This window comes from Lampetra fluviatilis, chromosome 19 (genome assembly GCF_964198595.1).
Source record: "Lampetra fluviatilis chromosome 19, kcLamFluv1.1, whole genome shotgun sequence".
NCBI lineage: Eukaryota > Metazoa > Chordata > Hyperoartia > Petromyzontiformes > Petromyzontidae > Lampetra > Lampetra fluviatilis.
Window position 1 is genome coordinate 11,852,155 of NC_136293.1, and position 112,401 is coordinate 11,964,555.

General features: G+C 45.5%; 4 protein-coding genes across 9 annotated transcripts; 1 reads left to right on the forward strand and 3 right to left on the reverse strand.

Moving 5' to 3' along the window:
• Positions 1-12,907: 12,907 nt before the first annotated feature.
• Positions 12,908-33,892, reverse strand: AASDHPPT (aminoadipate-semialdehyde dehydrogenase-phosphopantetheinyl transferase). Of its 3 annotated transcripts, none has more exons than XM_078865078.1 (7): positions 33,775-33,892; positions 32,227-32,383; positions 31,490-31,757; positions 23,991-24,112; positions 20,062-20,223; positions 18,209-18,274; positions 12,908-15,987 (listed from the first exon to the last, which is right to left on the reverse strand). In XM_078865078.1, the coding sequence occupies exons 1-7, from the start codon at positions 33,861-33,863 to the stop codon at positions 15,826-15,828; spliced, it is 1,026 nt and encodes a 341-aa protein (XP_078721204.1). In that variant the 5' UTR covers positions 33,864-33,892; the 3' UTR covers positions 12,908-15,825. The 3 variants fall into 3 exon arrangements, with proteins under 3 accessions (XP_078721204.1, XP_078721206.1, XP_078721205.1); XM_078865080.1 differs by having other exon boundaries at positions 33,629-33,888; XM_078865079.1 differs by lacking the exon at positions 33,775-33,892 and adding an exon at positions 33,607-33,623.
• A 566-nt stretch (positions 33,893-34,458) lies between these two features.
• On the forward strand, positions 34,459-67,012 carry THOC2 (THO complex subunit 2). 4 transcript variants are annotated; one of them, XM_078865084.1, is made up of 38 exons: positions 34,459-34,554; positions 35,826-35,884; positions 36,422-36,513; positions 36,658-36,709; positions 36,829-36,899; positions 37,565-37,686; positions 38,045-38,178; positions 38,574-38,743; positions 39,701-39,793; positions 39,900-40,055; positions 40,487-40,659; positions 41,692-41,887; positions 42,699-42,740; positions 43,082-43,212; positions 44,627-44,728; positions 44,923-45,007; positions 46,100-46,193; positions 46,650-46,730; positions 47,765-47,861; positions 48,446-48,563; positions 49,744-49,923; positions 50,917-51,081; positions 52,368-52,640; positions 53,483-53,624; positions 54,321-54,478; positions 55,322-55,450; positions 55,993-56,124; positions 56,781-56,965; positions 57,680-57,903; positions 58,955-59,054; positions 59,319-59,800; positions 60,409-60,467; positions 62,731-62,766; positions 63,054-63,185; positions 63,694-63,760; positions 64,640-64,797; positions 65,428-65,501; positions 65,820-67,012. In XM_078865084.1, the coding sequence occupies exons 1-38, from the start codon at positions 34,490-34,492 to the stop codon at positions 65,848-65,850; spliced, it is 4,860 nt and encodes a 1,619-aa protein (XP_078721210.1). In that variant the 5' UTR covers positions 34,459-34,489; the 3' UTR covers positions 65,851-67,012. The 4 variants fall into 4 exon arrangements, with proteins under 4 accessions (XP_078721210.1, XP_078721207.1, XP_078721208.1 ...); XM_078865081.1 differs by having other exon boundaries at positions 65,428-67,012; XM_078865082.1 differs by having other exon boundaries at positions 59,322-59,800; positions 65,428-67,012.
• An 847-nt stretch (positions 67,013-67,859) lies between these two features.
• On the reverse strand, positions 67,860-79,677 carry ASIC5 (acid sensing ion channel subunit family member 5). Its single transcript, XM_078864768.1, is given in 10 exon segments — positions 67,860-68,035; positions 69,152-69,243; positions 70,936-71,104; positions 71,783-71,839; positions 73,229-73,376; positions 74,486-74,635; positions 75,988-76,122; positions 77,493-77,721; positions 78,548-78,871; positions 79,643-79,677. Coding segments are annotated over 10 exon segments (1,515 nt in total).
• Positions 79,678-93,329: 13,652 nt separating this feature from the next.
• LOC144937526 (uncharacterized) lies at positions 93,330-108,134 on the reverse strand. Its single transcript, XM_078864769.1, has 5 exons — positions 107,667-108,134; positions 99,862-99,876; positions 98,921-99,280; positions 95,930-96,455; positions 93,330-93,469 (listed from the first exon to the last, which is right to left on the reverse strand). The coding sequence occupies exons 1-5, from the start codon at positions 108,132-108,134 to the stop codon at positions 93,330-93,332; spliced, it is 1,509 nt and encodes a 502-aa protein (XP_078720895.1).
• Between the last annotated feature and the right edge of the window lie 4,267 nt (positions 108,135-112,401).

Sequence of the window (112,401 nt, forward strand, 5' to 3'; positions counted from 1 at the left end):
GGTGGGAAACCCAAGCACCGTTGCTTTCATCACAGGCGGCTTTCGCAATCCAATCATCAACTAATCCACACGCAAGAATTACCCAAGTGGCGGTGGTGTAGCGTGCTGCTTGGCACGGGATCGTGGGCCATGGGTGCAAGCAACGGAAGTGGGGCCCCATGTCCAATTCCCCTCTCTAGTTCGTGTCCCGATACCTGGGCCCCTCCGGCCCCGTGGCCCTGGTGAAGTTGCACGGCCGGCAACTTGATGACCACGCCACGGTGTCCCAAGACTGGGAGAGCTGGGGTGGAGCTCTTTAAACCGGGAACGGCCGCTGAGCATGTAACATCTTTCACGTTCTTATTGGGTGGCGCTCAGGCGCGCGTGTTGATGTGTGGACAGCTCAAAGGCATTGGACCGCCTTGTCTAACAATTGCACCCGCGTTTGTGAGAACTTTTTATGGCGTCGTTGGAAGCGTTAGAACCACGGAAGTCTTCATTCACTCTCGATTTGAAGTTTTAATCTTCTTCATTTACTCTTTTATAAACGACTGCAAAGGCTCTTAGCAGCTAACAAACCAGAGCCACGTCAACGGCGGTATGTACGGTGTATACATTACAGAGCAACCCTGCAGCTGTAAGTGACTAAATTGATACGATAAGTAAGAGTGATCGGATAAATAAAAGGTGCCTTGTTAAGATATGACCAGTAGATCTTGTCAGGTTTAGGAGGCTGATGGTATTTCGGGCTCATTTCACTTTGCCCAAAGTGAGAATAACAATTGGCGAGTGTGTGCGCGCAGTGCATTCGCGCACACGCGCGGCACCGCTCGCCCAGCCCTTCCGTGAATTACAGCAACACGATTGGTATGTGCATCGCGTCTTGAGTGCAACCGCGTCTCAAGACGCACCTCGCATATGAATGCGAGTGCGTCCGTACAGAAAGCGGGAGGTGCGCGCATCGGCGAAAGGGGAGGCGTTTGTACTTAATCATTTCTGGTGCGATTTAAATCGCGTTACTTAGATTGGTGGGTGCCGGTGGGTGCCGGTGGGGGCGGTGGGTGCCGGTGGTTGAGGTGGGTGCGGTGGGTGCCGGTGGTTGAGGTGGGTGCGGTGGTTGAGGTGGGTGCGGTGGGTGCCGGTGGGTGCGGTGGATGCGGTGGGTGTGGTGGATGTGGTGGCGAGGAGGGGTGGGGAGTGGGGGTCGGCATTCAGCCACAGCAGCGAGGAGGAGGAGGCGATGAGAAATTTGCTGGGTGGGGCGACGGTGGCTCTCAGCGCGTGGCACGCTGCTGCTGCTGCTGCGAGTTGCGGCGTCTCAGCAGACGCGGATCACGGGCACGACGAGAAGAGTGACAGGGGAGGGGAGCGGGAAGAGAGGAGAGGGTAAGAGAGAGCGGAGAGATGAGATGATGTGAAAGAGGGGAGAGAGCAGAGTACAGCAGAGGGTCGGGTAAGTTAATAGAGGTAGAAGAAGAAAGAGTAGAGGATAGGGTGGAAAGGAGAGGTGAAGGGAGAGGATATAGAAGGTAGGAGAGAGTGAGCACAGTGGAGAGTATAGGGGGGGGAGTAGGGGAGTGAATAGCAGAGAAGAGGGAGGGTAGGTGATCGGGTAGAGAGGAGAAAATAAGGGAGTAGATAGAGCGGAGAGGGTAGGGGAATGGGTTGGCAGGGAGTATGAGGAGGGGGGTGATTGTCCTTTGTTCAATTTCTCTCAGTCACCCGGCCAAGGCTTAATGTGCTTAAGGAAGATGGATTGCCGGTGGTGCAGACAGGACTGTTGCTCGAGATGATGCATCGATTTTGGTCGACCCGACCGTCCCTCGTGGCGGGCACGTGTTCTCAGACAGCAGCCCATCGTGATGGCTCTGTTTATCACGCGTGTGAATGTAATGGCCCCTTCCCAAGAGGGAGAGAGTTGATGGGGGGGGAATTTGACAAGCTGCGTTCGATTCCCGGCCACGGTGAACGATATGTGAACCCGTCCTGGGGCACCATCTTCACTGACCCACACTTGACCAGCGTGGTGAAGTATGCTCAAACAAGCCCCACGATCGATGCTGCGAGGGCCAGGCCTTCGGCAGGGAACTGACAAGGCGCTGTGGGTGGGAACTGGCTGGCATGAGGGACGTGCTAGGGTTTGAGATGACACCTGCTCTGTCGTCTTGCATCATTGCACTGGTCATCAGGTCTGGTACAAAATGTCTTTTCAATTGCTACAATCACAAAAATTACGAGGAAAATTCACCTCGCTACAATTTTGAAACTTTCACACTGATTCCTGTAAGCTGCAAAAAAGTTAAGTTACGGCCCTGTGTCTATTGCTTGTATGAGGGCATCCCGTGCCGTGTCGGTCACGGGTATCGATTACCCATACTTCACCATGCTCAGTTGAAAGGAGAAATGGAGGGGGGGAAAGACGATTTAGGACATTACAGTCACACCGTGCACAAAATAGGTTTTCTGAACAAAAGTCAAGTCCAAACTGCGTCATGCGTGGAGGTATGCCACACTGCACTTTAGACATTAAGAATGCATTCCTGACGATGTACAGGTCAAAGTTGGAAACATCGGTAGAAAATTAGAGTTACACTATGCACAGATCCTGCACCGGGTTACGGATGGTTATTTGGTTGTGGTGGATATTCAACATTTTCCTGTATCTCATTTTAAACAGCTCCATTCAAGCAGCGGCATGCCAACGGCTCCTCTGAAGAAACGCATAATATTAATAGATTTTCAAAACAAAGCATTGGGTCCCCCCCGCTCCCCCACGATAAAACATATATAAGACTTAAAAAAATGTATCTCGAGGGCCCTTGAGACAGAGGTGGGACAAAGTCATTGTTATGCAAGTCCAAGTCGAGTCGCAAGTCATCAAATTCATGACTCGAGTCTGACTCGAGTCCAAGTCACATGACTCGAGTCCACATCTCATAGGTGGGACAAAGTCATTGTTATGCAAGTCCAAGTCGAGTCGCAAGTCATCAAATTCATGACTCGAGTCTGACTCGAGTCCAAGTCACATGACTCGAGTCCACACCTCTGCCTTGAGATAAGGCAGCTCAGGAGGGGACAATCGAAGGCCACGAATGAGATTCTCCCACTCCGCTCTCAGCCACCGTCTCACCGCTCTCCGCCGCGACCCGCGCGTCGTTACGCTCCGCAAAGAACGTGGGGCGCGAACGAAAGCCGCTCATCGACGCGTCATCACGTCGACTAAATGGGGACACACACACACCTCGAGCCCGGCGGGCGGGAGAACGAACGAAATATTTTGTTCCGTCCCAAACAAAAAAAACTTTTTTTGTCCCACGGCGCATCAGGGGCTTGACGGATAAAGCGCTGGGGGAGACGGCGCGCGTCCAGGCGCGCGAGGCCGCGTGAGCTTCGTGCGGCTCTCGGCCGAGTTGCGTCCGCGTGAGAAGCAGAGAGCGAGAGCGAGAGGCAGGTCGACTGCACGAGTAGAAATTGCGGATCGCGGGCAGCTGATGGTTCACGCAGCGCGTGGAGATGATGTCGCGAATGGTGGTGATTGTTTGTACCGAGTGAAGATCAACGAGGGCGAAGGCGTTGCAATGTGCGCGTCGTCGTCTGCGCGTGATGGGTTGTGGTGATTGTGGTGATTGTGATGATGATGCTGATTGTGATGATGGTGCTGGTTATAATGATTGTTCTGATTGTGTTGATAGTGCTGATTGTGAAGATGGTGGTCATGGTGCTGGTTATTATAATTGTGCTGATTGTGATGAAGATGATGGTGCTGTTTGTGTTGATTGTGATTATTTTGATGATGGTGCTAATTGTGATGTTGTGCTGATGGTGCTGATTAGGCTGATGGTGATGATGGTGATGATGGTGCTGATTAGGCTGATGGTGATGATGGTGATGATGGTGATTATTGTGATGATGGTGATGATGGTGATGATTTTGCTGATTGTGCTGATTGTGCTGATGGTGTTCACGCTGTCAGCCTTACTGCTGTAAGGAAGGGCTCGTCAGATTTGAGTGGAAACGCAACAATAATTCCGCTTGCCCAATTTCTCTAACAGTGAAGGAACCTTCAATTATAGTAATTGCAACAAAAAAATGGATCGCGATCACGTTGTAAAAAAATTCAATTTCATGTTTTGACCGCAGCTGTTATTTCATAATTGATTTTTCACCGCATTTTGGCGAGGAAGCAAATGTTTCACAATAGCAGATGACATGGTTAAATTAATATCCACTTCATTCTCCATCCAATTGGGGATGAAGGCCTCCTGCTCGCGTGGAGTTGGCCATGATAATTATTTGACAGCACCGGTTCAGATATCGACTGCCGCTGATGTTAACCTCGGCCAAGAGTTGAACAACTGACAGGTATTAGACTCGCGTGGCGGTATTTGTCTGACGTTAAAGCATCACAGATGTTCAGAGTTATATGATCGGCATTTGTGGTAAGTTCTTTGCTTTTGCACTCTGCTAATTCCCGAACGCTGTCCCCCTCCCCTAGCTTCCACTCCTATGAGCATTGCTTTGCTCTTATCTCCAAACCTGACTTTACACTCTCAATACATTCCCAAAACTTGACTTTCTTTTTAGTCATCCCTCCCTTCACTTCCCACCGCTCGCCAGCCTCAGGCTCTGCAATGCTGTTGTCTATCATCCACCAGAAGCCAAACTTTATACTGGTAGGAACCTCCTGGTTAGACCAGCCCACACGGGATTATTGTGTCCGTCCGTCCGTCGTGCAGGGATGGGCTGGGTGGGGAGGGGAGGGTGGGGAGGGGCTGGGTGGGGAAGGGCTGGATGGGGAGGGTAGGGCTGGGTGGGGAGGGGCTGGGTGGGGAGGGCTGGGTGGGGAGGATGGGGAAGGGCTGGGTGGAGAGGGTGGGGCTGGGTGGGGGGTGGGAGGGGTGAGGCTGGGTGAGGAGGGGCTGGTCACCCCGTGGTGCCCTTATAAAACTCAACGTTTAACCTACTCAGACTGGCTTGTGCCCGCCCTCACAGTCGGCCATATTTGCGGAATATACCACGCCGCCCTTGACCCTGGCCATTGACCGAGCAGCCCAACGTTCGTACCAGCTCCCTTCGCAGGAATGTGTTAACCAACTCTTGTGATTTCACATTGCGTTCATCCTCCTCCTCCATTCATTGCTGGCCACGTTAATGATCACTTACAATTACATCTCAGCCACCTTGCAGCCGCTCACGAAATCCATGGATCTCCTCCTCCCCCCCCCTCCTTCCTCACTCCCACGGCCACATTTTCAACCTCACCATGTCCAACTCAATGTCCATTGCTTTCACCACCTATCAATTATAGTGACCACCCCATCATAACCTTCCTATGATCATTATTTGTCCCTCTATATAACTCCAATTGGAGAATTGTATTGCACTATAGTATAGGTTGGGGCATACAAAATAGAAACAAAAACAATGCATTGGTATGAGACGAATATCTGTTTGTATTTTTTTAAAATTAATATTACTACAGTATATACATTCAAAAACAAACTTTGTTTTATCATATAAAAACAACAAATATGCTCATCCTTAAAAATGACTAATGATTGATGAATCAATACTGTAATTTACACGCAGTGCCCCCCCCGTCACTCATGACTCTCAACCAACAATTAAGGTGGCATTATTGCTGGCAGTGCGTTTGCCGATTGGCATTCAATTAGCCGGCACTGTTGCCTAGGTGCCTCGGGAATTGCGTGACTGCAATTGTGGGTAATTGCACAAAGCGTCGCAACACCATGAAACAAATCTGCGGAATGTTTGGGAATTCGCGAGTGCCGAAGCGTACAGCGCAGATGCCTCTGGCTCCGTTGTGGTAAAACATCCTCCCGAGGATTCCTAGAATTCAGCAGAAATGCTCAAAGGCTCAGTCGACGGACCAAGCAAGCACCCAGTTAGGAGTTTACAATTACGATGTTTAATTAACCAAAAGGTCCTGATTGTAAGCAAATGCCTTTTAGCCGTGGTGTCGTGGTTGTTGCAGCTTCTGCTTGGCTACCATCAACGGGGGTTGATATCTGAACCAGTCTTGGGCCTCCCCTAGATCGACTGAGCCTTAAATGAGTATCTGTTACAATGTGCGAATTGCAATACCGGGTTAAACAAAGCCAGGCGGGCATGATGCTGGCCACATCGGCCCGAGATCACGACGTTGCACACTTCAAAAGCACAGGCAACCGGTGGGTAAATGTGCAACGTTAAGGCTGAACACTGCACGATTTTACTTCTCATGGCCGCTCTTCAGACGAACTTCACTGAGCCACGGTGCAGCACAACGTCACGTGACCAACTCGATGGGGGAAGACTTTGGTTACATGAATGCATAGAAGATGTACCGTATATACGTTGAACGTCTTCCGCACCCTGTGTAGCCAACCGTGCTAATCAGATGTGCAGGGGTAGGACTACAAACTAAACACAAAAATCAGTTTTAAAGACGTGAGTTTTCAGACTGCTGCAAACTTAGGGAGAGAGAAATACATCGGTGGAGCAAATGCTTTGCTGTGTTGAAGAAGAGAGCGAATGTACGCGAGATTAGGAGCATATTACGGCGTGCAGACAGGTCGCATGTGGTAAGAGCATGTATTCATGGAAGATGACCGTCACGCAGGGCACAAATGCTTAATGGGGTGCGGGACGGTTAATTGGTCAGGTCGGATATGCGACGTTGCACCGTAACTAACGCCGCTTCGGTACGAATTGTTCCGTTCGGACGGTTAACATGGACTGCATCGGTGGAGAGGATGCACCCGCTCGTGGAGGACTGGGATACACAGCCTTGAAGCATTCTTCATGCATCACCAAAGCTGCGCACGGCTTATCGCTCCAATGCTACCGCCTTAAAGAAAAAAATTAAATTTCACCCGGAGGAAGATGCTATTTTGGGACGCATGCGTAAGTGATGTCACGGGGTAGATTTTGTGCGTAAGCAACAATCGCCTGGGATTCGAGGGTATTAGAAGGCGTTTGATATTTTAGGAATCGTGAAAGAAATTGAATCCACACCCGGCACCGCCGGGAATCTGTGCCGCCGCCGCTAAACACTGCTGTCATGTTAAGCGTCACGACTATCATTTCATCCTGTGTCATTTAAAACACATGCTTCAAAAAACTAATTTAATTTGACGTACTCGTGCTCCAACAACCACTCACGTAATCATGTTTGCCAAATAAAGACATTTCATACTATACGTTATATATACGGCACACATATATAACATTTGTCATATTTCAGTGAAATAACGACTAACAATGTGTTTAATAGAGGCAATGGCGCAGACCTGCAAGTACCTGCTCACGTTACTTATGGCAGAAGGGCCTCCGCTGGTGAGAGCTCTAGGGGGCCCCGCTGGAGGGTAACTCGGCCTACTCTTCCACACCGACCATACGCATTGCAAGATTTGGGAGTACTCTCACTTTACCTCACTGTACGAGACCTACCGATTGACGAATTGTGGTGTTCCAATTTACACTGCTGTGTTGACTGAGCCAACGTAATAAATATTCGGTTTAAGATGCAGTTTTTAGGTGGCGCAAGATACACACTGGAATTGTTTGTTGGCCCAAGCGTACAGCGTTGTCAGTATAAAGTCGAATAGGATTTCCCATTTTTCCTGGCAACAAAACAGCTGTTAAGATATTAAAACACCAACCTGAAACATTTAACAAGGAATCTTGTCTGCATTAACCACAATGCTTGTGGTCAGAATGCAAACAGAAAACGTACTCTGATAATATATGCATTGTCCTTGAAACGGATTGGTCCACACCAGAGACAGCTTTCTTTTGAGCCTCGTCTCAAAACGGTGTTTTAACATCTGAACACAGCTGTTTTGTTGCCAGAAAGAAGGGGAAAACCTATTCTCATATTTTGGCACTGGCAAAGGAGGTCCCATGAAGTATAGAGTCGGTTTCTCGCCACATCGGCGACAGGTTTCTGTGAGCGGATGGGCTATCTTGTAGCATTCCCCGTTAACTGGGTGTGCATATCAGATGCACTCCCAGAGTCTCCGCGCCTGTAAAGCTGCAGAGCAAGCGCTAGCTTTTGGGGGAGTGTGTTTGCATGCATGCCTCGTACAATGCATGCGGTCAATTCGACTGTAATGTAATTAAAGCATGAGACGCCGACCTTGATAATCAGTAAATGTAACGCGAGCATCATTTGTAGTCTCAGAATGTTGTTACCCAGCAGGTCGTGGCGATACACATCAGGAACAATGTCATCGCCGTGTTTGAATTCGTAATGAGATAACTTTAATCGAATCGCACATATGTGTGCGTTGTTAATATAGATGCATATGTTCCGCGTGAGTAAATATGATTTTTTTCATAGTTTTAGTAGAGCTATCGTGAAAACTCCGTAGCAAACATTGAATATGTGCATTACCCAATCTAACGACTCCCACAAAAATGATTCGTAGGTAAATGCACACATTGCAAAAGCTTATCAGTAAAACAAATCTGCAGCCCTTTGCAAATCCACTGCCGAATGAAGGCCTCCCCATGCCACGTTGGGTCACAGGGATGGTTGACCGTACTGCACCACACTGATTGGTGCAGGTTGGTAACGTTGTCAGGTGTGGGGTGGGTGGGTGGATTCCTGGGTGGGTGCCCAGGTTTGGTTCAGATATCGTGGTCTGGGACCAAATCCTGGAACTCCCAAGCGACCAGCATGTTTTGTTTATTTTTACTATTTTTTGTGACCAGGTGAGGCCCACTGAGTTATATGGCTCTTTTTCAGAAGCGACCTGGCTGGCTACAAATGATATCCCAACGGAATGGATTATCACGTGGACATTTATAGCAGCCAAATACTCTACACGTACGTGTCTAAATGTGGAGGGTAAAAACCCGGAGTACTCGGAGAAAATTCCACGCGACCACGGGGAGAACATGCGGATTCCATGTATGTGGCAGACGTCAGGGTCGGGATCGAACCCACGACTTCCTGTATACCAGGCAAGGTAGTTAACATCTCACCACGGCGGCTCCCACGGTGGGCGGAGCACCCACCCCACAATTACTACAGAGCCTTAAGAAGGCCCCCATCAACTGCCACTTTCTCAAATGCAGCTCGGGAAAGGGCATTAAATACGGGTGCACCAGCGAACGGCCACATCTCAAATAATGTATTTAAAAGTCACTGATGCTAGCTGTGAGGTAGTATTATAATACTCGGGTCACTGGGTTTGTGGCGCAGTGTGCTAACCACTGGCCCACCACACCATCAACAACATTCACAATACAATTGTAATATGAGCAATGTTATTTGTTTTTCCACGGCTCTTTTTCAATAGGATCAACCATTGGCATGTTGAGTCCATTTCCGTTTTAATGAGTGTTTTGCAATAACTTTACATTTTGACACTTACGTAAAAAAACCCACATCGTATGAATACACACAAAGACAAACCAAACACGCGCGTCCCTAGTTGACCCGTGACGATTGGCAGACAATTACGCAGCATCACAAAGCCCATTGTCTCGAATTTTAATTGGAGCGGCGATTGTTTGCGGTGCAATGCGGTGCATGCTGGCCCCGGTAATTGGGAGCCGCGCAAGATGTCAGCGGTGATCACTTCTCGGCGCGTCCACGGATTAAAATGTGCAGTCGGAAAAGCTGTGGTCTCAATCAATCATCAGCCTCCAGCGATAGATGCCTCTGTCTCACGAAGAGACCCTTACAGAGGCTGCGCAACGGTGGGTGACGAAAAAAATGTGTTTTCAAGTACAAATGTATAATGTGTGTACTACATTAAACTTCTTTCGCACCTTACGTAGCCAACCGTGCTAATCGGAAGGTGTTGACTTGCAGCCCTTTTTGTCGAACCACTGCCGGATGGAGGCCTTCCCGTGGCGTGCCATTCATGGGGGTTCTTGGTCATACTTCACCATGTTGGTCATCGCGGGGTTAGTGCAGGCGGGGAGCATAGATGTGGAAGTGTAGATTGACAGATGTGCAGCACAACAATCGGCGTGGCTGCTTTGCCTTTTGGCCCACCACAAAGCCCCGCAGATCTACGACAAGACGTTTGCGCATGGCGGTGACCCATCCAACCACTACGCTGGACTCAGCCCTGCTTAGTTATTGCAATCTTAAGGGATGACATGCATCAGAGATGATTCGGTCACGGGCCGTATATATTTCACCCTTTAACTATAAAACGTGCCTGTGTACATGTACAGCCCATCTGCCATTCCGCTGTTGGATGAGGGCTCTCCATCGGCTAAGTGCGGGGGCGGGGGAAGAGCAGTTCGCCAGGGTACGGTTCAAATATGGCTCGCCACTGACGTTTGCCGTGACAGGGAATTGAACTCAGGCCGCAGCTATCACAGTTACAAGTCATTGATGTGTTCTGCCATTGCCGCTAATTATCAAGTTATACAAAAAAGGGGCTTAAGCCCCTTCTGAGCTAAATGTAGTTTGCCAATTACCGAGAACGGTTGAACCACTGGTGAGATTCTGCTCTTTGGCGATGTGACATTCTTGATGGCAACGGACACTGCGTAGGGACCTTATTAAATACCGTAGTTATCGTGTCCTCCACAAATTCAGTGTTGTGCCGTGAGCAAGCCAGAGCTAGGCTCCCCGAGGCGAGGTGTGGGGGTCACGAACCGCAAGCGGTATCAAGCTAATTGAAAGTCATAGTTTGAACACCAAAACATTTGCCAACTGCGGCAGCAGTCCATGAGGCGACACAGCTGTAAGCAACAGCAGCGTGGGATGCGTGTGCACGGTGACATATGAACACATATGATCCTAATACATTGCTTTTGTTCGCAAATCGGTTAGCTTTTCATGCATTAATGTCATTTTGGAATAAAAAAAAAATACAAGTAGATTCACTGTGGGAAACGAGCTACAGTAGGAATCCAGGAATAAATAAAATAAAAACTCTCATTGCGAATTGCGAGTAAACATAATACGTGAAAAAAATGTAATCTGCACTCAATAACCCGAACAGTTTCTAATCCTATTGCCCAGCCCCTCAATACATTTTGCTGATTTAAAACATTTCTCAGGTAAATAAAATGGTTAAAACCCCCAGGGATCCTTTCAGCAGCAGCAGTGGAAAAAGTAGAGGCACATCGCCTCATTGGCACAGCATGCGTTTATTGTATCTGACAGCGTGATGCACATTGTCGCCACACTCTGGGAATACACCCAGGCCTTTTAAAATTCACCAGCAGGTCCCCTTAATAATGCATTGCGACGTGCTGATGCTTACAGTGGTGAGTTCTGTGCACTTCTTCACTTTACAAGCGACAATCGTGCAACATGTAATTTTCGTGAAAGTTGTTTTTATTTAGATTGTAGCCACGTGAGACGCACGTCGAGACAGCAGTGTAGCTCACACGCATCCTTATCATCGACGAGCAAAAGGCGCTGGTGCCGCTTGCTTCTTTGAACTGTGTTTTTCTGCTGCGCGGCGAATTGCCATCAGAGTGTAACTGCGGATGAAGGCAAGCCAAAGAGAAGACACCTAAAACGCGTGCAGATACAAAGCCATACACATACGCAGTACCTGCAATATATATTTCACCGGAGACGAAATCAGCTCGTGTGCAGCACCTCGGTGGATCGTGGCATTGTAAGACCATGAGACGTGGCAACAGATTGGGAAGGCGTTCATAATCGTGCATTGATCACGGCTGATCATCATGATGGTGATATTACACTGGCTTTTACATTTTTCTGTGTTTTTCTTTGGTAGTTTAACCCTTCTCTTCGGTTAGAGGCCTAATGTTGCAAATAATTTGGGGTTGAACGTCCCATGATTGTGTGTGTGGAGTCTCTTGACAAGAATTGCAATTCCGTCGAATCGTATTGGATTTCTTTTTTTTAGGCAATACACATTCCAGTATGACTCCTCTGACAGCGGTTTGCTCGTAACAAACCGCGATGAGAAAAGAAGGGGCGTTGAAAACACCACTTACCTCGAGTGTCGTGCTCAAATACCACGTTCAGTACTTACGGCGATTGTAATTTTCGTCACTTTGTTCGGCATGACATTCCACGTTCTTCGAGGACACTGGTAAATGCGGCGTAATTTTAAAATCCAAAGAGTCAATCAGCTCGTCGCAGAGTCTGTTTTAATGACTTCCAAAGATGGCACGCAACTCAATTTCATAATAATTTTCAGAGTCTACCTCTCTGAGAAAGAAATGTTTAGGTGAAACAAGATTACCGATTTCAATTATCTATCAATTACCACAATAATGAAAATACTCGTTTTGACAGAATTATATAAAATACCTCTCAAAAGGTTACGTCTGCAAATCGTAATTTTGACCCAAATTTAGGCAATGGGACACAATTAGTACAATAATTTGTTTAAGTTTTCAGAAAAACGAATTACTTGGGTAAAACATAAAAAAAACATTGCTTGCAAGTGTACAGAGGAGGGGGAAGTGATTTCTTCAGTAATGTACAACTCTGCCAAAAAGAGAGGCACTCCGAGGCAGATCAGGAAGCTGATCATCCCACAGCCCTGGACTATCGTTAGGGAAATATTATCGTGATAATCTCACAATTCGAATATATGTGCATCTTCTAATATAAATATGAATATTTAGGAATTGGGGACGTGACAGTGGTAAGCACATGTCACCATGAACTCAACCCAGTTTGACTCCCAGCCACGGCTACCATCAGTGGCAAGCGATATTAGAACTGTCCGTGCCCCACCTCTGACCATTCACCAATCCACACTGCCCAGCGTTAAGTATTTGCCAAAAAAATCCGCAAGGTCGAACAAGTTCAGAATCACAATATGTATTTATACCGGAGAAATCCGAAGAGCTATACATCGGGTTTTTTCACAGATGTCCAGTAGGCGTGGGGAGGCCTTCATCCAGCAGTGGCTCGTTGAAGGGCTGTAAATAATTCTTACAATGTTGAGGATGTATTATGGGCATAAAGTGCACAGCACTGGTAGCTCCAAGCTCTGGTCGGGGCTGCACAAACTCCTCCTCGGTTTTTCTGGTGGCAGGTGATGCAGACAATTTCAGGTAAGACCTCGGTCATTACTGGACTAATCAATCCCGATGCACCATGCAGCCGGAGCCAGGCCCGTGGCCCTTCGTTGAGTCAGATTAATTACTTCCATGTCAAAAAAGCAATTTGCTGAAATGAATTGAAGTCAGCCCAACTTACAACGAACAGGGACGTTATGGGATTTTAATTACCGACTCGGTGGTTTAAATTTGACAGGATCTTACGCTTTTATTAAACAAACGTAAGCGAAACGTTCCGGCATTCAGCGGCGTTTTATTCATTGTGAAATTATAAAATCGGCCGAACGTGACATCAAAAACAAGATTCAGCATTTTAATAGGTGATAAACTGCATTGCGGTAGATTTAATGCACGGCGTATAATACTTTTTTTTTCCCCGAGAGATTACATCTTGCACGCAGCCGACGGAATGATAACAGGCAGCAGCCGACGTGAAACATTTCAATGCAGATTCTTCATCCATAAAAAAAGAGCCACTGCGAATGTCACCGATTAGCAAGCGTGCTGCGTGGCAGTCGCGTTTCCATGTCGGCCAGAAGCAGGAGCATCTGCCCAAATCGGTGTCGCCTTTAGACACGCGTGAGCTCAAGTAAGAAGACGGCAGCGTAATGAAATTAGGGTGCTAGTCACGCACTTGCTGTGGCATAGCACGTACGCGTGTACGCTGAACTTCTTTCGCACCGTGCGTAGCCAACCGTGCTCATCGGAGTTACAATGTGAGTGGATTAAGAATTCGCAAGCGGTACGAGCGGGAACTTTATGCCCCATCAGTCCCCTCACTAGCCCGCTGTGACCCCTTCGCCTCACCGCTATGCAGGTCGCGGTTGACAATAACCATATCCCTTGTGTGGCACGATCGATACTAAGTGGCAGAAATGCCAATTCCTAAAAATGTTTGTAACAAACGTAATAACATATTACAAGTACTCACTCTTTGAGCTATACTCATATAGTGCGTATAGACGGCAAAGATAGCAGAGACGTTGTAGAAATGAGCATTCAATACATCTCCCAGTACCCCATTTTATTAATGCAAAAGATGGCATGCGAAGGAATGATGCCAAGGTTATATCATATTCTTTGGGTCTTTCGGTAAAGTCACGTAGAAGGAAAACAATAAAATAATAAATAAAAATATGAATCCCTGCAGTCACGGAAGCTTCCACATGACAAGCCACTTCATTGAGCTATTATTTGTGGCCAGGTCGCTTCTAAAAAAGAAGCTAATAGCTCAGTGGGCTTTACCTGGTAAAATATTTTTCATGATTTCCTTACCTTTTCTATACTTTGCACTCCTATCGTGTTTTCATATTATTTGTTGTTGTAACTTTATTGGATTCCCTCGGTATAAATATACTGAATTCCTAGACATGGGTAACGTCAATGGTGAGTGATATCTGAACCAGTGCCGAGTCTCCCCTTCACAAACACAAATTGACCAGTGGTGAAATATGGTCAAACAAACCCCCATTACCTACGCAAATGCTAGGCGGCCTTCATCCAGCAGTGGATTGACAAGGTGCTGTAAATTGTTCTTGTTATTATTATACATTGTACCATAATTACTCTAGTAGTCCCATATCAATGTAGAGCTTAGTCACCAATGGTGTTGTGATATGAGCATTCTGGTCACCAAGAGATGGGTGCAAGTTCTAATTCCAGTCAGCTCGAGTACAACCGTGTGAAAATTCAACCGGTGGTCATCACTTGGAGAAACGGGCCTCTGCCGCGAAGAGATGAGTGCAGTCCCATAGCTCATTTGAGCAGGGATGTGCTTTAAATAGGCACCATTCAAGACCAATCCCTTCTCGTTTTCTCCATTCAACATTACATATATACCATACACAGGGATTGACAATCTAACTATGAATTGAATAAAAGGCCTTCCATTTCATTTCAGCTTCATTATTTCAGCAATATGAAAACCCTATTAAGAGTGGCAGTCATCTGGTGAAGAATTTCGACGTGACACATTTTTTAAACAAATATCGGCATTGCCCCAAAGGATACCACTTAATTATAATAGCACTCAGTTTCCCGTGTACTGTGCCAACTATCTCCTGCCACGACCCAGATAAATGACACGCTGCAATGCAGCCGAGTCCCACAAGCTAGCAGAGAACTCAGACCTCTGGAAATTATCCCTTATCAAATTCAGCCATGACGCTGGAACACAAAAGGCATGCTCGGCAGAATTGCTTCACAGGAGTATTTATATCCAAGGGGAATGTGAACAAAACTGCAAAATCAACGTTGCCTTCCGAGAACTGACATTTTACCGGTGCACTTCGAACAAAGCTCAGACTGCAAAAAATTTCATTAAAATTCTGTTTAGCCTCAATCAAGGAAGCCACTGAGCATGTGTAATCTCTCGACTCCCATGGGCGGCGCAACCCAATAAAAACAGAATTCTAGTTTTGTATTACTCCACTGATGAATACACTCAAATAACCACAACTCGCTCTTGCTCACACTTGACACTTTGCATAGAAAAGTTGATAAATGATCACATTCCTTCAGGCTAACCGTAACCCTCTTCCGCAACCCCATCATTGGTAAACAAACCTAATTAAAAAAAGGCGCATATCCTGCACTTGCCTAACCATTGGCCTTCTATTATTATCTTGCTAATTATCTGCAAGGTATTTGTTTTACATCCCGAGGCAATGGTGAAAGGAAGCCAAGAATGTCACATTAATTAGATGCGATAAGAAAAGTATGGAGGCTTTCACCACGCCGCCCGATTGTAAGAGGGGCACGAAAATAAAATATAATTTGCATCTCAACAAGGGAACGCACGTTTGTGTTTATTCTTCCCTACGTGTCGAACGTTTTGAGATTTTTTGCTTTAAAATTTTCCCAGAATTCTGGTTCTTCAAGGGACAAGGGGGCAGCCGTCGACATGAGGTCTTGGAAGGTGAGCGCGACGAACGGCCGCACGCACGGTGATTCATCGCCACGCCTGTGACCTTTGGATGTCTGTGCTTCCCAAAAGACAAATGAAACACGGTAATTAAAAGTTAATTTTAGGTATTTAAAAACACTGCTGTACATTCAATGGGATGTTTTAATACCATAATGCCGTTAACACTTTTCCACATTTAGTAGCATTTACCATTTCTGTATTTCACGTTGCATGCTCCCAAACTCAAGAGAATGACAACAAAATAAAATAAATGGCTTAAAATACTTTGCATACTCAGCTCATATCCAAATTGTAGACACGTTGCAATAATAAATGAGTTAATATTCTGCGTCCTTTGTTAATCCACTGCTGGATGAAGGCCATCTTATGCAGTGTTTGTTGTGGGGCTTGTTTGACCAACTTCACCACGCCGGGCAGGGGAGGGGGGTTTCCTAGGACTGGATTTCACTCACAATTGATGTCAGCCATGGCCAGGAATCGAACTCAAGTTAATGGGTGCACAGTGCAGTGCACTAGCCACTGTGAAACAGCTCCGCCCCATGTTACCATAACCTAAAAATACCTTACATACCCCAAAATACATAATTCTCTACTCTATTTTTATTTCCAGGCTGACATGATTTACATATACACGTTGTTTTTTATCGAACTGTTATATTGAAAATGTATAATTGTGCATGACCCTATATCAGCAGTACTATATCACAAGCGAGACGATGCACTCTTAATTTTGGAGCTTTCGTGACTGCAGGAATTATTCTTTGGTTCTTTCGGTAAAGTCACGTATAAAGATAAAGTAATAAATTAAATAATTGCATACGACGTTTCGATTGCAACACAAGCAATCATCATCAGGTATAATGAAATAGCGACACAAAATCTAACCAGAAAACCACAGACAGACATATAAGCAGACAAATATCACCAAAATACACAGAGAGAGCAACACAGGTACAGAGAGGGGTGATCGTCCCACAGAGACGATGCACCATAACCCTATATCACAGGCAATGAATAAAGACAGCCAAAGGAAGGAATGTGCCTGATTTCGTCACTCAATCACCGCGGAGATTGAATGACAAAATCAGCTCACGTGCAGATGCCAGAAGGATTGCTGCATTACCGGACTGTCAGATTATGGTGGCTTTGTCCAGCAGTGATGTAATCATAGCCTATGATAATGATAATGAAATACTTAAACGTGAAGATAATAATCAAAAAGACAGCAAATATATATATTTTAGACCATGGCACTGTTAGTTCAATCGCAGCAGTTTGTTTCAAAGAAACAGAGCAAAGCTCTCTGGTGTGTTTTTGGTCTGTACCGGGCATTGTTGGGCATGATATTTCACATTTCGCTCCACACACTGGGAGCTTCGTCAGCAACGGAGCTGATTCAGCAACTGAGTTGATCGTGCCCAACAACACGCAATGCAACCCTAAAAGCTATGTTGTCAAAAAATATAATTTTTTTAAAAAATCGTGACTAACCTACAAAGAAAGCGTTGGCTGTTGTTTACGTATTTATCTACAAATTGTATCTTAGGCAGCCACAATGCAAAATGTCAGAGGGAGCGGGGGTCACGGTGCTTAATCCCGTTAGGGCGGCCCAAGTCTAAATGCGTGGCCCCAGGCGACCTTGCGCTGTGACGCACCCCCCCACCCCCTGGCGGAGCTTTGTGCAGTACGTGACCGCCACGGAACAAAGGAAATTCCCCACAGTCGATTCACGCAATTAAGGAATGTCATCCTGGAGGTGGCTCAGAGGTCGGAGTGCTGAGCAGGCACTGCTAAGATCCAGGGTTGAAATTCAATAGTAAAAAAAAAAATATCCCCAAACATATAAGATTTTTTTTTTCACTTCTTTTGAAAATAAGCTCGTTTTGAGGTATTTAGTGGATTATTATGAAATGGCAGGATCATATGACAGCTTGGGGAGGCCTTCATTTAGCAGTGAACTGACCATGGCCTAATGATGAATACCAGCTGAGAATTAAGAAATATTGGTTTGAACATCGTGCAATGATCATTTATCTCTGTAGCAGGACAGGCGAGAAAGTGCAGTGCCCTCTCGTGTGGATAAGAGGTTACTTAAAAATATGCTATCTCCTTCCACCGACCATTCTCGACTATGGCGTTGATTGCATGCTTTGTGCGAGTTCAATTTGTATTTTGTGTGTGTGTGTGTCATGATATTACATCAATAGCATAATCGCATAATCAGACTGAATTGTGGGAAACATAGGCAAAAAAAACATGAAACATCATTCACACCTGGCAGACTGTTGAGTGTCGATCCACAGCCACAGCTACAAAGTGGGATTCATCCAGCATCGTCTCCTGCAAGACAACCCGTTCGTAATTAGGACGCGACGTCTTTTAAAAACTCATCAAGTGAAAACCCACGTGTGAAAACCCACGTGTAAATGGTTGACACTCAAAGTTCCACACAGATAGATTCAATAATCCATTGCTGTTCTGCAATCTGCGACTTAACACCATCTTCAAAACCATTACTATTTAGCCAGGCAGTGGTTGGGCACTCTTATGATCCAGCACTGTGGAGGTGAAAGTTGGTGGATTGGAAAAATGTTACAAAAACTCCCTTTCCGTGGGTGCCACACCTTGGTTAGCGGCATAGAGCGATACAGCCAAATACAGACTAATATTACGTAGCACCTCTCCTTAACCTCCTTCCGTTCCTCTCTTAAAGCTCACCACTTATCCATTTCCCATTATCTTTCTCTTCCCTCCCCGCTTTCCTAACACCTACTTACTCTATCATGGTCACCCATTCCTAATCCCTTGCACGTGCCTGCCATCTCAATCAATTATTTCTCATATATTTTTTGTTATGTTAAATGCCTTGATCAAAGGCGCTCAATAAATTTCAACTAAGATATCACCTGTCCCTTCTGTATGGGAAAGAGTGTCTCACCCTCCCACACTGCAGTTTTATCCAGGCACTATAGTTTCCTCCTCCATGTATAAACACTCATTAGTTGGTTGAAAGCATCTTAATATATATAGGACTGCATAGTTTGGGCAATAGTTGATGCTGGCCCACCACCTGGCTGCTGCCTCCTCGCTTGTCTGTGGTTCCTAATCGATTTTGCATAAACTATGCTATGTAAAAGTAAACATTATTATCACAATGTAGTGTTTAATTCAGAGTGCGGTCAGGTAGCTGATTGCAACCGATCTCCAAAATAGGCCCTGTCTGCTTAAGACTTTGATAGAAGGCAGCTCAATGAAGCTAATCAACATGGTTTACAAACGGGCCTTGTTTTTTTTTATTATTTACGCATGCTACGTTGCCCATAGTGGCTCGATTAGCCAGCAGAGTGCTCCGTGTCAATGAGGCTGGTTATATTCAGGAACAGGAGGATTTGGAGTTAATGACAAATCCCAGAGGAAATCATTCCGATGGCCAAGCTTACAGAGTTCTATGGGAGAGGATCTCTGAGCAAGACCAATTTTTATTTGAGGATTACACAGCACAAGACAGCTCTTCAGCCAGAGATTACAAGGGGTGTAAACTAAGCCGGGGCTAGCGAAGATAAAATGTAAGCCTGCCTTACAGTGCTTAAAGAGAAACAATCAACTCACACTTTTGCTTGCAATCTAAACTTATGAAAGACCAAGCAATAAATATTGTGCTCATTTTCATGCTAGAGGCAGGAGGGGACACAGGACTAGTGCCACTATTTCCAATGCACCTAAAACCAATTAATACCATGCCAATTATTTAGCTGTGAAAGCATCACCGAGTCTCACTCAGGATTGTTTTCAGGACGGTTCTACATTGGGGTGTTTGGTCAATTTCACCCATGAGAGTTTGGCTTTGTGTGGGAGGACACCAGATTACTGGCGAAAACCCTCCACACATGAGGGGGTGACACTTAACGCTGCCATCTCCTGGTCGCCCCACGCGTGCAACACCTGGCACGCCCCGGTAAGTTAAACCACGCAAGAACTAACTAGGTTCTGAGATCTGGCGAGATTGGGCGCATGTTTGAAAGGCCAATCTAACATGTTTCAACCGTGAACATTTCTTCACATATCTGCTGTGGATTTTTCCCCTGCAAATGCGGGAACATGACCGCTGCGAATTTGGTTGTAGGTACCTGAAAGAGCCACCCGGTGTCCTCAGCACCGTCAAGGAAGAGCCTGGTGTCCTGCGTCACGGCCGACACGTCGACACGCGGCGATCCCAGCCGAAACTCGACCCGCTGCAGGTTCAAGCCGAGTCCAACGCCGACACCCTTCACGTAGCTCTCCTTCAGACACTGCACGGGGGATCACAGGCGCAGGCAAGGCAGTAACCGTTGTGAATGAAGCGACATGAGTCACGGCAGAGGTCGCAAACGAGTTTTGATTCCTTACCCATACCCGTACCCGATACCCGGCCGGGTACGGGTAGGGTACGGGTATCGGGTACCTGATTGCGACCTCTGGGATGAAGCCATGTTGCAGACGCGGGTGGGTTGATTCTAGGAACTTGAATTGTGAAAAGAAACAAGACGTTGGGAAATGAGTGACAAACGGTTACTCATCAGTGACTTACAGCCTACACGTATCCGTACCCGGCCACACCAGGGTCGCAAACAGGTATCGGGTAGGATACGGGTATTGGGTACCCGATTGCGACCTCTGAGTCACGGCACATTGTTTTTTGTGGAAGATGCGCCCACAGCTACTTTCAATCCACGGTGGCTGACAGTGCTGCACCATAATTCACCAAAGTGCCAGGCTAACCTGTCAGGAATCCAGACCCTAGACAAATAGATCGCGTTGCAGGTATTCTGAATGGCTCAGCACAGATTTGACATATTTCTATCAGCTTTATCACTAAATCACACCGAGCATAGGCAGCTTGAAAATTATATTATATCTTATCAGATTAACTCACCACAAGTGATGTGTGTAAATGTCTGAAAGGCCAAACGAACACATTTGAGTCAACGGGAGTTTTTTTTTTTAATATTTGTCTCTTTGTGGCAACTGTGGCATTGATGCCACTTAACATCAACTGGAAGCCTGCTTGAGCTTTCTTTGGCTTTTGCAGTCTCGTCTGGATTTTTTGGGTCATGAGTGATATCATCCGAATAGCTGATAAGAGGCATTGTGACAGAATAGCAGCAAGTCACAACTACTAATGTCACCATGAATTGAAACACATTACTTGCGTGAAACCTTATTCATCGATTGCACTTGGTGTGCCTGATTCACAATACTTGCACAGCTATCAATTTAAAGACTGCTCACAAAACAGGCTTTTTTATTTAAAGTGCTGACCTCAACAGCTCATACATTATTACTGTATTGTCACAATGGAGCATTCAATCCTGCCATCCAGTGAGGTCTTTATCTTCACGAGGTGATGCTTTATGAGTGTGCTGCATTGAACTGCATTGTTTGAACACTGAGAGGCATAGCCATCGAGCAGATGTGACTTCACTGTTGAAGGGGTTTTGGGGTAAACATTGAAAAATTCTACAGATCGATAATCTGTCAAATAGAACTGTGACCATGCTGTGAATTGCACAAGCAACGAATTAATAAACACCAAAATATAAAACGTTAACGATCTACACACATACATGGCATGCTTAGAAGATATGCCAATTCATACAACATGTAAGCGTATACAAATATAGGCTGAGGAAATAAATATCCTGACATATTTTTGCACACACCAGTCGAAAGGCATTTTGGTTTCCAGCACAAACGAACACAAGAAGGCACAGTCTGAAGATAGTCTCGTAGTGCCCATAAGCGAACGACCTCGCCTGGTACACATGAGGTCTTGGGTTCGATCCCAACCCCGACGCCTGTATATTTGTAGTTTGCATGTGGTTGTGTGGATTTTTTCTCCGGGTCCTTAGGATTTCACCTCCACATTTATAAACATGTGTTAAGAGTATTTAGCTGCTATACATTTCCACATGAGGAGCCACTTTGTTGAGCTATCATTTGTGGCCAGGTCGCTTGTGAAAAATAGCTATATAGCGCAATAGGCCTTACCTGATATGACAAAAATAGTTTTGTTTACTCCACATATCTATGGCAAGGGTGAGCATATCCATAGTAGAACTACTGTTTGCATATAGGTTATTATCTAACTTAAAACAAAGGACATGCGATATGCATGTGCTTATGGTGTACATTTCATATGTAACGACGATTATCCCTCCACTTCCCGATTGTGAATATTCACAATCTAGGGCCACAATTCTACTCAAGAATCGATGGCTCTAAGTCTAATTTGTAAGGTTTTGTTAATGTTTTTCATTAGTTCTGTCCCATTCACTCCATTACCCTTAACGTAACACTGCCATGTCATTTGCATATTGTACATAATTGATTCATACACGCATGATTAAACACGTGTATTGTGAGCTTGCCAATCGATTTTACTTAATGAAATGATGAATCGTTCCGTGACTGGTGTACATACAAATGAAACAATCTTTGTTTTGCCACTGGTTATATATATGTGTTTGAACTCTTTCCCCTCTATCAAATGAAGATTGGAACATTTGGAGTCAGCATTCACTTCTATTAGGTGCTCTGATTAACAAACACGCCGGGCTTGTGCGCCGTACTTACGGATGTAACAGCAAAACGTTAGAAACCCTGAAGTCTCCTCTGGGGAAAGTTTACGACCCGTGTCCAATCAATAAAGCTCAATAAACGGCCAGCTCGAGGCACAGCGGTTATTAACAGCTGCCCTGCTTAGCACAGGGTGACTGCTTCTCTCTCCGTCTATATGCGTGTGTTGAATTTCTTTCACACCGTACGTAGCCAACTCTGTGCTAGTCAGAGGCACGTGGGAAGAACAACAAACGAAACACAAAAATAAGTTTCGATTTAAAGCTTTCGTGACTGCAGGGATTCATCTTCTTGGTTCTTTCGGTAAAGTCACGTAGAAGGGAAGTAATAAAATAATAAAAGAACCAAGAAGACAAAAATAAGTTTTAAATCAATTAGTTTTCAATCTAGATTTAAAAGTGCATAGCTCCAAGTAATCCATTGTTAGAAGCAACTGTTTCACACACTGAATTATGACCTACAATTTAAAATCCATTTAGCATTATTTTTTTTATTTTGTATATTTCAATACACTCTTTCAATTCGTGCACTGTTACCACACGTATGCTTGAAGAATGTCTGGTCTTTGTTTATGAGCAGAAATTACTTGTAAACAAAAATGTTGCTCCGAACATTTTTTCAATAACACATAATTTAGTCCCTTTGGCAACAGAGCACACGATTCGTCAATGGCCCCCCTAAGCCGCATCGGTCATGTCGACTTTTTGACCGCACTTCATGCCGAAACAACGCAGGTTGGTGAAGAAAGGTTCAGGACCAGTTCAGAATCACCGGCCACTCCCATTCGTTATTGCCAGGAATCAAACTCCGGTTGGCAGGTTCACAGTGCAGCGCACTCATCACTGTGCCACTGTTCCGCCCCATTAAATAATTAAAGGAGCAGCTAAATACACAATTCATGACATTTTCTTCTGAAGTGCATGCTTAAGGTATTCGTAATGCCTGCCTTTTTGGATTCGTGACACTAAGCCAGTGTCCGCATCTTTACGTTTAGGCATGTGTCTGCCTTGTCCCTGCCCGAATTTTTCCTCATCTATCCACATCTGTTTGTCTACAAAAGACAAACATAGCTTTAAGAACGTATTAAACGTAATAATACCCTTAAACAATGGGACATGAAGTCCTGCTTAGATCTCAACTACAAAACATGCTTTCTCACTGCAAAGACTATGTCTAAGTCCTTGAAGGAAGAAACTCGTAGTCCTTACAGGGACTAGTAACAGGACTGAAGAGTTGCCAAAATGTAGAAACACAAACCACAGCAAAAATTACTCTGCAAATATGCAAATATATGTTGCCCTGACAGCTATCCATTGGGTTTACATGCTGCGATTTAAACAGTTTTGTTGACAAACGCATGCTAGAAAGCATCAGAAAATTAATGGACAAGCATGATTTATCCGAGCTTGTTTGCCTGATCTGGCTCTGCATCCGTCCATACCCAGTGTCTGTAGAAGAGCCCAAGCTTCTCCCAGTCACTGCCTCCACTGCGGATGGTTCTCCACTCAAGTGGCGTGAACTGCCGGCTCATCAGCCTGAAAAACTCCTCCGTGGTCTGCCGACCTTGGGAAAGAAATGGGCGTGTGATGAGTAAGCGGCGTAGCGGAATAATAAAAAAAACAAAGGGGTTTTAGAATGCAAGGGACAGTCAGGACAGAGTGGGGATGGAGGGGCGGTAGGTGGAAAGAGGATGTCATTTTCATTTGAATGTGCGGATTTGTACGCCTGTCGCCATTATTGGGATGGATTTCACTAAGCCGTCTCCACTAAGACAGGAATGGACACATGGTGACATCCCAGTCACAGCAAGCGGAGCTGGCATTGTGCCGCCCTTTTCTCTGCAAAATATTGATGGGGTCGCATACAAATTGAGTATTTACATCATAATCAGAAGCGGAACTGAACTTGCAAGAGGGCCAGAAATAACTGCATAAGATTTCGCTGACAAGTACAGTCAATAATATTACCATTACGAAAGGTGATTTGGTCAAATTCATCCATTACAGTATTAAACTGAGCAGCAGATGTACTTTCTGAGAGCTGCATATATTGCCAATCGGAGGAAAGAAATACCTTAAACTACTAAAAAAAATCGATATTTCTCTTTTGAATTGGTGTTCTTAATTATCTTATAACAATAACTCAGTCGGATAAAAAGACAGACATCAACATACATCACAAACCAAAAAACGGGCCAGCATTTAAATTACAACGCATCAACTTTAACCACAGCATATTGATAGAAATATATTTTTACGCTTGGATTTGACATCAAAAGTGAATCTGCCCATGAGCTAAAAAAATACTGCCTCTACACAGAACCTCATTCTTTCGCTTGCAATCGTTTTCAAAGAGACATGGAGTCATGAGCACCGACTGCGGCTCTCATTGGGGTCTCACTACGTTTATTAGGGGTGTAACGATTCACCGCTGTGGCAATTCGGCGAATTTTACTCGATTTGGGGCTGTGATTTCCTTCAAGAATATACCACATTCTTTATTTCAACACCGTGGTGAATGTAGCAGCTTCTGGCAGATGCAGGGGTCACGTGAACCCATTACATACAACATAAGCAAATCTAAAAACATCTTTTTCTAAATATGCGATTCGATGCACGTATGGATGCATGCACCCCATTGACCAATCACCAGAAATGTAATCGATCTTGTCAGATCTTACGAGGCTAATCAGGTTTGAGCCTGGATATTGCTTGGTTGACCACAATACGTATTGGGTTGGTATATTCAGCTATGGTGCGACTTTGTCATTAATGCACAGTGCAGCAAAATGCATTGTTGTATTGTACTCTCTACGTTCCATGTCTATGCTGCTCCTCCTTCACCAACACGCACTGACCAGCGTGGTGAAGTATGGTAAACCCCCAAGACTCACACAGCGTGGGGCTGCCCTCGTCCACAAATGGAATGACAAAACAATCGTATAAACCGTGAGCTTAAGAATCCATATCAATTGATGAATCAATGGATCGTTACGCCCCAAATGTTTAACATGATGGGGTAATAGAGAGGTATGGGAGATGCATGCAGGTGGCTGCATTAACCCAGGTTGCCCTTGCAACAGAGGCAATGTTTCATGCATGTCTCAACGGGTCATATTTCATCTCCTGGTTAAATAACGAATGCAACAACATCAGCAGCGTTGAAGTGGCATCATCGTGGCTGTGCTTGGACGCACAGGTCGCCCGCGCCACTTGGTGTGTACGCTCTCGCCGACGCGGCATCTCTTTGAAAGCGACAAACAGAAATGTCAGCGAATCGCACGGGCCACGTGCTCCAAGGAAATTGCAGGAGCAGACATATCTTCTCTCTCGTGACACTGCTATCCATCTGTCTACCCATCGGCACAACTGACTTGGTGTAGTTTTTAAGGAGTTGCTAAAAAAAAATGTTGTACAAGTCATAGATTGTCGACATTTAGATTTAACAAAAATGGCAATCTATTCATGACCACATTCAATTTATACATTTCAAATGTACACTTTTTTATGCTTTTCACATGTTTACAGCTTTAGTTGTGCCCTTGTTTGGTTTTAAGTCCGGACTCAAAACATGGTCCTTTCTTAAGTAATTTTCTAAATGCGCATGGGTTATGAGAATAGGATGTGGTAAATTTGTTAAATGCTGAATGATTATTTTGAGTGTGATATCCTAATGTGTAACATATATACTTTTTGTAATGCTGCTGATAAGAGGATGTGTGTTGTAAATGGATGAATGCTGCACGGTTACTATTAGAGTGTGAAGATGATGCATGATGTATGGGCATATTGTAAGGCTTGTCGGAACAGGACGTGCAGTAATGGTTGAAAGCTGCATGATTAATATTGAGTGCGATGTGATGGCGTATGATTCGTACGCTTATTGTAAGGTGCTTTTCATTGATTTTTTAGTTGAAAGGCATTTCACAAGTGTGATTTATTATCATCATAGATGTGACAAACATTTAAGCTCAGCCAACACAGCATAGTATAGGAACCAGATGTTGGCCCGTTATTCCACATTTTGTTCTCTGGATTATGGCATGACTGAAATTGTGACAAATTTTATCTAAGATCCACTACCTTTTTTGAAATTATGAGCACATGACACTTCCAGCAAACCAAAAATAGAAACGCATCCAACTGTGCTCTTGGACTGGTCCTAATAGCTGTTGTTCTGCAACTAATGCTACGTGTCTCATGCATTTAAATTGGCACGTAAATGCGAAGCCAACGCTATATTCCTGATGCTTTCATGAAGATAGATGCCAAAAAAACACAGCATGCCTGGTTGTTCAATTATGGATGCATGGTCATGCATCAGCTTAATTACCTCCAGCGCCTGAGATGATCCAAAGACAAGCCCTTCCATTCATTCATTATTAAAAGTATAACACGCAGAAATTTTACTTAAAAGGACATTCAAAGGCGCGTGAGAATGAAGGAGAAAAGTATTCAGATTCTGACTGGAGCCACGACGGAGAAACGCACCTCTTGTATGCTTAGAGACACTCGGGACTTGACAATGAGTGAGCATGCTTGAGGCAGTTCAGCGGTTGCGAGATGGGACGTACGATGAGACGGTGGAAGATAAATATGCCGATTGACCCATAATGTGTGTGCTTCGTAATATAGTACGGTGCCTTTGTACAGGATGCGGTGCTGAACTGGAAGCCAGCGGAGTTAATTTAGATGCTCTGAGGAATGGATGAAGGGATTGCGCCTCGTGCCGAGCACTGCGTGGTCAAGGGAGTCTTGAATGAGCTGGAGACGTCTGGGATTTTTTGTAGACATGCTGGAGAAGAGTGCATTGCAGTGGTGTCCAGTCTAATATCCGACAATAGAGCAGGCAACGGTGTTTGCCAACAATGTTCAGGAAAGGACGAATTGCCCAGTGAGATGGTAATTGGAAATGCAGACAATCGATGAAAAGTAAAAGTCGAAACTCAGATTATAATCTAATAGGAGACCAAGAATCCTAAGTTGGGTTGGTTGTTGTGTTTGAGACACCCAGCTATTTACAGATCAGGGGTAGAGCGCATGAGGGAAAGTTAACTGCCTATGGTCATGGCCTCAGATACGTATGGATCGAACAGACCAGCAGTCAGTAAGAGCAGGAATAACGGATGGCGACGGTGAAGGGTAAGTATTATGAAGTTTAACATAAGCATAGTTGTGATAGCCAATGCCATGATTCTCGATGAAGCGACCAATTGGGGAGATGGTGAACAGGATGGGTCTGAGAACAGAACCCTGGGGAACCCCTACAAGACAATTTACTGGTAGTGAGGAGAACTCCGCAGTCAAATAGGACCGAATCTAGTCAAGGGTTATTCTGGAAACACCAAAGTCATGATCAAAGCATTCGCACAAAATACTGTGGCTTATAGAGTCAAAGAATGGTGAGCACAGCAGCAGATCCATGGTCAACGACAGCCAAGATTTCGTAAGTGAGCTCGTCGATAGCCGATTGCAGACCACGGAAGTTGGGAGACTGGAAGATATCAGTTTTGAGTTCAAAGCAAGCCTTCCAAGGGCCTTAGATGTGGAGATATTGTAATATGTCGATCGTTATTAAAGACTAGGGGATAAAGACCAGTTTTATTTATCAGCGGAGTGACTTGTCCACTCTTCATAATACTAGGGAAATAGCCAGAATTAAAAGATGAATTGGTGAGGTGGGAATGGAGTTCCTTAAAGAACATTTTCAGCAAAGCACTTCGTGCAACTTTTCTTTTCTAAAACCAACATACAGTTATCGCTCATTGTACTCTCAGATTCCAACATACTTATATATATGTATAGAGATGATCATGGAATTTCCTTTGATCAGTGACTTCGCCTTCCTGAGTCAGGGGCCTTAGAAAGTTTCTGATTGGTCAGGGTGGTAAATAAATTGAGGCTGGTGAAACCAGAAGTGATTGCCAATGGGCTCCAGATGATGGGATCAAGGCCTTGAACTGGATCCTGAAATATGTTTATAAGCTGCATTCAGAAGCTCTCCAACCCTTCTGAAACTGGCAACATGCACATTACCCCTAATAGGAGCCATTTTTATGATATACCGGATTAATAAGCTGCAAATATCTCCATTAAGGCATGTAAAAATCACTACAGTATTTTCTAATTTACGCAAATTTCATGCAAATTATCTAAAATGTAATTTTAACGTTAAGGCTAATGAAACGAATTAGACGGAACAAGACAGAACGTATCAGGCAGACAAGACAGAGGACACAGTACAGTTGAGACAAAAAAATATCTAATTCTTAAATCGACTCATGATGCCCAAATCAGGGCAATTGAATCATGTAAATAGTCTGTACTAGACCATAAGACAAGTAAGTTGGTGGACATGCCACGATGCATGGAATCGAGAAGCATCGGTCCAGAACTTTATCACCCCATTAACTCCTCCATGCTGGGAAGACATGCTGCAAGAATTCTAGATTTGAAGCTTTCGTGACTGCAAGGAATCATCTTCTTAGGTTTTTTCGGTAAAGTCACGTAGGTCAAAATTAATGAAAATAACCCCCCCTCCCTCCCGATACGTTCCATTCATTGGCTACCATAGTCTGATGAGCTCCCCCCTCCCTCTCCTCCCCCCCTCAACTCGCTTTTAAGGGATTACATCTTGAATCGTTGCCTCACTTGATGCAGCTAATCTGGCTGTGACGGTCCCACCTGATGACGGAGACTTGTGTTGCCTCCGAAACGTCGTGTTTTTTGTTTTTTATTTTATTTTATTTTCATTAATTTTGACCTACGTGACTTTACCGAAAAAAACCTAAGAAGATGCTGCAAGAAGAGCAGGTTCAAACAATTCACCCTGCCAAAAGCAATCCATAAATCAACTTATTGCAGGGTTCCCATCTTGCTGCAGAGTATATTGAGTGTATGATAAGTCATTTCAAACACGAAAGGGCTCCCGACAAATGCCAGCTGCCAGATTACACCGCAGAACGTGGCAGGGGGCAGCAGACGGATTAACCTGAAATGATGATGCCGACTTTCAACTGTGCCACGGCGACCGCTGTTACTTCCCTCATTCCGACACAAAGCTCGGCCGTCTCCAGCAGAGCTTCCATAGCACCTACTCTTAGGTTTTTTCGGTAAAGTCACGTAGGTAAAAATAAATAATAAAAATAAAATAATAGAAATAAAATAATAAATCACGACGTTTCGGAGGCAACACAAGTCTCCGTCATCAGGTGGGACCGTCACAGCTAGATTTACTGTATCAAGTGAGGCAAAATTCCAAGAGACAAGCCCTTAAATACAAGTTAAGAGGGGAGGAGGGGGGAGGGGGGTTATCTGAATGTGGCAGCCAATGAAAGGAACGTGTTGGGGGGGGGTGGGCGGGGCTAAAAGAGAACAATAGGTGCACATGTTGTTGTTTTACCTGGTGTTGGTTGACAATCCAAATACAAAAAGGAGAGTACTGTTAAACGCTGGGGATGTCAACACTCGGTAAAGTAGACTAGTACCTGTTAAATAAGATGGTCCAAAAATGTGTAGTTAAATCTTTTTTGCATGGTTAATAACATCTTTCCAATGATTACTCAGTTTGTACCCATCATCACGGTTGAAGTTATGTCTGTGTTTGGATATACGTGTGGCGTCCTCTGGTCTAACACCGTTTTGAGACTAGGCTCAAAAGAAAGCTGTCTCTGGTGTGGACCAATCAGTTTCAAAGACAATGCATATATTATCAGAGTATGTTTTTTGTTTGCATTCAGACCACAAGTATTGTGGTTAATGCAGACATGATTCCTTGTAAAAGGTTTCAGTTTGGTGGTTTAACATCTTAACACCTGTCTTGTTGCCAGAAAAAAAGGGGAACACCTATTCTCTTATACAAGTTAAATAACATTGACAGAAAAGTGATGCGTAGGCAAGACACAATAGAAGTCCATTGCATAGATGGAGTGATAAAATGGGCTCGTGAGCAAGATGGATTTTAGCAAAACTAAACCAGGAGAGATGGTAACAGCTTAAGGAGGCATTCATCCAGCACTGGACAGATCATGGCTGATGAAGATGAATGTTTTTGCACTATAATCTGAACATACAAGCTAGCACAACCTTTGTTATGGGAATGGCAGAGTAATCCATCACAGCTGTTAAAAGTTTGCGTTGCTTTCAGAGACAGCATTACAGCCGGCCTGCTGTGAATTAAAATGTTACCCATGTGGGTGTAATGCATTTGTTGCAACACACTGAGGGTATGGTGTGCGTTTATACAGCCTGGTCAGAAATGCCATGTTCAAACCAAAGTACATGTAGTAAAAAGTAAAACTAGCATTTCCTCTAAAGCCCTAGTTGTACTCTTTTGTACATCTTGGCAATGCAACATAAACGCGAATATCCATCAAACGTGCCTGTGTGAGGTCCACCTACCACACATAAGGTGCTGCTCAGGTCCATCTCAGGCAGGTATAAAGGACATGTGATGTAAAAATCTCTCTTTAAGATTGCCACGACATGGCTACACCATGATGTGTTGTACGCTGCAAGGTCCATGATAACCGTAATGACCGTTTATCATTGCTCATTTTATTTCATAATCTTATTTTGTGACAAGAAATATGAGTGAAATAGCAAAATAGTTATATCACCCATTAAACATGCTTGTTTTCCTGCATTACAAGTTAAAATAAGCCGATTGTAATAGTTAATTTATGTTTATTTCTCTCATATAACTGACAGCATGTGAATTAAAGTTACAAAGTTACAAAGAATAAGAGGATTATAGCAGGTTCATTTTCAGTGAACTACAGTTTAAGAAATTTATATTGTTTCATTCATGTTGAAAGTACATGTACATGAAAGCACAAAACAATAAAAAAATAAGTCATATAATTACAGACCTATGGGAAAAATTATAGTGGTAATCGTCATATTGCGAAATTTGATATCGTATCATCAACTATAACATCACCTCTCAGCTGATGTTTCATGATGTCCACCCCAATGGTATGTCCAAGCTCTGCAGCCAGCACAGTGAAGTCCCCTTGATGGGACACGTTAAAGCCCAGGGCTCCAACCGAGTCCAGGCCATGCTCCGTGACGTTTTCAGAGTCGAGAACAGGGCGAGGGTCAGAGGTTAGCAGCACGGGTTTTCCCTGGGCGGTACGGCCCAATCGAACGCGCTCCCATGGCAGACCCAACATCTCCACGATCGCCTTGCGCAGAAGTAAACGGCCGGCCTAGAAACAAGAGGTCACTCTTAAAACAGTTGCAAATACTGTTAAAAAACATTTAATGAGACAATCATGGGTGTTAAGAGCCCTTTGTCTATCCACTGCTGGATGATGGCTGTGCCGGTAATGGAGAATGTTTGACTATAGTTGGTGGAGGAGGGACCCAGGACACGCAGCTGTAGCTTCCAAGGCTATAATTCTGATACAGGGTGGTGCACAGCTCACTGACAGCTCAAAATATTATTTAGTCTCAGGTCATGATGCTAATGGCCCATCTATCGGAAATGGAGAAAAACAACTGAAAGGGGGTGTATGGGGTGAAAGTAACATTAAAAAAAAATGTAATTCTATTGAGAAGCCCTCTCTTTAACTATTTTTAAACAACATAAAACATCTGTGCAAATTACGCAAACAAAGGCCATCTTCCCCAAAGAAGTATGTCCCTTACAGGGCGGTGAAAATACATACGACGCACCATTGCTGCTTTGGCATCCTCGACAAAGACGAACTCGGAGACGCGCTGCCTTTCCTCTGCCTGAATGCAACGAGTGGCCAGGAGCCATTCGGAGCGTGTGGGTTGCCAGCCCGCCGTGCGAAACGCCCAGCGCACTCCACCCACTCCACACATGACGCTGCAGCCAGAGAGAAACAAAAGTGATGCAAGGTACATCATTAGAAACTACAACGCTGGCCCCCACACGTTTTTTTGGAAGCCCGAGGCAAAATGAGGCCCCTTGAGCCATTTCTGAGGTCCCTTTGGATCTGAGGCTTTGGACAAATTACCCCCAAATTACCCCTAAATTACCCCCATACAATCTCTATAACCATGCTTGAGGGCTACCGACAATGAAATATTTTATATTGTGAATTGAAACCCATTTCACTCCTTTTTCAGATCAGTGACATGTCACATTAAGTGGGTTGTGATTCAAGAGGTTTTTTTGCCAATTGTTCTGCAACTGCAAGATTGAGGTAATACAAAATATATCTATACATATGCACAAGTCCCAATATGATTGATTCGTACAAGCACAATTCCATGCATGTATCATGAGCCTAAACCCTCAATTTGTATCAATGAGTCCAGAATTACATGTGTATGTACGCCTCACATTTATTGACGAAAATTGCTCAGCTTTCCAAGATCTGACGAGATCAGACGTATTTCGAGGAATTTTATCGCTGGCAATTTATCAAGGGTGACGTGCAACGATAAGCCATGAACGCATAATTATATTTGAGTTTTATAACAATAATTTGACACTGCAGAGGAAACCCGCGGCTCGAACCCTAGGGCTTCGTGTGTTTAGTTTGTCTTATCCCCGCACCGCCGATTAGCGCGTAGGCTAAGTACGGTACAAGTTCATGTATTAGGTATAGCCCTGTGAGCCATTCGGCTCTTGAATCGGGTGCAATCGCAACAAACAAAAACATGAACAAAAAACATCTTAAAGTGACTATGTGACTAAGTGCAAACAGAAAAATCAAGAAAAGACAGCAAAATATTGCAGAAAAAACACCGTACACAAACGCTGTGTACAAACACCCCAGTGGGATGCAAGTCAAACAACAACAACAACCACAAGACAACTTAGATTAAGGCCATCAGTCGAACTCCGTACTACAACAAACAAACATGGCCCAACCAAAAAACTTTTCGAAATCACCAAAATAAAGCCATGACAGCAATGAAACGGTGATCATAGGAACTTTGCAAAAGAGGTTCAACGTAGTATACATACATTCACGCGTGCAAAGAACCCCCGCTGAACTTAGCCAGTGGGACAGTAATCAACAACACGAGACATTGTTTGAACAGTGCCACAGCTGCAGCGATGTGGGGGGCGGTCCTCACCCTCCGTGCATCACCAACCCACCTCGCAGCGACGTCTGCAAATGCGTCGCGCGCGTAAACGAAGCGCACAGACGTCCTTCCCCACCCGCCCGAGAAGCGGCCACGGTCAGCAGGCCGATCGATCGCCTGTTCGATGCGCAACAAGCGGATCACCGATCGCCTCCCTACCGTTTAATAGTTCCAGCGTGTTGCGATGGAGACGGCATGGCGGCTCGCCTTGACGGGGGACGGGGCGAGTGACTCGCACACGAGGCCATCTTGCGTAGGGATGTGTAACGGGGTTGGTGTGCTACGCTACGTGACGTCATCGCAGTGGGTCGGTCAGTGGGTGGACCGCTCACCTCAGTAACAGAGGGGTGTCCCCACGTAAGATGGCCGACTAAACTTTTCACCTTTCACGTCACCGCCAACAACGCTCCGAGGAAGGAGCCGCTTTCCGAAACGTCGCCTGTTATATAGTTTCACTTCGGAGGCCACGCTCTTTGACGACGACGACAACGAACGAACGTGCCCGAGTGTCCTTTCTTTTTAGTCTTAGGTTTTTTTCGGTAATGTCACGTAGGTAAAAATAAATAACAAAAATAAAATATTTTTATTATTTATTTTTACCTACGTGACTTTACCGAAAAAACCTAAGAGTATGAATCCTTGCAGTCACGAAAGCTTCAAATCTGTCCTTTATTTTTGTCACCTAAAACGAATTCGTCTAACGGAAATGACGTTCCTCCCCCTACCCACCCCAACTGAGCTATGCCCAAATATGGTGTTGCCATCCAAAACAGACGCGTCACGGCTGCGCGAGGTCAACCAACGGAAGTGGCGTCACGACCCATCGGGTTAACATCCGGGTACTGCGGTCGTGGTGGGGGGGGGGTTGCTCAAGATGGCGGCGGCGTTGTGCACTCCCGACATTTGTAGGAGCTGGGATAAAGGCGGGCGGTCCGACTTGTGAGTTTCCTTTTAAATCGGCAATCGCAACGGTTTAAAGCCGGCGAGCCTCGCCACCCCCGTCCGTACGTGGAGAATGTTTTTTTTGGGAGGGGGCCACGCGCGCGCATTCCGAGTGTATAAAAGGAGGCGGGCGAATGGCGCGGTGGTGTGCGCCTTAGGCGAGCAGGAGGCTGAGGCGTGGCCAAGGCCTCGGCATTAATGACAATAACGACGAAGAATTCGTGTTGTTTAAACTGTTTTTGATGCGCAAAGTGAGGGGCGCTATAAACAGTTTATGTGAAATGTGTAGATGTCGGAAACTGATCACATTGAAAAGTTATCAAACGGTTTCAAGTTTGTGGACGATTGCAAATGTTAAAACTGACATTTAAACAAAAAATGGAAGGTAGTTTGCATTAAAAACAAAAGCAGTTGACGCACAAACTTGTAACGTAACAATAGAAGTTAACTTTTCTAAACGTTTCATGGTGCATGAAATTAATAATGAAAACAGAGGTAATTTAAAGTGCGCTCACTACATGTACAGCTACTAAAATCATTGTTACATTTTACAAAATAAAACTCGCCTTACAGTGCACTAAGCACATGCTTGTGGAATGTGTCAGGCTTGCACTAAATGGTTAAGCTATCGCTCCTGGTTGGGAAAAATGAACGCAGCGTAGAATCCAAAGAAGATTCCCTCATGAAGTGGGGAAGACATTACCACCGCCAGCATTTTACCCTGAACTCGTACTCGAGCGCTTATTACACGTGTTGACACGTAGCAGATATGTAATGCCCCTTGTTGCCAATTAGACGTTGCACCTGAAACAGTAAAGCAATTTAGTGAGGCGGGTTTTAGTAAACCGTGAAACGAGGCGGAAACGATTTATTTTCGAGACGGTTTATGAAGACGGTTAACTTGTTTTTGCAAAAAAAAGTTGCAAGGAATTCAATTTAAGGTATCATGCAACGTATCCAGTGGCGTGGAAGCTGTGGTATGCGTTATACAGTCTTTATTGACGGTGCATTATTGAAATACTGTAATATATCAGGACAATACGCATAACAGCTTTCAGCACAATGTCACTTAAGGCAAACAATACCCACTACTACATGTTTTCAACCAGTAATTCCGTAAGGCAGTGGTAATCACAACGGGGTCAACTATTGTCCCCGGTTAGTGGTTTGAAAGGACACTTCCGGATGCGTTGACACTATACTGTGTAGCTGCAAATGCAACCTTCCCGTTTGATCAATGGAGTGCTTTTTCACTTGTCATGTTGCAGCTTGAAGCTGTGCCTGAACCTCTCGGAAGATGGGAACGCAAGCGACACATCTGTCAAAGGTGCTCAATCTTTCATATTTTTTTCTATTCCAATATGATTGGTTCCAACTCTGGCGTGGCATTTGCTTGAGGACATGGACAGAGTCAAGGCACGTGAACCCATTACGGACTTTCAATTCTCGGCCTCGTGCGTAATAACTGTAGTCTGTGACCCGAATGGCCCTTAATATATGTTCCCTGTTGTGTTTATTACGTAAGGAGGTGCCTCGGATGCGAAGTGTACTTTTGCGCGCAGTGTCGTCTGATGCAGTACTTCGACGCTGGGTCTTTGGTTCACAACCTTCACAAAGGATTTTATCAATGAAAACATGAAAGATACAAACATAACTGTTTCAGAGAGATATGTGCCCAGCTGTCGTTTGAGTAAATAGTACCTCGTGGAACCCCTTGTGAGCCTTCTGCAGTCTATGATGGGTCACAGACCGATATTCTCTCAACATAGTTTCTATAATTCCAGTAGTTGTATTTCGGACAAAGCGTTATTTTCTCTTGACTGAATTACTTGAGCGTAATTATTGTCTTGATATTTTTCCACAGACATCCGCCGTGCCCTATACGAGCTGGTCTCTAACGTCATTAAAAATACTTTGAAACTGGACCATGCCATGGGAGTACTCAGTGAGGTACTGGTAAGTTACTTTTTATGCGATTTATGCGTTATTGTGACATTCAGATACCACCTATACAGCGTGTCCATTTTTTTAAGTTTTAAAATAAATAACGCATATTATGCATTTCCATTCTGATTTTGTGTTACAATTTTACACCAACAGGACTTGAGGAATGACTTGCCATCCGTACTTGCGGATGTGTTCTGCATCCTTGGTATGTTGACCCATTACTTTACAGATTGTGCACCGATATTTTTTTTTCCACATGGCAATTCATGTCTGCAATTGTTTGAAATTTTGGGAAAATATTATTCTCTCTTTGACCTCCGACAGATATTGAGACAAGCTGCCTTGAGGAGAAGGCTCAGCGTGAGCGATTTGTACAACTAGTCCAAGCATGCACTGTGAGTCCCCAGCAGCAACACATGAGCAAACATGCACACAAGCTTTTTCCCACGTAGCAACGTGACATTGAACCCTCTTACTCGTAGCTCTGTCTTATGCACTTTCATGGGCCGTCCTCTAAAACAAATTGTTACTCTGCTCAAGCAGTCGCCTATGACAGAAGAGGTTCAACATACATGATGAGAATAGCATAACCAGGATACAATTCTGAAAAATATTTTTTAAAAGAAAGAGCATACGCTATTTTGCAGTGATGTGGGTTTTGCTTCAGACCACCTGCAGTACAAACATTGATATTAAATGTAAAATACTTAAGCTGTGACATTCCAATGTTCTCTGTTCAATATTGTTTGTGGTATAGTCCATACATTACTAGCTACTGCCTCCCTTGCTGCTGCTTGCAATACGTTGTCTAGTGTAGTGGTCTCTAAATGGACACCTGGACTTGATAAAGATCAGCTATTAACTATTAATAAAAAAAAATAGTGTATATTTAGGCACACATAATTTGTTTTAAGGAATTTGATATTCAACTGAAATTGCAGTTTTTAAAATAGATTCATAGAACAGCTCCCAGTTAAAGGTTGTGTCATTGCTATTCATAACACATTCCTTGTTTTAGATACATCTTCATTGTTGTTTACACTTGTGTTGTGTCTCATAGCCTCTGGTGTCCGAGGTGGTGTTGAAAGAGCGCCTGGACCCAGAGACACTGGAGACGTTGGGTCTAATCAAACAGGCCTCCCAGTTCAACCAAAAATCTGTGAAGATCAAAACCAAACTCTTGTAAGTGCCCCACCATCTGAGCTGCACTACAACTTCACTTTATAACTTCGTTGTGGCCTGGCCCCATTTCAAAAGTTATGTGATGTCTAATCCGGTGCATGATGCAAACTAGTACGTTAATTTACCCATTACAGAGCGGTTATGACAATCATATGTCCCTAAATATAGTGCAATATTTGTTGCGTTTCAACAAATATACGTGCGTTTTTTTTTTACACACTTGATCTTCCATTCTGACACTTCAGTGATGCCGTCATGCTGACATTACTCTTCAAGGACATGGCAGTCCTTTTGACGTAGCTGCTTTGAAACATAAAGGCACTTGGGTTGTAAGCTTGCTTTTCTCGCTCGCTTACAGTTACAAGCAACAGAAGTTCAACCTCCTGCGAGAAGAGAATGAGGGATATGGGAAGCTGTTCACCGAGCTGTGTCAGGACTTGTCTGGGATCATCACGAGTGACATTATGCTGGAGAGCATCAAGTCCCTTATTGGTGAGACCTTCATAATTGTTATCTGCTTGTTAGCTGTGTGTATTTGAATCATCTGTCTAACCCAAATCGTGTTTTTATAAAGCTTGTTTTTTTTGTTATGTCAAAATTTACCCCAGAATTGTATTCATTCTCATGGTTTGGGCTAAATTCTGTTTGGGATTGTTGTCTATTAATATCTCGATTGTAGAGTCTATTGTTTGTACTATCCCATCTGCCGTTTTATATGCTTATATAATTCTATGTATTTCTAATGAGCGTCGGAGTCCATTTTTACTAAATCGTTTTTCTATCAAACATAGTGCCGTAATACAATTTCATTTCAAAATCTATTCAGGCCTTCTTAACATGTGTTCGTTGTCGACTGTATCAACTGCGTCTTGGCGGTGACATTCCAGGCTGCTTTAACCTGGACCCCAATCGCGTGCTGGATCTTGTACTTGAGGCATTCGAATGCCGGCCTGAGTACGCGCAAGAATTTTATCTGCCTCTGCTGGAGTCTTACATGAACACGTGCGAGCCACAAACACTCTGCCACGTCCTTGGGTTCAAGTTCCACTTTTACCAGGTTGGTGTAAAGGCCTCAGTTCTGTTCATTACTCACCAACTCAACTGTAACTTTCATGATTTATGCTGTTATTTGTAATTGTGTTATTTGTAATTGTTGTCAATACTTGGCTGTTGACAGACGTTTTGTGCCGATGCCAGGGTTTAAAGTTTGGTTGTGGAATGAGCACAGTTTTCTGACAGACATTTTTTTTATTTGTTAGACTAAATCTATGAGCTGGCCAGGTGCTTCAGGGCTTAATACCATGTTGACTGCCACTACCGAGATTCTACATTGCACTCCAATCAATGATCTGTGGTTAAACCAGCTTGAGTGTAGTAGAATGTATGGTTTTAGTCTGGTCATCTGTGACCACATCACATCATTACATATATTTTGGAGCTTAGTATTTAAAAAAAAAATGTATTTATTGTCGTGTAACGAAGTCCTCCATATACGAGAAGGTGCACCACCTATAGTTTGGATAACAGCCAATTCAAGAGACAACAACACTAGTTCTCTGATTTTATCTTCCAGAAACCCTTTCCCATAGTTGTATAATTATATTTGAAAGTGTTTAATGGCACTGATAACAATTGTAAAATGGACAAATGAATTAATAACTGTCTTCAAGTGAAATCAAACTCTTTATTCACTCAAATATATTTATCATGTGTCTCCTTTGAGAAATGTTTTGGCCTTTACCTAGTTATATGGTGGGAGTAGTGTTGCAGTGGTTAACATTGTGCGATGAACAAGGCATCAATCAGCAATCAGAGTTCGATTCCTGGCCTCATTTTCTAACAGCAGTGGCAAGTGACATTGGAACCAGTCTTGACCCCCCCCCCGACCCATTACTTACAGAGCAGCACGGTGAAGTATGGTCAAGCAACCCCTATGACTAACAGCATGGGGAGACCGTCATAACTTATATTTACTTGTTTTTAAAAAGGCTTTGTATTTTTTTGTTCTCATTAGGAACCAAATGGAGAGACGCCACAGTCTCTGTACCGTGTGGCAGCCCTACTGCTGCAGAGTGAGCTGATCGACTTGGAAGACCTCTATGTGCACGTAAGTGCCCGCTAACATTCACCCGCTTCTGCTCTGTGCCCCCCATCCTTTATAGCCCTGTGTTCACGGTTAATTTTGCTTCTCGCTCCAAAACTTATTCACGCAGCTCCTGCCCGTGGACAGCGAGATGGTTGAACAGCACAAGCGGGAGTTTGCCGAAGTCCGGCAACTCTTCCGCAAGATGAACATGGTCGTGCTGCCCACCGACAAGCCTGAGGAGAAGGAGAAGGAAAAGGACAAGGAGGACGAGCCGAAAGAAAAGGTACTTTTATTTGTGAATCTTCCTGATTTCTCTTGATCATGCTCGCATGCTTGCATGTGAATACGGACACTCGGTGCATTTTTGTCGGTACAAACAATGTGCGGTATGTCACCAAATCACCCGGAATGCGACCCCTCTCATTAGAGCTCAGAAGCTCAGAAAGGTCCAGTCTGTAAAGTGCTTATATGTGTGACCATGCAAATCGAGGTTGTCTATGACTATGGGGCTATATGGTGGGGACCAGACGACAGTGCAGCAAAATGGATTGTTGTGCTTTACTTCGAGGCTCCCCATATAATTGTTCTCCACCTTTACCAACCTGCACTTACACCACATGTGTTGAAGTATTACCAAATAACCCCAAGGAGCTATACGGCGAGGGAAGGCTATGATCCACCCGTGCATAGGTTTCGTGCTTTTTTTTGTTTCAGTTGCCAGACAACCAGAAGTTGGGCCTGTTGGAGGCCTTGCTGAGGGTTGGCGACTGGCAGCACTCCCAATGCATCATGGACCGCCTGCCACCCTTCTTCACCTCATCCCAGAGGCCCATAGCTGCAGCAATGTGCCTGCTTATACACTCTACCATAGAGCCTTTGTATAGGAGGTGAGTTCACTGCAACATTCACCTGAAGAAAGACCCAACCTAAAATGAATTAGCCTTTGTAGATACAAACCAATATTGTCCTGGATGATCAGACACAAGTTTGAAACTTTGTTTGTGAGAAAAAGACTTTGAAATAACAGCATCTGGCTTTTTGACGTCATATTGCACATTTCACTACATCTTCAGTGCTCTAGCATCTCTGCAGTGCAATTCAAGTGTGCCTGACCAGAATGTTTTAAGTACATTTTCTCATTAACAAGCTTCAAACGTGTTCTGGCAGCCGAGGATGTAGCATCTAGTTAAATATCGACAAGATAAAAGCATTTTCATCTTTTTACAGTTTTCTTTAAAGCTGGACAGGCTGTATTTGGGTTGCATTACATAAACCTTGGGGTCTTCCACTGTGCACACATCTGTCAGATGTAAGTTTATGTAATATTTGTTACCTTATGTGTGGGTGTTTTTCTCCACACACATTACAAATTGCCGTCCGAGCCCATGACTTCGCTGACGTAAAGCATACTTTTCAGACATTAACTTGTGCTATTTTTCATCAATGTTATTTCTTAAAAATCTTAATTATAATCCTTTGTCTCATCAGTTCTACCACTTCCCTGTGGAACAAATCTATACAGTATTTTCTTCTTCCCCAATGTTTTTATCATTGTTAAGTCTATTCAATTTGTGCTCTCAGCATCACGTCATAGATTAAGATAGTTTATTCCTAACTCTTACAGAGCAGTTAGAGAACAGCTTGTGGAAGAAATCGCAAAAGTGATTAGAAAATTACTTCTAGTGAACTCTTAACCACCCTAGAACTACTGCACTTTGTCACATGCTGTCGAGGGATGTTTATCACATGGCAGTCGAAACAGAATATTTCTACATAACAGATCTATAATTTTGCCAAGTTTGGTAAAAAAAAATCAAATTTTATTTCATGACTTTCATGAAAAGTAATTTGTGATGGGGCTGAGACCGCTATGTACTTGAAAGTTAAATAACGCGTTTAATGTTCAACGCTTCTTTCAGATCGGGACTGCCGCGTGGAGCCAAGGGACGGCCGTTCCTGCCGCTGCAGAATCCGCGGGCGCTGCCGCTGGTGCGCTCTTTCTGGGACATGCGGCGCGATATTTTCCAGATGCTCACCTACGTCGGGCCGCACCTCAGCCATGACCCCGTGCTCTTCGCCAAGATTGTACGCCTCGGCATGGCGTTCATGAAGGAGGTGCAGAATCCGTCTCCCTCCCCCCCACCTTGTCCAGTAGCAGAACGCACAAAGCGAAAACGCCCGCTACGCACGTTTTAATGCTAGGAGAACATGCCCTGCCTTCACATTCTGTGCAAGAAACTGATAGGATGTTTACATTGTTTATTGCATGACTGAATGCTCACATGTTTTTATTGTGTAGGTGTGACTTGCGCCCCTTGTTTAGAAGGACTTTGGCAACAATTACGAGACAACAATTGACACTCTGCCCTTTAGGTCCTATTGTCACGGTTTGCAGTCAAGATCATTTTAAGATTGTAATGTTTTTTCTCATTCTATCTATTATATTTCATCCCATTTGTTGCTCTTGAGTTGTTTAAACCTTTACACAAAAATGTTGAAAGAATTTGCATAAATCGTAAATGATAAATTATTGTACATATGATTCAATGTTTATCTCCAGAGAAGTCATTTTCAATCAATGAACTCGCATTCCTTATAGCTGTCACTGTTCAATTGTATTTAATTGAAGTGATTGGCGTGTCCTTTCCTGTTCATATACATATTTCATCCCATCTGCACATAAATTTGATATTCATATAATTCATTCTGCTATGTACAGCAGTTAAAATATTTAAGGTATGCATTAAAGTCCAGTATTGGGTCATATTCATTGAGTTGTTTTGTTATCCACTGGGTGCATATAAATGCTTGAATATTTTGAGTTTGTTGCTTAGCAAAGATTAACACATTTTATATGGCATGCAAATTTTTATTAAGAGTTATATTTCATTCTTGGAGTTCAATTTGGATGTCTTTTTATCTTCAGTATTCAGCGGATGCATCAAAATCAAGCGATAAAGAAAAATGGGTGAGCATACAATAGCATTCATACAGGACCAAGCAGTACCTTTTTAATTACGTGAAGTTTGATAAATATGATGTTTATAGACTGCACAGTCTCCAATTTTTAAGCTTGGAATGTTAATCAAATGTGCAGAATACATTTTAATTACAATTAACATTCCACATCTATCAAGCGTAGACCTATGAATGGTAAGGCTTAAAATGAAAGCGGTACATGCTTGAATGCGGCATGGTTTATAGTTTCGTATTTTATTATGTGTTTTTATTCTAAGGTAATTTCGAATGTTTTATTCGATGAAAGCACAATATCAATGTTATTATTTTTGTAAAATGGTCTTGTTTCAGGAATCTCTGCTGAGTTGTTTCCTAAGTATCACGGACCAAGTACTGCTACCTTCTCTGTCACTCATGGAGTGCAATGCGTGCATCTCTGAGGAGCTGTGGGGGCTGGTGCGCTGCTTCCCCTACCAGTACAGGTTCGTCTGGCACCCTCTTACCTTATCGCTCACACCATTAAGTGATTTCCCTAATCGTCGAGCGTAATTGCTTATTGTTAAATACAGAAAATGGAGTTGCTTTTTCCAAACTTTTACCTTGCGATGGGAAGCAAAACATTTGAGATTTTCAAGGACATTTAAGCACTATTTTCTTAACTTTGTTCTGGAAGTGGAGAAGGGAAAAGTGGTTTCTTTTGCATCAAATAATTTTGCTGGTACGTTCATTTAGTTTTAATAACATGGTGATAATGGTAGAGTATGGAAATTCCGAATATATAATATACCAAGATGATTGGTTTATATTATGAATATATGGAAAAATAAACTATTGTATTAGTTCTAGAACTATTTCAGTCCGAGCAGTTTAATCGTATGTTATCCTTGAGGAAATGGAATATGAATATCATAAGAGAAAGTCAAGGATTAATATTCCTTTACTGCTGTTTTGGTAAAAATGCATCAGAATGCATATGGTAGGTGGCACAAAAATGCTGTGTTTGTCTTTGTGTGTGGACTATTATAGACTAGTATTTGAGGGTTTGATATTTGTAATTCCTGCCTGCTATCTATTTTTACGAAAACATTTCAAAGAACATGGAAAAAATGTTTTTTTTAAACTGAAAATTGCATAGAAAAGCCAATTTTCCGAGGAACATTAGGGGTATTACAATGGTCTGTACGCGGAACCTGTGAATTTTGGATAATTAGAGCTCTTTCCCTGACACGTAAGTAATAATTGCAGTCAATTACCAGACAAACATTTGCTGTCCATTAAATTAATGTGCCTGATTTTAAGGGATCATGCTAAATGGATTTAACTTGTGCCGTGTGATATTCCCTGCAGCTGCTTTTGAAGTTTGGCCAGTGCATTTATTTTTGTGGAAGTATGGAAGTGTATTAAAAAAAAAAATCTGTAATATTGAAATGTCCCAAAACTGAAATTCATCATTTTCAACAATGACATTTGGTCATCCGTCTGGTTTTATTTATCAGCATTCTTTAGACACCCCCGTGTTGCACACTGCTTACTGGTGTCAAATTGAACAATGTTTGCAATTTCTGTAATTTTCATTTTTAAAGAGTAAGTGCACCTGAGATTTGGCCTTTGGGCACGGCAGTTGTTGTTTTGGGAGAATGCAGCCCATCAACGTAGCAACTTGTCTGCCGGCACTGAATTTATACATGAAGAAATTACGTTTTTTTATGAAAATAACTCTATTAAATACTCAGTCCCAAAGCATGAGCACATGGTGTGGTGAGTTTGGTGACAGGATGTGTGCAACCTTTAGTACATGTTTGGAGGTTTGCAGAGAATTTGGGTTGGTGATTTTGGTGCCACAGTTTGAGGATGTGACCCTTTCGCCATTTCCCCTCCTCTGCTGTTTCTCCCAAGGTATCGGCTTTATGGGCAGTGGAAGAACGAAACATACGCCAGCCACACACAGCTCGTCAGGATCAAAGTGCAGACCGTCGACAGATCGAAGTACCTCATGAAGTGAGTGTGTTCAGAAGGACAATATTGAGCAGTTTCAGTAGAAGCTATGCTTGTTATTTGTATACGCTTAAATTTTCCTTGCATCAATGGTTTATGTAATTTTTGTAAATCTGTTTTCTCTCGTGCGTTTTTTGTTCGTGTGATTTTGACTACAGTGCTGATTATGATTTCCCCTTATCTACATTTCATTGCAGGCGTTTGACCAAGGAAAATGTGAAGCCTTCGGGCAGGCAGATTGGGAAACTGAGTCACAGCAACCCCACCATTCTCTTCGACTATGTAAGTTTATCTGACAACATTTTAATTGTTGTCCTTTCTCCGCATCGCCACACGATTAGCATGGTTGGCTGCATACGGTGCGCAAGAAGTTCAACACATGTGCATCATTGTTTACATGCCATTATTATTTATTCTGAATTTTTAGGAATTCTATACAAATTTAAACCGCTTTAAATGGCTTGTTGTGCATTTTATTATTTCCACATGATTTAATTTAGGAAAACATCCATGCTGAAAATATAAACGTCTGGAAAATCTTCAACACTTTGCACGACAAAACCTACTCTGTCTAGACTAGTCCTGAAAGCAGTACAATTCTGACACACCATTAGATAAGCTTGTGTGTCATTGTTTCTGTCCACCTAATGTTAGTGCTCGCGTTCCGGGTGCAGAATACTGCGCCATTGTTTTGATGCACGTTTTGCTGTCCCGGTGCTCGACAGGCAGCGTGTAACGGGCGATAGCCTCCACGGCGGCCCCTGCTGTGTGTAGACTTTGTCCGTCCGCTCGGCCAGTGTAATTTGTCCCCGCACGCCCAGGCAATCGACGAGTGAGCTATGTGGGATTCATCCACGAGTGGTTAAAATCGAGAAATATGAGGACAGGGCACCTCTGCTGACCTTGCTCACAATTGCGTTATACTTCATTTGCTCCGTCTGAATGGGGTCACGGGAAATTTCTGGCTGAACATGGAGCATTCAGTCTTGACAAGGCACACAGGTTCCTTTTCGCTTGAAATGTACGGCGAGGCCGGCAGTAAGTGCTGGCATGATTGAACTCATTTTCTGTAGGAAATGATTGCACTCATTTTACAGTCCAGCTTGCATCCTATAATTGTATATTTCTGTTTTTTTGTTGCAATGGCTACTTTGATGTACAGCTTTAAATGTGCCTTTACTATGAGTGAAACATCAGATTAAAATGTTTTCTATGTTTTGAAACGCTCAAAGCGCGTGAACACGTCAACTTATTGAATTTTGGTGTAGGGTCTTATGCCCTATAATTAACCCCTCAAGTTCCCTATCGCTTTTTGACACGTAAAAGATGTTTGCATGCCCTGTCTAACACCACTGTTTCGTATTTGTTTTACAGATCTTATCTCAAATCCAGAAATACGACAACTTGATCAACCCAGTGGTGGACTCGCTCAAGTACCTCACCTCCCTCTCGTATGATGTGCTTGCCTGTATCCTTTTTGCCCATAGGGTTTTTCATATGACCAAAGTCGAATCCTGCTGCAGTCTTGGCACTTTTACTTTGAATGCAAACTCATTTGTACAGAGTAAGCTTGTGCACAATTGATAAAAAAAACGTGGCACCGTTCATATTTAATGTAGACATTATTAATCACATTACTTAAGTTAATGACATTTATTTCTCACGCTTGTTTTACGAGCCATGTTTTGCATTCTATGTCTTAGCAGCTTATATCCATTGATTAAGAAATGTCTGGAGGCACGTTGGTATGAGTACTTATACCAGCAGTGGATTGATCATGGACAATGATGATTTTACCAGCGTTGTTGACCCTTGTTTATTTGTTTATCTTGTGAGCTAGAAAGAAACATGATTTTAGCTACATTGTTGCTGGGCAGGTTCAGTGTTTAGGAGGGAGGATGTTTTCCTTGACTGAATGCCACAGACTGTATCATAGAAGCGCTCGCGAATCCAGACAAGGAGAAGATGAAGCACGATGACACCACCATCTCCCTTTGGCTTCAAAGTAAGAATCTGTAGGAGGGATTCACAGCACACTGTGATAAACTTTGTAGCCCATCATTCCAACTTGTAGAGGTTACATTACACTCATCCGTTACCCAGTGTTGGAATCTAATGACCCGTTGTTTTGTATTTGCCGAACAGTATTTCTCCACTCTTGACTAGTATGGAAAGAGAATAGGTCAACCATCGCCAAATAACCAACCTATTTTAGTCTTTCAGGGTCCCTCATTCTCAAGAGGTGATTGACTACGTTTTGTTATGCTCAATAAAATAGAATGTGGATTGAATTATAGTTGTGCACAATTCACAATAAACTCAACACACTCGTCAATAACGGTGCCTTAAAATTATATATATAAAATCAGTGGCATTCGATCAATGGCCCTTCAAAGTACATTTTCAATAACACTTAAGCTGTTTCCATTTAAATGTCATAACACTTAAACCAGACACTCTGATTGGCACGGTTAGCTACGTGCGGTATATACAAAATTACGTCACAGCTTGCCAGTAGCATTACGAAGATTTGTAAAGTTTGAGAATGATTGCTGCAAATCCGTTTCAAAAAAGCTTTTTCATTTGAGATGAGAACAAAACCCATAACGCAATGTACATAATTATGTAGGGAAATAAGCTCGTATGCTTGACGTGTACATTAGTGTTTACATGTGCATATTTCTTCATCTAATCAAGTCCCTGAACAAGATGGATAGTTATGATCTAACTTGCCAGCTTGTTTTTATTGTTTATTTCTTTACCTAATCATCCTTATCTTTAATTATCCTTATATTTAATCAGCTTACACCAATTAACACAATTAATATCAATAATTTTGTGGTACAGGGCTTTTTTGTTTACGTTTGCTGCCCCTTTGCAAGTGCCATGTTCTCAACTCTCATCCATCATCATCACTCTTACGAGTGTCGCTACCAAAACACGACTTCTCAACTGGAGCTTTGCCCACTCACATCGTGTTATGCAGCTCCTCCAGCTTGGTGCAGGGGTGAGCAGGAACCTGTGTGGGTTGTTTTACAGGTCTCGCAAGCTTTTGTGGAGCTGTTTTTCGCAAGTACCCAATAGAGCTCACTGGCCTCCTGCAGTACGTAGCCAATCAGCTCAAGGCTGGGAAGAGGTAAGCATCCTTATGGTGCGACTGATGTCGATATTTATCATGGAGATATTGATACCAAGCCCACAGCCTCAATCAAATCATGGTGTTTGTACACCACTGCTTGTATTTTATCACTTGCAATGCAATCCAGTGGGAATTTTAATTGCAATCAGAACTTAAGATACTTTACATGTAGTGGAAGACAACTTGTGATATTTTTGTTTTTAATTGTTGAGAAAAAATATGATCTTTAATTGGGAGTAAAACTAGTGTAAACAAATGGGCTACTTAAATATTCAAGCTGCTGCTTGTAGCCTTTAAAACCATTGCCAATCCAGTTTACATATTCAACTTAACATACATTTTAAGATACGCATTTTATGCGTAAAGTAAAAAAAATGGCGCGTGAGCGTTGGTCAACATTTTTGTGATGCAAGTTTGTTAGGAGTGGTAAGCACAGGTGGTGCATCATTCATCTCAGTCAGTTTACCCACAACACCTGGGTCTCTCTTATGACCTGCCAATGAACCTTTGAAACTTCACGTGGCCTCTACTTGTTACCTAGCCTGGCCGCTTTGTTGATACAAGCTCCGTGTGCCTCGCAGTTTTGACCTGCTGATACTCAAGGAGGTGGTGCAGAAGATGGCCGGCATCGAGATCACGGAGGAGATCACCAACGAGCAGCTGGAGGCGATGGCCGGGGGAGAGCTCCTCCGAGCCGAGGTGAGGAGGGGCAGCCGCGAACCCCATCATTCACGGAGGGCTTTAATCTAAACCCCAGGAGATGGATAATGAATGATTCAGCGCTGGAGTCTCCTGCCGTGCGTTTCAGCCAAGTTTGTTAAGAGCATTAACTGACAATGCTGTTTTATGCACACACGACCCGATTGATGTGCTGCGAACTTTTTATTGGTGATTTGCTTCCGTCACTGGCAATGAGGCAAATTGATAAGGCAGTGCTTTCTGTGAATTTCATAAACTAGCCAAAGCTTGTATTTCAATGTCCTGCATTTTTATTGTTTTCTACTTTACCTTTGGGCCAGATCTATGGTTAAAGCAATTATCTTAAAAATATAAAAAATTTTATCTGTTTATCGGAAAGTAGGAGAAAAATTTGTGGATTCTGTCCTAAAGAATGAGAAACAGCGCAGTTGCCCCCCCCCCCAATGTGACGCGGTGACAATGACTGATGATTGACATCATAAATCTAGATTCACCTCGACCTTGGTTCAAGGTGAGCAGGGAGAACGTTATTATTAGGACAAATTGCACAGCACCCTGTGCTTGTTTTTGAACCTTGTGTGTGAAATTGATTCATGGAAATTATACATTGTATGCTAATTGTATATTCAATGAAGAATGAAGTCATTCGTCGGTCATCAAGTTTTGAGCTTATTTTGTTTAACCAGGTGAGAATGCAAGACATCAGGAAAGTCTCATTTACAAGAGTAACCTAGGGCATGAGTCTGCCAGTAGGGGCGATGATTGCTATGCATATTCCAAATTGAGTAATTTGCAGGTAATTTTCGAATTAGACAGATTTTGGCCCTGGCACGCAATGGCCTTCTATCGCAAATTACATCAGCTGATCTTTAACGTCCACTGTGAGTGAAGCTGATGGAGTGTAGCATTATTATGGTTATTAAACACACAATAATCAGGCTACCGCTGTATTCAAACCACGAGCCTCTGCAGCAAGTGGCGAACACTCTACTGGTCGACCTTGTTACGGCCCTAGTAAATAGTGGCATTTCTAATAAACACTTGTTTTTAGTATTACGTCAAATACAGTAAAGAAAATGTCGCTAGGTTATGACTCTTTCATTATGGCGAAATTAAAGCTACATATAATACAGTGACAGTCACGGTGGCGCTTGACTTGTGTGTGCATGTGCTCCTGCAGGGTGGCTACTTTGGGCAGATCAGGAACACGAAGAAATCGTCGCAGCGTCTCAAGGACGCCCTGCTGGACCACGACCTGGCGCTACCACTTTGCCTGCTCATGGCGCAGCAACGCAATGGCGTCGTCTTCCACGAGGGCGGCGCCAAGCACCTCAAGCTCGTCGGCAAGCTCTACGACCAGGTGCGGTCCGCACACATTTCACTGCCACATACACATTTGATGCTGCTGTTACAGTTAACTCTTGATTTGTTCGTGTTTGGTCCAGCACGTGAACAATTGAATAATACATGGAAAATGGGACATTCCCCACCCATTCGCACATGTAATGCACGCACCGGTTATGTTGATAGCTGAGTGACCGAAGGCTTAAATGAAAACAGACGATACATAAAACAATAAAAGTGTTTTTTAACCTGTCTGTGCATACCTTGACATCTCTCAATCTGCACAGGCTTTCCCTGGGTACACTAGTTTCCTCCCACATCCAACACACTCCTTAAACACTTCATAATTAAAACACACCGGTGGGCTGATGAAGTAACTAATTGGCGTTTTGTTAATGTGACACATTTTTTAATGGTCGGGTGGTGGAGGGTTGCGACACATTTATAATAACGCGATCTAACCCAAAAACTTTATTATTAATAATACTGGTTGCGAACGCCTACATGTTAAACTCTTTAAAAACTGTGACCACACGTCCCATTGCAGTATCCTGCTGAAACATTGTCTTGAGACTGTTGGGCAACCACCTCTGCAAGAAGCAGAGCCGCTCCATAATCTGTCACACACTACATTCATGCCTCTTATCTGGTTTAGTTCGATAGGGAATGGCTCGGTTAAAGTAAAACTAGTGATAATTCAAAACATGAAAATTAGGCTTGGCATTTCTTGGTTTAAAATATTTCCACCAACTTGAGCCTTCTGAGTGCTGCTGGATTACAGGCATGCACCATCATGAGTCTCATATGATTGATTCATTGAGTGATCTCTTGGTTTGTGAGCATGTACTTTATTAATGTTGCTCTGTTGCAATAAATTACCAGTCTGAGATGCCTCTGAGCAACCACAGAACTGCTCGTAACTTCCCTGCTGGCCCAGCGAACACATTGCGTCGCCACGGTCTGCAAACACACGTGTGCATCATGACACGGGTTCTGTTTTCCCCGGCAGTGCCATGACACGCTTGTGCAGTTTGGAGGATTCCTGGCATCCAACATGAGCACGGAGGACTACGTTCGACGCATGGCGCCCATCGACATGCTGTGCCTGCAGTTTCATGCGCCGCACGACGCCGCCTTTTTCCTTTGCCGGCCGATGTACGCACACCAGATCATGGTGAGTGTTCGAAAATTCCTCTATCCGTCCTTTCATCATCCTTAGTCATGATCAGTCCACTGCTGGATGAAGGCTTCCCCAAGCTGTTAGCATCTCTCACGATGCAACAATCCATCTAGCACCTGCATACGAGTTAATCCTTTATTTCCATCTCCGTTATAGACATCCTCTCGGGCACATGAACCTCCCTTGGTGGCCATCTAGGGCGGGAATATTCATACATACAATAATAGCGGAATTCATCAATTAATATTGATGATTTAGCTTCTGGTATGTGGATAATTGGCATTTGTAAGAGTCAATGTTTATGATAAACTTTCCTTGCATTGTGGAGATCCTTTTGCAAAATAGCTGGTTACATAATGTCTGATGCACTGCACATGAATAATAACAGGTTTACTACCACTGATAATAATCAGCTCAGATAAGCAATATATTCACAACCAGTTTATTTAAGAACTGTGGGTTGTTGCAAGTTGCCTGGTGAATTTGTCATGATAAAATGTAATGTATACACAATACTAATGTCATTTTATAAATATGCTAAAAGCAAGTGATGGTTTGGTTCACCAAGGATGATGATTTTATATATTATTAGTGTTTGCCGCGAGACTTAAAGCAAATTAGAATGTCAGGCTGCCCTAGGAAGTAAAACCAAATTATCTCTGAGATGTATATTTTGTATTCTTAGGTTTTTTCGGTAAAGTCACGTAGGTAAAACATCAAAATTAATAAAAATAAAATAAAAAATCACGACGTTTCGGAGGCAACACAATTCTCCGTCATCAGGTGGGACCGTCACAGCCGGATTAGCTGCATCAATGAATTACGTTCCATTCATTGGCTACCACATTCTGATGAGCTCCCCCCTCTCCTCCCCCCCTCAACTTGCTTTTAAGGGATTACATCTTGAATCATTGCCTCACTTGATGCAGCTAATCCGGCTGTGACGGTCCCACCTGATGAAGGAGACTTGTGTTGCCTCCGAAACGTCGTGATTTTTTATTTTATTTTTATTAATTTTGATGTTTTACCTACGTGACTTTACCGAAAAAACCTAAGAATATGATTCCTTGCAGTCACGAAAGCTTCAAATCTAGAATTAATGTATATTTTGAGTGCCCAAATTATACAGATTTATTTTGTTCATATTTTTTAATTGTCTATATCTGTGCCAAATCTCAGGCGTGTAACTGTTCTAGAACACTATTAGCGTTGCATCAGTCACTCGGGCTCGATCGTCTATTTTAGCTCGCTTGCATCCCTCGCCCTGTGTCCGCCGTCAGTCCAAGTACGAGGAGCTCAAGAAGGCCGACAAAGGCAACAAACTGAACAAGACGCAGCGTTACATCCAAGCGAGCATGGCGGTGATGAGCCCCGTGCAGGAGGCGGTGACGGCGCTTCACCCGACGCGCGTCTGGGAGGACATCAGCCCACAGTTCTATGGCACCTTCTGGACGCTCAGCATGTATGACCTGTCGGTGCCCACGGCGAGCTACGAGCGCGAGGTCGGCAAGCTCAGGGCACAGTTGCGCGCCATCGACGACACGCAGGACATGGTGCGTGGCTTTCACAGCGTAACGGAGGATGGTGTTCGTTCATCGCTGAAGTTAAGCTTTTTAAAGTGTATGGTCCTCTTGACCGCGGCTGGTGTTGGACCACTACCCCAGACCGTAACTCTTGTCGTATGGGTCAGTGGTAGTCCAATGGTTGGTGGATTTTGGTGTATGCCCCATTGTAAGTTTTCTTTGCTATGGGACACAACTGGATAACTTGGAAGAAAGTCCTGCAGAACAGAGGGAGAACACAAAAACTCGGCACTGAAAGGCACCCGAGTCAGGAGTCAAACCCCCAGGTCCTTACTTTGAGGCACAAGTTACCATTGCGCCACCCAGTGGATATTTGGGTATTTCGTGTTTGCGGTGTACTCCAGTTTGCTCCAACTGAAAAAACACTGCTTTGGGAAGACATTTGCTGAAGATCAAAAGCAGGACCTACTGAAAAAAGTTGATACCCAGCCAGGTTTCTTTGGAGAAAGTAAATGCTTCTAATTCTCATAAGTGACTCAAATTATTCCCAAATTGCTTAAAACATTTCAACTATGCTCGGTTAATTTACCTCATTTAGATTAACCATTGCAAAGGGGATGTGAATCAGGGGGAATACATTTTGCTGTTTGGTTGCAAGCAGCTTTTAATTTGTTTTTAAGGCTTGTAATACCAAATGTACACTGACAGTGGTGCACATTGAATTTTCTCTGCATTATTGCAGACAATGTTCTGTGATAACTCCCTTTATTGGCAAGCAAGCCGACCGCGAGACTACACGGAGCTGCCTGAATATTAAAGCAAGCAAATAATTTCGTCGGCTGACTGGTGCTTTCCCGCGTTTGACTCCGCAGCCTCCAAACAAGAAGAAGAAGGAAAAGGAGCGGTGCATGGCACTGGTGGACAAGCTGAACGACGAAGAGAAGAAGCAACAAGAACACGGGAATCGAGTGCTGATTCGGCTACGGCAGGAGAAGGACAATTGGTTCCTTGCAAGTACGACACGCCCCTCTTGCCCTCAACACGACGCGCACGCAAAATGCCAGGCTCTTGACTTTAGCCTTACCAAGACAAAATTTCAATTTAAAGCTTTCGTGACTGCAGGGATTCGTCTTATTGGTTCTTTCGGTAAAGTCACGTAGAAGGAAAATAATACAATAATAAAAATTAAACTTATGTTTTATTTTTATTATTTCCCTTCTACGTGACCTTCCCAAGACTGTCAAAATTACAAGATATTGTTGGCTAAAAGCTTTCCGCACCTTTATTACACAAAGCATTTAAGTCTATTGAAATATTCAAGTGTTGTTTACAAATAGTGTTTTTCTGCGATGGACATGATGCCATGAAATTAAATTTGCGTGCAGAACCTCTTAGAGCAAGCCTGTGCACCACCTCGTATCAATGTAATATCCCAGGAAGATGACATCACAGAACCACTTGTGAAGTCAATTCAATAGGCCCAAACTTATACGAGTTTTCTTTGCATGCTGGAGTTATTGAAAGCCCTAATTTAATACATTTTTCAATGCATTAATTTATGTATTTGAGGCTTCAAACCTCAATAATTTATCCATGGGAGACTGCTCATTAAAATGCAGGAGCTTCGCTCTACTGGCTTTTCATGGTGTTATAATTCTCTCTTGATTTTGACTGTTCCCCACCCACAACTTTTTCCCTGCCGCTTTACAGAGTCAACGAAGAATGAGACCATCACGAAGTTCCTGCAGCTGTGCGTTTTCCCGCGCTGCATCTTCACGTCGAGCGACGCAGTCTACTGCGCCAAGTTTGTGGAACTCGTGCACCAGCTCAGGACCAACAACTTCTCCACGCTGCTGTGCTACGACCGGGTACTTCTGCAAGAGCACTTGTTCCAATCACGCTGCACAACGGATAACCCACTGAGAAAATTACATTTTTGTACACATGATGATTGCGAAACATGTCCCATGTTAACACAGGGCACTGATTCAAAGGAGATATTTCTCTCAAATTATAAATAATATTCTTAGATGTGCAATTTGTTACATGCGTCTTGAGCGGAAGAATCGATTTTAATCAGAACCGTTACACACCAGTGCACGCATAACACTTGCATTGTTGCATCCCTTGACCAATCCTCTGCTGGAAGAAGGCCTCTCCACGACATGTTGATCGTGTGGGTTACTTTATTATCAGTCACCAGACTGGTCAGAGTTGGTCAAGGGAGGACCTCAGTGTTCAGATATCACTCGCCACTGATGTTAACTGTGGCTAACAAACTCAGGTCACCAGGTGAAAAATTTAAATAAATTAAATCACGACGTATCTTGCGCAACACGAGCGTCCTTCTTCAGGTGGGGACAACTTAGCGAAAGCACAACGCTTAATTTATTTAGCGAAAGCACACCGCTTAAGTGTGTGACACACTTGTGTTGCGCCCGAAACGTCATGATTTAATTTATTAACATTTTTTACCTACGTGACTTTACCGAAAAAACCAAAGAGTATGAATCCTTGCAGTCACGAAAACTTCTAATCTAGAATCAGGTCACCAGGTTCACAGTGCAGCACGTGAACCACTGCGGGACGGCTCCATCTGTGCAATCTCATGTTTTTTTATGCACTAAGTGTGTCACTTGCGAAGAGACAAAGTTGGTGCATTTCACTCATCTACAAGCAAGCCGAATAATCTTTTACGTTTGTCGCGCCAGGTTTTCTCGGACATCATCTACACAGTGGCGAGCTGCACGGAGAACGAGGCGAGTCGCTACGGGCGCTTCTTGTGCAGCATGCTGGACACGGTGACGCGCTGGCACCGCGACCGCGCCATCTACGACAAGGTGAAGCGCAGGGCGGCGGGCTTTGTGTTATTAAAAACATCCATCAAAAACGTTGGGGAAAAGGTCTGCGCCGCTTGAAATAGCACCCCAGTCGCTGTCAACCGGGTTCACCCCTACCTTTTCATGTACTTTTAACTCGCTTGTCTGGGTTTGGAATGGTTAGTAATGCTCCACGCTTTGCCCTACAGAGTGTGGTATGTCACGGCGGATTATTGGAAGTGTGCTCGGTATTGATGATGTGTGTAATGTGCTCGTGGAAGGTCGAGACATTTTTACACTCCTTGCTGCCTTGACCGAGTCCAGTGCACTAACCTGTATGCCATGGTAATTCACTTCATTAATAGTCAAACAATCCAGTTAACTTGCAACAACACTCTTTATTAAAGGCATACAAAACAGCCTATGCTCGCTGCAAGGGGTTCCAAATGGATATTTATTTTTATCTCCAAGACGTGTTGCTCGTGGGACAATTTGAAATATAAAATTGGAGATGAAGCATGAATGTGGTCAAATGTTAAATTTGTTTCATTATTCTCCGTCAGGAATGCGGAAGCTTCCCCGGGTTCATCACGATCCTGCGGGCCGTTGGCTCGGACGGCGCCAACAAAGCGGACCATCTGGACTACGAGAACTTCCGCCACGTCGTCTACAAGTGGCACTACAAGCTCACAAAGGTGGGCGTGTGTTGCCCTTTCGCGTGGCCCCTGAGTGTACCATGGATCCTCGCCCACCTTGCCCACCTTGCCCACCTTGCCCACCTTGCCCACCTCACGATTGCATCGACCTCCTGTCACCAGATCCACATCGCAGTGTAATAACAACATCACAAGTGCTCCGCTACCTGACCGATTGTAATTTTGCATGAATTATTTTAGGAAGTAACACGAGGCCATATAACATTTGCATCGTGCAAATGTGCGAAATACCAAGTTTGCTATTTGTGTATGTATGTATGTTGAACTTCTTTCATACCGTACGTAGCCAACCGTGCTAATCCGGCCAGATTGGTACATGGTTAGAATAAGCGATTAGCAATGAGAAGATTGCAAGTTTCAATCTTGGCCAGAAGTTGACTCGGCTGTTCTTCCTTCTGGGGTTGATAAAATGGACACCACTGGGGGTTTTAATTGTCAGTGGTTTTCCTTCACGTAATTTTATTTCATACTAGATATTGTATATGCATTGTATTGCCTTTATAAAATGTCCAATAGACTTGTCTTCCTGCCATCTCGTGCACGATATGCTGGATTGTGAAATTTCACTCCCTCTGTAATGGTCAGTTCTAATCAATGAATAGTTACATAATGATGATGTTGAATTTCTCCCACAGGCATCGGTGAACTGTCTGGAGACGGGCGAGTACACGCACATCCGCAACATCCTCATTGTGCTCACCAAGATCCTGCCCTTCTACCCCAAAGTGCTCAACCTGGGCCAGGCACTGGAGCGTCGCGTGCAGAAGATTTGCCAGGATGAGAAGGAGAAACGGCCCGACCTCTACGCTCTCGCCATGGGGTAACGGTGACCTTGGTCGGCCAAAAGACTGATGGCTCGTGGGGAAAACATATTCCTTTGGCTTACAAATCAAACGTATATATGCGTAGGCACAGTCGTCACCGTTGGCATCTACTAATTTGATCATGTTTTGCAGTGACAAAAAATGTAAACAGTGGCCATTATACATATTCTGAAAACATAAGGCATAAAACGTAACATTGTGATTCATCTAGAGGATATTGTACATCGACAATATTAAATGATCCTTATCGTAAACCTGACCAATGAGTTTATGACTAGCCAAGTTGTGAAAACATTGCTTGTGAAAATCTTGGCACGTAATTGTATTTACCTGGCAGTTGTTTGGGATCACAAGGATGAATGGTAAATAATCACGACTAGTCGGTGCTTCAGTGCTCCTGTTAAGTATTTTATCTTAAGCGTTAGAAAAAAAACATGTTCACAACTAACAGGACAACTCGGCCCTGTCAATGAATGACGGTGTCATTGTTGTTGATAGCTTTTCATTTGCCGTCCATAAGGCATTAGTGGTGATGTCCCGATTATTTGGTGGTCGGCCTTTTCGGTTAGCAGAGCCTCCACATCCTTCACCTCCTCTCGGGTTGCCACACTTCTGCGCAACCGCACGCCGAACCCGAACCGCACCTTTTCCTCTCACCCCCGCCCGCCACCACTCCCCCGGCTCTAAACTTGGTGTGACGTGATTGGCAGCTACTCGGGGCAGCTGAAAAGCAAGAAGGTGGCCATGGTACCCGAGAACGACTTCCACCACAAGGAGCCGCCCAAGGCGGCGGGCACCCCCTCCTCCACGCCGACCACGCACAGCTCGTCCACCAGCCCCGCGCAGGCCAACGGGCAGTCGAACGAGGGCCACGGCACCGCGCACAACATAACCACGGGCGGCCGCGCGGACGACGGCAGCCAGGGCGATGGAGGTGAGCCCCGCACCCCTGCAGACTCGCCCAACATTGGTGGATTTTAAGAAATGTTTGGGAGGTGACCGGGTGACTCGGGTCAGGACGGTTGAGTTGGCACCGCTGAGGTCCTGTCTCTGCATCCAGGTGGCGGTCTGTGATTAAACCGCGATTCTCAAGTGTAGCGAGTTGATGGTCTCAATCCTGTTACCAATGACTACACCAAAAAACCATCCCGGCAAACTATTTTCTCTTGCGAGTTTAGCTCTTGCGATTTAGCGATTTCGTGCCAAATTTATTGAGGCACAGTTCATCGATCGCACCCCTGTGGCTCAACCATTCGCGGTTGACCGCGAGATTCCTGTATGCGTCGTAGCTGTTTTGCTCGCGATGATGCTACCACAGAAGAACACGCGCACTATCTTGTCTCCATCGAGTTTTCCCAAGCGGCCCATCGTGGGTCCCAGATCTAGTGGTGTTTCCAGCCTCCAGTGAGGCAGTGAGGTTCAGCCGTGTGATTTTTCTTCCTGTAGTGTACAGTCGAGTATTTTACACTACGGTACACTACATTAATTATTTTCATTTGATACATTTACCATACAAGTTATAACACTTTAATTCAGAATACTTCCTGTTTGAATTTAGGGTAACATAAAAAAGGTGTATTACAAACCGTGAACCAAACCCTAGTTTTCCCATGTGCCTTTGAGTTTGCGGATCACCGATTTGGTGATTTCGGCTATTTTCAAGAACACTACCCTTGCGATGGAAAGTATTTGCTGTGTATTAATTTCACTACACTTTAGAGTTCATAAAATAAAAAAAAGAAGCCCATATCGGCCATTTAGGCAATTGGGGTGACACCCATGTTATGTGCGAGAGGAAGAAGGGGCAGCATCACCTCTGCCTTACAGCACTCCTTTTTGCATAAACATGGAGGTCGCCTCGCTGAATGTAGCTAATTGCGTGTAAACACACAAGAAGCGCGCAATAGATGTTTTAACTATTGACTGCATGTAAAGGTGCATTGCATGTTGTATAATAATTGTATGATTGTACTCGCCACTTGCAGAGAAATCCAAGGAAAAGCTGTCCAGTGGTGGGAAACCCACGGGGAAAAGTAGCAGCTCTATGGCTGTGAAGGCAGCAGGAAATGGGAGCAACTCCACCAGGTGAGTTTTCATTTGAAGGTGTTTGCTTAATGGGATCCCCGGGAGTTTGTTTTCTCTCCTCATGAGATTATGCTGCATGTGATTCTATCCTACATTTTAAAATGCATAAACAGATGCTCACATTAATGCCGATACTAAAGCAAACAAAGCGACTGACACTTGAGAAGAAATCATTGGCCATTTTATTCACTGATGCTTGTGAACTGTTGCAGCTGCGTCGTTTTACACATGCTCAACATTGACGGGCCACCCGCTGTTTTTCAGTAGCAAAAGCAGTAAGGACAAAGAGGACCCGTCGATGACTAAAGACAAGGAGCGGTGGGACAGGGAAGCTGGGATTCCGGAGGGCAAGGCCGGAGGCGGAGGCAGCAGCAGCAGCAGCAAGGAGCGCACGTCTCGTGACGAGCGCTCGGGCCGTGACGAGCGTGGAAGCAGGGGGGGGGAGCCCAAGGAGCGCACGGCAAAGTCGTCCGACCGGGATAAGGATCGCGACAAGGCGAAAAAGGACGACAAGTCCTCCTTCGGCAAGGAGGAGAAGTCAAAACAGCTGCCGCCGCCGACTTCCACGCCGCCGGCTGGCGGCTCGGAGGGTCGGCAGGAGCGAGATTTCGGCAAGGAGAAAGAGGGCAAGTCGAAGGATGGGCAAAAGAGCGAGAGATCCAACCTGACGTCCCCTTCGGCGTCGTCGAGCTCCGGGACCTTGAAGTCGCCCACGCCGCGCTTGGATATGTCAGATTCTGATAGAGGCAAGTTTTGTGTCCGCCTAAATCTATTTTTGCAGCTCCTGGTTTTCACGCTCTCTTTTGTTCCGTTACTAACGCTTTGGCAATGCTTTGTTCGAGCTAAGTGAACCAACATTGGACTGGTGAATTTCTGTTATTCATCCAGCATCAATAAAGTGTTGTACTTAGGCTAGACTTGCTGAAGTTCACCAGTAAGCATAATATGAGGTAATGTGGTGCAGAGGGATGAACTGCATCAATCAAGAGCACAGATAATGCAAAACATACAAATTGGACAATGAAACAGTTTCTCTTGTTTATCAAAATATTATTTGTGTCAAGACACGTGTGCCATCTGTTATTGTCAAAGTAATCTGTTTACGTGCGGACATGTTTACATTCACATTAATGCTGACCCTAGACGAGTGACGATCAGCAGCTGATAATTAGCAATCGTCCGTATAAACATTTACTTGTTTTTCGAAAAAACGGTTAATCCGCCCACGGATAATCGAGAGTTAACTTTTGTGCGGTGTCGATGATGTGTGCTCTTGGTTCCAAACTGCAACGGCATGCACTTAATCCCAGGAATGGTACCTGACCGTGTGCTTTGTGCCTTTCTGTCATTGCAGAGCAAAAGCGGCGTAAGCTCGACAGCCACACCTCGCCATCCCATGCCTCCGCTGTAAAGGTTAGTATCGTATAACAACACGAGAATGGGAAGAAGGGGAGAGAGAGAGAGAGGGGTTCCTCGGAAGTAGCTGCTGCTGTCTGGAGTTCTGCAGGAAATACCCGGAAATATTGGTCATCCCAGCAATTCATTTTTTAAAGTATTCTTGCAACGCGTTCTACAAGGATGAAGCTTTTTCGGGCGACCAGGTCTCCTTTCAACCATCGCGCACCTTCTTCAGTGTTTTGTGGACTAAAGCAGAAATGGAATACAAAGCCGTTTAAAAAAAAAAGATCAGGCTTTTTTCTTAAATTAAAATTAAAATAGATCTTGTAAAAAGTTTTAATGGACCTAGATTTTTTTAGTTATATATTGTGGAAAAAAAAAAAGAAAAAAAATATTTTCGGAGTTTGGTTGGAGCCAGAGCTGAAAAGTGCCTTGTACATACACGGGTCCCAGTCGTTTTACAAAAAGTGCAATCGTCAAGAAAAAAAAAAGAGATAGCCAAGAAAAGTGTGCCAGTTTGCTGTAGGAGAATGAAGCTGAAGATGGAGGAAGAGGAAGGAGTGAAGATGATGATGCCTTCGGTGCCTTTCAGTGGAAGACCAGGGGAAGATGATGCACAGGATGCCGCCTCTAAAATATCTTTTTCATTTTCCATATCCACCTATTTATTTCTCCTCCCAAAATACCATGAGAGCATTCTGATCCTGAGCATTTTTAAGTTCCTTCAAGAAGTCCTGCCAGCAGTCGCCAAGCATTCCAGTGTGTAAAAAAGCCCCCTGTAGAAAATCCTCCACAGCTGTAGGCAGCCACCTCCTCCATCGCCGAATGGTTGGTGTCTCCGGCGTTCGAGCTCGTGTGGGACTCTTGCTGGCGTTGGTTCCTCCGTAGCGTCTCCACCCTTGAGGATGTCGCCGCACGCGCCGGCCGTGTCCAGCAAAGCCCACTCCCCAAGCCGGCCCGCACTTCCCTCCCCTCCCCGCTGGAGAAAGGCGATGGAGATGGCCCTTGCGCTGAGCGAGCGATGGTGCCGCGTGGAGCCCAGGGTAAAAAAAATGAAATAAAAACCCTGGCACTCTCGTGGCGCGATTTGCCATCGGTACGGCCGGTTGAGGGAGACCACGAGCTGCGTGAGTTTGGAAGATTTCCTGATCAGGTTGGCGCTGTCTGTGGAGCTAAAAAAATGTTGTGCTGTGATTGCCAACGATAATCATTTAAAGGGGCTGCTTTGCTTCCCAGCATTCTAAGTATCGCACTATGATTCCGTTAGTTGAGGGATGGGGTGCAGTGCAGTAGGTAAACTACTCGCTCGGTGTGCACTTTACTCGCTTTGTAAATCGGAACCACTTTGTGCTTTGCGTCACGCGATTTTTTCTGAACGTAGATTATTTTAAGAGCGACGTAAAATGGATGGTAATTGGAAAGATGTTTTTAAGATTTTATATCCAGTAAATTGTGTGATCAATACCTCAATGTACATTGTGTATATTACATTTTTTTCTACGTGTAATGTAATTGAATGTATTTTCTTACAACAATGGACTTTTGTTAAGCTTTAGTCTGTGAAAATGTAACTTCAATGTTTGAGGCCCAAACATTTATGGTTTAGACTACACTTAAGCATTCGTGACTTTCTTAATCTTTGTGTGACATAAGCTTCCTGAACTAAATGTTGCAATGTGACGCCGGTATAATTCCATTGAATTGAAATTGTACTTTTTTTTTACATTGTGACACTGGAATAGTGCTCATATTGTCAAGATAATGATCTAAAGGCAGCTATATGCCTCTCAGGCATACATGTAAATATTGGTTTGAAGTTGTCAAGTTACACCGTGCACTGACATTGTATATTTCTACATTTTTGTCATCTGTAACTTGAAACCATGAGCAGGTTGTGAACGTTGCTTTGCTGCTCACCAAAACTCAGATGTGGATCTGAAACTCGCCGGGCTGCTTTAGGGTTAATGATGGCGATTCGAAGGAGGCCATGGTTTGGGTTGGAGCTTTAGTTCATGAGTCGAAAGAGCTGGACTTCTCTCAAATTCAGTTGCTTTGGAGGAGGCTGCATCTCATCGTTCTTCTGCAGAAAAGTTCCTCCCAAGTCCTAACCTGTTCTGCCAAGCCGCCCCTCTTTCCAAGGAGGTGGGAGGAGATGGCCGTCATCATGCCGGATTGGAGGAGTGCCCACCGCTGGTTCCCAGAATGCCGTGCTGCTGCCGCCCTGCTCCTCAGCTCGGGTCTCTTTATCTTTCGTCTCCCCTTCTCACTCCCCCAACAGGATGGACAGGGAGAGTTCAGAGACCCATCAGCCAAGGTTTGCATGCTACCCATTGGTCTTTACCGTTGCCATTTTTCTGAAAGTACATTTTTATACTACCTTAATTTAGTGGTAGCTGTATGTAAAGTGGTCAGCAGCAATTTCCAATTGTCTTTTTCGTTATAGTACCAACGTTATTTTCCATTCGGGTAATGTTGACTCCTTTTAGATGAAACTTTGGGCTGAGTTGCAATTGCCTCAGGTGTTTGCAGGTGAATGGCTTGCCGGAGGCGGCTACTGAGAGCTTAACGTGTGCTGTGCTTGGTGGCTTCGTCCCCGGGCAGCTCCAAAACCTACACCAGCTCGGCAGCGGGGGTGGGGCCCGCGGGCGCTCCCACAGCAGAGAGCGGGACGTGGAGAGGAGGGAGCAGTTTCACGAGCGCTCGCGCGATCGCGACAAGAAGGAACGCAAGCGGGTACGGCACCCGCCCCCTCCCGTGACTCCACCTGTGCAGGTGGCCCCGCTTCATGCAAAAGCGGTGCGATGGTAACGGTCTTCCGCAGGCCCCGGTTCGTGATGGGTTACAAACTGTTGAATGTTAAATGGAGCAATGTTTTCCTTGACAAGATGGCACGTTTTCTTTTTGCTAGCTCAAAGTGTCACGATTAGCGAGTTGAGATTTGATCAAAAAATATATATTCGAGTCTCCTTCGGCATTTCTCGTCTACAATTGTATTAACTACACATTCATATAACTTGCGCTGCTTTTGAGAATTAAATGATTGAGGAAATAATGGAAGTTTAAAGAATAATTATAAGAAAATGTATTTTTACATGTTGTGATGCAATCAATATTTGGAGTATAAAAATAGATGAAGTCTTAAAATGACTACCAAGCTTTCTCCATTAGACTGATGATGGCTGGTAAGCCAATATTTTTTGGTTAATGAAGGGGGCTGTTTTTTTGTGCCCTTATTGCACAGGACCATTCGGGGGCTGAGCGAGATCCGTCCAACGAAAACAAGCGCCGGAAAGATGAAAACGGCCTGAGTAAGTAGCTCATCTCAGCTGTTTATACACACACACACGTACATCCTGTGAGTGTTTTATCGTTCAAAACTGATTGTACGAACTAAATGTGTGCGTTTACAGCACTTTTGTAGTGTACATAGTGCCCTCTCCCCACACCGTACAGGTCCTTTGACCGTATTTGATGTTGGTCGGTGCGGGTTGGTAAAGGCGGGGGGCATATAAAGTACGGTATAACAATAGATGTTACTGCTCTGCCATCTGCCGTTGACCATATCGCCCAGAAGCAGCCTATAACAACCAGACGTACATGATGGTTATCAATTTGCACACTATTCAGGTTCAGGCCCTACCCTACCCCTTCTAGTTTTTCAGTTCGATGAGACCGTTGGCATTCCTTGTGATTTTGTCGTAGGCAGCTGAACTCTTTATTTTTTTTTATGAAATAGACTAATATTTTCATTTGGAAGAACCTTTTTAATGAAAAATGGGTCATATTGACTTGGTTATCCTGTTTTACATTGACATTACATTTTTAACACGAATATTTTACCTTGAAAATCTCTTTGCATTAGATATTTGTGAAGGGCGCATGTCTTTTATTTTGGCGGTCGCGTCGCAGGTAGCGTGGTGCGCTATGAACCCGGCGACCCGAATTCGATTCCCGCTCACGGCCATCGTCACCAATTATCTGAACTGGTCCTGGGCCTCCCTTGAGTCGAATACCTGGTGCAGTTGTGTAATCATCGCTACTATGGAAACAAAGGCGGCCAGTGCGTGGTATTGGCCACCCACCACCTCGTGATTTGTGCCGTCCTTTCATAGGTGCTCGCTTAACAGCACTTGCCCCAAAAGTCTGTTAGGGCTCTAAGGGGGGGCTCTTTGTCTCGTGATTTTAAGACATGGGGACGAAGCACAGCAAGAGCAACAGCCCGACTGACTCTCCCAAGGAGAGGGACAAGGATAAAAGCAAGAGCTCCAAGGTGTCTGGCAACAAGGAGAAGATTGCAGGAGACTTCTCAAAACACGAGAAAGGAAGTTCCTCGAGTGGCAAGAAGGTACGGTTGTAACCCACTGGTTGTCTCTAACCTCCACGCATAGCCGACTTCAAGCCTCCTTCCCGTGTTTACAAGTGAGGCATCATTTCCTTACAAATTATTCGGCGATGCTGTGTCGGGCAGTGGTGCACGAGCGCCAATTCCAAAAAAGAAATCGACATATTTGTCAAAAAGCACTATGGCATTAAAAGGAAAAATAATACAATTGGCAGCATTTCAGGCGATAGCGCTTATTTCATAGCACATTTATGTACAGTTCACATTGCTATTCCACGAGTAGGCATGTACCAGAGGGATTAATGCTGTAGAGTTTGTGAAGCACATGAGCTATGATTGTGCAAATAGCGAGTGTGGAACGGTAGTATCGCGGTAAGCATGCTGCCCTCCGAACCCAGGGACCCGAGTTCGATTCCCGCTCGCGGCCAGCACCAGTAACGATTATGTGAACCGATCCTCAGCCTCAAATGAGTACCTGGTGCAGTGTATAAACATCGCCACTGGCATGGTGCTGGCCACCCACCCCCTCGTTTGCCGTGCCGGGCTTCATCGGTGCATGCTGACGGCACTTGCCCCGACAGATTGTTAAGGCTATACCGGGGATCTTTGTGCGTGTGATTATCTTTCGCTCAGGATATCCATCATGAGAAAGAGAAGGAAAAGAAGGAGAAAAAGGACGGAGCCCGGGGAAAGGAGGAAAAAAAGCAATATCCTTTGTCGAGCACAGGTGTGCAGCGGCGCAGTGTTAAGAGTAGCATGGTGTAAGAGTTCTTTTTGTTCACACCCCATTGCCAAAATCTCCCAACCGCTAAATGCAACAAGATGGTTTTCTGTTAATTTACAAACTCGGTTTGGCTGAAATGACAGTTTGGTCATGAGCACTTATGAGTGTGAAAGTAATCTGTTTATTGGTATATTCCGGGGTCATTTCATGAGGCTTGGAGATGGTTGATGAAATACATTTAAATGCAATGTTTGTGTATTGGTAGCATCGTTGAATTACTGTTATGCCTTAACTGTGTCACTCATAAATCATCTTCAGACAAACACAGATGATCCCTTTCCTGGGACAGATGCACCATGGTGGGAAAGCAGGGTCGGCGTGATGCTACACACAAAAAATTAAATATTTTTAAATATCTTTACAAAATGTGTGGATTATGAGTGTTGCTTTGTCATCTGCAGTGCAGAAAGCCACATCATTCTCCCACACACTGCCTTCGAACCCAACGGTTCTCATAAGGCGATGTTACGTCATCCACTCTGCGTCAAAATAATGCGGCCCTGCTATTTATATACTGCGCACCCCAAGTGCTGTGAGCTGCAGATTGATAGCCCAGTTAAATTTTTTTGTAACTTCCCCACAGGATGGACTAAGCTTAGGAATAAAATTATTACAAGCCACTCCGCTCTGGCAAGCGTAACACATCTGACCAAGGAACCCGTTTTTGCAATCTGAGCAGCAAAGATTGCACAGTTGTCACATTTGTGAGCACACACTTGACTTTTGAAATCCAAGTGAATGCATTTTTATATTTGCCGTGGATCGCCACCGTACTCCTTTTGTCACAAGGAGCTCTTAACCAAGTGGAATGCGTGCTTGAGGGAGCGGTGTGTGTATTGTAACCGGTAGAAAATGAATAGTCATGAAATGGTAAAAAAGTTATGCGTGCTCCCCCTTTTCCGCTGGCGAGTGTGGAGCCATTGTAAATTATGTTGTAGCTCTGCACCAGGCGGTGGATGCAGAGGAATCTGTTTTACACAGCCCTGAGCAATTTTATCCTTTTGTATCGGATTCAAATAAATATCGCAAACCAGGGGCGTTAGTTTGAATGTGAATAAACTTGGTTAAATTGTGTACGCGTGGCTGGGGTTATTTCTCAAACGCGCGGCAGGTTTTTCAGACTTGTATTATTTACTTATTTCAAAATGTTTTCCTAGTTTTTAACCGTTTCGTTCTGTTTATTGAAAGTTAAATTGTAAAAGAGGGTGAAATAAAATCATTGTTTGGTTTTATTTTTTTGTGTTCATGTCCAGCCACAGTCCTCATGTCTTTCGAAATGCATAATGTAAATGATTTATATTGGCCGACTTGTGGTTGTGTTTATTATCGTTTGTTTCTGTAATAGGGCTGTTGGACAAATGGCTGAAAAACTACAGTTAAATGTATTATATTGCATTTTTGATTGTTACTGAAAAAATAAATGGCTCATTTTAATATTCTTTGCGTTCCTGCTTACTGGGAATATCTGCTCGTTTTGTCAATGTGTTCACTCAGTGTCTCAGTAGTGCGTGATATATTTGCATAGTTTCACTCCGATGAAGCAATCACCGCGTGTGCTGGTGAGATCCGTTGGTTGGGCCCGTTCATGTTTCACGTGTTGTTTGTGTCCGCTTTCGTGTGATTTGTCGTTAAAAGGGTGACCCTAGGCAGGGCCGAAAGTGTGTGAAGTACGTGTTGCATGTGAGCGCGGAGACGTCCGTGTGATTCCCAGGTCGACTCGGCCTCAAATGAGTACCTAGTGTCATCGGTGTTCGCTAATAGCACTTGCCCCAACAGTATGTTAAGACTTTAGGGGGGGGGGGTCTTTGTCTAAGTCCTCAGCAGATAACAGGAGTAGAACATTTTGTTGATTTTTTATTGAGGAAATGCATTTGACTTATTAACATTGCAGAATTACTTAGGAAAGTAGCTTCTCACTGAATACATTGTTTAGCTCCGTGAAACGATAATTGTCCAGCACTAAACGAGCCAATGTTTTAGATGCGTTTGAATGAGGGTCATAGGTTATATGACTCGTTTATCAACGATGCTTTTCATTGAGTGGAGATTATCGGAAATTAATAACTGAAAAGGGCACTTCAAAATGATTAACCCAAGCTCAGTAGCTCACATGGTGTATTAAAGTAATTGGGATGAGCAAGGTTGATTGACATTGTCCTTGTATAGAAAACTTAACCCGTTCAATTGCCATCACGTGCGCTCCATAACACTCCTGGACACGTCCACAAGCTGGATTGAAACTGCGCTAGCGACGTGGAATAATGACATTGGAAATGATCATTTAGCCTTGCACGGGAGGTGACAATGCAGCCTTGGTGCAGGTGGCTGCGCGGTTGCCCAGGAAGGAAGCGACAGCATTGAGGGCCTTTGCGGCGCTGCGAGCCACGAACTCCAGCACCTCGATGATGGTTATCACGCTGGCGCCCACAAACAGCCCCAGTTGTCCTCCTATGTCGCCTGCACGCGCGCACATACGGTGATGCTTAGCGCAGCTACCCTGTCCACACTCTCGTCCACAAGCGACGAACAGGTAAGGGAGGAGGCTCGTTTACATCGCGATGGGGGGGGTAGGGGGTATTGAGGAATGCAGGAGAGTGGGTGGGCTGGGTGAGGCCGTAGATGTTACGTGGGAATAAAGCAGCGTCTTGTGTGGATATGCTTTGGCTCCGGGGATGGGGCATGGATTGGTTTTGTTTAACACAACCGCCCAGGCTGAAGTGTACACAATTGAGTAAAGCGTATTTTGTAACGTACGTAATCTAAAGTACATTATTATACGGTGCCATGTTATTTGTTATTCAACCGCTTTCACAAACGTAGCAAGATGGTCTCAGCCCAGTTATCTACAAATGACTGCACGAATAAAATATCCATTCATTATTATATTTCGTTTCTCACTTGATTTGGCTAAATTCCACCTTTGTGACTTAACATGTATAATTTTCACCGCCGTGTGTCACTATCATTCTTTGCGGGACACAAAATGTCTCCTGGTGCGTAAGTGGGAAGTCATCTTCCAGGCCCCTTGAACATCGTGTGATGCACTTGCTACCTGCAGGGTTCCAAATGGAGATTCCTTTGCCCCGTGAAACGGAGCCGTGGCACACACACGAGTTAATACTGGTAGGAACCCACTGGTTCCAACAGCCCACAGGGGAGTACTGTATTGTGTCCGCCCGTCGTGCAGGGAGGGGCTGGGTGGGGAGGGAGGGGCTGGGTGGGGAGGGGAGAGGCTGGGTGGGGAGGGTGGGGCTGGGTTGGGAGGGAGGGGATGGGCTGGGTGGGGAGGGTTTGGGGCTGGGTGGGGAGGGGCTGGTCACCCCGTGGTGCCCTTATACAACTCAACGTTTAACCTACTCACGCCGGCTTGTTCCCACCCTCACAGTCGGGCATATTTGCGGAATACGCCGCCGTTGACCCTGGCCATTGACCGAGCAACCCAACGTTCCTACCAGTTTTTTTCGCAGGAATGTGTTACTTGGAGAGGGGGGGGGGATAAACAATCATTGTTGAGTGATGTTTGCGTCTGTTATGTCTGCTTGACGTCCTGCCACGGTCGTGTGGACCACCCACTGAGTAAGACGCTCTCTGGCAGGGTCTTCTGCTGCTGGATGAGCGCGTAGTTCAGGCCCGTGTACGCAACGTCGATGGACACCAAGTTTTCTCTGTTGATAAGACGGTCACATTGGGCAACACATCAAATACGGCACCGCATTTACCAAATTTGTATTTACGTACTCTTAGTTTTTTCGGTAAAGTAACGTAAGTAAACAAATGAAATAAAAATTTAAAAAAATTAAAATCACCTACATGACTTTACCGAAAAAACTAAGAGTATGAATCCTTGCAGTCACGAAAGCTTCAAATCTAGAATTGTGTTTACGTGCTTGCGCGTGCCTGATGATTGGTAAACACACCCCAACACCAGGACACACGCACGCAACAAGGCCGCCGTCCGAATTTGAATCGAACCGAAAAAATCGTTCAACTTGTGCTGCACTTCTATGCTTCCACGTCCACGCACCGTCACGTTCACCCACGTGCACTGACCACGGCGGGGAAGTATGTTCAGTTAACCGGCGTGCATTGCATTTATTGTTCAACGTGGAAAGAAAGGTGCGCCGTGGTGGGGGTTCGATGCGATGTAACGAGACACGTGTAACACGAGCACGATCCCAGCGGGCTCCCATGTACAACACGTACATCCGCGTTGGTCAATCCACTGCTAGTTGAGGGCATCACCACGCCGTGCGGGTCGTGGTGGTCGTTGGGGGGGGGCGGTTATTTGACCATACTTCACCACGCTGGTCACTGCCGGTTGACGAAGGCATCGTACGGACTGCACAATACAACAAATCGATTTTCCAGCACTATCCCCTCCTGACGACGTAGCCCCACAAGTGCCCATTGTCGTGCGCTATCCACCAGGCTCGAACCGGCTGAGCTTGCGAGCTCCGGCGAGAGTGGGCGCATTCTGGGTGCTTTGGTCGAAGGTAATGAATTGATGTGATTGAGTGACTCAAAATGTACCACCAATTAGGTAGAGGTGTAGGGTTAGTGCTTTATAACGCGAACATGAATGGGGTGGTTATTAATGTGTGTGTGTGTGTTCAAGTTGGCTTCTAATGCGTCTTCTCCCGACGTTTCGATACGTTGTTCTTGTTCAAGCATCGATTATTTAATGGCTCGAACATTGTCTGGCTTTACGCGTTCTGACCTCGTTCGTTTCTGCCTCTAACGCCTCCGCTCTGTGTCCCCGTCTTACCCCGACTCGTCTTGAACGTCCGTCTCATTTGTACTGTCGAGGTCTCTAGGGCATCGGCTGTTGATTGCGGTTGTGACAGAGGAGAGGGGATAAGCTGAGGAGAGGGAGACAACCAAGCGTGGTTGTGTGGAGAAGAAATGGAGTTTGTGGCTGCCTTTGTGTAGAAACGGAGGGGGAGATCCTGCGGTTGTGATGATGGCTATGGTTGGTTTGGGCTGTACGCCATTCAGGCTCTGTTGAGGCTGTGGTTCTGTTGACGGGGAGGGAGGAAGGGAGAGATGCTGTGGTCGAGGAGGGGGGGACGTGGACTGTGGTTGTGTTCAAGTTCAAGTTAATTTATTAGGTATAGCCCTGTGAGCCATTCGGCTCTTGAATCGGGTGCAACCGCAACAAAACAAAAACCAAAAACATGAACAAAAAAACATCTTAAAGTGAATATGTGACGAAGTGCAAACAGAAAATCCAAGAAAAGACAGCAAAATATTGCAGAAAAAAATCACCGTACACCAACGCTGCACCTCGTGTAGGCGAGGTTGTGGTTGTGTGGGGCTGCACCTCGTGTAGGCGAGACTCTGGTTGTGTGGGGCTGCACCTCATGTAGGCGAGGCTGTGGTTGATTGATCTCTCGTAGCGATGCGATGCCTGCAGGCTCGGGAAGGTGGCGTAGGACACGGAGGACGGGAAGCCCTTCTGCAGACACGGCACGGGGCACTGCGACAGGTGGGACCCCCCTGTGCACATCCCCTGCGCCTGCGAGAGAACTACAGCCCGGAGGTGCTCAGCCACCGATCAAGCAGCATCGGCATCATCAGCATCATCAGCATCATCGACAGCACCATCATCATCAGCATCATCATCATCAACATCATCATCAGCATCATCGACAGCACCATCAGCATCATCATCAGCATCATCATCAGCACCATCGACAGCACCATCATCATCAGCTGCATCAGCAGCACACTCAGCAGCAACAGCAAAGCAGCATCGGCAAAATCTTCATGATGAATAATTGATTGTTTGGTTAGGTCACGTAATTATTTGTCAAAAATTATGTCGTAAGACCCTCCACCACCTGACAAAGCCATACATTGTTACACGTAGAATCATTTAACGTGGAGTTTATTATCATTGCTGTTGTTGTTGTTTCAGCTCACCGGGAGTTGAAGGAGAGTTCTCACAACCAAATTTATCAGTCGGAATACAATCGGGGAAAGTAAAAATCATTACCGAAATAGTAGTTGGTCATCACTGCCATCACCAGGCATGCATCCATCGCAAAGCACCGGCAGCAGCAGCACCAATATCATTGTCAACTTCACCACCACCGCCACCACAACAAGACAACCACTCCAATCGCCCACTTTGGTGGTGGTTGTCGTGGTCAGAAAACAATGCATTACAATCAACCACACATGTGTCAGAGGGACATCACGTACCCAACGCGTCTCGGGCGCAGTGGTAGTGCTGGTACAACGAACACTCCTCTATGTCACCTGCAACAACAACAGCAGCAGCAGCAACAACAACAGCAGCGTCTCCAGTCGGGCATGAGGACACACCTGCCGATATAATATCCATTCATCTTCTTGGTTCTTTCGGTAAAGTCACGTAGAATGGAAATAATAAAATAATAAAAATAAAACCTGAGGACGACTGCTTGCGTTGTGGCCGAAACGTCGTGATAATTATTTTATTATGTTTTATTTTTATTATTTTATTATTTCCATTCTACGTGACTTTACCGAAAGAACCAAGAATATGAATCCCTGCAGTCACGAAAGCTTTAAATCGAAAAATATCCATTCAGTTTATTGATGCATGTTCGTCCCGGTGAGAGCTCTGTGATATTTAATGCGGGCGGTGATCTCCTCCATCCAGGAAGGCATCGCTGAACCGCAAGGATTCTTATCACAAGAATCTTGCAATGGGACATTTGTCCCATTCCTTTATCTTGACCATTTAGATTCGCGTGGGAGGGAAGTCGGAGAACCCGGAGAAAACCCCACGACGCACGCGACGGGACAGCGCTCGGTGCTTCCGGCACACAGACGAGTTCACGAACCAACTTTGCTGCACAGTCATCAAATTGTCAGCTCGCGGCCCAGTGGCTTTTGGAGAGTTCCGCAAAACTTGCGTGAGCTGCCAACTTTTGCCTCCAAAACTGTGGGCCACGTGTGTGCTTCATCGCATATCCTACGGTGCGAGACTTTATCACGGAGACCTTAAAATGTTGTGACTATGCATGGCGATTGAGTAATTTGACATAATCTGAGATGTAGCTTGTGTGCCACCATTCCAGCTGGGGCACACTGACAAGTCTCCCCGTTTGGTGCCTCAAAATTTGGTTGCGAGGTCATGAACCTACTTGCTGCACTGCCATATAATGGCCACGTAATCTCTGCTCCAGAAACATAGGCCTTCTATCATAATGCCCTCTCTTCGAGGGGGAGGTCACTCTTTCTCCTCTGAAGTTAGCGCCCTGCAGTTTTTGAAACGATGAATATTGTACCGCATCTACGCTCCGTTTAATCGCAAACAAATTAATTTTAATACTCTTTGGTTTTTCGGTAAAGTCACGAAAGGTAAAAGATATAAAATAAAATAAAAAATTAAATGAAAAAAACAACTACGTGACTTTATCGAAAAACCAAAGAGTATGAATCCTTGCAGTCACGAAAACTTCAAATCTAGAATTAAATACATTTTAAGTTCGACTTCAAAAGGACTCAACTGTGGACCCGCATCCCGAATGTGACTCGGAACGGAGTTGCCAAGGCACGGCGCGTAACAACAACATGTCGATTTTTGGGCACGTCGCGCTGTAAAAAGCAACCACACACAATTGTGCGATGTTGTTGATGTGCTGCGTGATGTGCACGCACCTGGGAAGTTGAAGGGCTTGCAGCCGCAAATTCTCTCCACCAAGTCAGCCTCGCACTCCTGGATGCAGCGAGCCATGCTGTAAGGCGCCGGGGACTGCAACTTCTTGCTGGGGTCGCAGTCCCCCCACGGGTACTGTTGGTTGATGCTCTGGACGAGACGCGGCAACCAAAATTCCATCAACGGCAACAATATCGTGGTCGAGACTAATGATGGATGGAGCGGCAGCCGTGGGAAAGAGCTCTGGCAGGAGGCTTTGGGTTGCCGGGGGAGCGGAGAGCGCGTGGAGGAGTCGAGCCAGACAAGAGGGGAAACACTGGGGAGGGCCGCGGTGGGTGCAGGCCCATGGTAGACTTTTAACATCCGGAAATAGAAATTAAACTTTTTTTAAATGGCAGGAGTGAGTCTATTGATAGGACAAACGCGGTGTACTTCCCATAAAGTGGTAATATTTGCTTTGTCAAGCCTGAAAGCGTCTAGCGATGAGTCTACCTCCAACCACGTGCCCAGCGCCCCCACACCACCAATGTGCCACTGCGCAAAATACTGGAGCAGCATAGACTCTCCCAGTCTATTTAGCAATGTGGTATTTTACAAATTGCTGCTTGGTTGCCTCATTATTCAATGCACTACACTGGACAAGCCCCATTCTGGTTACCGAAAGCTCTTGCCTTCCCTGAAGAGCAGGCAGCAAAGGAAAAAGCGTGACATCTCACAGTCTGGAAGGTGATCTTGGGCTTCTACCACAGCTGAGCGGCTACTGAAGCGAAGCGTGCAAACGTAGGTTTCCATGACCAATGTTATTCATAATAAAGGGTTTTGGGTTAGACCGCGTAAGTATAATATGTCGTAACCCTCCACCACCCGACACGGCCAGTAAGGTTTAAGACTGGAAGCAGGTGGATTGCTTCACGATTGTGGCTCAATGATGCTGGATGTAATTACCAGCAAAACGTCAAACTCAAATTGTAAAAGTAGTAACTAATTAGCACGATTTGTCTACGTGACAAACCTTACTGGCTGTGTCGGGTGGTGGAGGCTTACGACGCATTCATACTTACGCGATCTAACCCCAAACACCTTTATTATGAATCCTAGCTATCGATGTGTGCAGACTGTTCAACTACACTGGAGCCCACAGGTCAGTCACTCAGGGCACAGAAAAGTGGTCAAGGGCTCCCATTGCCAAGCACGCTATGCCACTGCTACGAATCTACCTACTCGCACCTGTGCCCCATGCCCCATGCGTGTGTATACACCTTGGTGTGCTGGACTGACACGTACGCCTGGGTCCCCACGCCAATGGACAGACCGAGCGCCTCCACTTGCGGGGGCTCGTCTGGGTCGTGCACAACCAGACGGATCCCGACTCCCGTGAAGCCCAACTCGGGGTTCTCCCAGTAGTCCCACTGCACGCCTCGCAATTAGCACAGCACTCTTCCGTGGTGAGTGCACAATCACGACACGTGAGAGCGAAGGTGGTTTCCATAATAACGTGAGCTATAAACTGTTACTGCGATAAGCGAATTTTTTTTTTATTTTACCAGGTAAGGCCCACTGAGATATATCGCTCTGTTCGGAAGCGACCTGGCCACAAATGATAGCCCAATGAAGTGGATTATCACGTGGAAATATATAGCAGCCAAATACTCCAAACGCTTTTTCGAAATGTGGAGGGAAAAACCAGAGGACCCGGAGAAAAATCCACGCAACCACGAGGAGAACATGCAAACTTCAAATACACAGGCATCAGGGTCGGGATCAAACCCCACGACCTCCTGTATACCAGGCGAGGTAGTTAACACCTCTTATGTCGAGGCAATAAAAAAAATGCATGGTGAATGGGACATAACCCTACTCGTACTGCAATGTTTTTTCCACACGTTTCCACTAGATGGCAGATGTTTGCTATGATCAAGGATGGCCAGCGCCCTTGCACAAATGGATATTAGAACAGCAGCGAGCTATTCGATATTGTTTTGTTATCTGAGGCTGTGAAGAAAATTCAGAATTAACGTTAAATTAGAGCTGCAATATGGTGACACCTGTACAGTGGAAATGTGTATATGTCGGTGTAAGGACTGCAATCAGAGTGAAGCGCATATTTGTGATGACAGACATCATAAACCAGTTGATTCTTTCACTCAAATATTAATAATTTTGCATTTTATAATTGCCGTAATGTATAATTGCTTAAATCGTTCTTGTTTTTACCCAGATTTTTTTTAAAAGAAGCATGCCATTTCAATGAGATGTTACCTTTTTGGAAAAAAAAGATGTTTTTCTATTTATTTATATAGTTTTCATTATGCATACCTTCACCGAGTGCCAGTAATGAATTCATTTACACAGAAATATAAAATAAAACAAGTTAGGGTATCTTTCACTACATTCAGTCAATGGAACATTGTAGTTTATCACGAAATGGGATTTCTGAATGTCATCAGTGGTGTGTTGCCTCTTAAACAAATGCTGCTGCGTTGCCTGATTTTATGAGTCGTGACAGATGATGGCAGCTTGGGGAGCCCTGAATACAGCAATGGATAGATCATGGATGATGATGATAATGATGATCTTGCTGCTGGGTTGCCTATAGCATCAGACCACCCAGCATAATTCGATGAACAACCACTACTGATGAAAACCCACTGAAAATGATGATAATGATGGAACTTCTGATGATAATGAAACTTCTGATGATGATGAAACTTCTGATGATGATGAAACTTCTGATGATGGCACCAGTCAAGTTTGCGGTCACCTGCTGCACATCAAAAAGGACCTGGAGGCCTTTCCCAGCTCCGGCTGTCTTCTGCTTGAGCGATCTTTGTTCTTCACTGAAGCCGCCGTTGAATGTGTAGCAATTGCCGTATTCTGTGAACACGTGCTGGAAATCCTGTGGGGTGGTGCCGTCAGTTGGGGTTGGGCAGTGACATGGACGCGTTTTTTTTACGATTTTAAGCAAGTGCAAAGGCCGCTTGTCGCTAAATGTGTTAAAAAGTTGTCCGCCCGTCCGAAGATACTGCACGAGTTTTCACGATAACTGCAAAACCATGAAACCAATGTTTTGTTTCTTATGGCATAGTTCAACTTCCTAATAAAATACAAGATCGCTCAATTTACTTGCTAACGTGCATTAGGTTAAACTCATGGTGATGATGATGACGATGATATGAAGGCTGGTTTTCACGTATCATCAATTTCCAGAATAGTGGTACTCAGATCTAGATTTCTCACTGGATATGTTTGAGTCATGGGTGGGCTGGAGTAGGCACGTGAGTTATTTGCCACAGGCATAGCGAGAGATATACTGGATGTGGTGTGCTGCAGCGTATGGAAACATTTGACGGGTGACTGCGCCGGATAGACCCAGCTGAAATTAAGCCCTGTTGGTTTCCGTAAAAAAAATGTCTGCTGAACATCAGGGCTTCCTTGAAAATTAATCTTCTTATCGTAATGGGCTCTTACCTGGTTATAAATTTAATTATCTAAACCTAATTCCTTCTTTCCTCTGGTGTGCGTTAATTCATTTTAACAAGGATCCCAATATGCACGTTGGTAACTTTGAATTTATCCTGATGCTCTTCACTGCATTTGAGCTTCACTTGTTTTTTACTGTCTAGAATTTAATAGACCGCTGGCTCAGGGTCAAGAAGACACTTTGTTTCTTAGATTTTTTTTTCAAATTCTATCCCGTTTGTGCGATCAGTATAATGTCACGAGACGCAAGTGTCCAATCAGATGTTAGAAAACGGCCCACAGAAAATAATATTACAGAGCTACTCAGAATAAAAATATTTATACTGGAGGAATCCGATCAGCGATAAAGCTCTAATTTTCACAGGTGTCCAGTACTTCTGAGATCGCTTCAAGTGACCGCTGTTCCGCACAGCAGCAGACATCACTTTTCTCACCCCCTGCTACAGAGAGTAATGTTCGGAGCGTGACAGTAAAACCAATCATTTCTGAGAGCTGTAATCTATACAAATAAAGTGCAGAATCAACAGGAATGCGATAGGGGGGAGGGGTGGTGTGTGGACCACGACCATCAAACTCACTGCACTCGAGAACCCGGTTCAACCACAGGCGGCTACCCGGAGTCAAACTCAGGTTCTCAGCGGTGCCAGCTCAGCCATCCCAGCCACGTGTGGGATGGCTCTGAGACAACGGCGAACGCCTCCACTGTGCATTGTGACACGCGCTCGCGGGGCGGGGGGGGGGTGCTCTGCCATCTGAACCACAAGCGCTGAAGCGGGACTTGACCACCTGAGGTCCGCAAGGCCTGGAGTTAAAGTTGCACTCGAGCAGCGAGGCTGGGTTGAGCTGAAATCCGTGCTTGCGCGTGAAGGTGCGCGTGCTGAAGTTGAGGTTTTCTTCCCAGAAGCGGCGCACCTCGTCCGCCACCTCCTCTGGCCACTCGTCGACAACGCCGGCCGACAGGATGCTGAGAGCGGCCAGCAGATCCGTGGTTCCCTGCAGAGAGCTGCGGCGATACCTGTGTCACGCAGAGCCCGCGTCGTCGCTGTTTGACGTCATTGTCTTAGTCGTGGTTGACGTTGCCATTATCACCATCGCCGTTTGCTGTCATTGTCACCGTCCACGTTGTCGTCATCGTTGTTGTCACTGTCGTCATCATCACTACGCTTCCACCCATCCATTGAACATCAACCAACAAAGCCCCTCATCCAGCAATTACCCACGCATCATCACCCAGCCATCGCTCCACCCACTCATCTATCAACGAGCCATCACTTATCCATCAACCGGTCATTCACCAAACTCATCATCCACCCATCCATTATCACTAACTCATTAATACGAAAACTTCAAATCTAGAACTCATCAATAATCCATCACCCATACAACATCCATCCACCGTCCTCCAGAATCTGCAGCAGCATAGCAACTTGCGTGGCTTTCATCAGCTGCTCATCTTTGATTAATGGATTAGTCGATGAATGGATGGATTAGGAGACTGATAATTGGACATTTGTATAGATGGATGTATGGATAAATGGGTAGATACAAAGATGTATTCACAGTACGTGTATATATGGCAGGGGGTAATGCTTACCCAATTTGGCGACTGTGTGAATTGCCATCATTCAATGTTATGATTCAATCCAAGGGTAATGTATTTCACATTGAGCTGAACTAAGCAACGTCCAGCAGTTGCCGGGGTCATTTCAACACATTACATAGGAGAGATACAATTTAAAAAAACAACCGTGTAATCTTTCTCACGTGATATGATGCGCGCATTGCGAGCTACGGAACCAATACTGAAGCGGAGTGCGCACGCACGGACGCACGTGACGGACCTGCCGAGGGTACACGTGCGCTGGCTAACACGGGTGTTCACCGCGCGCCGTCATCACCGATTGTAGTTGCAGAAGGTGACGGCGGGGAAGGAGAGGTCCCGCACGTAGTGCAGCGTGAGCGAGGTGCTCGTGGGCCAGGCGTAGTAGGCGGCGAGACGCAGTGCCACCTGCCACCCCGCCATGGCCACGCCCGCCACCACCACCGTCATCCAGAAGGCCCTCTGTGCCCGGCTCTGCGCGGAGGTTGCCCGTGCCACCCCGTGAAGACTCGTGGAGGAGGAAAAGGCAATCGTCTCCTTTGGCGAGTCCGTGGGCTCTGCAGGGCTTCCCGTGGAGCAATGCAAAGGGAGGATCGGGTGGGTGTGTGGACGGTGGTGGTGGTGGCTTCAATGCTTGACAATGGCATGGTTGCAGGTCTGTTGATGGAGCTGCAGGGGCTTCCATTGATGAGTTCACAATTCACATCCTAGCCAGAGTTGACTTGGCATTGTCAGCTAACATTCACACATCACTATTGTCATCTGTAATCATAATAATCAGCAGTAAGGGTAACTAACATTTTGGCAGTATTTTCCAACCTTAGATTTTATTAATGCTGATCTACAGCATTAAAATGCTCTCAATGATATTTTCCATGGCTATGATATTTTCCATGGCTCATTAGACACTATATATTATCTTAAGCATATAAATAATAACATACACACATAGACATGCAGGATTTAAAGCCATTAATATTTTCCAAAAATCATTGAAATCAATGTAAATGATAACGATGGCACGTTTGATTATTATGCACCGCGCTTTGAACACAGCAACATAAGTTCGATTCCCAACCACGGCTAACATCATTGGATGGGCTCTCTCCAACCCCCCCCCCCCCCACCGCGAGCAACACTTCATAAACCTGCACTACCAACATGGTGAAGTATGGTCAAATAACCCACATGACAAACACGGAGTGGAGGTGCCCTCTTTTTAAAAGTAGATTGGCATGGTTCTGTAAACCATCATTCATTATTATGCTAACTGCTATTGTTTAAAGAGACACGTGCATGTCGGTCACACTTGGATGAGCGATTACTAAGAGCTTACCTTTTCTGCAGGCACGGCGCGTTTAAAATCTTCATCGCGCGATCGCCCTTCCACCGCGTTCGTAATTTGAGTAGAGCCTTGGAGCCAGTCTTCTCTATATAAACATGTGCCACTTACTGAGAGACAATATTTGCGCCTGTAGAGCACGCGGGAAGCCCTCTGCGGGCAAATGTTTGTACAATTTGTCACAACGCGTGTTGCCTGCGTCCCATCGCTATTCTGTTTTGTTACCAAAGTGCTCAAACATCGTTATCCGAATTCTCGATTACGTCCCTAAATGCGTTCAATGAGCGCTTTGTCACTCACGCTAATTGCGCGTGTAAAGTTTTGCATATGTGACGAGGCAATGTCTGTTGGAGAGGTGGCGCGGTGATTTGCAACGCTGTCTAAAGCTAGCGACTCATCAATACGGCTATTTGATCATCCATCAATACATCCACTCATCCAGATGTATCTCCACGAATACACCCATTAATGCATCTATATTAGTTTGGCTATACACCCAACTCTCTATCCATTCATTTATCAATGAATTCATACATACATTTCACCATTTGTATGATTCTTTGTTCATCCACTTAGCGCTCTTGGAAATTGTTCTCGTGATCTCGTGTTTAAAATTTAAATTAACTGATCATCTCGTACGGAATTTTTCATGGAGGTATTCATTACATTTAGTTACTAACACTGTGCTCTGACAACGTGTTAAAACGTGGTCCGTTCTTAATAACGTAACGCTTGAATGTTATCTTTGGGATGCTGTTAGAATGGGCACTGACAGGTTGGGTGCTGTTGCCTTTGCAACAGGCACGAGAGGAAGCGATGCCCAGGTGTGGTTGCAAAAGTGCCCCTGGTGGTGATGACTTCCGGACAATCAGCTGCAGCATCGTCGTCATCATCATCATCATCGGTCTCCATGTCCAGGCAGCATTCAACTTGGAAAGCAACAACTCTCCACATCTTTACATACAGTATTTACAAAATGAATGCATTTACTTGAAGAGTGCACTTTCGACTCTCGATTTTTTTTAAACCTACTGTAAACAAAAATGCCAGATTCACATACAAGCTAATCCAGGCTTTTGAGATGTTGTGCTTCCAAAGACCGCTTCAGATTTCACCCACTGCCCAGCGTACAAATTACACGAACCACAACTGGCAATAAAAAAAAAAGAGGAAGCTGCTGTGCTTTGCTCTGTCACTCGTATACGAGAAAAAAACCTTCCAACACCATCCTGCAAGTCTCGGTCAAAGGGACGAGGAAGGGAGGTCAACCAAGGACCAAACGGATGACGACTTGGTGTCTTGGACAGGGAGATAGGCCGCGGATGTTGTGCAGATCGCAAACGACTGCGAAAGGTGGAGATTTAATTTGCGACGCCCACTGTGTCGCCACAACTACCACTGGGACTGGAAATGATACTGCAGCGTAGGTATTAATTCTAGATTTGAAGCTTTCGTGACTGCAAGGATTCATACTCTTAGGTTTTTACGGTAAAGTCACGTAGGTAAAAATAAAATTAAAAGTTAATAAAAGTAATAATGAAAAAAAAAATATTTATTTAATTTAATTATTATTTTATTTTATTTCCATTATTACTTTTATTAACTTTTAATTTAATTTTTTGCCTACGTGACTTTACCGAAAAAACCTAAAAGTATGCAGCGTATGTGTTTACAGTTGCGCTCTGATTTGTTTTCATGTTCGACATTACGTCCAACGGTGTCCGACGTTTTAGACATCAGAGGGGATTAGGGCAGTGGCAAGTGCAGGGGAGCAGAGGAGAGGGGAAGGAATGAGGGGGGAGGAGGAGGGGAGGTGGAGTCGGGTGGCAGTTGAACAGCGGGGGAAGAGTTTGGCGCTCCAACGAGGAACGGGGCAGGCTCAGCGTTCATGGCAGCGCGAGTGAGGAGGCGCGGGAGGGATAGTGGGTAGGGCGACCGTGGGAGCAAGAGCGCTCTCGGGGAACAGAGAGCGCGCTCGGAGGAAGAGACACACGCAGCGCAAGACCGGAGAGTGGGTTAGTTGAGTTTATTTCACGTAATAACCTCACGTCATAGAATCGTTGCGTACGCCACCATTGCCTTCGACACATTTGACTGTTTTCCGGGTACAATTATGTGAAGTGCTCACGACGGACGAGCGTGCGGCAGCAAAGTGCGACGAACGCGACGCGTCGCCCGGAGCTCCGCCGTCACACCAGGGGGGAGGAGAACAGCGCACGCACAACGACGGTCACGGAGGCGACACGCTGCGGGGTCTACGCGTCGCTGCGGTGTCGCAGCAGCAGCGGCGTTGGACGGCTCCGCGCGTCGAAACGGCCGCCTCTCGAGGCGGACTTGAAACGCTCCGGCAGGCGGGCATGGCACGCAGCTGTGGAGTGGCGCGGGCACGTCGCCATGTGGCGGCGAAGCGCGGAGGAGCTGCGGACCGGAGAAGCCCAGCGAGGTGGAGAGGAGCTGCGAGTCGGAGACGCCCTGCGGCGAGGCGGAGCGCTGCGCTCGTGGCAAGGCATCGAGAGCCATCCCCTTGAACAACAACAGCAACAACAACAACAGCAACAACAACGAAAATGAGGACGTAACATTTGTGTTTGACTTTTTGGTGATTTTTTTTTTTTACTTTTTTACTTGACATTTTCAATTGGCTTTTTTACATTTTAACCAGGCATCGAACACGAATTACCACGTGTGGCCCATCCAACCCAATTAATATTCACGGTTCTCCTATCCCCACACCAGTGTGAAAGGTTTCTGTGGTCAACACATTAACCTCGTGTGATAGTGACGACCTGGGAACAGCTGGCGTCCGGCACTTAACAACGGCAAACACCTGTAGCACTACCCTGCGGGCCACCATAAGTGTAAACACTCGTTGTTTTGACGCGACACTTGCACAGCTACTCAGCATTACACGTGCAATCTTCCTTGCTTCTTCACGTCGCTTCAGTCACCCTTAATTTACCAGCTGAGAGTCCGTTCAAACAGTACATCTGTTTGCACGCATCATCCAGCCCAGTCTCACCACGTCAGATAAAACAAGGTAGTATCTGTACTCTGTAGTTTCCTAGTCAGCGGAGACCGTGCGTAATTTATTCTCAACTCCGCAGCATACAGCAATGGTAATGAATACAAGCTGGCAACCCGGTCTATTAAGGGAGCCACCATTACATCGCGCTAGGCCAGGGGTCAGCAACCAAAATAACAAGAAGAGCATTTTTTATCGAATTCGGTGGGGAAAAAAAACTCAACATTTCAAGAGCTGCAATGCACAGTGTGGTGAAAACGAGACGGTGGTCCTGAATAACTGTCACGAAGTAGTTCCTTAGAGAGCCACCGCACGCGGCTCTGGAACCGCTGGTTGCTGACCCGAGCTAGATTGTATCTTAAACACATTCCTCCTGCGGAGGGAGCTGGTAGGAACGTTGGGTTGCTCGGTCAATGGCCAGGGTCAACGGCGGCGTGGTGTATTCCGCAAATATGCCCGACTGTGTGGGCGGGCACAAGCCGGCGTGAGTAGGTTAAACGTTGAGTTTTAAAACGTGTCTCATCATAGCCAACCATGCTTAGGTATTTGTTGCTGTCGTAGTCATCGTCACACACTGGATGATTTTTGCCCGCTAATATTCATCGCTGAGTCGAATAAAAATAAAAACGCTTCGTGAGCATGACCGACAGTGGGGGCAGAGCGTGCGGAGAGAGAGAGAGCGGGGAGCGCGATGGACGCGGCGCGCTGCACGTACGACATGCGCTCCAGCAGGCGCGCCTTCTCCTGCTGCAGCGTCGCCATCTCGGCCTGCAGGTGCCGCGCCTGCCTCTCGCTGTCCTCGCGCTCGCGCCGGTTCACCTCGGCCTCCTCGCGCGCCGCTTGCAGGCTGACGCACGCACGCGCACACACACGCACGCACACACACGCACGCACACACACACGCACGCACACACACACACACACGCACGCACGCGCACACAAAAACACAAAGATCCCCCGTATAGCCTTAACAGACTGTAGGGGCAAGTGCTGTTAGCGAGCACCTATGAAGGCCAGAACGGTACACGAGGGGGTGGGTGGCCAGCACCACGCCCGACCGCCTTTGTCTCCCCAGTGACGATGTTTACACACCGCACCAGGTACTCATTTAAGGCTGAGTCGACCTAGGGGAGGCCCAGGACCGGTTCAGATAATCGTCACTGGTGTTAGCCGTGAGCGGGAATCGAACCCGGGTCGCCAGGTTCATAGCGCAGCGCGCTAACCGCTACACTACCGCTCCCCGCGCACACACACACGCATGCACACACACGCACGCACACACACACGCACACACACGCACGCACACACACACGCACACACACACACGTCCACGGTTATCGTGACACGGTACGTTGCTTGTTGCAGAGGTTTGCGGTTACAGCCTAGCGACTGACCTGGCTAATACTGCATTTGGGGTGTATTGATAATAAAATAAAAAACGCCGTCTGCTTCAATGAAAACGTTAAACATCTCAGTGACCTTATTTAAAAAAGAGTTGGCCATTTGTGCCGCAAACAATGCACGTTTGCACTATTTTTTTTATCATTTATATCCAAATGAACCAAAAACATTTTCAAGAGCTGAAAAGTAATCGACTCTTTTCCAGATGCAGTGACCTTCTGCCTGATTGCTAGGTTTCCCTCCTCCTTCACAAGAGCTGAGTGGCATACATCTCCCAGGATTGGGGCAAGGGTCCAAACATATCGTTTTGGGTCCGACGCTCAATCTGGAGCGGTGCGTGCGTTAACAGCGGAGGCGATCGAGAGGTCAATGTTGAGTGAGCATTTGGTACAGACGAAGCCTCCAGTAGCCAACAAAGCTGCATATTCCTGTCCGTCAGTGTGAGCCGAGAGGCCCTTACTCCGCCCTCAGCTGAAGGATCTCCTCCTCAGACGCCAGGTAGGTGGAGGCTGAATTGGTCTTTGAGGCTTCAAGCTCGTCGGCCATGTTTTTCAGGCTGGAATAGAAAATGTTGGCATGGGGAAAACCCTCAATCACGGACGGTAGGAAGAAGGCCTCATTCAGCAGTGGACTGACAAGGGGCTGTACATGTGTGCACTCGTACAACCCGTCCCGACACACAGTCAAAATCCATTGTATCTAAAAGAATACACTCTTTTTAATTTAAAAGTGTTGCCTTTCCTGATAAGTCATTGCATTGCGGCATTGCTTCTACCAGAAAAAACGAAAGAGAAATTTACTTTTTTTAAAGTGTTTTACATGTGGGAGGCAGCCAGAGCACTCGGAGAAAACATAAACACTCACTACTTGCCAGAAAACATCTTAATAAATAGAGAACTCCACAGCAGTTGTTGGCACCGGCTCACCGCCCGGCAGCATTCCAGCTTATCCGCCGTTCCTCAGCGACCGTGAGATGCAACTTGCATGAACGACGACGCTACGTCAAAATAATCGTTACATTTTCATTTTTAGGCATCAGGGTGCGCAGAGCGGCAAATCACCCACCGCTGCTTGGCGTTGCTCAGCGACTGGCGCGTGGATCGCAGCTCCGACTCGAGCGATCCCACCTCCCGCATGTGGCGCGCACACAGGTCTTGCAGCTGCCGCTCCTTCTGCGCCGTCTCCTGAACACGAGACGCTCACGTGTTGGGTGAGTTAGTCAAGACCAATCGGAGCATCGGTGCATTTGGCATTTGCGCCATTTATTAGGGCGCAAGGCTGTCGCGAAGGAGCTATGTTTCGCACGTGAGTAAATATGCATTCTAGATTTGAAGCTTTCGTGACTGCAAGGATTCATATTTTTAGGTTTTTTCGGTAAAGTCACGTAGGTAAAAAATTCAAATTAATAAAAGTTAAATAAAAATAAAATAAAATCACGACGTATCGGAGGCAACACAAGCTTCCGTCTTCAGGTGGAACAGTCACAGCACGATAGCTGTATCTTACTTGATACAGCAATCGTACTTGATACAGCAATCGTGCTGTGACGGTTCCACCTGAAGACGGAAGCTTGTGTTGCCTCCGAAACGTCGTGATTTTTTTTTCTTTTTTTTCTTACTTTTATTAATTTTTATTTTTTACCTACGTGACTTTACCGAAAAAACCTAAGAATAGTAAATATGCAGTAGATTCATTGTTAACGATTGGGTAGTTTGCGAGCAATTTTAAGATTTGGTAAAATTGGGACCGTGACGTCGGGACACGTGGCATACTCTATTATGAATAAACATCGCAGGTTGTGGAATGTCCACTGTGAAGCAGAGGTCGTGTATGTTTGGTTTATACATCTGCAGTATTAACCAGGGCAGCCGTGCGACTTGAACCACGAACCTCTGCAGCAAACGGCAAGTGAGCTGCTGCACGAGCATTTCACCATCCCAAATTTGGCAAGATAACTGTGACTCGGGGGTTGCCACCTTTTCCGCTTGAGACTAAACCCACACATATTTCTTTGTCAGCCTAGGTCAATCAAAACTGCAAAGTTCAGTCAGAAAGATCAACAAAATATAATAAGATCTTGGCACAAACCAAATCCTGGCAATTCGCGGACTGTCCTGGTCAAAGCCTCCATCCCGTAAACCCAGACAGGTGGCAACCGAGTGACGAAGCTCAGAAGCAATGGCGTCAGCTATCGACTGTGTGCAGGTGGTACAGCATTTTTTTACTTCTCTGCTCTGTAGAAAAAGTTGCTTCTTCACAAATTCCGCCACAGTATTTTACAGCTGTGGGGTATTGCGACGTGGTACGAGGCAAACCCGAGACCATTCGAGGCATGGGGCTGGGACACAAGTGGAGTTGATAAAGAAGATTTGGACTGCGACAGAAGCAAAAATGCTCTGGGCTTGGTGGTTCAATTCCTACCCTAACTAGCCTGTTTTTTTATCTTTCCCTTACTTTCATAGTTTTGGTATATTATTGGTAGAGGTAGGTTTATTGGCTAAAGGTTGCCAGTGTGGTGATGGGCAGCATAGGTGAAGGTGAAAATGAGTTTGTTGGGAAGTAGTCCACGCATGAATTTGGTCGTTTCCTTCCCCACAGTTTGGCCACGCACAGTGAGAATTGGTCTTGAAAGTGGTTGTGAGGGATATTCAGTCATGAGAGGGATTATCACAAAATAATGCCACCTGTACTTTGGTTTGTTTGGAGGGGGCTTATATGGATTTGGAGCACAGATAAAATCATGTAGGTGCACAGGTTATCAAGACACCCCATTGGTTGAATGGTCTGGCCTCTGCAGTATAAAGAGACCCAGCTCCTGTGTAGTTGAGGCAAGACTGGGACTGCCTGGGAAGGTTCGAGCGTGCAACTGCGTGATTCTCAGGAGGTGCAGCTGAGAGGATGGGAGCTGGGGGAGCTCAGAGCCAGGAGTGAACGATAATACCCAAGCCTACCAAGCTGCTTGCAGCCACTGCTTTGGGACTTGTGGGTGACATACACGCAGCACCGCCTCCGACGGCGCATTGGGCCTTGTAAAGGGCCTGGACTCTGCCAGATGGGCCAGTGAAAAGACGGTGGACAGAGTGGGTGTGAAGGGGTAGGCGGTGTGTGTGTGTGTGTACGTGTGTACTTTCGTGGGAAGCTGCAGTGCAGTGGTAAAACCTGGTGACGAGTTCGTTTCCAGTTCACGACCAATATCAGCGACGATTATCTCAACCGGTACTGGGCCTCCCCAAGGTCAACTTGGACTAAAATGGGTACCTGATGCGGTGTGTGAACATATCAGCACTGGAGAGACAAAAGCAGCCGGGCATGGTGGCTGCCACCCACCCCCTCGTATGCCGTGCCGGCCTTCATAAGTGCTCGCTAACAGCACTTTCCCCAACAGTCTGTCAAAGGTTATATGGGGATCTATGGCTTTGCATGCGTGACATTGATAGTGGGTTTCCCCTTTGTATGAAGATGACCATCATTGCTCTACAAAGTACTTGAACACACTTTGCGTCTCCGAGTGGGGTGTGTTTTCACGCCACAACCGTGCGGCCAACCGCCCTCCCCAGCCAAGCGGACATTTGTGTCCACAACGCGAGAGATGGCGGACAAGCTCGTGGCAAGTACCCTGATGAGGGTGAGGCTGGTGTTGGGCGATACGCCCGGGGAGACGGCGACGTTGCTCTGAAAGGGCAGGAGACGTGACTTGGCGCTGGCGGTGGGCCCACCTAGGAGAGCGAGAGAGGCTCCGTGTTGGCTTCACAGCGTTCTTCCGCATGGAGAGGTGTGGGGCACCGCCAACAGCCCGGGATATGGTGTGCTCAGCGAGTAGGGGATCCACACGACTAGTCCGCAGGCAATGTACATGGTGATTTCTCGTTTCTGGTCAATTGCTACGTATCACCCGTTCAGCTAGGTGCAGGCTATGTCCTGACTCCACCGGCGTGGGTTCTGGCAACATGATCGGAGTGTCCAAAAGCCAATGCTTGTTCGGTCCTACAGTCAATCTTTCAATGGTCATTAATATTCTCCGAATGTAAATTGAGACGGTCGTTCATTGCATGCATATGTGTATTGCACCTAGAAAAATGCAGCACGAAGAATGAATAGTGAATAATTAATGAATAGTGGAGTTTAAGAAACCCTGAGCAACATTGGCAAGTGAGTAATGTCCAATATATTTTAATTTGTGGGCTGATTAATAAAAGTGCAGCCCTGCAGTAAGTTGCTAAACCCACTGCTGGCAGAATAGCCTCCACTAGAGGGAGCTATAATGAACCCTACTAGAGAAAATTTGGCCTACTCTTTAATGCTGGTAAGAAGTCTTGTACAGAGTTGGGAGTATTCACACGACCAGACCACAGGTCGTGTGATTGACAAATTGTGATACACAATATACCAATTTATCCTGTTTGATGGACAGAGGTAGGGGTGTCATAGAAACGCGCCCATTGTTTCAACTACCATGCTGGCAAATGAAACCGGTGACCTTTGGATTAAAAATTCAGTATGCCAGCATCCCTTCAGTACTGAATGCATGCCCCGTATAACTGGGTGCTTGCTGGGGCAGTTTGTGTGTGGGTGTTGGCTGTGCAGTTGTTTGCTGTGCTATTGGCAGCTTGCTGGACTCTGGGCTACCCATACCTTGGTTGGTCTTATTGCTCATCATGTTCAAAAGCTGATTCTGCACCTTTGAGGTCCTCTCAATGAGCTCACAGCAGTGGGTCAAGTTTTCATTGCTGCTGTTGGCCTGCGGACAGCACAACACGCGTAAGGATATGCCAAGTCATATCACAAAACAACTGTCACTTGCCGCTTGGCTCGATGTACAAGCACACTTACTATAGTCATTCCGAAGGTTTAAGTCAGCAGAGATTGACTGGGCCACGAGGCAATTGGGCATTTTCTCGGCGAGCCAGATCTGGATTTGAGTTGACTTGAGACTTAAATCTCAGCTGCACAATCAGCTGGTGGCAAAGTTGTGCAGAGTAATAAAACTCAACTCCTGGTAGGTAGAGCTTGCCAAATGAATGCCCAGTTAACTGCTGCAATAATTACAATCCTGTAAGTCGGTGGATTGTATTTGGCTTTTTTACTGTAGGTATCACGACATATGGAGAGTAATTAAAATGAACACAAACTACAACTGCCTGATACTGTACTTGAATTTAAATCGGTTTGTTTGATTTTTTTTTACAATTTAAGAACTTGAATGAAGGGGCAAACCTTTTTCTACCCGTGGGAAAGAACCATTCCAATGTACCTCGAGAATAACGTGGGTAATCCGTGCGTGTACTGCCTGTTATCAGACATGGTTCAGAAACACGGTCGTTCATATAAGATCTCGAACAAACATAATATCGGGGTTTTTTGTTTGTTAAATAGCGTAAACATAAATGCATCGTTAAAACCCACCACCACACGACACAGCCAACTAGTAAGGTTTGTCACGTGAACAAAACGTGCCAATTCGTTACTCGTACAGCACACCGGTGTGTTGGAGAGCAAATCCACAACATTTACAATCTGAGTACGTTTTGTACGACTTACTAATTACTAATTGGCTGTATCCGGTGGTGGCGGGTTTAGCGACACACATATTTACGCGATCTAACCCAAAAAAAAACCGATATTATGGATATTACTCGCGAAAGCCTCCTCCTACGTGTTAAACATCTCGAACAAAGACCGCAAAGTGCACGAATAAGAACCGGGAGATGCATCCTGGGAATTTCACCGCGACAGACAGAGACAGACAGAGAGAGAGAGGAACACGCGGATTAGAGATCATACACAGGGGTGCGTAACATCGTTCCAACTTAAAAACCCTCAAGTGCCCAAAACAACGTCGCGAGTAGGAGGAGGAAGAGAAGGAGGCACGCCGATGGGCCGAGAACAAAAACGGATCGGCAGCTCTGGAATTGCAGCGCGCCCTCGACAATGCCACGGATGACACCTCACGCAGACGCCTATCCCCAAACCAGGCACGCTTCGAGGCTCACGTGGAAGTCGCCTTGCCAGGAGTCCAGCCTCTCCTGCAGGGCTCCGTACGCGCCGCTGTTGGCGAGACGTCGCAGTGACTCTGCCATGGCTCGCGTGCTCGTGGGCTGCCCGTCGTCATCCTCCTCCTGTGCCCTCCAGCCCGGGTTGGACCCCCGCCGCCTACGGCGAAAGTCGCCTTCGGGCATCTGGCGCCTGAGTCGTCCCGCCATGCAGCCCTGGGCGGTGGGACGCGCGCGTTTGGGTGCCCTTGGAGGTGGTCAGGCGGTGTTGGTCTCGGTCTGGGTGTGCGGGCAGGGGAGGGGGTTAGTTTGAACTAAAACTTTTTAAACTTTGATTTAAAGCTTTCGTGACTGCAGGGATTCATATTCTTGGTTGTTTCGGTAAAGTCACGTAGAAGGGAAATAATAAAATAATACAAAATATTTAAAAAATATTGTTTTATATTTGTATTATTTTATTAAACTAAAACTATTTAAACTCTGATTTAAAGCTTTCGTGACTGCAGGGATTCATATAATTGGTTCTTTCGGTAAAGTCAATATTTTTATTATATAAAATAATATAATAAAATAAAACATGTTTTCTATTTGTATTATTTTATTATTTCCCTTCTACGTGACTTTACCGAAAGAACCAAGAATATTTAAACTTTGTTTTTATTTTACCAGGTAAAAACCCCACTCAGCTTATTTTTCAGAAGCGACCTGGCCGCTAATGATAGCTTATCAGTCGCTGGGTGTTCAACGTGTCCGTGTTGTTTATATAACGAAGTTGTTTAAGTTGTTACGGTCGCGTGTGCGAAACGGCATGTTTATTATCGCACGCGCGCTTAGCTACAACTTTTATATTCTCAATTAGTACTCTAATCGATCTATCGACCCCCGTGTGTGTGTGTCCGTGGGGAGCGGTGGCGCAGTGGTTAGCGCACTGCGCTACAAACCCCGGAGGTCCGAGTTCGTTTGCCCGGTGACGATTATTTGAACCGGTCCTGGGCCTCCTCTAGGTTGACTCATCCTCAAATAAGTACCTAGTGCGGTGTGTAAACATCGCCACTGGGGAGACAAAGTCGGCCGGGCGTGGCACTGGCCACTCACCCCCTCGTGTGCCGTGCCGGCCTTCATAGGCGCTCGCTAACAGCACTTGCCCCTAGTCTGTTAAAGGCTATACGGGGGATCTTTGTCTTTGCCTAAAGGTGCACCTAGCCTGGCACAAGCGCCGTAGTGATGACAACTGCCACAGTGGCGGACGGCAGCTCTTGGAGCGGTGGTGCAGCGGTTAGCGCACTGCGCTACGAACCCGGCCATTTGAAGCGGTCTTGGCCCTGCCATAGGTCGACTCAGCCTTAAACGGGTACCTGGTGCGATGTGCACAGCATCAGCGCTGGGGAGACAAAGGCGGCCGGGCGTGGTGTTGGCCACCCATCCCCAGCAGTCTGTTAATAGGCGATACGGAAGATCTTAGTGCGAGGAGTGCTGTGAGTACGAGCGTGAGACGGCGTCTGTGTGGCCGCCTCTAACCGACTGCTCTCGGTGACGCCTCGCGGCGCTTTGAGTTCGTTTGGGCGGTTTGTGGCGCGTGTTTTGTGAGTGACCTCCTGCCAGCGGGCGTTCGACACTTCACGTGGCCTCAAGGTGCACTTGGCCTGGCACGAGCGTCGTGGTGACGTCACCGCCACTTAGTGGCGACTGGCGGTTGTTGTGTTTCTGTGTGTGTGTCTGTGTGTGTGTATGTCTGTGTGTGTGTATGTCTGTGTGTGTCTCTGTGTGTATGTCAATGTGTGTGCGTGTGTGTCTGTCGGCGTGTATGCGTGTGTGTGCGTCAGTGTGTATGTCTGTGTGCGTCTGTGTATGTCTGTGTGTGTGTCTGTGTTCGTCTGTGTATGTCTGTGTGTGTGTGTGTGTGTCTGTGTGTGTGTGTCTGTGTGTGCGTCAGTGTGTGTCTGTGTGCGTCTGTGTGTGTGTCTGTGTTCGTCTGTGTATGTGTGTGTATGTCTGTGTGTGTGTCTGTGTGTGTGTCTGTGTATATCTGTGTGTGTGTCTGTGTGTGTCTATGTGTGTCTGTGTGTATGTCTGTGTGTGTATGTGTGTGTATGTATGTCTGTGTGTGTATGTCTGTGTGTCTGTGTGTGTGTCTGTGTGTATGTCTGTGTGTGTGTGTGTCTGTGTGTGTATGCGTGGTATTGTCGCGGCTACCGCGCTGCGCTACGAACCTGGCCACCCGAGTTCGATTCCCGCTCACGGCCACCGCCAGTGACGATTGTCTGAACCGGTCCTGGGCCTCCCCTAGGTCGACTCAGCCTCAAATGTGTAAACATCGCCACTGGGGAGACAAAGGCGGCCGGCCTTTATAGGTGCTTGCTTACAGCTCTTGCCCCAGCAGTCTGGCGAAGGATTTACGGGGGATCTTTGTCTTTGCGTCTCCGTGTCCATGCGTGGATGTCTTGTCGATGTAATGCCAGGCCGTAACTATAATATATACTGTATTGGGGCGGACACATCCCCCCCCAATATTCAAATATGCTCAAAATGTCCCCCCCAAGATATTGCTATGAAAAATTATAATCGCTATGCTATGTAAATAAAAACAATTAGCGAAACCTTGGCCACAATATCTGGTATCTGGACTTGTCTTCATGTAACAATGCATAGATTTATGTTTATATGATTGTGGCTATGGTTGTACTTAATTAATCCCTAATCTCTGCCATTACATACAATGAAACAAGAAAATGTAAAAAAAAAACAGAGCAATGTAATATAATACACTCTTAGACATTATTGTAAAAAATAATCAAAAGTCCATCGCATGTTTTAGTCAATTTTTTTATATTTTAGGCAGGAAATGGCAAGAAATTAGTTTTCCAATTTAGATTAATTTTTCTGGGTTGGGACCCCCAGACCCCCTGGGAGATTTGGTCCCCCCCAATGTTGCCACCGTGGCTACGGCCTTGGTGTGATGTGTGGAGGTGCTGCACCCTAAAGTGGTGCACAGCTGTGGAGAGGGATCGACGACGGCTCTCCCCAGCCCGCCGCTCTGAGCGCTTCTGTGACGCCATCGGAAATTTCTTGAAACTTATTTTTTATAATTAAAAGTATTTTTATTTATTTGGAAATAGTTTTGTTTTCTCTTGAGCGCGTGACTGAGAACCGCACGGCGGAAGCGTCAAGTGTGCCCCTTCAAGATGAATCGCCTGTGAATTCGCGCAGTATAGGGGTGGGGGTGAGAGGGCGCGTTACGCCAGAGGTGCCTGTAGGTGCAGCACACAGCTCAGTTGCAGAGGAATGACCACAAGGGGGGGCAAGGGTCAAAGAGTGGGGGTATCGGGAAGCTCCCAGAACCCGCGAGAAACTTCGCGAAGAGGGGCGTGGCCAAGGGCGGGGCGTGGTCAGGGGCGGGGCATGGCCGCGCTGGGGGTATATAAGGGAGAGCGGAACGCAGTTCTGGGAGTTCTGGGCGTTCGTGGTCCTCGTCGCTGCTGTCTCTGCGGCGTGGTTATGTAGCTGTCTCACTCTAAAGTTAAACATTGTCATCCAGCTGGAAATTCAGACAAAGCCGTTGTTGCTGTATAGTCAGCCAGTTATATAGTCAAATTTCTATTTAAAGCTTTCGTGACTGCAGGGATTCATCTTCTTGGTTTTTTCGGTAAAGTCACGTAGAAGGGAAGTAATATCACCTGAGGACGGCTGCTTGCGTTGTGGCCGAAACGTCGTGAGAATTGTTTCATTTTATTATGTTTTATTTTCGTCGTGAGAATTGTTTCATTTTATTATGTTTTATTTTTATTATTTTATTACTTCCCTTCTACGTGACTTTACCGAAAAAACCAAGAAGAGTTATATAGTCAGTCAGGGATACGAATTAGTGGCTGTGTCATTAAAGTCGTCACTGTATGTATGCCGACGAGAAATAAATGAGAAGCCCTCTACAGTGCGTGTCTGAAGCCGCTAGGTTACACTTGTAAACAGGTAGATGCTCTAGTGCAGTGGTTCTTCACCTTTGCTGCAGAATTGCACCCCTTTGGTTCTCAATCGTAAAACAAATGTAGAATGTTAATGCATTGGTTTGATGGAACAAAGTACCTCGCTTGATGCGGGATTGTTAGGGGTGTCGGTACAGATTCATAACAATGTATATGCATTGACAGTTCGAAATCGTGTTGTAAGGAAAGCCCATGAAACTTTAATAAACGAGCATTGTACATGAACTATCGCTTTTAAAAGTTAAAAAGACATTGCACCCCCCCCCCATCTCCTTGCTGAGAGAATCAAATCTGTAAATGTTGAGAAAATTGGCCACAATAGAAGCAATGAAGTTTATTTTGTTTAATTAGGTCACAATGAGCTGCGTCACCAACATGATAAAAGCATAACAACATTTTTTTTTTCATAAACTCCTGTACCGCATGAGGAATCGAAAATATTGCAAACAATTTCCGGCAGCACAAATAATCTTTGGCAGATTTCCTCGAGATTGATCACATGACAAATTACAAAAACTTTGCTACAGAAACGTTAGCATTAAAGATTACAGGGCGGCTATAGTTCTACTGCATAAAACGACGAAATATACGTAAAATGCAAAAATTAGTGCAAGGCTTAAAACATATCAATATGGTCACAATGCAGTTATTATGGACCGGTTGTTTTGCATAATATACTTGCATTGCACATATTAATAGGGGTTTTCCCTTTTTTTCTGGCAACTAAACTGAAACCTTTTTACAAGGAATCATGTGGTGCATTAACCACAATACTTGTGGTCAAAATGCAAAAAAAACACACTCTGATAATCCATGCATTGTCCTTGAAACTGATTGGTTCACACCAGAGATGGTTAATGCCCACACGATTGCTTGTAAAAAAAATTCAGTTTTGTTGCCAGAAACAAAGGGAAAACCCCTATTATTATATTTTGGTATTGGCAAAGGAGGTCTGCTTACCCGAGCCCTCATTACTTTGATAGTGCATTGTCTTTGAGCTGTACGCCTTTTGGCGTCCTCTGGTCTAGCACCAATTGAGACGAGGCTCAAAAGAAAGCCGTCTGTGGTGTGGACCAATCAATTTCAAGGACAATGCATCATATATTATCAGAGTGTGTTTTTTTTGCATTTTGACCACAAGTATTGTGGTTAATGCAGACATGATTCCTTGTAAAAATGTTTCAGTTTTGTTGTCAGAAAAAAAGGGGGAAAACCCTATTATTATATTTTGGTACTGGCAAAGGAGGTCTAATGTTGCATTGCACATCTTTGTGTGTGTTTATATTTGCAAAGATGTGGATTGTACTTGGTTACGAAGAAACGCACAGCGTTGCCTCAAACCTACAACACTTTTTAGTTTCCCCTGTGCTGTTTCGAGTCGGGCAGTAATTACTTGGAAATGGTAGCGCCGTCTATGGGTTTAGAGAAGTAACTACACTACTGGATTATAAGGTGTGGGATACACTTTTCTATTAATGTCTGCGGTTTTAATTGTCTGCCATTGAAAATGATCCGCAGCTTGCTTTGTTAATATACAGGTCTAAAATCGGTGGGATGTATTATCATATGCCCTGCAGGTGAGCAGGAAATAGGAAGTGATGTCTAGAAGTTAATTTTTTTGCATGATTAGTTTTATTACAGAAACCTGGAGGCATGGACATGCAAGCTGGAGGCGTGGGCCCTAACTATGGAGGAACCAATCTGACACCAGGCATTTACATTTCAGTTGGAGGCGCTTAATCATGATATTGAGAAGTCCACCTGACACATGGATGCATGGACGTATCAGCCGCAGGTGCATACCCAACATATGGAGCGATCCTGCCCCATTGGCCCATCGACATAGCTGGAGACGCATGCCCAAAATATCGAGGAGCCATCCTGGCACCTGAAGGCATGGACACATCAGCTGGAGGCGAATACTCAAAATATGGAGGCGCTTGCACCACATCAATGACCGTCACTCTGTCCGGGTCCCAAACACATTCCTCCTCCAGCCCACTGGGCACCATCCCACAGTTGGGTGGCACCCATGCAGTGTCGTAGCCTTCAAGATGCCAGGCCTTTTGCAGGGGATGGTTCTGTCTGTTGATCTTCTTCACTCTTCCCACATTCACTTGGAGCTTCAGAACCACTCTTTTTTTGCGTGGTACGTTTCGTGGGTATGCCTCGGCCTTGTAAACATCACGGCTGACGTACACCCCAGGGCCCAGCATGCCATCAGTGGACTGTCTGAAGCCCCCGGAGAGGATGGCTCTGGCCCCATCCTCGCTGGTGCCGTGGTACATGGTGTACACGGTGTTGTTCTTGGGGGTTTCGCCTCTTAATAGTGTCGAGATTTTGTTTTTCAGGTCTTTTTTTATTCCTGAAAGATACTCCATGTTTGCATTGGTGGACTCTCTCACGTGGCAGATCTGTGGTGTATAAGGCAGAATGATAAAGTTACGTCTAGAGAAACAATTCATGTGAAACCATTTGTCTAAATAATTCACCATAATTTTTGATACAATAATAATATGCAACCCTCATCAAACCAATGCTGGATACAGGCCTCCCCATGCCTTGGAGTTTTTAATCAAGGTCGGCAATTTTACAATAAATAGCGGCTACTACAACAAGCTGTCTCTAACAGCTGGGGAACCCCCAACAAGCCACACCTCCGCATGATGCCATGAAGCCCAACCCATCACCTTCCAGCTGCACACGTGGCACGAGGTGAGACGATATGCCAACTATTGTCATCTATATATATAAAATCGCAAATCTGTCTGTCTGTCTGTGTGTGTGTGTGTCTGTGTGTGTGTCTGTCTGTCTGTGTGTCGCCGGACCATACGCAGTTTCATTGGACGAAATGTGAGAGATTTGCGAGACACGATTGGTCCGTTTGGTTTTCCACGGCGGTTGCCCCTGGCAACGGGTAGCGACGCATTCGCTGCGGGGTGGACGCCATTTTTAATTCCCGTAAAAAATATGCGCACGCATTAACACGCGACTCTGAGGTAAATTCATCAAAGTTTCACGTCCTCTTCACTCCCCTCCCAGCACAATGTGTGCAATTACTATTATAGGGTCGGTAGATAATAAAATTATAGCGATTAGACAGTATTATTGTAGCGCGGGGGGGGGGGGGGAACGGCACCCGTACCCAGCCTCAGCCGAGTGGGCAATTTAGGCGAGGCCGGAGGCTCTGCACGGTACTAGGCCTCGACACCCATCACGCGACTCTGAGGTAAATTCATCAAAGTTTCACGTCCTCTTCACTCCCCCCCCACCACAATGTGTGCAATTACTATTATAGGGTCGGTAGATAATACATTTATAGCGATTAGACAGTATTATTGTAGCGCGGGGGGGGGGGGGGTGGTAATGGCCCCGGTACCCAGCCTCAGCCGGGTGGGCAATCTAGGCGAGGCCGGAGGCTCTGCACGGTACTAGGCCTCGACACCTTACCACACTATAGGCCATACATATTACTGCACAGCGGCCGAGGAGATCGTGGCTGGGGGGGGGGGGTAGCAGCCCATCTGTGTATATATGTAAGGTTATTAAGAAATATATTTTTCACCCGGGCAACTTATGCTAGTACTAATATATAAACTCCCAGCTCTGTCATTCTGTGATTGATTCTGTGATTAGCGTGGCACGGATTGGTTGAAGTGCGTCACGTGACCGCGAGCAAGCAGCCAACCAGAGCTGCGCCCCTCCCAAACATGTACGCTCCCGGATTGGTTGAAGTGCGTCACGTGACCGCGAGCAAAAGACGGGTTAGTGAAAGTGAGGAGACGAGTGAGTGAGAGTGAGGCAGAGCCGTGCTCTGTCCACTGCTGTCCTGAGGGAGAGCCGCGCTCTCTCCACTGCTGCCGTGAGGGTGCCAGACGCGTTCTCTCCATTGCTGCCCTGAGGCAGAGCCGTGCTCTGTCCATTGCTGCCCTGAGGGAGAGCCGCGCTATCTCCACTGCTGCCATAGGCGCCCCCCAACAGCCTAGTGTTATCAGATTAGTTGAGTGATCGGAATGATACAAGGTACTGGATTTGAATACTTCATCGGATATCCCAGAAATAATGATGACATTGCAAATTAAGAAAAGTTTACAGATTACAAGTATTAACGTGTATAATAAGCCCAATCACAAGGATAATTTGAATACAAGCTTTGTAACTAACACTGGCCTATATTATTCTATTCTCAAAGTTAATACGTTGAACAAGTAGATAGCTCATAATGCAGGACAGTATATTTTATTCACTGAATTTAAAACCAAGTCAAATTCTGAAGCCACCAATGAGTTGTATTAATCAATACATTACACATAGGAATGATATATTTGTAAATGTGACAATCTTGCTGGGTGGTGGAGGGTAATGTTGGCATACAACTACAACGTGGCCTAACCCAAAAATATGGATCATGAAACATTGCGTGCAGAACTCGACCCGAGTTCTAAGGAGGAGAAGCTGCATGCAAGACATTGTTGACCCGACAAAACCGCATCTAATCTCAATAATGCCAGAAGCATCATGCGGGCAGGGATGTTCAGTTCGTGCCTCGTGTTGACCATATTTGCATAAGAGACGAAAAGGCAGTTGTCTAAAATACATCCACATACCAGGAAATTACTCGAAAACCCCACGCGGTTTCAACATTTCGAAGAGCGTCATGCTGGAAAGAATGTCTATGAAGTGCTTCTCTTTTCATTATGGAGTAAACCAGATTATCGAGAAAAACACCGAACGAACATGAAGAACTGGCTATCTCACTACACACGTGCATCGTGCAGCCACCTACTCAGTCCTGCCTTGGTTTTCAATAATGCATATATCGGTGTTCACTGCTGGAATCAGAAAAAGACGTGAAGAATCCAGGAGGCGCTTCCGCCACGCCAATGAGCTGCACTCTGCTCGGATTCCAGACGCAGTCCTCCTCCCTGCCGCTGTTCACCATCCCGCAGTTGGGGGGCACCCAGGCGGTGTTGTAGCCGTGCTCGTGCCAGGTGAAACGCAGTGGGTGGTCCTGGCTGTCGATCTTCTTCACCATGCCCACCCTGACCTTCACCTTCAGGATGACCCTCTGGTTGGCAGGACAGTTCACTGGGTAACATCTGGCCTTGTTTATGTCACGACTCACGTAGACACCGGGACCCAGCATGCCGTCTTCTGATCGCCGGAAGCCCCTGGCGAAGATGTTCCTTGCACCATCGATGTCGGTGCCGTGGTACATTGTATAGATCATGTCAATTGGCTATTGGCAAGGGGTCGTGAGTTGAAACCTGAAACACCACGAGAGAAACTTAAATTGTCTATCAGCCACAGCACGAGCATTTGTTAGTTTGGGCTACCGAGCTAAAAAGGGCTCATTCTGACCTTAAGGAACCAGGACAATATGGTATTGATTCATGAACTCCCTACAAATTTGGAGGGGAAAAAATATGGGAACGAAAAATGGAATTTTAATCTTGTGTTTCTAATTCGTAAACTTTTCTTCTGTTGTTCAAGTGGGAGTAATGAGGCTTCCAACTTGTGTCTTCTCCGAGATTATCGCTGCTCGAATGTGGAACGGCAATACAGGCAGTCCTCGATGTATGAACACCCAACTTGCGAACACCCGCACTTACAAACAAGCTTCCATTAGCGGAAATATTTTGTTCTGTCGAGCGATCCTCCACGAGATGTAATGAGTCAGTCTCGCGCTGGGAGTGTGTGAAAGTGAGTGTGTGTGCGTGTGCCCCCGTATGAATTTTGCTGGACCAGCCACCTGATGACGGAGGCTTGTGTTGCCTTCGAAACGTCGTGATTTGTTTTAATTTAGTTGTTTTCATTTACATTTATTTCATTTACCTACGTGACTTTACCGAAAAAACCAAAGAGTTTCAATGATTGCGATTCGACTTACGAACGAGCTCCGGGAACGGAACCTGTTCGTATGTGGAGGAATGCCCATAATGTTTACACCCATCAACCCCCAATGGAAATTCCACATTCCTATGGGTGTGAGTGATATCTGGTAGACACCCTGTGGATAAAATACTCACTATGATGGGTTGGGTCGATCGCCAGCAGCGACATGAGCGAGGAACCTTCTGATCATTTGTCAGTCACGTATTCTAATCCAACCGGTTATTGTTATATTCATAAACAGTAGATTCTTAACGTCCACGATGCATGCATCATATAGCGTGTGGAAGAATCGATGTTCTTCGATGTGTATGTGCCGTTCGCAATGGGTTCACGTAATCTCTGCAGCCGCTAGAGGCCGCTACTTTTACCACAATGTGAAAAAGAATCGATTTCTAGAGTCGACTGAGTCACGACAATTCGTCGAATTGCAGGGCCGTCGCGGATATTACTGTGGATACTAAATGTGGGCGATCGTGGTACCATGATTGTTTGTAATAACCAGCTTCGGGCCTGTGGTCTGCGGTGATCCGCAGAAGGCAGTGACGTGAATCGTTGTACTGCACTTCTATGCTTCTACATCAGTCCACCCGCCTTCACCAGCTTTGTTTAGGGCTAAATGACAACCAGTAAACCGATAACAGTCTTGAGTCTACATTGGCGGTTTAGAAAGTCAGAAACCGGTAACCGTTTCCAGTGGAATTTTTATCATCAAGGCACTGATTGGCACGCGCGAATGTACAAACCGCATGGTGACCGAATAGATTCACCTCGTTGCCGAGTTGAAAGCTAAAGGTGCAGCCCTGCAATTGCTTGCCCATCCCACTGCTGGCGGAAGAGTCCACCACAAGTGAGCCCTTCCACGCTGACGAGACGTCTTGGAAGAGGTGGGTGAACCCACGTTGTATCCTACCAGACGCGACCTGCCGATCGACTGCGCTCTTGGCATTGTACACTGATGGGTGGACAGAGTCTGCTGATTGAATACATCTGCCCTGCTGTTTCAACTGCCGCGCCGGGCGATCGATTTTACCTCTGTTGTAGCGATTACACCATCGTTCCCAGTTGAAAAGGTAAGCGTTCAATGTTTAGTGCTGTACCTTTCTACGTGTACGGCAAACGTGTAACCGAGTGTTTTTTATTCGGTTTTCGGTATTGCAAAAATAAACTTATCTTACAACGCGAGTAAAGTACTGGCCACAGTGGTGAAGTATGGTCAAATAACAACCACGTCCCAAATGGCGTGGGGAGGCCCTCATCCAGCAGTTGATTTGCAGGGCATTACATCATAATTGTCACGGTTTGTATAAATGACACGATACCGGCATGAGACAGGATTAACAGACGTGTTTACGTTTGAGAAAATCGTTGGGCACAATGTAGTGAGTGTAAACTTACAAAGATACGGGCTCCCACAGCTAAGCCCTACGCCTTTAATAAACCCACACTGGACCAGCGTGGTGAAGTATGGTCAAATAACCCCGACGACCCACACGGGAAGAAGTAGCACTAATCTACTCCTGGATTTACAAACATATCGAGACGTACAGGTACACACTGCTCATCCGCGATGAGTGAGTGACGGTCCTTACCTCTTCTGATGTGAACCCTTGTCTGTACCTGCTGGTTTTAGCTCGCACCTTTACATCACACCAATGCTTCCTCCTGCAGAGCAGGAGGAGGAGGAAGCATTGCGTGAGGGCGTGGATTGTCAGAATTCAACATTGCCCCCAATGTGATCTCCATTGCGCTTTGGGTGTCAAATCATGAGATGTATAAAACATTCCGATATCTCGTTGAGCAGTGCTATTGCACCGTACTAAGATCCCAGCAGTCTACGTTTGATTCCCAGCTGCAGACAACATCCAGTGGCGAATATCTGAACCGGTCTTGAACCCAATCTTGATTTGAATCTTTCGTGACCTGCATTGGCCAGTTTGGTGAAGTATGGTCATATGATAGCTGTGACTGCTAGACTTCGGTGCGGAACTTCCACAATCTCAGATTAGGTGTGAGTTTCGTTGTCAATGCACTGCTGGGAGAAGGTCGCCCCCACCACCCCACACTGTCAGTGATGGAGGTTGCTTGGCTGTTCTTGACCACGCCGATCGGTGAACATTGGTGATGGGGGGTGGTGGGCCAGGACTGGTTCGGACATCGCTCGCCACTGATGTTAGCCCTGGCGGGGAATATGACCTAGGAAGCCAGCCATGTTCATGATGCAGTGTGCTATCCACTGAATTACTGCTGCACCTTAAATATTTAAGAATAATTTACAGCATGGTATCAATCCACTGCTGGCTTATGGCCTCCCTACAGTCATTGTGGTTGTTTCACCATAAATACATTCAAAATTCCACTTAAGTAGTTTTTTTATGTTTACGTATTGTTTTTTCACAGTTTAGTACGTGTGTTTTTTTAGTTTTGCTAATTGATATACATTAACAAACTAGTTTATATGGTGGAACATTTCTTGCATTTCGAGTGCATTACAAAAGTTATTTGTTGTGTATGTGCATCTGTTCTATTTTACTGTGTGGGGAGCAGTGGTGCATTGGTTAGCGCACTATTCTACGAACCTGGCGACCCGTGTTTGGTTCCTGTTCACGGCCAACTTCGACAACGAATATCTGAACCAGTCCGGGTGTGGTGTCCACCATTAAAACATCAGCACTGAGTAAACAAAAGTGGCAAGTCGCGGTGCTGGCCACCCATCCTATCGTGTGCCAAGCCAGGCTTAATAGATGCTCGCTAACCGTGCCTACCCCAACAGTCTGCTAAAGGCTATAGAGGGGATATTAGCCTTTGTATATGTGTGATTCATTAGAGCAGGGGTGGGGAACGTCCGGCCCGCGGGCCGTATGAGGCCCGCGAGTTCATTTGGGTCTGGCTCTGCCAAGGCAACCGCAGGCGGGACTCGAAATTCAATAAATCTAGGAGCAAACCTGGAAAAGCAGTTGCGAGTAGCAGCATCATCAATACCAGCTAACATCACACGCCTCACCAAAGAGAAGCAGTTACAGCCATCACATTAGGGGTGAGTTAATTAAATGTTTGACCAAATATAACAGGCAAATTTTAAAGTTGATCATTTTGTATGGCCCGCGAATGATGTTGTAAATATCCAAATGGCCCTTGGCAGAAAAAAGGTTCCCCACCCCTGCATTTGAGCAACATATTTCAAAAGACTCACTACCCAGCTTGTCTTGGTAAACTGAGAGGTGCGTGCATCGCTTTTTGAAACAATTTAAATGGGGAAACCAGGCGCAACTTTGCTCTCATGCTGCAGTTGAGAGGTGAACAGCAGAAATAACCGACGAGTCAAGCTGAATGAATGAACCTACGCATTTAGGCATGCGCACTCTTAACCCCCACCAGCTTGTGCCAATCGTGCTAATAGGACTGACCATCAAAATTAGTTATTGTTTTTTTATGAGCACTGTTTTCAAAATAGCGCTTTGCCAAACTGGCCCAAAACACTGGTACAGATCTGGGGGAAGGTCGCCCCCGCCACCCCACACTGTCAGAGATGGGGGTTGCTTGGCGGTTCTTTACCACGCCGATCGGTGAACATTGGTGATGGGGGGTGGTGGGACAGGACTTGTTCGGACAGCGCTCGCCACTGATGTCAGCCCTGGCGGGGAATCTAACTTAGGAAGCCAGCCAGGTTCATGATGCAGTGTGCTAACCACTGAACTACTGCTGCACCTTAAATATCTAAGAAGAACATTTTACAGATCTGGGTATTGGTATTGGTGAGTTTTGTGATAAGTTAGGATAAATATGCTATGCAAATCCGACCGAAATCACCGCAGGATGTTTTTTGACAAAAATGTAACAATTCGTGCGGTGCAAGGTGTGTGGGGTAGCCCCTAACATATTTTTGACTGATTTCTAGGGACTTTCCACAGATAGCGTATTGTACTTTGAAAATAACTACAATCATAATTATTTCCACAATCGTAATTGCTCGCGCTAACGCGATTCACTCGCAAAATAATAATTACCAGCACATATATTTAACATTCATAATTACAACCACAATCGTGATTACAAATACAATCATAACCACACGTGCGATATTCTATGGTTCTTTCGGTAAAGTCACGTAGATGTGAAAAAATATATAACAATAAAATGATAAAAAATAAAGTGAAAATCCCCGTTCCTGATGACGACCGCTTGTGTTGCGATCGAAACGTCGTTTGCTTGGCCGTTCTTCACCACGCTGATCGGTGAACATTGGTGACGAGGGGGTGGTGGGACAGGACTGGTTCAGGACATCGCTCGCTACTGATGTTAGCCATGGCCAGGATTCGAACTCAGAAAGCAGGCCAGGTTCATGATGCAGTGTGCTAACCACTGAATTACTGCTGCACCTTCAAGTGTTTAAGAATCATAATTTACTGGATGAAGGCCTTCCCTACACAGTCCTGGGGGTTGTTTGACTATACGTTATTTCGAAATTCGAAATAATCTTTTTTTCCCTTCACTTTACTTAGTTCATGCTTTTTAAGTATTTATTGCTATTTTTCATCGTTTAGTAGTGTTTTTTTTGTTTAGCGCACGTAAAACAAGTATAACCTGTAAAAACAAAGTTTTTCACTATAAATCCTTTATATGCGTGGCGGCTAGAGTCCTCTCGTCCTCTGGCTTGAGATGGCTGCCACCTATGGGTCAGATTGCATGGCAGAATTAAACAATTGGTAATTAAATATAATATTTTTGTCCTAAAAAGTGTAAAATTTAGGAAAAAAAATTTCACGAACATTAATTGTCACGCACAACGAGTCTGTGTGGAAAATGTCAGCTCGATTGGATCACGGGAAGTGGGTTAAAAACGACCGAAAGATTTGCACGGTCCTAATCAAGCAAGCGAACTTAATATAAAGGATTTAAAAAAAGAAACCCAATGTAATTTACATGGTGGGACGTACTTGGCTGTGTGTTTGCAATGGTTAGCGCACTCGGCTTTGAACCTGGAGTCCCGTGTTTGATTCCCGCTCACGCCTAATATCGGTAAAGAATATCTGAACCAGTCCTGGGCCTCCCCTAGGTCGACTCAGCCTTAAATGAGTACCTGGTACGGTGTTTAAATTCAAAAGCGTCCGCGTGTGGTCCTGGCCACCCATCCCCTCGTGTGCCATACCTGCCTTAATAGGTGCTCGCTAACCGTGTTTGCCCCCAACAGTCTGTTACTGGTAGGAACCTGCTGGTTACACCAACCCACAGGGGATTATTGTGTCCGTCCGTCTGTCGTGCAGGAAGGGGCTGGGTGGGGAGAGAGGGGCTGGGTGAGGAGGGGAGGGTGGGGAGGGGCTGGGTGGGGAGGGTGGGGAAGGGCTGGGTGGGGAGGGTGGGGAGGGACTGGGTGGGGAGGGTGTGGCTGGGTGGGGGGTGGAAGGGGTGGGGCTGGGTGAGGAGGGGCTGGTCACCCCGTGGTGCCCTTATAAAACTCAACGTATAACCTACTCACGTCGGCTTGTGCCCGCCCGCACAGTCGGCCATATTTGCGGAATACACCACGCCGCCGTTGACCCTGGCCATTGACCGAGCAATCCAACGTTCCTACCAGCGCCCTCCGCAGGAGTGTATTTAAAGGCTATACAGTATAGGGTATCTCTGTCTTTGTAAATGTGTGATTCATCCGAGCAACACATTTTCAAAAGACCCACAGCCAGCTTATATGTTGAATTTCTTTCGTACCATACGTAGCCAACCGTGCTCATCTGTGGTGTGGGGAAAACAACATTGGGAGGTGCGTGCGTCGCTTTTTAAATAATGACAACAGGGAAACCAGACCACGTTGCTCTCGTGCTGCAGTTGACAGGTGAACAGCATGAGCCGACGAGTCAAGCTGAATGGATGATTCTACTGTTTTAAAGAAAAAGGACAAGCTGCCAAGCAAGTCCAACAAGGAAGCCTTTCTGTTCCTCATGAATATGACCACACAAAGAAATGCGTAAATTACCACGCACGCATATTGGGTGCGCGCACTCTAACACCCACGAGCTCGCATTCTAAGTCAGTCATGCCAATCAGGATAAACATAACAATCACTTTTAATTGTTCCTTAAATAAGAACGCTGTTTTGAAAATAGCTCATTGCCAAACTGGCCCAAAACGCCGGTACAGATCTGGGTGTTGGTATCGGTGAGCTGCGTGGTAAGGCTCGCAGCTGACTGCTTCAAGGTTTGTGTGAAGTGAGAATTGACAGACACAGGGGCCGACGTAATCTTAAAATGTAATGCTCGGAGTTAATGCCTGCAGTCAAACCACGAGTTAGGATGAATCTGCAATGCAAATCTCACCGGAATCACCGCAGGGTGTTTTTCAGTAAAAAAGTTACAATTTGCGCTGTGAAAAGTGTGCGGGGAAGCCCCTTTTAATAATTTTGTCAACAGAAATTCGAATATATTTTCATGATTATTAATATATTTTTATGATTATGAAAATATATTTGAGGTGCCGACAAGAGCAACAACAACGGCAGACGCCGCCGGGCCCAGCATACATATTTAAGCTTGCCATAACGTAAGGGGCCGTGGCCAATTACAGCCAACGTCAGTTTACCGTGAACAATTAGACCTAAGCCAAAACATAACATATATAAAACAATGTTTAAAAATATTTCATTTTTATGATAGAATATAGTATTATCATCAGTAAGACATAAGTATACCAAGTTTTCAGTCGATACCACATTGGGAAGTGGGTTAAAATTGAGTTACAAGATTTGAGGATACGACAACAGGCAGCGAGTTAAATCAATAATATGGTAGATGATGTAGTGGAACGGATGGGACACTAGTAGGGGCTCGCTTCAGGTTCATAGCATCAATTTATCTGCATTGATAGTTGAAAATAATGTTAGGAAGTCGCATGAAACGTTACAGGACAGTGCATATTATTATCATTATCAGAGTTGCTTCTTTTTGTTTGGTTTTTTGACTACTTGTGTTGTGGTTATTGCAAACATGATGCCTTGAATAAAGGTGTCAGTTTTGTACCAGTTTAAAAGGGTAAAAACCTACTTCTATATTACGTATAGCTTTTAACGGTTGGAATATATTGCAACACCCCCACCGCAATAATGTCCCCTTGCTGCGAGATTTAAATCTGTAAATGAGGAAACGAGCCAAAACAATATTCAAGTTTATTTTGTTTAATCGGGTGGGAACTCAAGAGACCACGATGAGTCATTTGTAAGAGTGAGCTGGGTCACAAACATGATTAAAGCATTACACAATGCAAAAAGAACAAAAACAACTGAACCGCATGAGGAATTGAAAATATTGCAAACAATTCCCTGCAGCGGAAATCATCTCTGGCAGATTGCCTCCAGATCGATCACATCGTAAAATTACAAAACTAAGCTGCATAAACGTTAACATTAAACACATTTAGGGTGATCATAGTACTCCTATATGAACAATCAATGATGTCAAATGCAAAAATTTGTGCAGGCCACAAAAATATATTTTGGACGATATGGTCACAGTGGTGTTCTTACTGATGGTGGTTTTGACCAATATACTTATAATGTACATATTTGTGTGTGTTAAATCTGTCTGCAAAGTTGTGAATTTTCCTTGGTTATAAAGAAATGCGCAGGGTTGCTTGAATCTTACTACTGATGTTAGCGTCCCCTGTTTTGAGAATTAACTACAACACTGGGTTATTAAGTGTGCTGGATATACTGGGCTAAACTATACGTATTTGGATCTTGGCACAGCTAGAGGCGAATACTCAAAATATGGAGGCGCTTGCACCACATCAATGACCGTCACTCTGTCCGGGTCCCAAACACATTCCTCCTCTAGTCCACTGGGTACCATCCCACAATTGGGTGGCACCCATGCAGTGTCGTAGCCTTCAAGATGCCAGGCCTTTTGCAGGGGATGGTTCTGTCTGTTGATCTTCTTCACTCTTCCCACATTCACTTGGAGCTTCAGAACCACTCTTTTTTTGCGTGGTACGTTTCGTGGGTATGCCTCGGCCTTGTAAACATCACGGCTGACGTACACCCCAGGGCCCAGCATGCCATCAGTGGACTGTCTGAAGCCCCCGGAGAGGATGGCTCTGGCCCCATCCTCGCTGGTGCCGTGGTACATGGTGTACACGGTGTTGTTCTTGGGACTTCCTCTTAATAGCGTCGAGATTTTGTATTTCAAAAAAACAATCCCCAAAAGATAATCCATGTTTATATTGGTGGACTCTCGCACGTGCCAGATCTGTGGTATAGAAGACAGAATGATAAAGTTATGCCCAGAGAAAAAAAATGAAACCATTTGTTAAAATAATTTTCATTTTTTATATTATGCATATATATAAACACCCAGCTCTGTCATTCTGCCATTTTCTCACTGTGATTAACGCGGCACGGTTGGTTGAAGTGTGTCACGTGACCGCGAGCAAGCAGCCAACCAGAGGTGTTCCCCTCCCAAACATGTACGCCCCCAGATTGGTTGAAGTGCGTCACGTGACCACGAGCAAGAGACAGGTGAGTGACAGTGAGGAGACGGCTGAGTGGAGTGAGGCAGAGCCGTGCTCTGTCCACTGCTGCCCTGAGGGAAAGCCGCGCTATCTCCACTGCTGCCATGAGGTTGCCAGACGTGCTCTCTCCACTGCTGCCATGAGGGAACCAGACGCGCTCTCTCCACTGCTGCCCTGAGGGAGAGCCGTGCTCTCTCCACTGCTGCCCTGGGCAGAGCCGTGCTCTCTCCACTGCTGCTCTGAGGGAGAGCCGTGTTCTCTCCGCTGCTGCTCTGAGGGAGAGCCGTGCTCTCTCCACTGCTGCTCTGAGGGAGAGCCGTGCTCTCTCCACTGCTGCCCTGAGGGAGAACCGTGTTCTCTCCGCTGCTGCTCTGAGGGAGAGCCGTGCTCTCTCCACTGCTGCTCTGAGGGAGAGCCGTGCTCTCTCCACTGCTGCCCTGAGGGAGAACCGTGTTCTCTCCGCTGCTGCTCTGAGGGAGAGCCGTGCTCTCTCCACTGCTGCCCTGAGGGAGAGCCGTGCTCTCTCCACTGCTGCCCTGAGGGAGAGCCGTGCTCTCTCCGCTGCTGCCCTGAGGGAGAGCCGTGTTCTCTCCGCTGCTGCTCTGAGGGAGAGCCGTGCTCTCTCCACTGCTGCCCTGAGGGAGAGCCGTGCTCTCTCCACTGCTGCCCTGAGGGAGAGCCGTGTTCTCTCCGCTGCTGCTCTGAGGGAGAGCCGTGCTCTCTCCACTGCTGCTCTGAGGGAGAGCCGTGTTCTCTCCACTGCTGCCCTGAGGGAGAGCCGTGCTCTCTCCACTGCTGCCCTGAGGGAGAGCCGTGTTCTCTCCGCTGCTGCTCTGAGGGAGAGCCGTGCTCTCTCCACTGCTGCCCTGAGGGAGAGCCGTGCTCTCTCCACTGCTGCCCTGAGGGAGAGCCGTGTTCTCTCCGCTGCTGCTCTGAGGGAGAGCCGTGCTCTCTCCACTGCTGCCCTGAGGGAGAGCCGTGCTCTCTCCACTGCTGCTCTGAGGGAGAGCCGTGCTCTCTCCACTGCTGCCCTGAGGGAGAGCCGTGTTCTCTCCGCTGCTGCTCTGAGGGAGAGCCGTGCTCTCTCCACTGCTGCCCTGAGGGAGAGCCGTGCTCTCTCCACTGCTGCCCTGAGGGAGAGCCGTGTTCTCTCCGCTGCTGCTCTGAGGGAGAGCCGTGCTCTCTCCACTGCTGCTCTGAGGGAGAGCCGTGCTCTCTCCACTGCTGCCCTGAGGGAGAGCCGTGCTCTCTCCACTGCTGCCATGAGGGAGAGCCGTGCTCTCTCCACTGCTGCCATGAGAGAGAGCCGTGCTCTCTCCACTGCTGCTCTGAGGGAGAGCCGTGCTCTCTCCACTGCTGCCATGAGAGAGAGCCGTGCTCTCTCCACTGCTGCTCTGAGGGAGAGCCGTGCTCTCTCCACTGCTGCCCTGAGGGAGAGCCGTGCTCTCTCCACTGCTGCCATGAGGGAGAGCCGTGCTCTCTCCACTGCTGCCATGAGAGAGAGCCGTGCTCTCTCCACTGCTGCTCTGAGGGAGAGCCGTGCTCTCTCCACTGCTGCCATGAGGGAGAGCCGTGCTCTCTCCACTGCTGCCATGAGAGAGAGCCGTGCTCTCTCCACTGCTGCTCTGAGGGAGAGCCGTGCTCTCTCCACTGCTGCTCTGAGGGAGAGCCGTGCTCTCTCCACTGCTGCCCTGAGGGAGAGCCGTGCTCTCTCCACTGCTGCTCTGAGGGAGAGCCGTGCTCTCTCCACTGCTGCCATGAGAGAGAGCCGTGCTCTCTCCACTGCTGCCCTGAGGGAGAGCCGTGCTCTCTCCACTGCTGCTCTGAGGGAGAGCCGTGCTCTCTCCGCTGCTGCCCTGATGGAGCCCCGTGCTCTCCACTGATGGCCGACTGAGGCTCGCGCTCCCGGGGTGCGCTCCGTCGTTATAAGATGTTCTGTGTTCATATTTCGTTCGTTGCGGTTGCACCCGACTCAAGAGCCGCATGGCTCAAAGGGCTATACCTAATCAATGCAATTATTCAAACCTAAGACCCCTTAAGAGCTTCCAAATTATCCTAACAGTTCTTTCACTGATTAAAAAGTGATAGCTCTTAGAAGTGAATGTCAATATCACAACTAAAGTTTAGATACATTTTCATTTATTCACATTAAGTGACATCGCGGGATCGTCAAACAAGGTATGTAGAGTGAACGTTTTAAGTGAAAGCCGCGTAAATCCGCTCTTATTCGACTTATCAAAAGTCCTCAAGTACAGCGAAGCCGCTCGCATTTTTCTTTAGTTTTTTTAAAAAATCATAATTCACATCCTATCATCTCTCAAGCCATTATGTTGAAAAGTAGTTAAAGGTGAGTTCTTCAAAATTTGTATCTGACAAACAAGGCACACGGTTCTAATTACATTAGTACTGTAGTTTTTGGGGTGCTTCAGTCCACTGCTGGATGAAGGCCCACTCGCACTCTGTGCGAGTGGATCGTAAGGATTTACTTGACCAGCCTGTTGGGGGCCGCCGCAGGCTGTGGTTGTTGGGGGGCACCGCAGGCGCCCCCGCACAACCATATTATGTAATACTATACAACCCTTGTCAAATCAATGCCAGATACCAGCCTCACCATACTGTGGGGTTTTAAATCAAACTCAACTAGGCCGTTTGTGGCACATTAGGAATGGAGTAAATTTTGGTTTTGTGAAGGTCATTATGTGCTGTGCAGTACATCAATGCACGTTGTCACCAGCATGCGATACTGAGTCGGGCCTGTAGGTGGCTGGCAGGGTTATTGAGTAACCTGACCTGTAAACCAGTCACGTGGTTAATGGCGACTCGGTTGAGGATTGCTGTGTGTGACACACGTGCTGTTGCGTTTTACAGATTGTCACAATAAATGTGTTTGCCCTCGATTTGGAGCACCTGCCCACGTCCTTCATTTCGAGTGTGCAACATTTAATAATGAATAGCGGCTGCGACGACAAGCTATGACAGCCGGGGAACCCCCGACAAGCCACACCTAGGGGGTGTGGCCGCTGATAATGTCATCAAGCCCCCCCCCCCATCTTCCAGCTGCACACGTGTTTACAATATGCCAACTATTGTCTTACCAGATTAGTTAAGTGATCGGAACGATAAAGGGTAATTGCATACTTCATTGGATATCCCAGAAATAATTATGACATTGCAAATTAATAAAAGTTAACTTGAAAAATTACAAGTATTAATCTACATACTATGCCTAATCACAAGGATAATTGTAATACAAGCGTTGTAAAGTAACACAATAGAGGCTGCGACGACAAGCTATATTCTATTCTCAAAGTTAATGCGTTGAACAAGTATAAAGGTCATAATGCAGGGCAGTATATTATATTGACGTAAATTAGAATCAAGTCAAATTCTGAAGCCACCAGTGAGCTGTATTGATCAACACATTGGCACATGTAAATATATTTGTAAACGTGACAATCTTGCTGGGTGGTGGAGGGTAAATTACAATAATTTTGGCATTACACTACAACGTGGCCTAACCCAAAAAACATGGTTCACGAAACATTGCATTCAGAACTAGATGTAAGTTATTCAAAGTAGAAGCTAGATGCAATATATTGTTGGCCCCACAAAATCGCACCTAATCTCAACAATGTCAGAAGTATCATGCTGGCAGGGATGTTCTGTTAGTGCCTCTTGACTATATTTGCATAAGAGAAACAAGGCGTACTAATAGGGGTTTTCCCCTTTTTTCTGGCAACAAAACTGACACCTTTTGCAAGGAATCATGTTTACATTAACCACAATACTTGCAGTCAAATGCAAACAAAAAACAATACTCTGATAATTTATGCATTGTCTTTGAAACTGATTGGTCCACACCAGAGACAGCTTTTTTTAGAGCCTAGTCTCTTATGGTGTTCGACCAGATGACGCCAAAAGGCGCACTTTTGGCGTCATCTGGTGTTTTTTGTTTGCATTTGACTGCAAGTA

Excerpts from the sequence above, each read along its gene's own strand:
- AASDHPPT (XM_078865078.1), bottom strand. The coding sequence starts at position 33,863 with ATGGCCTCGTGTGCGAGTCACTCGCCCCGTCCCCCGTCAAGGCGAGCC. Across the intron at positions 32,384-33,774 it reads CACGCTGGAACTATTAAACG|CGTCATGTGTGGAGTGGGTG; the intron begins GTAGGGAGGCGA and ends CTCTGGCTGCAG. Across the intron at positions 31,758-32,226 it reads AGGATGCCAAAGCAGCAATG|GCCGGCCGTTTACTTCTGCG; the intron begins GTGCGTCGTATG and ends TCTTGTTTCTAG.
- THOC2 (XM_078865081.1), top strand. The coding sequence starts at position 34,490 with ATGGCGGCGGCGTTGTGCACTCCCGACATTTGTAGGAGCTGGGATAAA. Across the intron at positions 45,008-46,099 it reads CCACCATTCTCTTCGACTAT|ATCTTATCTCAAATCCAGAA; the intron begins GTAAGTTTATCT and ends TTTGTTTTACAG. Across the intron at positions 63,761-64,639 it reads GAAAGATGAAAACGGCCTGA|ACATGGGGACGAAGCACAGC; the intron begins GTAAGTAGCTCA and ends CGTGATTTTAAG.
- LOC144937526 (XM_078864769.1), bottom strand. The coding sequence starts at position 108,134 with ATGGATTATCTTTTGGGGATTGTTTTTTTGAAATACAAAATCTCGACG. Across the intron at positions 96,456-98,920 it reads GCAGAGTGCAGCTCATTGGC|ATCTGCCACGTGAGAGAGTC; the intron begins GTGGCGGAAGCG and ends TATACACCACAG. Across the intron at positions 93,470-95,929 it reads TGATGTGTCCATGCCTTCAG|CGCGGCCATGCCCCGCCCCT; the intron begins GTGCCAGGATGG and ends ATATACCCCCAG.